Source organism: Malus sylvestris, chromosome 13, assembly GCF_916048215.2.
Source record: "Malus sylvestris chromosome 13, drMalSylv7.2, whole genome shotgun sequence".
NCBI classification, from domain to species: Eukaryota; Viridiplantae; Streptophyta; class Magnoliopsida; order Rosales; family Rosaceae; genus Malus; species Malus sylvestris.
In genome coordinates, this window is record NC_062272.1 from 16,297,724 (window position 1) to 16,441,902 (window position 144,179).

The 144,179-nt window shown below is 37.7% G+C and overlaps 7 protein-coding genes, 2 long non-coding RNA genes and 2 pseudogenes across 16 annotated transcripts in view; 4 read left to right on the forward strand and 7 right to left on the reverse strand.

The window, feature by feature from the left end:
• Positions 1–1,406: 1,406 nt before the first annotated feature.
• LOC126595290 (uncharacterized) lies at positions 1,407–2,631 on the forward strand. The gene is made up of 4 exons (XM_050261632.1): positions 1,407–1,838; positions 1,953–2,167; positions 2,274–2,358; positions 2,440–2,631. The coding sequence occupies exons 1-4, from the start codon at positions 1,551–1,553 to the stop codon at positions 2,629–2,631; spliced, it is 780 nt and encodes a 259-aa protein (XP_050117589.1). The 5' UTR covers positions 1,407–1,550.
• Positions 2,632–29,508: 26,877 nt separating this feature from the next.
• On the reverse strand, positions 29,509–37,620 carry LOC126595735 (vicilin Jug r 2.0101-like; annotated as a pseudogene).
• A 14,635-nt stretch (positions 37,621–52,255) lies between these two features.
• LOC126597159 (uncharacterized) lies at positions 52,256–55,162 on the forward strand. Its single transcript, XR_007614165.1, has 5 exons — positions 52,256–52,720; positions 52,806–52,879; positions 54,339–54,426; positions 54,572–54,671; positions 54,853–55,162. It is a non-coding gene; the product is annotated as an uncharacterized LOC126597159 (long non-coding RNA).
• Positions 55,163–64,609: 9,447 nt separating this feature from the next.
• LOC126595091 (type IV inositol polyphosphate 5-phosphatase 7-like) lies at positions 64,610–69,189 on the reverse strand. 3 transcript variants are annotated; one of them, XM_050261435.1, is made up of 12 exons: positions 68,786–69,189; positions 68,575–68,662; positions 68,079–68,235; positions 67,873–67,977; positions 67,036–67,780; positions 66,748–66,941; positions 66,530–66,638; positions 66,245–66,393; positions 65,847–66,112; positions 65,235–65,313; positions 64,972–65,134; positions 64,610–64,872 (listed from the first exon to the last, which is right to left on the reverse strand). In XM_050261435.1, exons 1-9 carry the CDS (start codon positions 68,813–68,815, stop codon positions 65,890–65,892), a joined length of 1,800 nt encoding a protein of 599 aa, XP_050117392.1. In that variant the 5' UTR covers positions 68,816–69,189; the 3' UTR covers positions 64,610–64,872; positions 64,972–65,134; positions 65,235–65,313; positions 65,847–65,889. The 3 variants fall into 3 exon arrangements, with proteins under 3 accessions (XP_050117392.1, XP_050117391.1, XP_050117390.1); XM_050261434.1 differs by having other exon boundaries at positions 65,235–65,333; XM_050261433.1 differs by having other exon boundaries at positions 65,235–65,319; positions 68,786–69,187.
• Positions 69,190–89,908: 20,719 nt separating this feature from the next.
• On the forward strand, positions 89,909–97,346 carry LOC126596361 (DExH-box ATP-dependent RNA helicase DExH16, mitochondrial-like). The gene is made up of 16 exons (XM_050262918.1): positions 89,909–90,222; positions 91,243–91,366; positions 91,898–92,019; positions 92,144–92,334; positions 92,663–92,803; positions 93,382–93,504; positions 94,268–94,345; positions 94,575–94,743; positions 95,241–95,353; positions 95,462–95,542; positions 95,988–96,053; positions 96,163–96,227; positions 96,337–96,382; positions 96,466–96,582; positions 96,807–96,898; positions 96,980–97,346. Exons 1-16 carry the CDS (start codon positions 90,159–90,161, stop codon positions 97,107–97,109), a joined length of 1,722 nt encoding a protein of 573 aa, XP_050118875.1. The 5' UTR covers positions 89,909–90,158; the 3' UTR covers positions 97,110–97,346.
• A 75-nt stretch (positions 97,347–97,421) lies between these two features.
• On the reverse strand, positions 97,422–102,465 carry LOC126596362 (pentatricopeptide repeat-containing protein At3g22670, mitochondrial). 6 transcript variants are annotated; one of them, XM_050262924.1, is made up of 5 exons: positions 102,205–102,465; positions 101,461–101,512; positions 101,209–101,353; positions 100,447–100,588; positions 97,422–99,507 (listed from the first exon to the last, which is right to left on the reverse strand). In XM_050262924.1, the coding sequence occupies exon 5, from the start codon at positions 99,342–99,344 to the stop codon at positions 97,635–97,637; it is 1,710 nt and encodes a 569-aa protein (XP_050118881.1). In that variant the 5' UTR covers positions 99,345–99,507; positions 100,447–100,588; positions 101,209–101,353; positions 101,461–101,512; positions 102,205–102,465; the 3' UTR covers positions 97,422–97,634. The 6 variants fall into 6 exon arrangements, with proteins under 6 accessions (XP_050118881.1, XP_050118876.1, XP_050118879.1 ...); XM_050262919.1 differs by having other exon boundaries at positions 101,451–101,512; XM_050262922.1 differs by having other exon boundaries at positions 101,435–101,512.
• A 1,582-nt stretch (positions 102,466–104,047) lies between these two features.
• LOC126596494 (uncharacterized) lies at positions 104,048–117,035 on the reverse strand. Its single transcript, XR_007613976.1, has 3 exons — positions 116,359–117,035; positions 116,002–116,102; positions 104,048–104,067 (listed from the first exon to the last, which is right to left on the reverse strand). It is a non-coding gene; the product is annotated as an uncharacterized LOC126596494 (long non-coding RNA).
• A 2,711-nt stretch (positions 117,036–119,746) lies between these two features.
• LOC126596492 (uncharacterized) lies at positions 119,747–120,658 on the reverse strand (annotated as a pseudogene).
• LOC126595291 (uncharacterized) lies at positions 120,583–121,952 on the reverse strand. The gene is made up of 3 exons (XM_050261633.1): positions 120,989–121,952; positions 120,798–120,907; positions 120,583–120,732 (listed from the first exon to the last, which is right to left on the reverse strand). Exons 1-3 carry the CDS (start codon positions 121,146–121,148, stop codon positions 120,583–120,585), a joined length of 420 nt encoding a protein of 139 aa, XP_050117590.1. The 5' UTR covers positions 121,149–121,952.
• A 12,117-nt stretch (positions 121,953–134,069) lies between these two features.
• LOC126596490 (disease resistance protein At4g27190-like) overlaps positions 134,070–144,179 on the forward strand; it is a 21,057-nt gene continuing 10,947 nt past the window's right edge. The window contains exon 1 of the mRNA XM_050263093.1: positions 134,070–134,459. The gene's annotated coding sequence lies outside the window, so the exon portion shown is untranslated. The remainder of the gene's footprint in view (positions 134,460–144,179) is intronic.
• The window catches only part of LOC126596491 (protein FAR-RED IMPAIRED RESPONSE 1-like), a 1,900-nt gene continuing 204 nt past the window's right edge, over positions 142,484–144,179 (reverse strand). Inside the window, exons 1-4 of the mRNA XM_050263094.1 lie at positions 143,741–144,179; positions 143,586–143,653; positions 143,433–143,477; positions 142,484–143,211 (exon numbers count right to left, since the gene is read on the reverse strand). The exon at positions 143,741–144,179 is cut by the window's right edge and continues 204 nt beyond it. Coding sequence (XP_050119051.1) covers positions 143,080–143,211; positions 143,433–143,477; positions 143,586–143,653; positions 143,741–144,179 — 684 coding nt within the window. The 3' untranslated portion in view covers positions 142,484–143,079. The remainder of the gene's footprint in view (positions 143,212–143,432; positions 143,478–143,585; positions 143,654–143,740) is intronic.

The following is a 144,179-nucleotide window of genomic DNA, read 5'->3' on the forward strand; positions in this document are numbered from 1 at the left end:
CTCTGCTCCCTCTTTATCTCTTTCTCCCGGTGTCGAGAAATTATAGAGTAGTACAATAGTATTACGTCAGCCGTGATGCTTTCATTCAAATCTCACAATCTGTCCTTATTTTTACAGAGCTAGAATTTTATTATCATTTTGACCTTTTAAAAATTAAAAAAAAAAAAAGAACAAAAGAACAGAGGAGATGGACGGTCTCCTTCCCTGTTCGACCCAACCCCTCCCTTGGACGTCTTCCCAGCCATTCCTTTCTCCCCCAAAACCCAGCCCACCTTCTTCCCCAAACCCCAAGCCATTCCTTCTTCCCAAAACCCAACCTTCCTTCTTCCCCGAACCCAGCTTTCCTTCATCCTCAAACCCTATCTTCAACGATTTCTTTATCTAAAAAGGATGATCCTCAAATGCAGTCTTCCTTCTTCCCCAAAACGCAGCCTTCTTTCTTCCCTTGGCTGGAAGTCTTTTTTTTTATGGTTATCAATTCTTTTAGCCCAGATTGCGAAATCCACCAAACCTTCAATACGGTTCTCATCGATGGAGAGTAACCATTACTCTCCTCCCTCTCGATTCATGATACTTGAGCTCCCTCCCTCAGCTTCTCTAAAGTCGACTCCGAGTCTCCGACCACCACCTCATGGTCATGAGTCTCCTGACTCCTGAGTTCTGACCAATCCATTTCGAAGCCACAAGGTAATTCAAATGTCTATAAGTATCATACCCTAAACAATTTTTATTGTATGTTAAGTACCAATTGCTGTATAATTTGCACCTCGGTTAGGAACCATGGATAGATTACCGCAATGTTCTTTAAGTTTTCAAAGGGTCTATTCACTAATTTCTCTTTTGGGTTATTTTTGGATTTGGACCTTGCATTGGATGTCTTGGAGATGTTAATTTGGATTGGATTTGAATGTTATTTCGGATTTGGAATTTGGATTCGGATAATAATATTAATATGTGCTGCTGGGCACAATCTGTGCTTCAATACTCCCCTAATATGTGCTGCTGCAGTGCATCCTCAATTCTTAAAGACAGCTCCTGTGAGTGTAATATGTGCTGCTGCAGTGTTGTGTGCATTGCAGTGCAGCGGCTGCAGCCTTATTTTATAAAAATGATGTATAAGAAAGTTGCAACCCGTGCCCACCCCTAGTATCAGAGTCCCAATAAAGTTTTAATTTTATGGCTATAAGAGAGTCCCAATGATGATATAATTGTAAAACAATTAACATAATAAAAGTTAATATATTTTTTATTGGAAACAAAACTTAATTAAAAACCCACGAAGCGAAGAAACTGCCGTTCAAAGTTCCCCCAGTCGCTTGCAGTTATATTTGGCTATCCCCTCAATCCTTCTCTTCACATCGTTCTTTTTTACTAGGACGCAAACATTATTCACTGATCTCTCTCTATAAATTTGGTATGAATTGAGTGGTCTTGTAGTTGCATTTGGTTACCCTGCGAAATCTTTCTCTCTAACTTGGTTTTTTCTTCTAGGACCGAAAACATTCCTTTGTTAATCTCTCTACGAATTTGGTTTCAATTTTTAGGTGTCTATGGATTTTGATGGTTTGCCAGACGGTGACGAGATTCGCTCAAGTGATGATGTGAATGAAGCAAAAAAGAGAAAGGGAAGAGGTCCAACAATGTTGGATTATAATGCTCTGTCAAAGGCCAAACAAATTGGTGTTCAATTCAATGACAAAGGACAACATTTTGGTGCTGGATCAGCGAGTTTGAGTTCGTCGGCAGGGATCCTTGCAAGACAACTAATACCAGTAACTTACGCAAGTTGGGATGAAGTTCCTACAATTTTGAAAGATAAATTATGGGCTGTTGTGAAGGTAAAATTTATAACTGAAGCTGTGCTCTTATTTCCTAACTATTTTGTTCTTCTATAATACATATAAAAAATCAATTATCTTTTTGATGTTAATAAAGATTCATGGTTAATGCAGCAAAAATACGATTTGGCACCCTGTCGTAAGAAGATATTATTAACACAAATGTCTGGGTGTTGGCGTACATACAAAGCCACGTTGACAAAACAAATAAGATCCCTTGATGATGGTCCTGATGCAATGGAACAAATGCAACTCTTGAAGCCTGCTAATGTTGAGAAAAAGCTAATTGGGACAAATTTGTTAAACATCGATGCTCTCCTGAGTTTGATGTAAGCTTGTTTGTATTAAATTTTAAATTAATGATTAGGTTTTCTATGCATGGATGTTGGTTAAATGAAGTTCCTTGTTATCTGTTTTTCTTTGTTAGGCAATTAGTGAGAAGTTCAAAAAGTTGAAATCATTCCATACTCTCCCTCATGTGATGAGTCGTAAAGGATATGCACGCTTGGAGGACGAGCTGGTATGAACCTTTGTATATATTTTAATTTCATTTCAGTGACAACACACTTATATGGAGTTTAAATTATGGATTAATTAATAGAGAAACAAAGGTACACCTGAGGCGAAAGTTCATCACATGGTGCTTGGTCCTAATTGCTGGAAAGTTTGGGTAACTGTTGTCAGAGTGGAGAATATATCTTTGTACCGCCCTAGAAGTGAATTTCGTGTCCTAGAGGATGCTGTGTCTAGTACAATTGCCTGGCCATCAAAGTACGTCCGAGTTGGAGAGTAATTTTAGTTCGTACTTAGACTAGAAAATGGTACTTTGACACTACATAGATAGTACTTTATGACTTCCGTTTATGTATTCATTAGGCACTACATGGATAGTACTTTATGACTTCCATTTATGTATTCATTTGGAAACTCAAGTATTTTTAAATTATGCTATAATATTATCAAGTATTTTTTATGTGCTTATTATATTGTAGTAAATCTGCAATTTTGTTGGTTATTCTATACTAAAATATATAAATACAGATATATATATATATATATATTTGTTAAATAATTTTTTTTAATTTTGGAAAATAATTTATAACGGGCTTTAGCTGTGGTTAATTAGTAATCGACAACGGTCATAGTACGTGGTGTTAGATCTCAATCTACCACGGGTACAATCCGTGGTTATATTGCAGTTGACAACGGGCATAGCCCGTGATAGAAATGAGATTTTTTATCATATCCAGAATACTAACGGGCACAATGTTCGTGGTGGATTGCAATTTATCACGGGCATTACCTGTGGTTAATTAGTAATCGACAACGGTCATAGCACGTGGTGTTAGATCTCAATCTACCACGGGTACAATCCGTGGTCATATTGTAGTTAACAACGGGCATAACCCGTGATAGAAAATGAGACTTTTTATCACATCCAGAATACTAACGGGCACAGTGTCTGTAGTGGATTGCAATTTATCACGAGCATTCACCGTGATAGATGAGCTTTTTTCTTCTAGTGAGTAATGATATGGAGTTATACTACACTTACCACATATTGTATATCACATTTGTACGTACCAACTCTAGTAAAGGTAGAGTCCACCAATATATATGAGTCTCATCTCTATTAAATAAATACTACAAATGTAGTAAGAGTAGAATTTTTTTTTTAATATTGTATAGGGGTGTGTATATTAGCAAGACACCAATAATAAGAAACAAAAGCCGCCAACTAACATAAATAAGAAGAAAGAAAGGCTACAACTCATAGACAAACACCACACACACGATGTATGTATACACTTTCTCATCGATCGAGATTGTATTAAATTCAAGATCTCCTTATTTAGTTCTATGTTTCATAGTTTTTATCCACAAATCTCAAATCCCCAATTTCGTAATGTATTTTAGAATATTGGAATGTCAATGAGGTTAAGTTTTATCTTATCTTTTGATTCCATCCAATTTCATGCAAATTGTATGTTAGTTTTGTCTTTAAGAAATGTACCTAGGAAAGGTTAAAGGTCTCGAAGAGGCGGGGCATAGATAACTTGAGAATTACTCAATTAAGGGCAACAGAGTTTGTTCGATGTCACTAATCGTGAATTCACGCTTACAACCAATCCAAATGCTTGGTTTTAGGGAAAAAAAATATTCAGTTTGATATTGTGAAGCAGATACAATTTTTAATTAATCAAGTCTCTCATAAATGTACATATGGAGTACTTTAAGTAGAGAAATTAACATTGGTAAGATAGATACTTAATACTAATATTATGTTGAAAGTTGTCCCACATCTGTGAAGGACAAGGTTTGCTATGTGCTTATATGATCTTTGGCTACTCCTTATATTGCCAATTGGTTTTATGATGGAACCTCAATTTCATCATGGTATCAGAGCGGGTTGTCCTCGTGTGAAGCCAAACGGCCACACGCGCTCTACGTCACCCAGTTGTTGTCCACCTATAGGCTTGAAAATCCACAACACGTGCGGGGGCGTGTTGAGAGTCGTCCAACATCTGTGAGGGACAAGGTTTGCTATGTGCTTATATGATCTTAGGCTACTCCTCATATTGCCAATTGGTTTTATGGTGGAACCTCAATTTCATCATATTATAGTTACTAAAGCACCTAATATAAACATGCTTTAATTAAAAGATGAGAAACCACCAAACGTGTTTAATTAGACTTGGCATTCGTGTCGTGTTTTCCGTGTTCATGTCATTTTCGTGTCATACCTAATATCGTAATGGGTCGTGTCGTGTAACACCCATTAAAATAAACGGGTAAAATGACCTGACCCGAAATCGACTCGATAATATTAACAGTTAATATGACCCGACCCGTTACCCGTTAAGGAAAATATATTTTAAACCAATAAATAATCAAATGAAAAACATAATACTAAATAAGTATATGCATACCATATTGTCACTTCCAAAACCAAGGTTTCTAAAAAACGCTAGGCGCTAGTCGGGCGGCGGGCTGGCACCTAGAGCCTAGGCGGCTAGGCGGAGTCTAGGAGGGCGCCTAGGCAGCCTAGGTGGATTTCAGTAATTTTATTATACATCATATAAATTAATTCAATTTACTACATACTATGTGAATAAACATTGAATAATATGTTATTTTAAAAAAAAAGAAAAATATATGTGCAAGAAAATATGTAAAATTGTAGACCTTTTGTATCATTTTTAAGCCTATAAATTTTTTTGAGCCTTTTTCTTAAATAAATGAAAGATTTGGGCCTTGTATTCCTTGTTTCACCTTTGAATATAATGGGCACAATGGACCATAACCAACAACCCAAAGCCATCTAATCATTTATTATCCTATATTTCCTATTAGAATAAAAGAATATTCCAAATGCTTGTACAGCCTCCTGAATCCCAATCACCGATTCACCTTTTTCATAATCAAACCCTACGCTGCTCATTGCAAAAACCATAGCCGCCGTCAGCCATATGACTACATCTGCAATTGCAGATCCATACTCTCTTTCTCGTCTTGTAAACCATCATCACACCGAGAGGGAGACAGCGAGACTCAGGGAAAGAAGACAGCGAGGCGCAGAGCACCCAGATTGGCTAGCGTCCGCCTGCTTCTGGGTAGACCAGTCATATTTTCCCAGTCTGCCCAGAACGTCCAGCTTCCTTCTAGCCCGCCTAACGTCCGCCTTACGCTGCCTAATAGCATTCCCGATTTAGTAAACGATTTTGGGTTAATTGGGGCGGAGCACCGTCGTCTAGCGCCTAGGCGGCCGCCTAGAGCGTTTTTTAGAACACTGTCCAAAACATAAAAACGCATTTTTCTTTTAAGTATATTTTCACTTACCTAAAGTCTTTAATAGTTTTTTAATTAATGTAGAAGTGTAAAAAAATATAGAAAAAATATATAAACGCTCGTAATGACAAGCTTTACAACTTTTATGAAGAGCTTAACTTCGAAATTTGCCACTATAATCATATAAATCATAGATCAAATTTTAACCGTTGATTGTTGTTTACATTTACGCTTCATTATTCTCATCAAATTTTGTTTTTTCAAATTTTGTTTTTTGAAAACTTGATCTATTAGAGGATGCAGGAAGATGAACTGTTTGGATCATTGATATTATATTCAGAGTTTTACAGTTAGTGAAAATATTGCTTGATGTTTATAAGGTTTCTACAAACTATATGACATCGACTCATATTTCAGTTAACCGTAAATATCGAAACGTGATATCAAAGATCTGAACCGTTCATCTTCTTACATCCACCAGATGATCATGTTTTCAAAAAAGAAAATTTTAAAAATGAAATTCAATAAGAAGAATACAGCGTAAATGGCAATCGACGGTTAAATATAAATTTAAGGTTTATGAATTATAGTGTTGGATTTCAAAGCTGACCCCTTCATGAAAGTTGTAAAGTTTGTCACTATGAGTGATTGTACATTTTTTTTTACATTTTTTACACTTCTACAATAATTATTATTAATTTTATTAATTTTTCCCTCAAATAAAAAACATTATTCATGAAGATTTTGGAGGATTTTAAAAATCTAAACGATAATGTAAGTATAACCATTATCTATTCGTGGAGGAATAATGATGAATCACTCGTCTTTATATATTCATTCACATTTTTTCATACTTGTATATATGTCTTCTTAGTTCTTGCCTATACAAATACTATATTAGTTTATTTTAATTTTGGACAACAACATGTTAAGTAAAACTTATCCTAGTAATGATAATAAGGAACTCTCATAATAAAAACAAATAATGACTAAAACTTTTTTTTTAAAACTTATATAGAATAATAATACAAAACTATATATTTAATATAGAATATATTGCATATATTAATATGGCTATTGTATTTTATAATAAATCTTTTAGTAATTAAACTTTAAAATTATCAAAATAATTTTTTTTTAACGGGTCGAAACAGATTACCCGCGTGTATAATGGGTTCTTAACGGGTGACCTGATAATGACCCGATAAGTTATCGTGTTGACCCGAAACCCGTTATTTTCGTGTCGTGTCAGAAACTGCCGGGTCTATGTTTAATATAGGGATCATATTTATCGTCATGCACTCCATCAAGAAATATAAGGGGCATATTTGGTATTCTACTTGAATTCAAAATTTTTTTAGACTAAAAAACTGTTTTAAAAAACCGAACTCAAAACTAATTTTAAAAGTAGCATACTTCAAGAAAACACAAAAGTGAGTTTTTAGAGTTTTCAAACTCCAAACCCACTACTTTCTCTCTTCTATCTTGATCTGGTCCTTTCTCTCCTTTCTTTCTCTCTCCTCCCCTTCGAATCTCTCTCATATTTCTCTCTCATCTCTTTCTCCTTTGACCCTCTCTTTGGATCTCTATGTCTATCCAATTGAATTTAGTATTTCCTGAATTGACATAGAGTTGCTATAGGGTGTTTTACTTTTCTTTTTAAATATTAAAATTTAAAAACACTTTTAAATCTTAGACCAAACAAGTTTTTGATCTTAAAGAAAAATGTCCTTAAAAGATGTTTTTAAGAAAAGTTTTAAAAAACTGTGATTTTTTTTTAATACAATACGAAACATACCCTAATTTTCCAAGATATGGAAACTAAGTCAGAAAGAGAGGTTCTTTGTCCCCCGGCTTACACATGATCACTGGTTATACTCAGAATCTTGACATCATAAATATACATTTGGATGAGATATTTGTAATGGAAATACCCAGAAATAGGACAATTCCTTAATCTTAGGACATAAATAGGATATTTCGAATATGCACACGACATGCACAACAATCAGACAGAAATAGGATTTTTCCTACAGCTTGAAATGACTTAATTGCCCTCGTATATAAATGGGTAATTCTTCCCATTTTCTGATTTCTATCTTTCTCTCTCTCTCTCTCCTTACTTCTCTCTCTTTTCTCACTTTCTCCCTCACACACTCTCTCCCCTTTTCATTGTGCACTTACGGTGCGCAATTGTCCCGACCAACACTGTCTATATCGAAGCTACCACCAATTCCATCTCGTCCTCATGAGTCCAAAACACGTAGCCTTGTCACGAATCTCATCCTCGATCATTAGGATTGAAACTCAAGTAAGTTGCGAGTTTTCTAGCCATTTTCTGGCAACACGGCAAACAATCGAAGCTTGAGACCACCACCACTGGACTCGCATCGAGGGTGGGAACAAAGCCCAGTCATTAAATGTTGGTGTTTTGTTGGATGAATTTTTCAGGATTCACTCACTATATGTACATGACGTGTACATGATATGCTCACAGATTTGAGCCAACCCAAAAACCCAGAGCTCACAACTCTCTCTTCAAAATCAGAAAAATGGCGTCATCACTTGTCCATATACACTATATGCACACCACATGCACATCATATGTACAGTACATGCACATGATATGCACATAATTGAAGATCGAGCAACGAGCTGCTTTTCTCATTAATAAGAAATTTTAACGGCAACCTATTTGTATAATGGCTACAATTAAAACATAATTTTACAATGGCAGTTTGAAAAGTTTTGTAACGTATATCAATCACCGCTTAACTGTGCATGTGGAAAACATGTTACTCATTTTCGTTATTTCATAGACACACATGATCTTTAACATCCTCTAAGCTTTTTCTTAATTCAGTTTTTCACCGAGGCCAACTAGGTTGTGATCATACTCACTAATTTCCGAGGCACAACATATGTTCATCATAACGAGTGAACATTCTCGCTTCTCATATTAAGATGTAGCCATGCACACCATAAGCACATTAAGGAAAAAATTTCACAAATTTCTGCACTTGAACACTTGAACCAAAAATTGTTCCATCTCAGTTTTGTAGCACATCAAAACCTGAAATTTATTCCACAACCCATAGGCCAGAACATGAAACACAAACCCTAATTTAACTTCTAAGTTTTAATTCCTCTTACAAACAACCGATTTATTCCATAAATCAATGATGAAGGAACTTGGAACTAAACCCTACCTTACTATGCTTGCCGAAGCTTCATTTGCCAAAAAAAAAATAGAACTTTTTGGCCAAAACAAAAAATATGGTACAAAGTTCATCTCACTCTTCTCACCTCTCTCGCATCCTTTTGTTCGAAATTAAAGGTATGAGGTGAACCCAAAACCCAACTCACTTTTCTCACCTTTCTTTGGACTTCCCTCTCTTTGAAATCGAAGCTCATAAATCTGAGCTCAACCTAGAAACCCAGAGCTCACAGAGCTCTCTTAACATCCCTCTTTTCCAAATGAGAAAATTGATGTAATGGGTTTTTGATTTTTTGTATTTATATGTGGGTATTTTAGTAATTTCAATTGTGTGCATGGTGTGCATGACTTGTGCATGGTCGGTTTGTCCTATTTCTATCCCAAGATTAAGAAATTGTCCCATTTTGGGGTGTTTCCCTATTTTTAAATTATCAAGAACTTCAAAATTCAACTATTATAAATGCACAGATGAACTACTCAAGTTGAGATGAGAGGTTTTTGGAGACGTTATTTGGCATTGTTGTGGATGTTAAATGTATTGTCCATGTCTCTTACAACGTTGCTGGCAATATCGTTCTCATGGCTTTATTCGCTCAACATATTGTTGATGGCACTGTTCTGATCTGCAATGCTGGGGCATTGCTCACTAATGTTGTTTGCGATGATCAGAATAACACCAAACACTTTGTTGTTTATAATTCACAAACTACCCCTTCAACTTGCTTCCACATTGCTCTGACATTCTTCTCATAGTTAGCTTTGACAAAAATTTTCCATTTCGGATGTTTAGTGTTTTTTAATGCCACATTTTGGGCCTGATTTGATGTTGATATGGTCATAAAATGTGGATTTCCTGGATGATCAGATTCTTTATATTAGAATAGGAATGTATTTTCCAGTTGTCTTATTTTATATTGTTTCCTAGTTTTTATTAAAAGACCTAATTTAGGTATGACTTTAATTTATGCACATTATAAATACTTAGCTAAGTCTTATGCTAAGTTTTAGACGTGATATTGCATTGTCGAACACGGTTGCAGGATTTTGGACCAATTTCAACATATTTTACAAGGGTGTTTTCTATCTTTCTTCTAATAATATTTTGTTTTTCAAGCCTTAGCATGAATATGTAGTTTCTTATTGGTTTACTTATGATATTATGCATGCATACTTTGAATTATTAATCATTTTGTTTAAACCGTCTACATGTCTTAATGCTTAGCTACTATTAGGATGTTTAGGTAAGTAATTTGATGCAATTTATGTTGAAACATCACCATTAAATTGAGTAGGTGATAGGAGCATATTTATGCGACTTAGTTAGCTTGTTTCTTGGCATTTATGTTGTTAGTTTGTAGTTATTTTAGTATTTTAAGCTATTTGGTGTGTTTGTAGGTCCAAAGGGTTAATGTGGCAAAGAAGTGCATTTTGGAGCATTTTTGGGCATGGAATGGATAGCATTTGTTTGGAGCAAAAGGAATGGACGAAATTTGAAGTTTGTGCATCATCCTTTCCCTATAAATAACCATTTTAGCACACTCATTTCACCCAACACATCCACTCATTACAACCACCCAACACATTCACCTACCACTACATCCACTCATTTCACCCAACACATCCATTCACCTACCACTACATCCACTCATTTCACCCAACACATCCACTCATTTCAACCACCCAACACGTTCACCTACCACTACATCCACTCATTACTACCACCCACTACATCCTCTCCCTAGCCTATAAATTTATCCATCCAAAGACACATTTGGGGGGATAGTTTAGGGAAAAGGGAGGAAGATACATTCTGCCGCAAGGCAGAGTCTTTTCTTCTTAACCATTCTACATATTCCCACAACAAAAACATAATTCCATGCACCTTCATTTCCCTTTCCTTGCCGTGACCTCCATCCAACCTAAACACATTCAGCATTTCCCTTCCATATATCCATATGCATCCATCAAACCACATCTTGTGCCGCAACAAAGAGAAGAAGAAGGACCCTTGGACGTGCTTGCCATTCAAGTTGGATTGTTAGAGCGTTTTTAGGTGTTTTCATTCTTTTGTTTTCAATGTCTAAATTTGTTTATCTTTGCTTTGTGAGTATGAGGAACTAAACCCCCCTTAGCTAGGAGGGAATTCAAAGCCATGAACATACTTGCAATATGAATTGATTACCTTCAGTTGTGATTTCATAAGTTGTGAATTCAATTTGTTTAACTGCTTGATTGATGACTTATTCGTGTATGTTTATTAAGAGTGCACACTTAGTTTGCATGCATGAATATGATGCTAGAGTATAAGGGAGTTTCACCTAATAGTTACAAACTTATATTCACAAGTAGTGGAGGTCGCTTATAAACGATCGCGTTAAATGAATTCTTGGCAGGAGTTTCATGGTCATCATAGTAACGAATGCCTCGTCAATACTTATAGTTTTCATAATGCTTAATGATCTTTGATTGTATCTTTATTGTGCTGTTCATGAAAAGGACTTTTGAAGAATGCTTGAATTGTTGTATGCGTTTTCCCATCCAATTCAATAACTTAAGGAGAACTTAAAGGTTAATTTAAGCGGACTTAATTAACCTGGGGTGTTGAGTTTCTTGATTTATCGAAAGAACAACTGAAAATTGGTTTATGTGCAAGTGTGTCATGTGTGGAAAAGAACCCTCTAGCAAGCCCATCATCCATAGTTTACCCAAATTCGTCCAAAATCTGTTTTAGTTTACAATCTGTTTGTTTTGTTTTCAAATTCGTCAAAATCAAATCCCCCTTTACTTTAAAGTGTTTTATTAGTCAAAATCTGTTTTAATTTGTGTTTTTAAGTGTCTTGAGTCAAGCTAGAACCTAATTTCGTCCAAAACCATCCCTAGAGTCAGTTTAGAGTCTAATTCATTGTTTTAAGCTGTTTTGAGTCTTTTAAACTAGTTTTGAGTCTTTTTAGTTTGTATTGCATCTTTTGAGTCTAGTTTGGTGTTTTAAACTTAATTTTATGTTTTTAAGTCAGTTTAGAGGTTATTAGCAAGCCCTCCTAATCCCCGGTCCAGAACGATCCCTACTTACATTCTTTACTACAATTGATACAAGAGGGTTTAATTTGTGTGTTAAGTTAATTTTCGCATCAGTACGACTTCTTGTGATTGATAATTGTAATTTCACTTAAGGCGAACATCACACTCTTAAGGATTGCATGGTTTTTCAAAAGGTTTTCACAATACTTAATGAGTCTTTCATGTTCATATTTGATCTGAACATTACACATGGATTACATGTTAGATATACGTTCTAGCTCGAATATCATGAGCCTAACCTTCAAAATTGCATGTGTTAACTCATAAATAATTGATAGGATTATATTGGATTGTTAATGGTGACTGCAAAAATCTAATACCTTTACATTTGATTTTTCCAAACTATTTTCTTTTCTTTTTGTTGTCGAGCTTTACTAAAATTACTTTCAATTATTTTACTTTCTGTCTGTACTTTCAAATTCACAATTTCAATTTTTTAAAAAAAAATCTTGTGTTAAATAGTTAATTGAGAATTGGTTTTAAATACAAGTTAGACATATCAGTTAACACACCCCGACCTAGATCAAGACATGCTGACCGTCACATGAGGGTGACGTAGGCATGTGCACCGTACGGAAGCAATAGAGATATAAGGAATTACGAATAAAAAAAACCAAATCAACTAGAGTACTAGCTAAGTTAGAGTGCTAGTGCAAAATTAAGTGTGAAATACACAACCAGAGCATAAATAGCCTAAGTGCAGTCAAGCAAGACAAGTACTAATTATACAACACCAATTGGATCCTACATTAATGATGTTCTGTCAGAACCCCCGTCGAAATCATCGTGATCCACTAAGCACTTCTACCTAAAACCTGGAGGAGCACAAAACAAAATGTGTGAGTGGGCAAAAAAAAAGCTTTTCAAATCATTTCATTTCTCAAAAGTTCTAACCCTTCGCCATAAAACTTGTATAATTTCCTAGAAAATATATATACTATAACAGAAATCATACTCAAGATGAAAGTCCATAGAAGTATACCATGCCAAAGTATCTCAATGCAATGCCATAAGTACTCCAAGCAAAATATATCAATGTCAAATATTGCATCAACCAAACCTTTTTAACTCAAACTGCACGGCTGAATATATAGCTCATAACCAATCTCAATCATATCAAATCAAATCCTGCACACGAGTCAGAACCACCTAGAGTGGTCTGTAAGACAAGACTATGTGTAAAGTGAATATGCTCTAGTGCTACAATCACGTGAAGGCTATGCAAATAATCGCGGGTCACCTACGAGTCGGAACCACCTAAATACATCACATCATATCTCACATAACTGAAGTAACCTCAACCGTTAATTTATGAACTTACCTGGCACTTACCTGTGCCTCCACAGCACCAATCATAAATATATGCAACTACTAATGCATAAATAAAATAGGCAGATACTTTGCATGGCATTTCAAAACGTATAATCATTCAATTTCATTTTATGGGAAAAACTCAAGTATATAGGTATATACGGAAAACCAAAAGCCCATTCACTGATATGTCGAAGGGTCGTAGCCCCAGAGCACCTATATGCGAAATAACTGAATAAACGTTATTTAAAGAACATACACAAAACTAGGAAATAACTTCTCATATAATGCTCAAATGGGATATTTGAATATACCACCATGATCTACTCAACTTCAGCAACATCCCCATATTTTTAGAAAAAAATTTCAACCACTCACGCGCCAACCAAGGCACAGCCAGACTCGCCCCCACGCGCGGCCAAACCCTAACCGAAACTTAATTGCTGTTAGGAATATTCCGTTAAAACCTTAACAAAAATTAATAGCGTTACCTGACGCCGTTAGAATATTCTGTCAAACTTGATAGAATATTCCCTTCTCCTTCCTTGGTTCGCCGGTGTCCGACGCCGGTCGCCGCTGCACTCGCTGGTTTCTGAAAAAAATTTAAAATCTTCATATCTCCTTCGATTCTCAACCAAAATTCAGAAAATTTATACCAAATTGAAGCTTAGGGTGAGAACAACATATTTATACCACTTTGGAGACCTAAACCCAACAGAAAGTCACCTGAAAAACCTTCGATATTCTGGCCAAACTTGTAACTCGCTAAACCTGGGCTTCCCGACGTCCAAAACACTTCGTTTTTCTTCTCCGAGCTTCGCGAAGACGTCCTACAGCTCACTAGCAACTTAAAATCTCCTAAAAACTTCACATTCACGATCACATGAACAGTGCATTAAAACTGAGATTTCTGGTTCTCGGGAAAACAAGGTCTTCACTTCAAACTAAGGGCATAGATGACCACCTAGACTCACAAGGAACACAAAAACACCATTTTCAACGTCGATCCGTGAAGATAGGGTTTGGTTTGGGTGTTGTCCGTATGAGTGTACGGAAAATGGAAGAAAACCGAGAGAGAAGAGAGAGAGAGAGTCACCGGGAAAGGGTTGGTGTGTGTGTGGTTCAGATTGGTCCCCAACTAAAGACAAATAACTTCAAAAAAAAACTAATTGGGTCCAACCATTTAGGAAATAAACTTAATTGGTCCAAAACCTTAGCTTAATCCACAACATAACCAAATGCTCAAGGTCATTTTAGACTTTTCACACCACCGCTAAAAAATAATTCGAGACGGGTTGTCACATCAGCTCTTGTGGAGAACCTTCATTGAGCCGTTTATACTACAGTAACCTTATTCTCTTACAAGTACTTTTATTTTTAACTCTATTTTTATAGGTAGTAAAAATTATATCACCTCTCTCTGTGATCTTGACATGATCAAGACTAGTGGAAAACCGAATACACAAAGGTACGGATGCTACCATTAATGGAGTAGAATCAATAACCAGCGTTACATTCTAAAACACAATCTTAACATCACTATGCGACGAGGGAAAAATAGAGTATGTTTGTACCATTCTTGATCAATCCCGAAACTACTGAGCATCGATCAACGTTATACCGTTAAGGACCCAGAAGAGTTTCCCTCCAACCATGAGGCCAATCACAGCACGACACGTGTTGACATCATAAGCCAATCATAGCGCGACATGTGTCAACATCAGAAGCCAATCACAACACGACATGTGTCAATGTCAGAATGAAACTAAAAACTCTATTCTATAAATAGAGATCATTCTCTCACAATATTTCCTAGTGTCATTTGTACTAAATCATTCACTAGTACTCATAAAAAGAGAGCTTGAACCTATGTACTTGTGTAAACCCTTCACAATTAATTAGAACTCCTCTACTCCGTGGACGTAGCCAATCTGGGTGAACCACGTACATCTTGTGTTTGCTTCCCTGTCTCTATCCATTTACATGCTTATCCACACTAGTGACCGGAGCAATCTAGCGAAGGTGACAAACTTAACACTTTCTGTTGTACCAAAGTCCTCGCTGATTTTGTGCATCAACATTTGGCGCCGTCTGTGGGAAAGACAACTATTCCCACTCTCTTCAGCTTTGTCAAGCTGGTTTCCACCATTCGTACACTCTCTTTTGACATCCTTTTCCAACATGGGGAGTGAAGGAAGCCACAGCACATAGAATGACACCCCTCTTGCACTTAGTGCGAAGCAAAGAAAGAAGGAAGGAAAGAGGGTTGCTCTTCAAGCTAAAATCGATGAGTTGGAAGCTCAAAACAATAAGATAGCAATGAAGAATGAGGTCTTCCAGGAGTAGTATGAGAAGCTCTTTGAGACGCTTCACGAAACTATGCGTACTCAAACATGCGAGCTTGTTGCCCCTGTGGATATCAACCATCATCTGGGTACCCCCCAACACGGAGGGTCACCTTCCTTCAACACGGGTATCCCTGATGATGAGCGAGCTAATCATCAAAACATTGATCAACATGAGACCTCTCTCAACCCAGCTGCTTCGACCCGAAGCGGGAGAAGTGGAGGAAGACACCTCCTTGTAGAAGGGTTGGAAGGATCGAAAGTCGTTTATCATGACTATTGAGACTTCTTAAAGCAACGTCGAGAGAATTCCCTCCACATATGCTCGAAGATCAATGACCCAAGGGTTTCTGAAAGACTCGGTCCCCTCCCACGACCCAGGCCAGCTGCGAATCCAGGGAAGGGACGAAAGGTCCCAGAGGAACATGAAGGTACTGGGGACTCTGAGGTATTCCGACAGACTCGCCCTAGAAGTCAGTACGGTGAGTCCAAGAAAAAATCACATGCCCTTGCTTAAACTTTCCTACTTCAAAGAGGTGATGGAAACTTACGAAAGAAAATCCCAGTGGTACATGACTCCACTCAAGACCCCATTGTCCTACAGCTCCTTGAGGAAGTAAACAAGTTGAAGGCCGAACGTCAGGCCGAGATACCTGACTGGAACCAACCTAGGCCTGGCCCTCTCATAAGGAGGATCCTTGACACCCCCTTCAAGCGAAGACAAAACAAAAGCTTGGTTTACAACTCTATACTAGAAGGGAGGACCCAATTGAACACCTTAACCTCTTTGAGTCCACCATGGCATATCGGATGCACACCGACGAAGAGCGATGTCTTTTTTTCCCCTCCACCTTCTCTGGCGGAGCTCTAAACTGGTATTGCCGTCTTCCACCTGAGACAGTAGACTCATTTGAGGAACTGAGGAAACTGTTTGTCTCTCAACACATATTCTAGACCGATTGCTTACATTCTACAGATGACTTGTACACTATTCGCCAGAAGCTGGACGAGTCACTACGAAAGTATGCTGGTCGTTTCAGCCATGAGTATTCCCGCTGCGCTGAGGCAGATGACAAAACCGCCATCAAGGCCTTCACTGCAGGCCTACGTGATTGTTTCTTCAAGTACATGATCAATGCCAACACTTGGAAGACTTACTCTGAGGTGATGGCATAGGCTTACAACCATACATCTGCCAAGGCAAGAACATATCAAGAGAAACCCCCCACAACCACCCCTTATCAGCAAGTAGGGAATGGAAGCCAGATCCAACCAAATGAGAAGACCTCGACCTTCCAAACGGCAGCGGTGCCTCCCCCTGCCTTACTTAATACTTTGCCAAGTCAACAGACATATCAGCCTCAGGGCAAAAGGAAAGATTTCCATCCTTACCAGTCTCATTTTAGTAAAAGGAGTAAGGGACACTACCGCGATAACCAAAGGTATCGCCATGATAATCCTCGACCCCAAGCAGTTAACACAGTGGGTCAAGCACATGTCAGGACAACCCCTACCCCGAGGTATGAGGCATACACACCTTTGAACGCCACATGCGTGGCCATTTACCCCAGCATAGCACACTTGATACCGAAGCCAAAGCCGAGGCACCCGGATTACAAGCCCACGAAGAACACGGGCACGTTTTGCTGCTACCACGAGCATAACGGCCATGACGGCGAGAAGTGTATCACCCTTCGTGATCATATTGAAGCTTTGGCACGTGAAGGAAAAATTGATCAATTCCTCCTTCACCCTCTAAGGGGTAACCGTAACCAACGCCAGGTAAATGTGATATATTCCATAAGTGGTGGCACACCCATATCTAAATCTTCTAATAGGGCCATGAAAAATAGTGAACGAGTTTTAAGGTCTGGCCACCAAGTGTTTCATGTGGAAGACATCAGGGGAGGTAAGTATCAAAAGCCTAATTGGGATCTAATATGTTTCTACCATGAGGAAGAAAGAGGTACCATCTACCCTCACAACGACCCACTGATCGTGGAAGCTCACATAGCCAACTTTGAAGTACGACGAATCCTGGTAGACACGGGGGCTTCGGTCAATATCATGTTTGCTGAAGCTTTCAGGGCACTTAATGTAGTTGAACACTTGCTCGACCGCTCGATTTCCCCTCTAATAAGCTCTTCGGTGATATCGTGCAACGTTTGGGGAGCATACACTTACTTTTCACCATTGGTACAGGCCCTTACACAGCTACCATTACCACTAACTTCCTGGTGGTTGATTGCCTAACGGCATACAATGTCATCTTGGGACGCACAGGCATCAATGATCTCAAGGCCATGGTATCCACACATATGTTGTTGATGAAATTTCCAACCCCTATGGCAATGGTTACATTAGAGGAGATCAACTTAGTACACGATCATGTTACAACACTTCGGTCAAGCAACAACGCCTGTATGTGCCCAAGGAAACCCTTTTTATACATGATTAAGTCATAAAGACCAACCTAGACAAACCAACTTGGATCTTCACGGTGGCAACAGTCAACCTGACGATCATCGAGATGATTCTTTCACCCAGCAAGCACAATCCACTGAAGAGTTAGAGAAAGTCTCTATCTCAAAAGATTATCCTGATCGCATGGTGAAGATTGGTACCACTTTGTCACCACCCATTCGGTTGGCATTGATCTCTTTTTTGCAAGAGAACACTAAGGTATTCGCCTGGTCATACGAGGACATGCCAGGCATCTCTCCTGATATAATCTGTCATCGCTTAAGTATTGACCCCAAGACCAAGCCAGTGAGACAGAAGCGAAGATCTTATGACGCTGAACGGTATGAGGCAATGAAGGCAGAAGTTGAAAAACTCAAAGGCATAGGCTTCGTCCGCAAAGTCAATTATCCAACGTGGGTAGCAAATGTTGTCCTTGTTAAGAAGAATCCGACCAAGGAAAGTCTTATGCTCTAAAAGGTCTTGTGGAGAATATGTGTCGATTACATCGACCTCAACAAATGATGCCCAAAGGATAACTTTCCTCTTCCTTTCATAGACAAACTTATAGACTCTACAACAGGGTGTGAACTCCTGAGCTTCATGGATGCTTACTCAGGATATAACCAAATCCTCATGAACCCTCTGGACCAAGAACATACAGCCTTCACTATTGACAGTGGACTATATTGCTATAAAGTCATTCCTTTCGGCCTAAAGAATGCAGGAATGACTTATCAGAGACTGGTCAATTCAATGTTCGCCGAACAGATTGGGAAGAGCATGGAAGTTTACGTTGATGATATGCTAGTCAAGGGCAAACATGCTGACCAACACATCACCAACCTATCTGAAACTTTCACCATTCTGAAGAGGTATCGAATGAGGTTGAACCTCAACAAATGTGCCTTCGGCGTAGGCTCTGGCAAATTCTTAGGCTTCATGATAAGCCAACAAGGCATTAAGACTAATCCCGAGAAGATCAAAGTAATCCTCGACATGAAGGAACCGGTAACTTCAAAAGACATCCAAAGCCTTACTGGCAAGATGGCAGCCTTAACTAGGTTCATCTCTAAGGCCACAGACAGATGTGCTCCTTTCTTCAAAGCACTTAAGGGAAGTAAGAAGTACATTACATGGACTGGTGAATATGCTGAGGCATTCAAGAACCCCAAAGACTACATTGGTAAAGCCCATTTGCTCTCCAAACCTGAGGTTGGTGACACTCTCATTATCTATCTGTCAGTATCAGCTTCAGCAATAAGTTCTGTTCTCATTCGAAATAATGATAATGTCGAACGGTCTATCTACTACGCTAGCAAGGCCTTACAAGATGCGGAGACACGATACTTCAACATTGAGAAATTGGCTCTAACATTGGTCATGTCTGCTCGAAAACTTCGCCCTTACTTCCAAGCACACTCCATCATCGTGCTCACCAATCATCATCTTCGACAAATACTCCAAAGTCTTGACACTTCCGGGCGAATGATCAAATGGGCAATAGCATTGGCTGAGTTTAACATCTCCTACCAACCAAAGCCAGCTAAGAAGGGCCAAGCAGTGGCAGACTTCATCGCCGACTTCACATATCATGTTGACATTGTTTCTACGCCTAAAGAAGTGGTTTCATTACCTTCGGAAGCTTAGAAAATAGAACTAACAGCCCCAGCATGGAGTCTATATGTTGATGGCTCGTCCAACCAACAAGGTTGTGGAGCATGACTAGTCCTTACGACCCTTGACGAAGTGGCGATGGAGTATGCTATTCATTTCAAATTCAAGGCGTCGAACAATGAGGCCGAATATAAAGCCCTCCTAGCAGGCTTACATTTGGCCAAACACCTTGGGGTTAAACGAATTGATATCTTCAGTGACTCCTAATTGGTGGTTAACCAGGTCACCAACAACTTTGACGCTAAGGATAGCTTCATGGTAGCATATCTGGCACAAACACAATTATTGTTCAAGCACTTCCACTACCAGATCACCCAAATTCCTCGAGCGGCAAACAGTCATGCAGATGCTTTGGTTCGCCTTGCCTCAGCGGTGGAAGACAAGATTGGGAGAAAAATTCAAGTCGAATTGTTGGCAGCACCAAGCACCATGGCTGCGGAAGTGTGCAACTTATAATAAAAAGATAGTTGGATTACCCCAATTTATAGATTCCTTGCTCATGACACCCTTCCAAATGACAAAATCCAGGCTAAGCAGATTCGATACAAGGCTACCCGTTACTTGATCATTAATAACCAACTCTACAAGCGGGGTTTTAACCTACCATACCTAAGATGCCTTACTCCCGCAGAGGCGGAAACTGTCATTCGGGAAATACATGAAGAAGTCTGCGGAGATCATGCTGGATCTCAATCCCTAGCACACAAGGCTTTTCGCCAAGGATATTACTGGCCAACACTCCACTAAGATGCCATCAAAATATCCCACTCATGTGATAAATGTCAACACTACGCAACTATTCCTCACTTCCTTCCCGAACCGCTCACTCCTATGATCAGCCCTTGGCCCTTCGCCTAATGGGGACTTGATTTGATCGGCCCAATGCCTACAGGGAATGGCAAAGTTCGTTATGCAATCGTTACAGTTGACTACTTCACAAAGTAGGCCGAAGTATAACCCTTGGCAACCATTACTAAGGCAAAAATAGAAGACTTCGTATAGAAGAACATCCTTTGCAGATTCAGCATTCCCAATGCGATAGTCACTGACAACGGGCGACAGTTCAACAATAATAAGTTTAGAATGTTCTGCTCTAAGTTCAACATCAACTTATGTTTTGCCTCCCCAGCTCATCCCCAATCTAATCGACAAGTTGAAGCCATCAACAAAATAATCAAGCGAACTTTGAAAACTAGCTTGGACAAGGCTAAAGGTTGTTGGCCAGAATTTGTACCCCAAGTTCTTTGGTCATACCGCACTTCGTATCGAACATCAACAAGAGAAACCCCATTCTCACTTGCCTTTGGTACAGAGGTAGTTGTCCCAGTTGAGCTTAAGCAAGCAACGTTCCGAGTCCAGAAGTACGTGCAAAGCGAAAATGAAAAATAACTTACCCTCAACTTAGATCTAGTCGAGGAACACAGAAACCAGGCTCACTTGAGGAATGTCGCCTACAAGCAGTGCATCTCCAACTATTATGACTCCAAGGTCAAACCTCGTTCTTTCAAAGTGGGGGACTGTGTATTGAAGAAAAGATTACTCTGCGACAGAGTCCCGAGTGAAGGAACACTTAGTCCAAACTGGGATGGACCGTTTGAAGTTGTTGGCATTAGTCGCCCTGGCTCCTACAAGCTTAAAAGCTCCGATGGCAAGACTCTTGGCTATCCATGGAACGCTGATCACTTAAAGTAATATTACAAGTAAACTCACATTGTACAAGTGTTAAGCTTCAGCCGTTCGGCATCCTATGTAACGAAGACTATTTGGCATGAATTTAATAAAAAGGTGATTTAGACAACTCGGTCATAATCCTCTTACATTCCTAGCAATGAAACACTTGGGTTCAAAGCTTTAACATGAATGTTTCCAACATGAAACAAATTCTAAGTATATGTCAACAAGACTATACAAATAAACGAACAGCTTCACAGTATATTCGTTCAATCATACATTCCAACACATTCGTACATAAGCCAACTGTGCTTTGAAAGGGTTCAACATACTTTGTGTCATTCGACACTTGCTACAATGTGCCTAGACACCTTGCCCTTATTCTCGCCAACCAGGCGATGAAATGTGAAGAAAGAACTAATTTTCATGCCACCAACCAGGTGATGAAATGTACAACCCGTACTCTCTTTCATACCACCAACCAGGTGATGAATTGTACAACCCGTACTCTAATATCACTTGGCATCTTGCCACTCATGCCACCAACCAGGTGATGAAATGTACAACCCGTACTCTCCTTCATGCCACCAACTAGGTGATGAAATGTACGACCCGTACTCTAATATCATTTGGCAACTTGCCATTCATGCCACCAACCAGGTGAAGAAGGAACTCATCCTTGTGCCACCAACCAGGTGATGAAATATGATGAAAGGTGATGAAGGAACTCACATTCGTACCACCAACCAAGTGATGAAAGCAACTTACCATTCATTCCACGTACCAGAAGACGAGTGTTACAACTTGTACATGTGAACTCCTAGCATTCACAAATAATTAAAAACCCTGAAGCTTGACAACTCAACTAGAGGAGCACTTATGCTCAACAAGAGTTATAGTTACCAACAAAGTCTTATTGCAAGCCAACAACAACTTCAGTGCATGGCATACGAAGATAAAGCTATTCAGCCTTCTTACATCTGCTTTAAACATTTCCCCTCTGTAACAATGCAAACACTACAACTCGTAGAAAGCTTCACACTCTTGATCAAGACAGTGTGAAGCAAAACCAATTTATGGTGCCAACAAGAGCTTCATCAAAGGAGTTCAACCACAATTCTCAAAAGTTTCACACATTCTTGATCAAGACGGTGTAAAGCAAAACCAATTTATGGTGCCAACAAGAGCTTCATCAAAGGAGGGCAACCACAATTCTCAAAAGCTTCACACACTCTTGATCAAAATAGTGTGAAGCAAAACCAATTTATAGTGCCAACAAGAACTTCATCAATGGAGGGCAACCACAATTCTTAAAAGCTTCACACACTCTTGATCAAGACAGTGTGAAGCAAAACCAATTTATGGTGCCAACAAGAGCTTCATCAAAAGAGTTCAACCACAATTCTCAAAAGTTTCACACACCTTGATTAAGACAGTGTGAAGCAAAACCAATTTATGGTGCCAACAAGAGCTTCATCAAAGGATGGCAACCACAATTCTCAAAAGCTTCACACACTCTTGATTAAGACAGTGTGAAGCAAAACCAATTTATGGTGCCAACAAGAGATTCATCAATGGAGAGCAACCACAATTCTCAAAAGCTTCACACACTCTTGATCAAGACAGTGTGGAGCAAAACCAATTTATGGTGCCAACAAAAGCTTCATCAAAGGAGTTTAACCACAATTCTCAAAAGCTTCACACACTCTTGATCAAGACAATGTGAAGCAAAACCAATTTATGGTGCCAACAAAAGCTTCATCAATGGAGTGCAACTACAATTCTCAAACCTACAAAGGAAATTCAAGACTGTTCGAAGCAAATTCAATTTATATGGTTCATCCAAACCTTCGACTACTACAAGTTGTGGCTTGCATCACAATCTCTTGCTCAACAGTGTGGAAGCAAAATTTGTATATGTTGTCTCTCCCACATTTTCAAATTTCTAGTTTCCCAAAAAAAAAAAAAAAAATTCAACAAAACTTCACCTACAAAAGCTTCACACTATCTTGATCAATTCATGGTGCCCAACAAAGCTTCACCTACAAAAGCTTCAACACAAAAGCTTCACCCACAAAAGCTTCAACACAAAAGCTTCGCCATAAAATTTTTCACCCACAAAAGCTTGACCTACAAAAGCTTCACCCACGAAAGCTTCACCCACAAAAGCTTGACCTACAAAAGCTTCACCCACAAAAGTTTCACCCACAAAAGCTTCACCTACAAAAGCTTCACCCACAAAAGCTTCACCCAAAAGCTTCACCCACAAAAGCTTAACCCACAAAAGCTTCACCCACAAAAGCTTGACCTACAAAAGCTTGACCCACAAAAGCTTGACCAACAAAAGCTTGACCCACAAAACTTCACCCACAAAAGCTTCACCTACAAAACTTCAACACAAAAGCTTCACCTACAAAAGCTTCACACTATCTTGATCAAGATAGTGTGAAGCAAAATCAATTCATGGTGCCCAACAAAGCTTGACCTACAAAAGCTTCACCCACAAAAGATTCACTTACAAAAGCTTGACCCACAAAAGCTTAACCCACAAAAGCTTCACCTACAGAAGCTTGACCTACAAAAGCTTCACCTACAAAAGCTTGACCAACAAAAGCTTCACCTAAAAGCTTCACCTGCAAAAGCTTGACCAACAAAAGCTTAACCTACAAAAGCTTGACCCACAAAAGCTTTACCTAGAAAACTTCAACACAAAAGCCTCACCTACAAAAGCTTCACACTATCTTGATCAAGATAGTGTAAAGCAAAATCAATTCATAATGCCCAACAAAGCCTCAACCTCAAAGCTTCACCTACAAAGCTTTAACACCAAAGCTTCACCTACAAAGCTTTAAAATATATATATATTTAATTTTTTTTTTTCGAAAATTCAAAATTTCGAAAATTCAAAAAAAAAAATCGAAAAAAAAATTTTGGAAAAAAAAAAATTGCCTAGGCCTCCTCTTCTTTGGGCCTAACAACTTTCATAATAAATATATATGAAGAAGGAGGTTTAGGCTACCACTTAGAAAGGAAACGCCTCATTTGTCAACTCTCTCGACCGGAGACTTGGAGGACTCCTACCATATGCTACTGCACCTTGATACTCAAAAGTCTCATGACCACTCAGTGACTTGGATTTTTCAAGTCTCCAAACGAGAAGTTTTCCTCACTCGGGAAATTAAGGGAGCACTACCTCAACCTACACGCTTCACTCACAAAGCTTCAACATACAAGCTTCAACAAAAGGAAAAATTCAAAGAACTTAGTGAAGAAGGCCTTGGTGTATTTAACACAATACGTTGAAATGAAGCAAAGCTTTTTTATTGATATCTCCGATAAGTTACAAATATGTACATATACATGAATCAAAATAAACAAACAAGAGAGAGACTTCACAAATGTTGCTTAGGAGAAGTCTCAGCAGTCGGCAGAGCCTCAGAAAGAAGAGGTATCAGAGGGTGATTATTCGGAGCCTTAGTGCTAGGCAGAACCCCAGAAGGAAGAGCCATCGAAGGTTTATCATTTGGAGCTTCATTACGCGGCACAACCCCAGAAGACGAAGGGAATAAATGCCTTTGGAACAAACCCACAAACCTCTGATGATCAAGTAAAATCTAACCATCAGATTCCTGCAGCTGGTCGAGCTTCCTCTTCATGTTTGTAGCATAGTCATGTGCGAGCCTGTGCAACTGTTTATTCTCATGCTTGAGCCCTCTAATCTCCTGTTTGAGACTTATCACTTCAGCCGCCAATGATTCAACTTGGCGGGTTCAAGCAAATAAGCGTTGGGCCATATTAAACACAGAACCTGCACACTGAACACTGAGAGCCAGAGAATCCTTAACAGCCAACTCATCAGACCGTTTGGAAAGTAGTCTGTTATCTTTGGGATTGAGAAAGTTCCTAGCCACCACCGCAGCGGTCATATCATTCTTCATCACAGAGTCCCCAACAGTAAGAGGATCAGTAGGAGATAAGAAAGATGGGCGCCATATGTTGTCTAGAGAAGGCATTGCTGCCTCTTCACCAAAGTTCAAGTCAAAACGACGGTCAGATGGGCCAGACATTCTCAGAAATGATGAAGGAGAAATGAGGTGCAATAAATCTCTGAAGTAAGGGGAAAATTCCTACAAGCAATAACTCTATGAATATACTTCTTACACACAATTGGTGTCTTTATAAAAGAAAGAGCAACAGGGCCGTTGGTTCAAAAATCGAAGAGGCACCACTCTCCGGATTTCGAAGAGGCACCACTTTCCACACGTAACATCAGCTCCTCGAGTACCACAGATAACTTTGCCAAAGATCTCTGACAAAGTTTAGACACATAAATTTTGAAGATCCAGCTACCCTACTATTACCCACAAGGGTAAAGGAACAGCACCACTACTTGATAACTAGAAAGTCTTAATGTATGTCAACCTCCGTGCTCCGTGGCAAGGCGGACTAGCAAAAATGCCTAACCTTTACTCACATTCGAGAAAACACTCCCAATAAGATTGCTTGCTCAAAAATCGAAGAGGCACCGTTCTCTGAATCTCGAAAGCCAGATCCCCGATAGGATTGCTTGTTCGAAAACCAAAGAGGCACCGCTCTCCAAACTTCGAGAGCCAGATTTCCTTGGATAAAGCTTATCTGCAATCTTCACACGCAACATCAGCTTTCCATATACCATTTTTTCAAAGCGCTCTGACAAAGTTAAAACATGTAAAGCTTGCAGCTCCCACTACATTGTTATGACCAAGAAGGGTAAAGGAATAACATTATTACTTGCTCAAAAATCGAAGAGGTACCGCCCTCCAACTCTCTAGAGCCAGACTCCTAACAGGATTACTTTCTCAAAAATCGAAGAGGCACTGCTCTCCGAATCTCAAGAGCCAGACTCCTAACAGGATTGCTTTCTCAAAAATCGAAGAAGCACCGTTCTCCAAATCTCGAGAGCCAGATCCCCGACAGGATTGCTTGTTTAAAAATCGAAGAGGCATCACTCTCTGAACTTCGAGAGCCAGATTTCCTTGGATAAAGCTTGTCTGCAATCTTCACACGCAACATCAGCTTTCCAGATACCACATACCACTTTTTCAAAATGCTCTGACAAAGTTAAAACACGTGAAGCTTGCAGCTCCCACTACATTGCTACAACCAAGAAGGGTAAAGGAATAACATTACTACTTGTTGTTAGGGAGACTCCTATATATGTTGACATCCATCCTCTACGGACAGGGAGACCTGCAAAAATGCTCAACCCTTCTTCATATCTGAGAGGGCACTCCCAACGAAGCCTCTCGAAATACTCAGCTTTCTCCCCCCCCCCCAATAATACATATGCAAACCAGCCACACCAGAGCAAGAGTATCTCATATCATCAGGGTCAAAAGCAAGAGTATCCCATATCATGCTTTTTCCCTGTCTTTTCCTTTGCCCTTGTTCTTACCTGCAAGACAAGGAGAAAGAAAGCAATCAGTCAGCACTTGGAATCAAGCTTCCAATCAGGAACTGACTGCCTAAAACCCCTTACCTGATTACTTACCTGGCATTGCTCTCGAGTACTCATCTTCAACATCTTATGCTTCTAGAAAAGATACCACATCTACCTGAGGAACAGATAGGGCAAGTGAGAAGGATACAAGGAAGCATGTGGAGACAAGCGCAACGGAACATGTGCCGATTCATCTATTACTTCGTCAACAGCAAAAGTATCCCATATCATCAAGGTCGAACGCACTCTTGATTTGATGAACTTGTTTTGACCCTTAAATTCTTGAGTCGGCCTTATACTCTCGAGAAAACCAGAAAACCCTCCAGCCCAATTCAAGAATAAGCCTGTGGAAAGTTACTTCTTCAAAAGCAAAAGTATCTCATATCATCCCTTCTCCATTTGCTTCTCCTTATCCTTGTTGCTATTTACGACACAAGGAGAATGAGAACAATAAACCAGAAGCTGAAGTCGAACCTCCGATCCAGGTTGCTTGCTTGGAAGTCTGATTGATTACCTTGTCTGTTACCTTTTTCAGCAAATCTCCTAGCTTGGCGACTTGGGGGACTCCTACTATAGGTTTTTGTATCGCACTTAACCAAGCCCGAAACTACAAGTAAGCTTCAAGTGAAATTGATACATTACCTTGTGCATCTTCATCAGTAAAAGATACCACCCCAGGATGAAGGAAAAATATTCTAGAGAAGATGCCACAACTACGTATGAGACAGATAAGGCAAGTGAAAATGATACCACACTTCGGTACTTAGAAGTTTCGTGATTACTCAATGGCTTGGATCTTGCAAGTCCCCAACCGAGGAGCTTCCCTCACTCGGGAACTTGGGGGAGCACTGTTTGTATCATACTTGACCAATCTCGAAACTACTGAGCACCGATCAATGTTATACCGTCAAGGACCCAGAAGAGTTTCCCTCCAACCAGGAGGCCAATCACAGCGCAACACGTGTCGACATCATAAGTCAATCATAGCGCGACACGTGTCAACATCAAAAGCCAATCACAACACGACATGTGTCAATGTCAGAATGAAACTAGAAACTCTCTTCTATAAATAGAGATCATTCTCTCACAATATTTCCTAATGTCATTTGTACTAAATCATTCACTAGTACTCACTAAATGAGAGCTGAAACCTATGTACTTGTGTAAACTCTTCACAATTAATGAGAACTCTTCTACTCCGTGGACGTAACCAATCTGGGTGAACCACGTACATCTTGTGTTTGCTTCCCTGTCCCTATCTGTTTACTTACTTATCCACACTAGTGACCGGAGCAATCTAGCGAAGGTCACAAACTTAACACTTTCTGTTGTACCAAAGTCCTCGCTGACTTTGTGCATCAACAGAGTACATAGAAGATACCACTACCCTGTGATCAGTACATCATCAGCAGTTTTTTATGATGAAATTAGAGGCCTAGAGCATCTCCAAATAAGGCTTCAAAAAGCCCACAATAGCATTAATAGTAAAAAAAACACAGCTTTAATGTTTTCCAATCGAAATCTCAATTCCTACGTGGATTGACACTAAAGGTGGTTGTTGTCAAATTTGACATCAATTTCAAATCTATTTTTAGCAATTAATAAATGTTTTTGTACTATTTTTATTATCATTTTTTGTTCTAAAAATGATTATTACAATTATGATGATGTAGTACAACATACATCTTCAAACTTAAAATGTTTGAAATTTGACATCTCATTTGAAGATGACCTATTGACTTCTCACAAATGATTTTGATGATGTAGTATTTGCACTCAAGGTTCTAAACGACGCTAAACGCTAGTTAGGTGGCGAGTTGGGGCCTAGTGCCTAGACGGCTAGACGGGGCCTAGACGGGTGCCTAGGCGGACTAGGCAGATTTAAGTAAATCTATTATTGTTCATGTAAATAAATGTCTGTTATATTTAAAATATATATAATTTCATCAAAAACTAAAAAATATAATAACATATATATTATGAAGTATTGGAACATAATGAAAATATAGGGAACAAGCACATAATGTGTGTTCATTTAAGCATTCAACTAGTCTCTTACAACTTATTGAAAAAATAAAATGCAAAAACAAAAGTTATCTGTTTTTTTGTCTAAGTGAGTCATAACTTAGGCAGGTGCATAGGCGGTCTAGGCGTCCTTTCCTAATTTTCAAACGTCTAAGCATTAATCGGGACGGTGACCTGCCTAGCGCCGCCTGCCTTGCGCCTAGGTAGCGCTAGGCGAGGATTTTTAAAACAGTGTTTGCACTACAAGCTTAAAAACCACAAATGATTTTGATGATGTAGTATTTGCACTACAAGCTTAAAAACCACATGTCAACATGTAATGAATCAGTTTAATGTAGTAATTTACGCGTTCTCTTTTCTTCCTACACTTCTCTTTTTTAATGTATAAATAAAAAAGAATCAATAAACAAAAACACGAGCAAAAACAGAGAATAAATAAAAACTGACTAAAACGGAGAAGAACAAAGCGTGAAGATCACTACCCTAAACTACTTAGCAATTTCATTTGCATAACTCAAACAGAAATAAGAACTCATTTATTTAGTTTTTTGAATGGCACAAAGCTAGAATTGTTTAAGCCTTTCCACACACAAAAAGCTCACTCTACATGAGCCCTAATTCGAAAGTATTCCAGCACAGCCGACCAGTGCCACTGGTGCTCTCTGCTTACACTACTTTTATTATTACGTCCCATACGACGTAGTACTTAGACACATGAGTCTCTCTCCCCATTCATATTTCTTCCCTACTAATATTACTCAGATATCTTAATTAAACAAGTTAATTAGATTACGCCAGCAAACTCCAAAGTTGAAGACAACGGATGGCTTCTCCCTCTTCCCTTCTTAGTTGGCACAAAGTAAGATTCCTGCTGCTCGCCAAAGATTCTTTCCATCTCTTGCCCAAATGCTAGCCGCTTAGCCTCCCTATCCATCTGATTCATTATGTTATCCTTTTGCCCTGCATTTACAACAATCCAGATTACATATTAAGCTATTAGTTATACAATTAACCTCGTCTCATTTGTTTTATGGTGGAATCTTGTGTTTTATGATGGAATCTTAACTTCAGAGTTATTTCTCCTTATTTGTTGAGGACAATTTGATAATTTCTCCTTATTTGTCGAGGACAATTTGATATATATACTTGACATATATACAAAGATATCTCATTAAAACTACAAGTTACTAGTACTGGTCTAGCTAGTAAGTAGGAGGTTTCAGGTTGAAATCCCCACACCCCTCAATATAAATAATATCGTTCCGTAAAAAATAAAAATTGTACAATTAAACACACCCGATTAGTTAAAAATTGTAATTAATTAGAAGTAATACTGTTTCTGGCTTGATTATAGTCTACCTGCAAGGAAGTTCCTCATGTTGTTTTGGGCATTGAGTCCGAATCCCAGGATTCGGATGTTCTGGTTTTGGTTGCCATTGTTGTTCTGGGCAACAAAGGCAACAGGATGACCAGCTGGGACAACGAAAGCATCACCAGGTGACAGCTGAGCAGCGACCTTCGTGAACCTTCCACTGTGCTCTCCCTGCTCTTGTTGTTCCATCATCCCTTGGCCTTGCATTTGGCTTGCCAAGTGGGGGCACGCCATTTCGACACGTACATTTCCTTCCACAACGTACATCAAGAATGTAGCTTCTGAATTAAAGTGTGGCACCATCATAGTTTGCTGCAAAATTTTGAATAGAATTTCATTAGCCAAATGTACTAATCAAAATTAGTGTACAATAAAATTACATTAAGGGAGGTTTATGCCTTGCCTATTGGAATAAATTAAAGGAAAATTTTTCAAATTCCAATTGTTCTGAAATGATCCAAGAATATGTTGTCGGTCAAATATTGAAGGCATATTAATGAAATCTCGAAAATTGATCATTTCAGCAATTGAAGATTTGTATTTTCCTCATTTCAACTGATTTCCCTTTAATTAATTTGTTTTGTGATATATGTTTGCATTAGCATTACTTGGTTCATCTCAATGCAACTGACTGAGACATCCATGTCCTGGAACTGATTGAATTCTTCAGGGCGAGCCTCAAAGAACTGGCCATAGTTGTTGGAGTGCACAGGTGTTTGTTGTCTCAGATTGAACGGACCCTGAGACTGTCGGCGTCCTTCACGCCTGGCTGAAGAAGGACGTTGACTCAATGCCTCAAGTTGCTCCTTTGGGGGTCTCATGACCATGCCTTGGCCCCTTTGTTGTCTAAAGCCCTGCTCTAGCTGCTCTCTTGGGGTCTGATCAGATAGTTAATAGTTGTTAATTAGAGCCTAACTAATTTAGGTGAACAAATGAAATCAAATAAAGGGTTATAGAACAAAAATTATGATTTGTAACTTACATTGAAGGCAGATTCAAGAATGTCATTGCTGAAAACGCTGAAGTATGACTCGGGATTTCCAGAACCAGCAGGGAAGAATTCCTGCAAAAAGTTGGGCACTGTTTTAAATTGCCAACCCCAAATATTAACTAGAACAAAATTCAAGTTTTTGTGTGGAAATTTATATGGGTTTGTGGGTAATTAATAGCTGAAAAATATAAAAATAAAAAAAAATACCAAAACAAATATTGATGAAACGAAGTGATGATTGGTTACCTCAAATCGGCCAGGACTGTTAACAGAGCGGATGAGCTTTGCAATTTGAAGAGATTCATCATTGTTATTGTTAATTAAGTAGGTAGTAGCCCCTGCAGGAACTCTAATCACATCTCCATGTTCCATGTTGAAGGACTCCTTTCTATCTTTCATCAGAAGAGTACAGATACATTGTCCTGAAATCGCAGAGTAAAGAAAATATGAAGATATTAGAGCTTATGATAATATAACTTCATATAAGAAAAATGATTGGGAATGGAGGACTAACTCACCGTTGAGAACCACGAAAATCGCTTCAGCATCATAATGGTGTGGGAGAACAAAAATGTTAGGCATTGCCTCAAAGATGGCCAAGCGGTAGTTCTTAATGCCGCGAAGAAGCTCACTCTTTCCGAACCTCTCAAGCACATGAAGACTGCCTTCATTGGACTGGAACCGTGACTGAAACATCTGTGATGGGAAGTAGAAGGGATTGTTCCTCTGACCCCCCATCATCTGATCCTCTTCTCTTTGTCCATGTGGGTTCTGATGAACTCTTCCTGTGCTGCCTCCCTGCTGCTGCTGTCCTTATTGCCTCATTTGATCTTGGCACTCTTGAAGACACTGATGCTGCTTTTTGATAGAAAATTTATGATTGTATTTTCTTAGTCAATAAGATTACAACAGATGGTTATATATACAACTAATAAACCTATAAAAATGATAGCTCATCTAACTGATTTACAGCTCATGAAAACTAACTATATCAGAAAAATATCTTCTAAGTTTTATCTTTTACAATATTAGCCTTAATATCCCCCCTCAAACTAAACGAAGGTTGTCGCAGAGCAAGTTTGTGACGGAGAAGATGAAACCGAGCTTTAGACAAAGGCTTTGTGCAAATATCAGCAAGCTGATCTTGGGTGCAGATGAAGTGAACCGAAAGAGCGTTAGACAAAACCTTCTCTCGGATATAGTGGTAATCAAGTTCAACATGCTTTGTCCGAGCATGGAAGACAGGATTTTTCGCAAGATGCATAGCAGAAATGTTGTCACACCAGAGCTTAGGAGGAGAGGGAAGGGTCAGACCGACATCAATCAAAAGCTTGCAGATCCAGGTGAGTTCAGCAGCAGAGTTGGCTAGAGAACGATACTCAGCTTCAGTGGAAGAGCGGGCCACAGTAGGCTGTTTCTTAGCACTTCAGCTAAGTAAAGATGTACCAAGGAAGATACAGAAACCACCAGTGGAACGACGATCCAGGGAGCAGCCGGCCCAATCAGCATCAGAGAAGGCATTGATGCTAAGAGGTGTGGGAGTTTTAGAAAACCACAATCCAAGTTCAAGAGTACCCTTGAGGTACCGAAGAATCCGCTTGACAGTTTGAAGATGGGATTCCCGTGGTTGATGCATGAATTGACACACCAAGTTGACTGCAAAGGACAGGTCAGGCCGAGACCAAGTCAGGTATTGCAATCCACCAACGAGGGACCGATATTCTGTGGGATCAGATAAGAAGGGAGAAGCATGATCCAGAGGAGATGTACTGAGGGGAGTTGCACAAGGTTTGGCACCATCCATTTTGGATTTCTGAAGTAGATCCAAAATGTATTTTGTCTGAGAAAGAAAAATACCAGAGGACGACCGGTGTATTTCCAGGCCAAGAAAATAGTGCAGTGGGCCCAAATCCTTGATAGGAAACAAAGCACTGAGCTGAGAGATTGTAGCTTGACAAGCTCGAGCATCAGGACCGGTAACAAGGATATCATCAACATAAACAAGAATGAATACCAATGTAGGATCCTTTTTAACGAAGAGGGAATGATCATTCTGTGAACCATGGAAACCAAGAGAAGAAAGAGCAGAATAGAGTTTCTCATACCATGCCCGAGGGGCTTGCTTGAGCCCATACAAGGACTTGTGCAGTCTACAGACATGAGTTGGCTTTGTAGGATCTTCAAAGCATGATGGCTGAACCATAAACACAGATTCAGAGAGGTCCCCATGCAGAAAAGCATTGCTAACATCCAATTGATTTAGAAACCAATCGAATTGAGCTGCCAAAGTAAGAAGTAACCGAATAGTGACAGGTTTTGCAACAGGACTGAAGGTCTCCGTATAATCCAGACCATGTTGCTGATGGAACCCTTTCGCAACAAGCCGGGCTTTATACCGAGCAATAGTGCCATCGGGGTTCCTCTTAATGCGGAAAACCCATTTGCAACCGACCAAGTTTTGAGAAGGCTGAGATGGAACAAGAGACCAAGTGCCAGTACTGAGCAAGGCATTGAACTCTTCCTGCATAGCCTGCCGCCAATGAGGGTGTTTGGAGGCTTGTAAGTAGGTATTAGGAATATAGTCTAGAGATAAAGAAGAGGGAAGGGGATGCTTAGTTGCTGTGTAGGCTTTAGGCTTGTAGATCCCAGACTTAGAGCGAGTTTGCATAGGGTGATTATTAACCGGAGATGAAGGAGGAGGAGGGACTTGAGGTGGTAGAGAAGGAGAGGAGGGAAGGGAAGTAGAAGGTCCAGGATTAGGAGTTGAAGAAGAAGAAGAAGTGGACGGAGACAAAGATGTGATAATAGGAGTGGTAAATGTTAAAGATGTGGGAATAGGATTGGGACAGGTACTGAGAAGTGGAGACAGAGAGGAAGAGGAAGGAATGTGATGAAAAGGAAAATGAAGTTCATTAAAGAGCACATGACGGGAGATATAAATCCGTTTTGTCACAACATCGAGACACTTGTATCCTTTATGTTGCAAACTATACCCCAAAAATACACAAGGCTGACTTTTGGGATCAAGTTTCGAGTGAACATAAGGTTTTAACCAGGGAAAGCACTGGCAGCCAAATATTTTGAGTGTATGATAATCTGGAGGCTTGTGAAATAGAGATTCCCAGGGAGAACACTGAGAGGCAGTAGGAAGCCGATTAATCAGATATATAGATGTAGCAAAAGCATCAATCCAAAATTCATGGGGAACTTTAGAGGCAGCAAGAAGGGTGCGCGCAGTCTCAACAATGTGCCTGTGCTTCCTTTCAGCACAACCATTCTGTTCGAGGGTGTGAGGACAGGTAAGTTGATGTATGATGCCATGTGTTTTCAAGAAACAGGAGAATTGAGTACTAGTAAATTCCCCACCAGAATCGGATCGCAAAGTCACAATCTTAGTACACAACAGATTCTCAACCATAGACTTGAATTGAGTAAACACAGTGAAAGCTTCAGATTTGTATTTAAGTGGAAAGAACCAGCAATATTTGGAAAAATCATCAACAAAAATGATATAGTAGCGGAAACCGTGAACAGAACTAACTGGTGAGGGACCCCATATATCAGTATGTAAAAGCTCCAAAGGCTTGCTTGATGAACAAGAAACAGAAGAAAATGGTAGTTTTGAACATTTTCCCATCGCACAACTAGAACACATAGACTGAAGGGAACTACCAGTGAAAGAAATACAAGAAGTTGAAGCAATCTTATTCATTATTCGAGATGAAGGATGGCCTAATCTTTGATGCCATATATCTTGAGAGGCCTTGGATATTGCTGCAAAAGCATGTTGAGCACCAACAGAAGAATTTGTAGTAGAAAAGGGATAGAATCCGTCGCGTACAGGTCCTTTAAAAAGCACCTTCTCCGAAGAAAGGTCCTTCACAAGAAAGTGGAAAGGATACAGGTGAACTGAGCATTGATTATCAAGAATGAATTTGTTGGCAGAAAGCAAATCTTGCTTTAAGGCAGGAACATGTAAAACATTCTTAAGATCAAAGCAGTGAGTATTAGTAGAGACACGAGAAAAGCCAAGATGGAGAATAGGCAAACCTTTGCCATCGCCAATGTAGACTTGTTCAGGACCAGAGTAGGATTCAGGATTTTGTAGTTTTGCATAGGAGTTTGTCATGTGAGAAGAAGCTCCAGAATCAAGCAACCAGGTGTGGGGAGATGAAGATGTAGTAGCACAAAAAGCAGATTGGGACGGAGCACCAAAATTAGGATTGAGGCGTTGGGAACACTCCATAGCTTCATGGTCAAATTGCTTGCAAATTTGACAAGTCAGTCGTTTGCCAAAGTTAAAGGAATTTGAGTTGTTGTTGAATCTGAAGCCACGATTCTGAAAATACCGCTGATTATTAGGCCTGGTGTAGTGATTGCGCTGAATATTACCCCTGAAATTTCCACGATTTTGCGAACTTCGGAGATGCGAGCCACGGCCTTGATTTGAAGAAGAAGTGGAGAAACTCTGAGCAATGTAAGCCTGAGAGGGAGGAGGATCAGTAGGTGTAGGCAAAATACCAGTAGAAGTATTAAAGGCTTGGATCGGTGCAGAGGAAAATTTCTTCCGATTTTCGATCTGAATCTCTTTACTCAACAAAAGACCGTGGAGTTCATCAAGAGTTGTAGAACCGACTCGGAATTGAACAGCATCTACAAAGGAGTCAAATTCAGGAGGTAAACCATGAAGTGTAACAGAGATTAACTCAGAATCATCAACCGGAGCACCAGCGCTGGCCAAAGCATCAGCAATTTCTTCAATCCGTTGAAGAAACAAGGCGGCGGAGGATTCACCTTTGGTAATGGTGCGAAGCCGAGATCGGAGCTCATGAATGTGAGAGTGCGACGCCGTTGCAAGTCTTGATTCAAGTTTAGACCAGAGCTCGCGAGAAGAATTGACAACAACAGTATAATGGATCAAAGAATCAGAAAGAGTTGAATTTATCCAGATTAGGATGTTCTGATCATTTTCATACCAAGAAACAAACTCAGGATTCAAGATTGACGTGCGATTTCCAGAAGAATCACAGAGATACTTCGGCGGAGCCACTTGAGATCCATCGACAATGCCAGTAAGATTATAGCGCCGGAAGATCGGAGCAAATAGTGCACTCCATGTGAGATAGTTGGTGGTAGTGAGCTTAATCGGGACCATTGAACCAATATTCTGGATGGTAATGGAAGAAGGTGACGGAGAAACACCGTGAGAAGACGAGTCATGACCAGAGGAAGGAGACGCCGCCATGGAAGACGATTAGGGTTGCGATTGGGAAGAAAGAGAAGGCGATTAGGGTGACGATTGGGAAGAAAGAGGCGGTGCGAAAGCAGTGTTTAGGGAAAGGATCGAGAGAGAGTCGTAAGACAGATGGCGAGAGATACCATGATAGAAAATTTATGATTGTATTTTCTTAGTCAATAAGATTACAACAGATGGTTATATATACAACTAATAAACCTATAAAAATGACAGCTCATCTAACTGATTTACAGCTCATGAAAACTAACTATATCAGAAAAATATCTTCTAAGTTTTATCTTTTACAATATTAGCCTTAATACTTTTGGCCACGCTGTGATTTGCAACGCTGTTGACATTGCTGTTGTCCCTGTTGCCTCATTTGATCTTGGCATTCTTGCATACACTCGTGTTGCTTTTGGCCGCGCTGCGACTGGCAACTCTGCTGACATTGTTGTTGCTCATATTGTTGTTGTCCTTGTTGTCCTTGTTGCCTCATTTGATCTTGGCACTCTTGCAGACACTGATGCTGCTTTTGGCCACGCTGCGATTGGCAACGCTGCTGACATTGCTGCTGTCCCCGTTGCCTCATTTGATCTTGGCATTCTTGCATACACTGGTGCTGCTTTTGGCCGCGCTGCGACTGACAACGCTGCTGACACTGCTGCAGCTCATGATGGTTAGAAACATAACTTTCTAACTCCCCACCTTGTCCTCCCTCAATTTGCTGGTGGCAAATCTTCTGGCATATCTCCGACGACTGAATGATCTGTTGGCATTGTTCGTGGCACTGCTCGAACTGTCGTTGCTGGATGCACTGCCTTTGACAATGTTCCAGCGGGACCCGAGTTCCCTGCTTCTCACACTCCTGTCGGCATTCCTGACCATGAGATTGGCTGTACCACACCAGCTCGCCAGCAACCGGAGAACCCGACCAGGGCCCCATATTCTTGCAACGGGCCAAACACGCGGAGATCTTTGGAAGGCCTTGGAAGTCCATACATTCTTGTTGACATTGCTGGTCTTTATCTAGACCAAGAGTGGAAGACACAGAGAAAGCAAGTAAAAGAGAAGACACCAACAACAAGAAAGGAAGCCAAGCGTTGGAATTGATCACCATGGTTGCTAAATTTCTTTAATTTTATGCTTCTGTGGGAAGAATGGCTTAAAGGGTTCGCGTATTTATACAAGATTAAAGGTTGAGCGTGCATGTAAATTTGTCCACACATTACATGCAAGGTGACTAGTGTCGATGGCGAAATCTTGACGTGTCAAGTTTTTGAAATTCAAACGGCAGGGTATCCGAGGCGATTTGTCCAAACTTGATCTTCACATGGGTGCGAAATGAGGATAAATATATGGTTTCAGAAATCGTGGATGTATGTGGAGAAAATGGTGAGGAAGTGTGAGACTTTACGGAGAGGACAGGGTTTGTTTTTTCGTTGTGGCATTTTGATATAGCAGGTCGGGGGGAGGGGGGAGGGGGGGGGCAACGTGTTGAGGTGCATGTAAGTGAGAAGACAGGAATCGGAAGTGGGTTGGTGGACGCGGCGATGCTCATCCATAATTTGGATATTGACGGATTACTTTTGGTGGTGATAGAAAAAGCCAAAAGGGTGCTGCTGAGTCTGCAGAAATGGTGACTTCTGCTGTGGCGAAACTAACACAAATTGATAAAAAGTCTTAATGGGGTAGGCAGGGCAAAGGCCAAAAAAGTTTATTGCTTTAATTTGAACAAAATCGTCTCCAAAACATTAACAGGAAAAATCTTATTATTATTGGAATACTTGATGCAAGTGATATTGACGCCAGAAATCATAAGTGGTGGATTGTGGTGGATATAATATTTCTCTTTAATTCACAATGACAGTTAATTAAGACGAATTTTGTATACATTATCATATTTTTCTCAAAAAAAAATAAAGTTAAAAACTAAAAATATGAGCGCAGGAATTGAAAGGGTCTTTAGAATTAGCTGCCACTTGGCATAGGCATTTGCTTGTGTTGTGCCAAAATTTGACTTTTTTTTTTTTTTTTGTCAAACGATATATTTTGTTAGATTACCAACGGAGTTTGAACTCACGCCAAAATTTGACTAATTAGTTATAATGATATGTTCACAAGTTTCAACAAAAAACTAATAAATCTCAACAAAAAATTATTGAAATTAATAAATTGGCAAACGAGTAAACTTGTCATTATCCCTCATTATCCCTTTACCCTCTCTTGGCCGAATTGCAGTGTTGAAAGCTGCTTCAAGTTCAAGTTATTCATTCCCATTAATGATTATAAAAGGAGTATTTCACCGGTTTCTCTCTGAACTTGTACTTCTTTGCCAATTTTTGCTTCAATTTTATTTTGATCAATTTTCCTTAATACAAAATTATAAACCACTATACACATTCTCAAATTATAAAAATACAAAATACTATTTGTCGTTTTTGGTTTATAAAACAGTTATTCAAAAATCATTTTGTAAAATGTTTATAGAAATACACCCAAGTTTTTTATTTGCTAGAGTGTTGTTAACATTTGGGAGCAAAAAAGAAAACAAAAAGATATCCCATAATTGTACGAGAAAGCCCCAGCTTTCAACGAAAAAGAAAAATAGCTAGAAGCAAGCTCTTAAGCTCTTGAAGGCCCAATTCCATCCCGCCGACGAAACGTGGCCTTAGATTTTATTACGGGATGTGATATCCACACACCTTTTTTTACTTCTCACACACCCTTCTAATTTTCGGCCGTCAGATCGAATGAATTGAAGAAGATCAACAGACAAAAATTAACAAAGGGTGTGTGAGAAGTAAAAAGGAGTGTGTGAATAGCACAACCCTTTATTACCTGCACTCCAAACAAAATAACACGAGGGTTGCCGCAATACAATGGATGTGTAGAGAAGTTTTCCTACCTTTGGACTCCCTTCCCCTCTCCTCTTGTAAGTGCCGTTTTCGCCTTTTATTGATGAAACATCTTCTCATCAATGTTCTAAAGGATGTTGGGCGCTAGTCGGGTAACGGACTGGAGCCTAGCACCTAGGCGGACTAGATGGATTTGTATTTTTTAAGTATATTTATTATATAACGTATAAATAAGTGCATGCTTACAAAAAAAATTCCATAAATGCATGTTAAAAAAACACAAACTTGTATAGGGAATTTGAGAAAGATAAAATGCAAAATAGGAGAATACATAAATGAATACTAGCATATGGGCACACACAATGTGTGAGAAAATTTTTATTTTTATTTTTGAAATAGAAGGAGAGAGGAAGAGAGTAATAGAAAATGTGGGAGTGGGAAGGTTTCTTTTTTTTTTTTCTTTTTTTTTTAATTCGATATATGTTAAGATTATATATAGGTGAGGCTTTGAAAAAAAAACAACAAAATTTGGTTGTGTGAAATTACATTTTTGCCTCATATTTTTATTCATGTTATGTTTTAATTAGAGGGTTAAACTGGTAATTTCATAAGGTTTTGGTTGACGGACTTGGATTGTCTACTCTCTCCATCTCATACCCTCTTATTTATATGATTACAGTTAAGCCACATCAACATTTTATATTCCCATTACTTTTTGTCCTATTATTTCTATAAAAAAAATCAATATAAAATGTTGACGTGGCTTAACAGTGACCACATAATATAGGAAGGCATGAGATGGGGAGGGTAGACAATTCAAGTCTTTGGTTGACAATGAGTGTTTTATTAATTAGTAGAAATTTATTATAAAATATGAGTATTGTCATTGCGTAAAAATTAAGAGTTTTTTTTTTTCTAAGACCAATTGTTTTAAATTATTATGGGACCTTCATTTCTTTAAAAATGAAGAAAGTTTGGCTTCGGTTTAAAAGAAAATGTCAAAAGACTTTCAATAGAAAAAATGAAACTTTAACGAAAAACACCTGGTACTGTTCATTTTAACGAAAAACCACATTTTTACATTAAAAAGTCAATTCTGGTACTATTCATTTTACCCTTTATTTTGTCCTTATCATTAAAACTCAAAGTTTTCAAACTTTTTTCATTAATTTTCTTAGAAAAGACCCTAACCCCCTAGCAAAACATTAGCCGTCACCCATCCTTACTTCTCTCTCAAAAAGTTTCTCTCTCCTCTCTCTCACTCTCTGCAGATCGATCCCTCATTCACTCTCTGCAATTTACAAGGGACAAGATTGCAAACCTGGTGCTGGTGACTGGTATGAGATGCGACGGGCCGACGTAAAGAGATGCGATGGGTCAATGGTGAGGGCAAGTTCTTCGATCTGCTAAATCTCTTCTTCCAATCTCGTACTTTTTCCTCATGTTCTTCGATTTCCTCATACAGACCCTTCGATTTCCTCACTTAGTGATCAATGGTGTAAAAGCAGGTGCTGTTAAAAACTAAAAATATGGGCGCGGGAATTGAAAGGGTCTTTCAAATTAGCTGTCACTTGTCATAGGCATTTGTTTGTGTTGTGCCAAAATTTGACTTTTTTTTTTTTTGGTTAAATGATAGATTTTGTTAAATTAAATATTAGATTACTATCGATAAGATTTGAACTCACACCAAAATTTGACTAATTAGTTATTATGATGTGTTCACAACTTTCAACAAAAAACTAATAAATCTCAACGGAAAATTACTGAAATTAATAAATTGGCAAGCAAGTAAACTTGTCATTATCCCTTTATATCCAAGGCTTGGGATCTTATTTGGGATTGAAGACGGGGGACCTGCTTGCCTTTGCCCTCTCTTGGCCGGATTAGAATGTTGAAAGTTGCTTCAAGTTCAAGTTATTCATTCCTATTGATGATTAGAAAATGAGTATTTCACCGGTTTCTCTCTGAACTTGTACTTCTTTGCCAATTTTTGCTTGAATTTTTATTTTGATCAATTTTCTTTTATACAAAATTATAAACTACCATACACATTCTCAAATTATAAAAATACTGTTGCAGTCATATTAAATTATGAATGTGATTGTGTAAATCCTAGTGCATCTAGGGATATCTTTGAATATTCTCTTTAGTAGTTAATATCCTATTAGAACTGTAATCTTAAAAGGGTAAGGAATTAACATTCCCTACTACTATAAATAAAGGCACAATGAGGTGGAATAGAACACACATCACAATTACACATCTCTCTCTTCTCTCACTATGTGCCGCACCTCCCTCTCTACCTCTGGCCTCCTTAATTGTTTAATAAATTATGCCTAAAACACGTTATCAGCACGCTCTTGACTCTGCACTAAAGAGAGTTTATTCTTCAATTAGAGGAGTATTACGTTTTAATCATTCTTTTTATGATTAATTTATTATTTTATTGAATTGATCTACATGCTATTGATTCAATTTAATTTTTCTGTGTTAAACGTGATACAACGCATTGGAGATGCAATTCCGACTTTTCGAGAAGGGTCTTTTACAAATTCAAAGACTTTTGTTGTTTTTTGCCAATCAGGTACCCTTAAAATAAAGGAAGATATTTTAAACGACCATGAAGCATGAAAATATTCCCCATGATGCATGAAACCCCTACATTTATATTTTCCTTCCAATATATATTGTATATGTTTCATATATTTGTCAATATATATACGTTTCATGCATTACGCAATTTTTGCTATGTGGAATTTGTGAGTCAAAGCGTCGAAATAAATTAGAAGCAAATTTTGGGTTTTTCCAAACCCTAAAATCTATTAGAAAATAAAAAAGAATAAAAACAGAAAAATCAAGTCGAAGCCCAGCCAAGCTAGTAGCTTAGGCCCGCTTCCTCTAGACCACAGCAGCCCCCTGGGCTTTGCTACAAGTGTGCGAGACCACCAGGCCTTTGGCCGAAGATGTTTTTCTACAAGCTAGGCCTGCAGCCCTCAACCTACACCAGAAGTCAGCAACAAGCTTGTTAGGCTTCATTCTCTGTTTGGCCTAACTTCAGCGGCAAACACTACTGGGCTTCTTTCACGCCTTAGTCCAAAGCCAGGAACTTAACATTGTTGGGCTCTACCCCTCTCCCCTTGGCCCGCTAAACCTGCAACCATTTTGGACTGCACAGCAGTCATGGCCTACCCCTTGCAGCCAGCCTGAAGCTGGGTGTTTTCCCCAAAGCCCACACCAGCTCACAATTAGGGAACCAGCAACATGTGTTGTGTTTTTTTCCCTGAACCAAGTCTAATTTGGGCTTCCCTCTTGATTTGGCCCACAATGCAACTTGGGTTGTGGTTGCCCACCCGAGCCCCATTTGGGCCTAATTTATTTGTGTGGCATGCAGCCAACATTAAATAATAAATGGGCCAAGACAAATTTTATTTTGCTTCTACAATTGACCCCAGATGGTCCCGAGCTATTGAATTAATTAAAAGTGACATGCAGTCCATTAATCTGATAATTAATTCAAAATTATTGACTTGAAGATCACTTTTAGACATTAACGATTCAATAATTTATTTATTTACTTTGAACCGTTAACATCCTTTCGTAGTCCTGAAGCGCTCACACTTAAGTTCCTAAAGTAACTCAAATCCACTACAATTAACTCAGCATATTGCATTCTGTGTTCTTGCAGGAACCTCTCTTTTATGAACTAAACATTCATAAACTAAATTGAACCTGTAGTTTCAAATTTAGTGCCTTTGAAACCTGAAGTTTTCATAAAACAATACACCCATGAAAACCCAAATTTTTCATGTATACCGTGTCTTAAAACCCGAATGTTTTGATATTGATGCTTATGGATGATTCATTCCCATAGCACCAATCACAATCTTGTTCCCTCCAATTAAGTGGATTGTTGAACCGTCATAATTTCAATTTTTCTAATTTGGACGTTTCTAATAGAAACCATTTTATGTGGGTACAAGACGTGAATCTTCACTTGACTATCAAAAACCTGAGAAACTATTACAGCCAATAATGGCTCGGAAAAGCTGAATAAACCTCTGCCTTGATCTTCATTTGAAGGTCTATGCCTGAAACATTACAAACGAAAGTACCTCCCGAACGAGGATTCCATAGCTCTTTGGCTCGCTCCTATGGACCGTCTAATCATGAAAAACAGTTCCTGAACCAAACAATGATTACGTCCATGAATGAGTACAATTCTGAAGTTTATAAATCCGATCGAATTTTGACTGGAGAATACTTTTCTTGTATTTCCATGTTTCTAACTCGCTCGTGAAGCAGCAGTGTGGAAAACAGAAGTTTAGCAAATTCTCGGATCTAATTACTACCAAACGTGAAAGAAAAGTATAGACCCAGCTTCGGGTAAAGTCTACCGAATGGTATAAACCCAGTTTGGTTGTAGTCTACCGAATGTCTCGACCCAATTCGGTCAAAGCCTATCTAATTGTGATGCCCTGACAGGGATGCAATGAAGGGTATGCTCTGCTTTGGTAAAGATGCACCAAACAGTATTGTTCTGCTTCGACAGAGGCCTACCAAACAAACTACTCTAGCTTCGACTGAAGCCTATCGAACCCAATTCTAGGTCTGTCTCTCTCACAATCCAATTTCGATCTTGTTTTTTACAACCTATGGTGGAATCAAGGCCTGCCAAGGTGTGGCATCATACCCGAAGCGTGATCCTTGGTACCTAAGACCTAAAACTTCAAGAATAAGGGATAATATTCCCGAACATCAACCCTGCAGAATCTACTTCCTTCTTGATGGAATAGATCATTGGTTATGCACCTGTTCATGCCCCTACCAATGTTGTTGAGGAGTACCATTCTAATAGTCAATATGTGAGACTAATTTTGTTCCACTAAACACCGTTGGAAGAGCAGAATTTTGACATGAATGGCCTTGTTGGCCAAATCCACCCTAGTAACTTTGGTTTACTTTGTGAACATTTTTCCATGTTCTTCGATTCAAGTTCAATGTATGTTTTAGTTATGGATAATCTTATTGATATTATCCTCGAATATGAGTTAATTGAATCATGTTTCTTATATACATGTGACCGAATTCAATTAAACACGTGATTAGGTAGGAATGTGGAAAAGTTAGTTGTCTGGATGAATGCAATATTATGCACACTAACTTTATACCTAAATCACATCTCTAGCAATGACTTCAGGTTTATCAACCTGATTAAGAGCATTGACACGCTGCTCGTTGTATGAATGGTACTTAATTACCATGTCAGAGACCTTATACTCTATCTATTTCGGAAGAACATCGTTGAGTTTTCTTAAGGATATTCAAGATGACAATGATCATGAATGAAACCAATGAAGAAAATAGAGTGAAATATCTTTACACCACCTCCGAAAATGAGCCTGAAGCTTTGATTTGGGGCCAATGGGTTATCTCCCAACTGGAAACACACCACATGTGGCTGGCATAAAGCCTAGGGATTGAGCAGTTTACTTACTTTTGCACGACCATTTAGGACACTTAGGTCGAACAATGATGCTACAACGCATCTCCTTACCCAAAGTATGGATTTTATGCCTACAAGCACACTTAGCCAAGCCTGCTCATTAGGAAAATTGATTTTCTAAATCATCCCTCACAGAAATATGAAACGAGCCTTTTTTCACAATGGATTCAAGGGAATATATATAGACTAATCCAACCAAAATGCGAACCATATAAATACTTAGGGTTTTGGTTGATGAATCAAAAAATTGGTCACATGCTTGTCCACACACATTGTTGCTAAACCCCCTAGCCGATTAAGGGTTCACCACCCTACTTATCCCTTAAAGTCCGGGAGACTAGATAATGCCGAACAGTTTATATCGACGATTTTTTTAAAGTGTTACATGTCTTTTGGGTTTATAATTGAACATCGAATTCCCATGTTCACCCCCAAATAGCCTGCATAGTGATCATAAAGCTCAATTTAAATGATTGCCCAGACTTTGGTGAACGTACCAAGTTTTTGGTTTCTGCCTAAGGCTATGCAATCTTATACATAGTTATGTTGGTCCACCTTAAGGCCCATTGCCACCCAACTTATTTGTCATTACAGTTGGTTATTGGGTATGAACCTGACATTTTTTGTATTTACGTATTTGGGTGTGCATTCCATGTGCCAAGTTGCGCCACCGCAACGTACCAACATGGGTCCTCAAAGAAGAATTTGAATCTTTGTCGATTATGATTCTCCTTCATACTAGCTCTCTTAGAGCCCTTGCATACGATCTCTTTACCGCTCATTTGTGGGTTGTCATTTCAATGAGATAGTCTTCCTGCCGTTAAGGGGAGATAAGAACGTCAACGTTCCTGCAGAACAACGTGAATTTGCTTTAACATTACCCATTATGTCTCATCTCGGTCTTCGTACTGCACAAGTGTGATAAACAAGTGCGATGAATTCTAGCTTTCATAATGTTGCTCTAGACATATTCCTCTAATCTAGCTAAAGTGACGAGATCATATACCAGCTGCAAACATGCCTGCAAGGATAGACGTACTTAGCGGACGTCGAGTCAACATCCCTAGAGGGTGTGCCGCCCCTGTTGGACGATCTGGTATACTGGCGGATAGCCAATCAATCTGTCTTGGCCTAGATTACGACAGATCACTCGATCCATAAAATTCACTTCCCTAGAAGAGGAAGGTCACAACACAACAATGTATCCTAACTAATCGCTATTTCAAATCATTTCCATCTCATGAGATTAATCCGGATTATTCTCGAGACTTGAAGTTCTTGGTCCAGTATACTAAATTGGATGAGTTAACGGAATTGAAATGAGATTACCATCAATGATGTTTTCACTTATATGGTAGTTACTGACATAAATGAAAAGCAACGATATCAAACTGTGTTCCATTGATTAAATGACAGCATAGAACTGATTGGACAATTGAAATTACAATCGAGGTCAAATTCCTTACCAAAGTGTATTTTGGACTTATCGTTCCTACATCGCCCAAGGTAACCCTGTTATGTTACAAGTGGGAAAGGAAGCATTATGAGATGAATAAAATAGAGCGATATGATGCACACCTTACGACGCAAGGTTTCTCTTAAATGTCATGTGGTTGATAACATCATTATGAAATGTGGTTAGTGTTTTCTCCATGAGGATATAGATACGGAGATTTACATTTAAGTTCTCGAAGAATTACATGGACTGGTTCAAATAGTTCCAAACCACAGAAGTCAGAACACCTTCTTAACTCGTTTAAGGAGTTCACTTATGGATTGAAACAATCTCGCGGATGTGGTATACCCGTCTAAGTGATTATTTGATCAGTCAGGGATATGAATGAATGCCCTTGCGTGTTAAACAATGAAGTCTTATTTCGAATTGCTAAAGTTACAGTTTATGTCGTTAATATGAATCTCACTAAGACTCTAGAAAAGCTTAAGAAAACTGCCTCGCACCTGAAGACGGAATTTGAGATGAAGGATCTTAGGAAAACTTGTTTATGCCTTGACCTGAAGTTCAAGCGTTGTTCTGACGGTACCTTGGTTTACTAGTCGAACTACACCCCGAATGTTTTACCTTAGAGTATACCTATGATTGTCCATACGTTATATGCAAATGAGACCTTTGATCTAAAATTCCATATCTAAGCTCAACTTTGCGCTCGTTGTACTTAGCTCATTGTATTAGACATGACATCTCATTCGTTGTTGATCTATGGGTAAAGATGCAGCATCATGCCTACACACAACCACTGAATTGGTATTAAAGACCTACTGTAAAGGTACTACGAATTTGTGCAAATCCTAACGCATCTCGAGTAGATCCAACCCCCCTGATCCTCGGAATGATGCTTACCTTGTTTGTTATGCTGATGCAGGTTACTTATCAAACCCGTACAAGACAAAATCCCCGAATGGTTATGTCTTTACCGTTACGAATATCACAATATCTTGGAGGTCCACGATATGACCTTAGTTGCAAAATCTTTGAATCGTTTCAAGACTCACCCCATTTCACTATGCCACAAGTGAGACATGGTTAGCAGTTCTTGTTGAGCATATTCGAAGTACTTGTTGTTTTCATCCATCATTGAGTCCCAACGACAATCCATGAAGATTATGCCACATGTATCAACCCTACCAAGCCATGATACATCAACAAAATCAACGCCAAGACATATGGCGTATACATCTACATTAGCAAAGCATCAGGAGATTGAAGTCATGCAAGCCGATCCCAAACAACCTTGCCGACCTCTACATGACATCACTGCCGAAGTCAACCTTCTAGAAGCTTGTCAAAGGAATTGGTATGCCTAACTATTCATATGCAATGCTTGTAATTCTCATTTCGAAATTCTGTCAAACTCATGGGGAGTATCCAAAAGTATACTCACTTGATCTTAATGTACTCTTTTTCCCTACGATTAAAAGCATTTTTGTAACATCTCACATCTCCCAGGGGAGTGGATCATATAAGCCTTATATGTATATTCCCATCTCTACCTAGCATGAGGCCTTTTGGGAGCTCACTGGCTTCGGATTCCATCGGAACTCTGAAGTTAAGTGATATCGCGCGAGAGCAATCCCATTGTATCTAGGGTTATCTTTGAATATTCCCTTTAGTAGTTAATATCCTATTAGAACTGTAATCCTAAAAGGGTAAGGAATTAACCTTCCCTACTACTGTAAATAAATGCACAATGGGAATAGAACACACCTTACAATTTCACATCTCTCTCTTCTCTCACTATGTGTCACACCTCATTTTCTCTATCTTGCCACCTTTATTGTTCAGTAAATTATGCCTACAACAAATACAAAATACTATTTTTCATTTTCGGTTTATAAAATAGTTATTTAAAAATCATTTTGTAAAATGTTTACAGATATGCACCCTAATTTTTAATCTACTACACTGGATGAGTGTTGTTAACATTTAGGAGCAAAAAGAAAACGAAAAGATATCCCTTCCATTGTATGAGAAAGCCCCAGCTTTCAAGAAAAAAGAAAAATTGCTAGAAGAAAAGCTCCAAAGCTCTTGAATGCCCAATTCCATACAGCCAACTAAACGTGGCCTTAGATTTTATTACATGCATTCTAAACAGAATAACATAAGGGTTTCCGCAATACAATGGTTGTGTAGAGAAAGATCCATGTCCTCACTCCCTGCAATTTACAAGGGATAAGATTGCAAACCTGGTGACTGGTATAAGATGCGATAGGTCGATGGCGAGGGCATGTTCTTCAATCTGCTAAATCTCTTCTTCCAATCTCGTATTTTTCCTCATGTTCTTTGATTTGCTCATATAGACCCTTTGATTTCCTCACTTAGTGATTAATGGCGTAGAAGTAGGTGTTGTTGCAGCAAAGAGACAGGGTGTTTTGCGCTCGAGAAAGTCTAAGAGTTAAAAAGAAGAAAAACGCAAACCTAATAGGTCGATCATAACCCTGCCTAGCCACCCAGCGCCCACCTAGGTCGTCCAAGCTCCCACCTAGGTCGTTGTCCCATCTACTTCCTTTCCCATTCTCACTTGATTACGGCTTAATCTCAAGGGCAAGCCACCGTTTACTGGCTAGGTGCCGCCTAGGCCAACTATTAACACTCAAAACTGGGAGGTCAACAAAGACTTGTAAGGTCAACCATTAGTGGATTAAGGATTATAAAATTAAAAAATTGACAACATGATTTGTTGGTTCACCCTAAAAAACGAGCTACATCCACTATAGTGATCTTATATATATAATTTGATATGAATTACAATAGCTTTGTAAACAAATTAGTGAAATTTTACTCTTCGAGATCCAAACGCTTAGTCTTCGGCCAATTTATATAGGCCTTGAGTGAACCTTAAAAGCAAGGTTCTAAAAAATGCTAGGCGCTAGTCGGGCGGCAGGCTGAAGCCTACCGCCTAGACGGGGTAGACGAAATTAGTTAAATTTATTAAATATTGTATTAATTAATTAAATTTACTACATAATATATAAATAAACAATGTTATTTCAAAAGAATATATTATATTATAAATAAATTATATTTTTCTACTAATTTGTAACATATTTATGTATATTTGTTGACCCTAAAAACTACCAAGTCTATGTGGCACGCAGGCCGAGTAATTAAAAAGCTAACTACGTCATTCGGTTGTATGCGGGGCGTGCCAACTCGTCGGCCGAACACGACCGAATAGTAAAATGTGTTGATGTTGCGTTGGGCGAGCTTCTAACTTTTTGATCTTGTGACTGCGACCGAGGAAGGAACACTTCTCGACCTTCGGGTTCTAGAGTCTGAAGACAAGGCTGCTAGTTCTACAAAGTTCAATATCAAATTCGGTTTTCAATGGGCCGAATATAGTAACTTGTAACACCTCACTTCGCCGAGAAGGCTAATGAAATGACCTCTGCCAATAAGGATTCGAAAATCCTTCTCGACCAAGACTTGGATAGATAACCAGTCGGCCTCATCGCAGTGTTGTTTATCCAAACTGAAGGTGCTTCACGGTCAGCTAATTATATGACAACAGTGTTATTTATCCAAACTGAAGATGTTCGCCGGTTGCCTTCACAGTGCTGTTTATCCAAAATGAAGATGTGTTGGCGGAAAATGGAAAATAAAAATCTCAAGGTTGTTGAGAGGTTTCGCGTAGAGCGAGAGTTTGCGCAAGGCAGTTTTGTGTGTTGAATTGGAAGGGGTCTTTCTCGTTGCCACTGCCTCTGTATTTATAGGGACGCGCCAACTTGATCCTTGAATATTGCATGAGATTTTTGGCGTGGATCAGACTCAACCAAATGCTTGGAGTTATCATGGAATTATCCAACCAATTTAAAATCTCCATCTTTATCTCATTTTCTCCTTATTTTGTCCATCATTATCCAAGTATTTGATGATCTCCACATGCTGGAACCAAGGCATGCAAATAACTAGCATGCAAGTTTATCTCTTAGCCATGCATTTCAAACTGAAGCATCACGGCAATCCACTCATCTTTCCACCAAATCTGACCAAGTGCAATCATGCACTATCAAAAAGTTCAAACTTAATCCTATCTTTCCCATCCTTTCAAAGCCCATGAGTTCCAATCTAATGCAATTTGTCCGACTAGATTCTTGGCATCCTGCCAAGGATATTCAGGGTTGCTCTTTATTCCACCATCACTTTATAATTTTATGCATGCATGCATAATAACCTTCAGTCGTCTAAGTGAACTCCAAATTCATTTGTTTACTAATTATCACCATACTTTAAATGGATAATAATCAATTTGCAACATACCACTTGAATCTGTCAGTCAACCAAACTAATCCCACCTACACATTCACACGCCAAACATCCAAAATCAACTTGAATTGTGCTACCGTGTTTCCAGCTTGGAGATACATATCTCATCTTAATTATCATTAAAAGATAATTATCATAATAGTATCCTTCAATAATAACAAAACGATCTTCACTATTCGATCTGACGGTTGGGGGCTATGCTTACTCAACGACCTTAATTGCACGGGCCGATGATGTAATTTTGGGTCTAAACACAGCCCTCCAGTTTCCTTGAGCTTCGGCCTGTAGGCCGAATGGTTAAGGAAATTTAACTTTGTTCGCCTAGCGTCGTGGAGAGTAATCAATATTCGCCAGCCAAGAAAAATCGCGAACTGCATTTGGCTATTATCTTATTTGGCAAGTACGCACAAACATGACTGTGAACCATAAATAGGAGAAAACTTTGAAGAAACAAAGTCCAAAATCATAAAGAATAATTCCCCTTTCGACCACAGAGAAAGCCGCACACAAGAAAAGTTGTGGAACTTTTAATGAAATAAATAAACCCACCAAATGAGCTCCATGCCAAGCTTGGCAGCCTCCACTGATTCACCGAAATTTGACTTTGGCATGCAAAATGACAAAGAGAACTCCCATTGTTGTTTGCTTTTTCCTTCTATAAAATAATCTCCACAAATCTCAAGCATGATTCTCAAGGAAGCCTTCAATACATCTGTAGTTGGAGAGGAAAGACTAGTATAACCGCACCGAGTGGGCCACTTATCACATAAATATTACTTCAAAACATAAAAGCAACATTTGTCCTTTAAGTATTACATTCCCCAACATAAGAGTCTAGTGAAAAAAACATTAGTACATTACTACAAAATACCAAATGTTTAAGGATATGCAAAATGAAAGGAGTTGCTTTTCAAGGTTGATGAAACCTTGCACATTTTTTACAATAAAACCCTTCAATTTTCATCAATCACCAAGGAAAATGATATTGGTTTATTTTGAACTTCCTTTTAATACTATTCATTAGGGTTTGTATAGTTTTAAAAATTCAAAGGACGATGTACCCATCCTCAAAGCGTAAAGGATGCGGTCATGAGCGTTTGCATATTATTTCACATTTTTCGCACTTGTAAATTAATTATTATATTTTTTTACACTACAAGAAAACATGGAATAGGTGACCACATTTTATGTGGCATCCAAAAATTTGTGACCTATTTTTTCTATATGTGACGAATTGTTCAGAGCGTCACGCATGACTAGTTTTTTAGGTATGAAATTTGAGAACACTTAGGTGAAGATAAATACGTCACATATTCTAGAATGGAGTGATGAAAATCATAAGTGTCACTTAAAATTATTTTATATCTTTTAAGATGAAAAAGTGGTGATACTAATTTTTTCAAGTCCTTACTAAAATCTATGGTGAGGAACAATGATGCCCTAACGAAGTATGATATGTGAGGAATTGCAAAAGGGTCACATATGTGTATTCTCAGTGACAAAAGTGATTCATCACTCTTCCAACAGTAAATAAATAAATAAAAGAAAAAAGAAACATGGTAAAGTATTAAACAAATTTGAGAAAGCCCATCTAAATTCTAAACTGTTCTTTTTCACTTTCACTTTCTCTGTCTCTCAGACTTCTCCCATTTCTCATCGCCATGACCCAAGCCAACTAACGCATCTCTTATTCTTCTTCTCTATCTACCGCGACATTACCGGGTCTTCTAAGCCAAATGCTCAAACCCTCTCTCATCTATTCGCTATCTATCACACTCCACAACCAAAAACCTTAGAGACAAATTCAACCAACAAGCCAAATCCACACCCTATCGCGTCTCAACCTTCTTCCAGTTTCTTGCGCCACCACTGAAAACCCAAAAACCATAGAAACCCTTTCCACCAACTACATAAATCTATGCCAAATTTCTCCACGCCTACGAGACTACTATGTGGCCAAATGGTTAACGAATTCAATTTTTATCATTCTTTTTAACTTAGGGTTTTGGATTTGCAGGTAATTGCCTCCAAATTGAACACGCCAGCAGCCCTCGACCTCTTCATCCATCTTTCAAGGACTCTAATTGGGTAAACTTTGGTTTTTAATTTTTAGATTTATATATAAATAATATATATATCCCTGGCTTTTTCTATTTGTTTTTGGAACTTGCAGGTTTACATTCACAAATTTACAAACAAAAAAACTGAAGGAAGGAACATTAATCAATAACTTTAGCAAAGAAACTTGTAAGAATTTCTTCTTTTTTCTTGCTACATTCTGTTTCCTTGTGAGATTATATGTATTTGTCCCTGGCTATTTTATTCTGGGTATCGTTGGGGATTATTCGAATGATTTATTTGCACATATGGAGGCTTTAATAAGTTGTTTTACTTGGTCTTTCTATTTCAATTATTTGTTTGTTATGAACTTGCAAGTTGGTTTTTTTTTTTTTTTGGGCTTATTGGTTTTACATGGTGATTGAAGGTAAAAAAATTTGAGTTGGTGATACCATTTATTGAAAAGGAAAGTTGTTTGATTTGGCTTTGAATTGCTCTAAAATTTGAACCATAATTCTTTTAAGTGCTCTACATTTGAAAAAGATTGAAAATGGTCTCTTGGGCAAGCAGAATGATTTCCCCCATCATAGATGATTTTCTTTCTTCTAATTATTAGTGGCAATGTCTTTTCTGTTTATTCGTGTTATTATTTGGAGTCCTAGAAAACCATGAAAAACTATATAAAGAAGGATTTAAGAAACACATATATTTCTCCTATATATTTTTTCAGTTGCTCAGTTCTGTTTAAGCATTGGCTTTTACTTCCTTTTACGTTAGATACAAAATAGTTGAAAGCTTATGTCATAGTTTGGTTATTATGACTTTGCACTGATCTTTAAGTAATTCTTCCAACTAGTGATCTTCCAACTAGTGACCATATGACTTGCTCAAAATTCATCCATTGTGTTTTTTCTGTTCTTCTATTGGCTAGAGGCCATTACCTCAGGTGAATATATCAATTAGGTTGTTTAGTAAGAGCACAACCACCTTTGTAATACCAAAGTTGGTTTGGTTTTAGTTGTATGATATCTAGTGCAGAGTAAAATTTTAATTATTGAAAACTTTATCTGCATGCGAAAATGGTATACTAATTTAGATCTTCTTTATGCATCTTTTGCCTATTTTTTGTATTAAGCACACTAATATTTTTATTTCCAAAGTACTTTGTTGTTGTGATTGTGTTGTTTGCAAGTTGGTCATGGTTTTTGACAAGGGTAGTTCTCTTGATTATTTTTTTAAATCAAGATGTTGTTGGTATAGGTTTTATACTCTGCAAGTTTTTGAGTTGTTCTGCTTTCAGTATTTTCATCTTAATCTCACTTTATCAACATACTTGGTAACTTAAGTGATAGCCACAACTTCCAGAACTCACCTTTTGAAGGATATTGAATTTGGAAAACCAATATGTTATTCACCTTTTTTTTTCTATATTAAGTTAGAGTTTGGTCTTATTGTTTTTTAGGAATGGTGTTGGAGTTGGGTTTTTATTAAATTTTGGCAGATCTTCATATTCTTGCAATCACAGATTGGTTTAGAAGTTTAATTATAATTTAAGTAGTTTTTTGTTAATTTTATCTTTTGTTAGTAGATTATCTAGTGCTGACATTTGGAGTCTTGATAACTTACTAACTAGGCTATGATAAATTAGTGAAATTAGATACGCAAAAGGAAAGTGAGGATATGATAGCACAACTGAAGGGTTGCAAGCCAAGGGCAGACCAACAACATATCTAGAGGTAGTGACATCAATTTAGCCTTGATTGGTAGTGATATCAATTTGATCTTTATAAAAGCTGAATGTTTTAAAATTACAGTGAATAAGTAGTCTATGGTATGAAACTAGATATGTTTTTCTTGTTAATTAATGGCCTTTTAATGTAGGATGTTTTCAAGCAAAATTCATATAATCGTAAGAAACAAAAGTATTTCCACAAGGGAGGGGCAAAACCATTTCATCCAACATGCAAGGAAGGCTTGCAAGGTAATGAAATTAAAGTACATATAAAACTCATTGTGTAATTTAGATAGGCTCGTCTGTTATGTTTTGTTCTTCTTACTGTAAACTATTCCTTGAATTCTTATTTTCTTCTCTTTTGTTATTCAAATTCTCAATGCTATTCTCGAGACACCAATGTTTATTTTGTTCTCTTTTATTATGTAAGGATAAGATGAAGAAAAAGAAGGATGGAGTTAAAGGAGAAAGTATTCAAGAAGCACTTGAGGTAGTGATGGTGATCTTTCAAATGACAATGATACATGTGCTGAACTAAAGACCATGACATGGCTAATGATTTATATTATGTATTTTGTTGTTGGTTTCAAATATGCACATAGTACACCTGTTTTGTTACCGACTCAATGCCTTGGATCTTGTTAGCATCTCAATATGTTTAGAGGTGTTAGGATGCTTATGTTAGCTTTTGAGATATACACTTGGTGTATGTATTGGATGTAATCTAACTTATTGATCAATGAAATGTGATTAACTAAAGTATTGCCTCATATTTGTTATGAATTCTAATTCTAGATGATGAAGCAGGGAATATGTGGTACTTGGTAAGTCACGAATTGTTCCGAATAGGTTTATGATTTTGACACATGTGACACAAATTGCGCCACATGTCAAAAGAATGTGCGACACTTTCAGTCTCACTTATTATCAACCATAGAATTTTAGGATCAAATTGGGTGATGATAAATTCCTCACTTATACATTTGTTATGTGAAGAACTTATAGGTCATTGGCTTTTATGTTTTGTGGTGCTTATTTTGTCACAGTTAAAGTTATTAAGTAACGAATTTGGCATCACAAATACTAAAAATATGTGGCGAATGTAAAATTCGTCACATGAACTATAGGTGAGGCTGTATAGTTGACGAACATAGTGATGCTGGATTTTCGTCACATAGAATCAAATGTGACGAATTTTCATGTTTATGTGACAAATGTCTGTATCCACCTAAGCTATGTTTTCTTGTAGTGTTAATGTGTTTGGTATTTTTAAATTACTTGATATTTTTATTTTAATGTGTTTTGTAATTATTTTAATCTCACTCCTTGCCTATGGTATACTATAAGAATAAATAAAACTTTTTTTTTTTTTAATTTATATAGAATAATAATACAATAATACATATTTTAATATACAATATTTACATGTACATTATGACTATTGTATTTTATAGTAAGTGTTTTAAGTAGTTTAAAAAATTAAAATCGTCAAAATAAATTTTTCTTAACGTTTTGAAACGTGTTACCTGCGTGTCACTCTCGTGTAAACTTGTTAAGGACTCGTTATTAACAGGTTCTTATCGTGTGACCTGATATCAACCCGATTAGTTATCATGTCGACCCGAAACCCGTTATTTTCGTGTCGTTTACATGTCGTGTTAACGGATCATGTAAGAAATTGTCAGGTCCACTAGATGTGACAATCTTTACGTCTCTTCATAGACATCTGTATCTATCGATGACCAACACGTGGTTGGAAGCATGTGAAATTTGTTAGGTCTGCCAATTAGCTCAAGCGTCTCAAAGTACTTTAAGTGTTGGATAAAGAGCATGTGTTAACAAGAGGTTGGATAAGGAGCAATGCGTACTCTAGAGAGCGTTGTACATGCACACCATTATAGGAAAAAGAACTTTCATTAAAAATAACATGACGGGACATATAAACACAACCTGTTTGGGGATCGACCCTGGTAACCTTTATGATGAGGACTATAACCTATAAAGACCCAAGTTTAGACTGACTCTCTAATTTGTGGGAGACATAAGGTTCAAGATGAGAAAATTACAGACCTCGATGACACGAAGATGAGAATACGTGGGAGGAGAACCAAAAAGCACATAATAAGGAGAATTCCAATTAAGCAAAGATGTTGGAAAAGGACTGATGATGTGGACAGTTGTGAGGGCAGCTTCATCCCATAATTCACCAGGGAGCCCCGCAATGTGAATTAAGGCTCGTATTAAGGTAGTTATGGGGCAATACTTACGTTCGGCAAGCCTATTTTATTGAGGAGTATGAGGGTAAGAGTAGCATTGTTCAATGCCTAACTCATGCCAGAAAGTAGAAAATTATTGAGTAGCATATTCCATTATTACTCTGGAGAACTTGAATAATAGCATGAAAAATATTGCCAAGCATAGCTACAAAGGTTTCAAAGTGATCAAAGACTTTCGATTTTTCATTTCATGGGATAAATCTTGGAGTAGTGAAAAATTCTTTAGTGAACAAAACTTAATAATGAAAACCACTATCGAAGGTAATGAGTGACATCCAAAAATCAGAATGAATGATATACAATAAAGAGAAAGCACGATTATTATAATTAGAATAAAAAGGAAGTTACCTTGACTTATTTTTTTTTTACTGAAATAGTGAAAAATCCTCATGCAGTTTTTAAGTGCCCCTCTTTTTTTTTTCCCCTCAAGCACTCATGTCTAAACCATGTTGTTTGCATTCAAAATCCTTGTATTAATCATATCAAAAAAGTGAAAATTTCTCATGCAGTTTTTAAGTGCCCCTCCTTCCTTTTCTTTTTTTTTTTTTTTTTTTTTTTTGCATTCAAAATCCTTTTATTAATCATACTGAAATAGTGAAAAATCCTCATGCAGTTTTTAAGTGCCCCTCCTTTTTTTTTCCCCTCAAGCACTCATGTCTAAACCATGTTGTTTGCATTCAAAATCCTTGTATTAATCATATCAAAAAAGTGAAAATTTCTCATGCAGTTTTTAAGTGCCCCTCCTTCCTTTTTTTTCCTCATGCACTCATGTCTAAACCATGTTGAGTGCGTATATTTGGTGAATCAGTACGAATGAGCATTACATTGTTAAGACAAAAAATTAAAGACAAAATTGGACACTAAAGTAATAAAATTAGTTATTTTGTGACTAATTTATTCATTATTTGTAAAAAAAAAATAGCTTTATTTATCATGAAAATGAGCCTAAATTTTTTAAGATCCTCCTTCTTAATTAAATTTCTGGCTTCATCCTATTAATGAGACATGACCGATAATAAAGGATGACTAAGTCTTTGGTGCCAAGTGAATGAGAAATGGCGGCAAAGGCGTGGGGGACATCGGAGACAGTACACGATAAGGATAGAGGATGAAACCCATCCTTATAGGGGCATTGAAAAAGCAAGAAATCATTACGTAAGTTACAAATTTGATAGAAAGTAGGAGCAAAAACACAAAATTAAAAGACAAAATTTTCATCAGGAAAGGGAGCAACATAGAGAAGATTTCGAAGTTCAGGAATAAGAAAGACATTATGAAGATGAAATTTAGTAGGACCAAGAGTGAGAGAAAAGGTATCAGTATGAGTAACATTCATGGCATCACCATTATCCAAATAAACCTGGGTTGGACCATTGTAAGGTTGAGAAGCAGAAAACATGAATGATTGTCTAGTCATATGATGAGTGGCACTGGTATCAAAATAATAATTTGGATCATGCGGGTGTAAAGTGTGAGTGCCAACTAAAGGTGGGAAAAGGTGTGGATCCAACTGAGCAAGGAGGGCATGCGGCTTGTGTGGCCTGCAGCATCATTGGTCTTGGATGCACATTAAGAGGAGGCCTGCTGTTGCTGAAAGTGGGGCAAGAAAGTTGACCATGGGGCCTGCTGGGAAAATACTGGGTTGACGCAGGAAGCTGTGCTCTTGCGGGAAAGGGCGTCAGGGATGGTGCCCTACTATCCTAGATGTTATTAGAAACGTCCAATTTAGTTAGACTATCCAACTTCCCAACCTCTATTGGAATGAACCTGCATATTGATTATTAGACAAGTCCAAACTCCGTTAACTATCATGTCCTTGGGTGTATGGTTAATCAGAGCTTCAATGGATTTTTGAATTCCTGCAAGCAAAACCCAAATTACAGAAATTGAAAATTGATAAAAGAGAAAACCTGTTCACACAAACTAAATAACACAGGAATCCGTACACAATTCAGATACAAAAGTAGTGGCGCCAAATCGTATCTTAACCGTTGATGGAAAAGAATCCTAACGAATTATCAACAAAAATATATACCTTCTCCATATCTATGAAGAATTAAAAGAAACTCGTATACAACCCAACTCCACCTCTTTCTTACACTTTTCTTCTTCTTCATGCCAAAACCCTAATTCTAGTTTGCTAGCTCTGAAGCTCTAAACGTAAAGAGCTTGCATGTTGAGCATTATACCCTAAACCCTACTCCCTACGATTTCGGCTTCCAAAATTATTAAAATCCGATTCTTTTGTTCTTCCACCACTATTCTTCACAAAACCCAGAACCCAGTTGCAACCAATATTGGCGTCAAAACGGTCTCGTATTGTCCCCTCATCGACAATACAGCCTCAGAGACCAAATATCAAACAGATGGAGCAACAGCCTGGACGGAGTATCTTTACGTTGAATTCGCCAATTGGGGAGACGAATGGCTTCGTATATAAGAAGCCGCCTGATGAAGGGTTCAGGGCTTTTCTTAAATGTTGTTCCTTGTGCAAGAAGAAACTCAGACAAGATAAAGAGGTTTACATGTATGGGTACGTATCAAGTATTTTCTTAACTTTGTTTCTATTTTTGTTTTCTAATTCGGTTTTCATGCAAATATAATTTAAAATATTGATTTAATTCCCCCAAAAACTGGTAATATTTATCTCCGTTTTAGTCTAATTCTATTTTATAAGTTATTCTTCAAATATAATGTATATCCATACAAATTATTATTATCGCGAAATACAAGTAGGTCGCATCTCTAATGATGGTGTGTGATAAACAAATAATGTGATTCACTTAATTAGCATTACTGTAACTTGTGTAAAAATTTTCTTGCCAGCCAATAGTATATATAATACAGAAATTTGTTTTTGACTGATTAGTAATAGACACCAGGATATTAAGCATTTTTAGCAACTTTCTGAAATGTTGCACTTTTCCCTTTGTTTGTTAGATGCATCGAAACGACGGGGTTTTAAACTTACACTAACATTTGAATTGAAATTTTGATGATGCAGATGCCTAACTGCACTTTGCTCCCTTAAATGGCAAGACGATCAGATGGCGTTGGACAGGTTCAACAAAAAAATTGATGCAGAGCGTAAAGCAAAATGGCTGGCATTTTTAGGCAATTCAAATGCAGCAAAGCAATGAAAGTTCAATTTTGTAATGCAGAAGGAGAAGGTGCTTTGGAATTTCTGCAGTCAGCTGGCAATGTAGACTATAGTGTAGTAGGAAAAGCTGTTCTAACAAATCTTTTGGTAACTTGGCATGTTAATTGTCAATCTGTTTCTTCAGAAACAGAAATTAAGATGCTTAATAAGCTACAATTTTCATTAATCAAGGGAAACCTGCCACTTTACTAATCGTTTTTTTTTTTTTTTGGCAATTTAGATGGGAATTTGTTTATTTCTATTTAATTATATGATGGATGTATACAGCTAAATGTGGATTTGTAATACTCTCTTCCAAATTTCCAGTTCCACTTCAAATATTTTGAAACCCTACTGCTTTGGATTGGACATCAACTTTGCTTTGGTTATATGTAGTAAATATCGACTGGATCTGTACAATCTTTTAAGCTTTATTGGTGAATGAGCTAATTTCAAAGGGTTGCTTGAGAATTACTCGTGTTTGCCCCATATCTTATGGTGTGGTTGCTTTGTTCTTTAACGTAGCGCCATCAGGATTTAATTATTATACTGAATAGCTAGCACTTGTTTATCCATTTCGAATAAAAAATATTATGCGTCACTGAAGTGCGTCTACATCTCTTATAACATTTCAAACATAATCAAAATTTGTTCACTATTGCAAAAAGAAGGTATGTCAAAAATTCATTTAGACAGTGCATGGTTCTGTGTCATAAGGTGGTCCGGCAGCTCATAGTGGTATGGTTTGTGACCGCAGAATGTCTGTGGTATCTGATATCAATCGTAGTGATGGTGGTTAAGTGATACTAAGCTCAACTTCTTTACCACTACCAAATGTGTGGGTTATACGTGTACGCCACATTAGCAAACTAACAAAAATTGTAACGGAGTAATTTACAAGACTAATGAATCCAATAATTTTAATTCGATGAACAAATTTAAAGTAGGGTTTCCAGTTTAGGGGGTAAAATGCTCCAATTTTGAGACCTCCGAAAAATAAAAAGACAAGCCATGTTCTGCTGCTGCTAGTTTGGTTTTGGTGCTTCTGACTGTTGTGTTTCGGTCACTGAGCAGCAACATACAGAAGGGATGCAGAATCTGCTGATGGATAGAGAAAACAATTTTTAAATCATGACTTTTCGACATAAACTGCCAAGCCTGTAAATTTTGGTTTGCTTGTCAATTCCTTGAGCTGGAAGTACACTAACTTTTTCAGTAAAATAATTACCAAGACCCGATATCTATCAACCCAGAAACCTCCTTTATTCTGTGCTAGCTCTGCTCTCACTTTAGTAAATAAATATTCATCAATATTCTTTTTATTTACTTATATCAAAAAGTACAAAAATAACTCGAATAATATATTTGACATAAGCATTGTTTGACTCTTTACAGTTAAGAGAGATTGCAAATTGAAAAATGACTCATATACGATAACGATCAAGCTTTATTCTATCAAATGAAGTACTGGTTTAATACTGATATACTTTTATAAAAAGTGGGTATAAAAAAAAACCGAGCTCAAAAAAATGTTTGGTAAACACTTAAAAATAACTTATTTTCACAGTTTTGGATGAAAGAAAAGCTGAAAACAGGACAAAAATGAGATTTGAAAGACCGGCTTCTTTTAGCCAAAACACGGATGAATAGTGTTCAGTAAATGAAACTTCCAAATTCCCAAACCTACCCTCACCCATCTCTTCGCTGTTACTCAATTTCAAAACATCCATAGCTCAAAATTTGCATATGCTACATGTAATTCTCGTTCTACCATAAAAGTTACACAATTTCAAAAAAATCAAAACCCTAATATCAAAATTTCACTAATAAAACGATTGAATTTGGAGGATGAAGAATTGAAACCTGCAAAATGGTGTTACAATAGCAAGTATTGCCGAAATTCTCGAGTCTAAAGTATCACTCACCTTCCGAAAACTGGTCGTTGAGAGTCTTATCGAGTTTGGACCCCACAACACCCATCAAACCCAGTCAATACACAATTTAGTTATAGTCGACGACTCAGATCCTCTCTCTCTCTAATTCAAGTCAACAATTCACATCCATGGACAACTGAGTCGTTCACCGAATCGCTCACCAAGCTTCTCCCAAATCTACGTCGAGAGAGCAGGGATTGTGTTCAAGGGATTGCGATTGGTGTTGCTGCGGTGGTGGTCTTCGATAAGGGAGTGGATTTTGTCGGCGACCCAGCCTTCCTTAGGATATGGCAGAGAGAGAGACAGAGATAGAAGGATGAGAGAGGGAGTGGGCGGCGGAAGAGGAAAGAAAATGCAAGTTTTGCAAAAGAGGAGAATCGAACCTTGGAGAATAAAATAGAATAAAAAATTATGATTCCATAATAAATGAAAAGATTAAGAGTAATAGCTATATAGTAAATAGATATTATAAATGTTGGATTATATGTTGAATGTTGGATTATGATTTCTTGTTAAACGTGCCGGGTACGGGATAGGCCGGGCCCAAATTTGGAGGAACCTAGCCCTACCCATTTTAAAATATAACGCGGTGGGCCGGGCCAAGTATAAGTATTTTGAGTTTGGGAACCAGACCTAACTTGGCCCGTTTGAAACGGGCCGATTTAGGACGGGTCCATGGGTCCAACAACTTTTTTTTCTCTTCTTTTTTTCGGAATTAGGCATACTGCCACCAGCCCGTGACCCCAGTTTTCCATCGCAAAGTCCGCTGTGTAAAGGCATCGCCGCCGTCTGCTTGCCACATCTCAACGATCAACAAACCACAGATTTCCAAAACATGTGATTCATCTTCTACTTCCTCTCTCTATAAATGCAAGTAAATTATTTAACTCCTAGCTAATTTGATTTGCAACTGCAACCCTTCTGATCTGGGTTATGCAAAGGATCAAAGACCAGGTTTCCCAGAAAAAAATCCAATATTTTTCAAGCATTTCTCATGCCCCAACCTAAATCCCCAAATAGAACAAATTAATAAAATAAAAAAATCTTCATATAAAATTTTGAATTCATAAAAAAAAATAAATAAATAAAACTAAATCCCTAATTCCTAAATACCCAAATTCGAATTCAGTACAAAAATGAAATTAGATGCCGAGAAGAAGAGAAGTAAGAGCCTGGGAACGTCGTCTTCCTCACGGATCCAAGACGGCTGGGACAACGTCATCTTCCCCACCGACGACTACAATGGTCCATCGTCGGGTATCTGCTGTCGCTGCTCAGTTTCTCCACAACCGTTGATTTGTGATGACGTGACAGTTACGACTTGACGGCTGGGACTAACGGCACGGCCTCTCCATGGAACAAGGTGGTTTACGAGGAGGTTATGGAGTGGTGTCATCAGAGACTCAAAGTCTTGGAGTCGGGATAGAGAGAGAGAGGGTGAGAGGAGAGTTTGAGTGAATTGCGTCTGATAAGAAGAGAGAGGGTGATAGACAAATAGACGATAGAGATTTAATTAGGCAATGAATGGTCCAGGCTGGGGGCCATTTTTCTCCAATTTTTAGAACCGGCATGTCCCGTTATTTACTAGGAATCGGCCTGGCCCGCCCCGTTTTGTATTTATGATTTTTGAACCTGCCCGCGTACCCACCCCGAACCGCATGGAACCGCCCCAACCCGCGGTTCAGGACCCGTTTGCCCACCCTACATTGGATTATATGCTTAAGATAAAGTTTATAAATATTTTTCTTTTAAAAATAAACTATATTTAGTAATTCACCTTTATTTGTTAAGAAAATTAAATTAATGGCACATCTAGTATTATACCTTTTTTGTTCATTTCACACAGTCACAGCTATTTTAAATAAAAGTTTACCAAACACTTTACTACTCTATTTCATAGCTGCTTATTCTCACAGCACAGCAGAATCAGTTTTTTTTTCAAAGCACAGCGATACCAAACTAGCCCGGAATCAACTGTATGAATCTTAAAACGCCATTGCACTCGGTTTTGTACTAAATCTTTCAGAACACATATACTAAATTAAAAAAAAAAAAAAAAAAAAAAGGAAAAGTTTCTATATATCTACATTTCAAACCCTGATTAACATATTTATAAGGACAAAACTCCTTATACATAAGTGGCTGATTATTTTCCAAGTTAATGGCACATTTTTCTTTCTTCAATCCTCTTCACATTTTAATAGAATTTTCTTTTCTTTTTTGTTTCTTGGGTGGGGGTTCAAAACTTCAAATGCATGCGAAGTAGATTAAACGTGCGCCGCGCACATTTTAGTTTTGGGCATTATGTAGTTTACTCTTTTCTCCACTTAGCCGTGCTGATTCCCCGATTCGAATCATTCTTTCTTTTGATAGCAAGCGCGGTTGGTTCACTCGCAAATCCATGGTAACCTTGTGTGTGCATCTTCCCAAGGTTGAGCTACTGCGTGCCTCTTGTTGGAAAAATCTCCATTTCATTAACCTAAACCGAGCCTACTCGCTAAGCAATGGGCCAGTCTCCCCGGTTGGTACATCTTGCCTAGTTTGATCAACGAGAGGAACGAAGTGAAGAAACAAACCCATTAGATTCTTCCATCTCTCTAACTAAATAAACGGTGTCTCGCTACCAAGTGATCCTTACGAGAATGTGTAGTCATGACAGTTCAGTGAAAACTGGTAAACACAAATGTGGAAATTCATCCCCACTACAAAAGAAAGAGAGATCACTTTCCAAATCATGGCTGCTCATCCATTTTACCTGCCAAACCTGTAAAACCTGACTCATGCTTTTCCCAGTCTGTTTATCACCACACAGTTAAAAGTAAAAGCACTCACAGTAACTTTTCAGTATCAATCAATTGCCACAACAGTCAGAACAGGAGGCTTTTGGAATTTACTTATAAAACACCATTGTTGCTCTTTCTATTTTCTTTGCATTTATAACAAAAAGGATGTAAGTAAATCATTATTTTTACTCTTTTCACTTTCATTCAGTCATCATATATTTCCTAATTCCTAATTCCTAAACAAATAAAGAATCATGAAAAATTAAAAGAAAAACATAATCTTTTCCACTTGACGAGTTTTGATTGGCTGAGGTTTTCCTGCAAGACAAAATTTCAAAAAAGTAAGCTTAAGGGAAATTTAATTATTATTTACTGTAAGAACAGACGTAAAAACACTTTTTAACACAGCTATAGTACCTGATAATTGTGGGTTAAGTGCCTGTTAACTGGATGACCAAATAATCTGACTGCTGAAACTGTTTTTTTTTTTACTGCTACCAAGTTATGAAACCAACTGTAGTTACTGTACAATTTGTTGTTGATGTGTGGAGTTAACTGATCAAAATTGCAAAATTAGCACCTGGTAAGAGAAAGTAAAATGGTCAAATTAGATAAACCAACCCTTCAAGGATGTACAGAAAAAGCAAGAAAAAGGGTCAATAAAAGAAAAGAAGACTCACCTTTTTCGATTTGTGGGCTAAGGGAGTGTCTCTATCAACCCTACATGGATGTGTTCTTCAAAGTGATTCCCGCCTGCAACTGCAACTGGGGACCAAATTCTAAATAAGAACAAGAAATAAGCAAGAGATATATACTTGTGAAGAACAAATGAGAGTGAAAAAAAACTGGACATTTTCAGGTTTACTAAAAGAGGCATTATTCCTCTCATTGCATGAGTTTTCATTTTTAGGTATATTCAACGGGATAAAAATCTATGCATTAAACCATCTGATGGGCGAAATACTCGAGTGTGACACATGAAACTATGGTGAAAAAAGAGTCGATTTGATTACGGATCCGTACCAAAAGAAAAGTTGGAACTTGTTCAACTGATACTTCTAGGGTACATTAGTGTATGATATACATTGCTGAATTTAATGGCTGAATGTGTGGTCAAGAATTCAAGGGAATTTAGAAGGATCCCTTATCCAATAGGTATTGGGAACCCTTAGGAACAATTAAATTATTTAACTAAACAAAACCTGCAAGTGAGACATACACTCAGACGACCATGTGATTTTTGTATCCAGGCATGACACACACAAAACAAACAAGAGAAAGAGAGAGCATACCAGAATGCAGGACCGATGTGGGTCATCATTGTTCCCTCATCCTTCAGAAAAAGTTTAGCTCGGTATATCCATGTGAATATGGAAGAAGCTCCTCAACATCTATCCTGGAACTAGAATAACTCGTGCTTTTCTTCAACCGGTTCTGGCTTGACTCAACCTCAGCCCAAAATACGCCATAAACTGGCCTGTGATCTGAGAACCTAGATTCCCCACGGACATACGATAATTGTTGGAGACCTTCTCCATACCACAATATTCGATCACACCTTCACAGATGAATAGTTAATAAATCAGCACTTCAAGATTTTGGATAACCAATCCATTTTTATTCAATTTACACTTCATCTTCCATTTTATTTCATGCATAATTCTCCGTAATGTAGGGAAGATGGTCTTACCAAGCAGGTGTTCGACGTTTCTCCTTTGGGTGCATATCATCCCCTGCATATCTGTCTGAATTTGTTGAATACTTGTAAGTTGGTGGAAAATAAATCTTCCCCTCATTCCAGCCTGAAAAAACACGACCACGTTTCTGCTCTATCCGTAACTGTTGCAAAAACTAATGTCAATTGCCTATTGAAGTAGTAACAATGGTTTTGTTAAAAAAAAAATAGTAAGAATGGAAGCAAGGATTTTAAAACAGAGAAAAGAAACAGATACAAGTATAATGAATTGATACATGCCTGGTCATTCTCTAACAAGGCCCTCCAGTTTTGCATCTCAACTAACGCTTTAGCAGAGCGGTAAGAGAGGGAAATTCGATAATTTAAATCGCCAAGCCAAATAACTCGACTAGATAAGAAGTCAAGAAAAAAACATAATTAGAACAAGTGGCATATACCAACTGCTGAACGCCTATAACGAAACTATGCAATCAATGGTTGCTAAGGTAAAAAATTACTCATGCTCCAGGATTGTTTCTGGGGATTTCAGAGCACCAGAGCCATTAACTTTTGGAAACCTTGTCTTCCGAAGGATCTCCATGACATCAGAATTCCTTCTTAGTTCATCACCCTCCTTCTGTCCGGAGGTTAAATGAGTACAAACAAAGCAAAAGGTCGTATCGTGCAAAGACATGCTCACTGATATGGATCCCTGGAAATGCAAACAGAAAATTATCTTTGTTACTTGCGATTGAAGAATGCATAAAAAAGAATAAAAAAACAACCATAACTAAGTGATTCAGTACCTTATTTCCAAGATAACCCATTAATCCTCTTCCAACACATGATACTTTCATGTCTTTAACATAATCCCTCAGTTCACTCCTGACCCATACCGTGAGAAATATGCCAACCATTTGCTTGCTTGCAACTAAGTTGTACCTCGAACGCCCAGGCATTCTATATCCATCATTGGACACAGATCCGCCATAGGACATTGGTGAAAATAAAACGGTACTTGGTGAATCGCCTGGTCCGTTATCATCATCAGACGATGCCCACCTAGAATAGTCACTTGGCCTAGAGTAGTCACTTGGCCTTGAGTAGTCACTCGGCCTTGAATAGTCACTTGGTCTGTGACCCCATTTGAAATTGGGATCATAGTCACTTGGCCTGTGACCATAATCACTTGGCCTGGGACCATAGTCACTTTGCCTGTGACCAAAGATCACCCGATCACAAACACTGAACCGTCGATCAAGTCGAGGTTGTGAGGTTGAAGGGTCATTCTCTGTTCTCCAGCTATGGGTTGCTTGAAATGATCGGCGTTGGAAGAAAGACGAGCTCTTCTGCCTAGCTGATCCCTCAAAATCTGCATGTAGTTCTACAATTGGCTGTGGGATGGGAGATGGTGTATAGCACCCGCCACCCCCACTGGTCCCGGGAAGATTGTTTAAGGTCTTCCGAATGAGAGCCAACCATTTCTTGGCAGGGCCATTGTCTTCTGCCCCCAGAATATTACCAGCATTTAGAGGAACTATCTCTTGAAACCTGAAAGAGAGAAGTATAATGTATATATGAGCAACATGCCAATAATTAGAGTTTGTTCGAAAGACGATAAGATAAAGACAGCGAAATCATACCCAAGAACATAAATATCCGCAGGAGGTGAGGCATGAAGCCAATCATCCAGTTTCAAATTACTCGGGGGAGATCTTCCGGCCACATTCCATGTGGCAACAAAAATGCTGCCCCAATTAAAAAAAAAAAAAAATTGTAAACAACACATTAGAGATACAATATACTTTATAAGAACAACACGGAAAAGAAGATAATATAGACATTTTACCTATGGTTCTCTACATCTATGATTCGAGGATGGTCGAGGTTCATTTTTCGCCGACGAACCCGCTCCGTGTTCTTGCTAAACTTCTCTGTCTTGCTTTTCTTAATTGTGCATGGTTCCCTCTCTGAGAAACTAGTCCTGTATTCAACCTGATCACCTCCTGAAGAACAAAATTATTGGAAATGCTTTAATTTTAAGTTGAAATATTAAAATATAAATCTGAAAGAGAGGTCAATAATGCAAAAGAATTTAAAATTTTCATATATAGGCCAAAACAGATGGGACAATTATGCAGCACCAGAATAGGATTACAAAACAGAACAGAGGGATTGGTGAGACAAAAACTCCAATTATCCAAAGCTATTATTTAAATCGATTTTCTGTACTTAAATTAAGATTATGTCACCAAAAACCCCCAAAACTTTATATAATAATTGCAATAACCAATCATATGAAATAACCATTTGGGAAAGAAAACAGAAATAATAAGGATTTGCACCTCCGTGGTCAACATCATCTGCCTGAAAGTCTTCATTTTTGCTCTTGATGTTGAACCACTTTCTGACCATTTTCCTTGACCATGAGAGCTTCACCAAACAATAAACAAAGAATCAGCAAACAATTCCCAGAAATCAAAACATAAACAAACTCATTATATATTTCCAGGAAAATAAATGCTTTTTCCAGCAGAATTAGAAAGTGAAAAAAACCTTGCTTTTCTTGGAATTCTCATCTCTCATTGTTTCACTATCACTTCATACAGCTCACTTCTTTAATCCTAAAACTCTGAAAACAATCCAATAATCTGCAAATATTGGAAGAAAAAGAGCAAACAACAAATGGGTTTTCTTATTTTTGGTCAATAACAAATGGGTTTTCTTGTTTTGTTGGTGTTGTGCTATTATACACACTCAATGGTGTAGGCTCAAAGAAGCAAAATCCAGAAGAATAAGAAGGCTCAAAGACTGGTGAGAGAGAGAGAGAGAGAGAACGCTTTAATGCGTGGAAGTGAGATGAGATTCTGAATTTAGAACAAGACAATGCGGCAGACATGGAGAGAGAGAGAGAGAGAGAGAGAGAGTCCCCTTCTCTCTCTTTGAACCAAAGGGCCTCGTTCTTGGTTACAACAGCAAAGTATCGAATTTGAACAGTATAAAGTGCAAGAGGAGAGAGAGAGACTTATTTTTCATTAAGAAATATTTAACCCCAAAGCTCAAGGCAGGCCCAACGTAATGGGGCAACGGGCATGTCGTTTAGCTTTAAACTTGTGAGCAGAAACGACCGGGTCAGCAGAGGAAAGGCTGCCCGCGGTCAGCAAAGTGAATGCCATGTTTAGAAATTCAGACAGTACGTGTACAGTATAACCCTAGAGGGAGAGGGATAGCTGTATCCTTCTGCACCATTTTGGTCTACCTATCAAAGTAAAAGCAGTTAAAGATGGAAAAAAGATAAAGGGAATGTTATATGCATCTGCTGTTGTAGTACTGGTACTAGTACTATATTTGTTTTGTGCTGCTTTTCTTTCTTTGTTTAATTTTGTTTTATTTTTTTTTTTTTTTTCTTCTTTTGCTGGCAAAGAATGTTTGGGGTTGAAGAAATAGTGTATTGACAAAAAAATGATATTATTCCTACATGGGTTTTTTTGGTTTTTGTGAAATTGTTGGGTTGTGGAGAATCTCCTCAACAACTTCATTTCTTGCCCTTTTAGGGCTTTTTTTTTTCTCCCAAAGTTCTAAGCTTTAATTTTTGAGCAATGTGTATGTGTTATGTGTGGTTCTCTATGTTATTATAGATCAAATGATTGTGGATGTTGGGTTGGGGGAATGTTTTTGAGCAATTTGGAGGGTTTCTTGGCTCAATCTAGGCTTTGTGTACTCGGAAACATATGCAGGCGTCCCATGTTGGGGTTCCCTTTTTAATTCTTTAGAAGGTACCAACATATGAAGGTTGGTGAGTTTTCCAAATAATATTTGTTGCTTTGTTTTTTCTTTGCATGGGGCTTTCCACATGAAATATTCTTCCTAATTCTTATTAGATTTATAAATGTTAAAAACTCTATTTTATAGTCAAGAATACTAAATTTATTTTGTGATGGAAAACAAATTTTGGACCCATGTTTTTTTCTTCTTAAGAAACGAGTTACATATAAGATCTTCGACGGATCTTTACACCAAACATATCAACATGTAACCAAGAAATGATCTCGACTAATAAACTTAGCAAACCAAAGACATGACTAACATAATGTATTTATCATTTTTTAATTTTTGATTTAGATGCTTTGATTTTTATCCTCATCTGTATTTATCTTTTTTGAACAAAATCTTCATCTGTATTTTTAAACTTAAATTGTGTGTACGGGTCATTATTGTACTCATTCAAATCAAAATGCCATCTATGGATTCATTTACATTGAGATAAAGCCAAACAATCAGTTTTTAGAATTGTATTTGCAAATGTCACATCCGAGTCTCGACTCTGCTATAACACAATATTGTCCGTTTTGGGCCTCGGACACGCCCTCATGGTTTTGTTTCTGGGAACTCACACGAGAACTTCTCAGTAGGTCACCCATCCTAGGATTGCTCTCGCCTGAACTCGCTTAACTTCGAAGTTCCAATGGAATCCGAAGCCAGTGAGTTCCCAAAATGCCTCATGCTATAGGAAGAGGAGTATGTACATATAAGGCACATTACCCCCTCTCCGTTGGTCGATGTGGGATGTTACAGCAAATGTGGTATCTTTAAAAAAGGAAAAGATGGAACTATAAGAATGTAAGTAGAAAACATAGAAAGTTTTGAAAATAGTACTCTATTTATTAAGAATGAAGTAGAAAAGGCCATCTCTCGCACGCGATTATTGCCGAATAGCTAATTCCACCTAATTTTTCTTCATTTGGAAAAAAATGAAGTAGTAAAGACGCAAGGGTACAAGGAACATTTAGTGAGCCTCGCTAGAAAAACTGGTTAGAGCTTTCAACCTGGTATAAAGAAAGAAGAGTCTCCCATTATGATTAAACATGTGAATTATACTATAGTAAATTTAAAATGACATTGGTGATTGGCTACACTAATTAAGTATTTTATAAATAGAGATTTACAGCAAATGTGGTCACACAAATTGTCCTACTTCTAGTTTGATGTGCCCGCCGCCGCCCACGCCAAGCTCTAGCTCTTCATGGCCGTTCAACGAGCCATGTTTGAACAAAAGATGGTCTTCTCACCCTTTTTGGTTTACAGGCTCTCAAAGTTCGAGGTCTTAATTGGTTAGTAAACTCTTAATACCCATGACTCCATAAACCTCCGAAGGCAAAGAGCAAGGCTCTCTTATAATTGTTTTAGTTGCAGACCCTCATGATTGTGATTAAGGGTTTTCTTTTTAGGGTAAATTACATAGTAGCCCCTCAGGTTTGAGGTCTATTACAACCTCATACAACAACTTTAAAACATTTCACCTTCATACATCCAGTATCATTTTATTTTAAAATAACACCTCCGTTAGATTTTCCATCCATTAGTCTGTTAAATGCTGACGTGGTTACCACAATTGTGCTGATGTGGCTGCCACATGGAATTTTTTTTTTATTTTAAAAAACCTAAATCTTCTAAATATTAAAATTAAAAAAAAAAAAAAACTAGAAAATCCCGAAACCCATATCCCTTCCTCCCCCCCCCCCCCCAACCCTTCTGCAACTCCCAAAATCATCTCTTATCCCTGCAACCCCCAAACCCATATCCCCCATCTTCATCTTCTTCCCTGCAACCCAGAAATGATAACCCCCCTCCCCCCACCCCACCCGCGTCCTTCACCCCAAAACCAGAAACCCAAAACACCCCCCCCCCCCACCCGCGACCCTCCCTCCATCCGCACCCACCCTCTTTCCTTCTCTACACACCCCCCATTCCACGAACCCGATGATGGCGAGACGGGATCGGGATCTGGGTTTTTTTTTTTTTTTTTTCTGGGTTGCAAGTAGGGGGTTGGGGGAAGAAGATGAAGATGGGGGAGAAGAGAGGGGAATAGAGGGGAAGATGGGGGGAAAAGACGAACCGAAGGGGGCTTTTTTTTTTTCTTCTTCTTTCTTTTCTTTCTGGGTTGCAGGAAAGAAGATGAAGATGGGGGATATGGATTTGGGGGTTGTGGGGAGAAGAGAGGAGGATGAGGGAAGGTTTCAGTTTTTTTTTTTTTTTTTTTTTTTTAATATTTAGAAGATTTAGGTTTTAAAAAAATTATTTTTTTGCCACGTGGTAGCCACGTCAGCATTTAATAGACTAATGGATGAAAAATATAACGGATGTGTTATTTTGAAATAAAATGGTACTGGATGTATGAAAGTGAAATGTTTTAAAATTGTTGTATGGGGTTGTAATAGACCTCAAACTTGAGGGACTATTATGTAATTTACCCTTCTTTTTATGTTACTAGACAAAATATAGCGAGGAAACGGCGGAATAATTGTCGTTGGGGGTACCACAATGGTATAAAATCACATCCACTCACATTCCAAATGGAAAACCTTAGTCACTTCATTAGCCTCCACTAACTAAATTCAGTTTTTGTGATGACCAATTCGTCCCAATTCCCAAATAGATATGCAAGATTGGAACTTGCATACAAATGCATTGTTTCCTTTGAAGTTCATATTATTGTGCTTTAAGCGCCAACATTCCTATAGGGGGAGGGGAGGAGTTGGAGCAGTTACAATAATAGTTAAGCCTCACAGTAGGCTAGCAATTTTAGTTGAGTTGTTTATCCCTTTTTGTTGGTACTTTCCAAATCTAAAGGTAAATCAATAGTAAATAAATACATCGATTACAACATGTGTTAAATTGTTACGCCGTGTAGTAATGGGAAAGTCATACAAAATCTGTCTAGAAAAATAAACAAATGACCACATCATCAAAATCAAGAAAATTTTGACATTGGACAGAAATAATTTGTCAGTGTTAAGCTGATAGTAAATCTTTGTTGAATAATAAATCTAATGCTTAATACGCGCAATAGCCACCAAATTTAACTCACCTTTAAGTCTCATCAATATTTGTGTGTTTTCAAAGAAAATTTTCGGCAAATTCCTGTTCTTTAGTGAGAAAATGAAACCTTTTTTTTTTTTTTTTAGTATAACGATATATTTTACACTTAGGGGATGGGGAGTTCGGCTAAACCACACAATGAGCAACCTAATTTGGTATCGAATTTTTCATCCACAAGATTCAAACCTAAAACTTCTTCACTAACCTTAAACTTAATGGTAGAGTTTTTGTCGAAAAATACCTATATTTCTAGGCTCCACTCAAAACAATATCTAAATTTTTCTGAAGCTGTCACTGTACGCGTCCTACCAAGTTTTAAAACATGTAATAACGAGTGGACTTCCATTTTGTTCATCGAGGTGATCTAATCAGCATTAAATCATTTAACCTTGATGAAGTGGTTGGTAAATTGTGTGCTTTTGCTTTTGTAGGGATTTTAGGACGACATGGTTATTGTTTTGGTTTGCTTAGGCTAATGTGGGTCTTATGAAATGATTTGAAGCAATAACAAGAAAAAAGTGAAGATTGAATAGTGCTAAGAAACTTGTGAAAGTGAGAGGGATTATATCAAAGACAAAGAGCAATGGGGCCATCCCTTGCAATTGGAGATCTAAAGGGAAAAACAAAAACTCGACAAGTGACCCTACTAGGATTGGAAACATACTCCATTCTTCCACAGTTTGACAACCTTGACGATTGACGAAGAATTTCATGAAATGGTATCTAATAACAAAAATATTATTAGTTTGATTCAATGAGGACATGATGAAAAGGGAAATTTGGACATGCATACTCATCAAATATGCGCCATTATAACAAGAGAAAAGGATGCTAGCTAGTAGGGAATGTCTCCGTGTCCATAAATTTGGTTGCTTGTGTGCAAATAAATGATGCAAAATTGTAACAATTTTCATAAGAAATATTTTCTCGCATAATTAAGCATGTTATGTTATTAAATTGTTCATCTAAACATTAATCAAATAGCTTTTTGGTTTTTTTTATAGTGTTTTTAAGAGTGTGTGTGGTTAGATTGAATTTTTTTTACAAACGATAGTATTAGTGGGTGAAATTGTTAAAAGTTGATGGGGAGAGTTGGCAGAGATCGATCCCACACAAGGTGCATAAGTATTATTACTTTTCGCCATTGTGGTAAAACATCATCTGCAGTGTGGTTAGATTGATGGGTATATTATGGCATTTAATTCAAACCACAACAAAATTAATTTCTTTTTTATTTACAGAAAAAATATCAATTGCTTAAAAAACAAAACAAAACAAAACAACACACAAAAAAAAAATAAAAAAAAATTCTCATTTCCACCACTATTTAAACTATTCATACAGTGTGTGCAACAATACTAGTATATGTTAGAAAACTTTTTTAAGACGGATCAACCCGCATTACAATATGATGATCTGATAAAATCGCTCACCCCATCCAAAAAAAAAAAAAAAAGATATCTATGGTGCTCTTTTGTATTGGATATTTTGAGGTTTTTAACTGTTAAATCTTAATTTTTAAATTTTAAAAAAAGATGTCATTTAATATTACAGTCTAATAGTATTCCTTTTTACTTGTAAGTGTGAGAGGTCTTAGGTTCGATTTTCGCCAAATGTGAGTTTGAACCACATTATTGCTAGTCCATTGTGAGGTTAAGCTCACCCCCTCCCCATTAGTATAGATAATATCGTTTGTTAAAAAAAATTTAAACAAAGACTTCACGGTTAAAACACCAGAAGTATCACATATTCCAGAGCATCGTAGACAATCGCATAATATCATGAAATAAAGAACTATTTAGTCATCTAACAACTACAATACAACGAATAAACAAGCACAATATTTGCAATGAACACTTTAGTGTTCGAGAATCGAATTGGTCATAAATTTATTTTAGTTTTTGTGAATTTTATAATGGGGATTATAAATTGAATGATTTCCAATTCTTGAAAAAAAAATTGATGATTCTTAAATTAGGATCTAAAAGCTAAACGATTCAGATGTGGGTCTTCATATGTGTTATTGGGGTTCCAAGAGGTAGCACGGTCGAGATTTTCGAAATCCTTAGAGTTCTCTCCATAGAAGAAATTTAGGGTCTGTTTGGTATCTTATTTGAAATTTTTTATCATTTCTCAAAACATTTCTTAAGAACATTTTCTGAAAACAATTTTCTTTAAGATTCAAAAACTTGATTGGTTTGTGATTTAAAAATTTTAAATCTTACGACTTAAACTAGACAAAGAGATCTAAAAAGAGGGGGTCGCAGGAAAGAGAGAAAGAGGAAAGAGGATGAAAGAAAGTAAGAGATGATTGAAGGAAAGAGAAAGAAGAGAGAGGATCGGACGAGATAGAGAGGAAGAGGAGTGAGATAAATAACTGAGAGAATGAAGAGAGCAGATTGGAGGAGAGACGAAAAAGGTTAAAAAAAAAAGAGGAGAGAAAGAAGAAAAGAGAGAGATAGATTTGGAGTAAGAGGGGAGGAAGGAGAGAAAAGAAATGAGTGAGTTTAAGTTTAAAAACTCTAAAAACTCACTTTTTATGTTTTTAAAGAATATACTATATTTTTTAGTTAGTCTTGAATTCAGTTTTTGAAAATACTCTTATCAAATAAGTTTTTAAAGCCTAAAACTCGAAAATTGTTTTTGAATTTAAAAAATTGAATTCAAGTAGAGTACCAAATAGGGCCTTATTTTTCCTCCACTTCGTCTAGTATGGTTTCTGTTAGTGGTATGGTTTATGTTAGTTGATGGAAGCTAAAATCTGGAATCCAGCTTCTTCGCCTCATTTGGTAAGTGCAAGGCCGAATCAAAGTGGGCAAGCTTCGCTTCACTTAATTGCCCTCGACTTCATCGATTAACCAACAATGATCTGTCGTTGCCTTGTTGCTATAAGGCCTTCCATAATAGGCTAAAAGTTTGAATTTGATTAATTTGATAGGAATCAAACTCCTACAATGGATCGAAAAATTTGGTTCTATAAGAATGATTCTAATTTTGAGTTCAATATATTGAATTGTATGAGTTTGATTCCTACACAATAAATGAGCTACTTTTTTTTATTTTGTTTTTTTTTTTTTTGTAATCGAAAGATATTATTTACACTAAAGGGGTGAGGGGAGTAAATGAGTCATACTTTTGACAGTTAGAACTCATCTCTATCAAAATCAAACTATTGTAGCAACTGCCTTATAGGAACATAAAAAGTTCAGCGTCTTTTCCAAAATATAAAATAAAATAATAAAACTTTGTCTTACTACAAACAAACTCAATGTACCTGATTCCTATATCTAGGAATCAAACTCACCTAAATTATTATGGAAAGCATAAGTGTGTCATGTTCCATAGCGATGATTTATTGATGCCATAACAATAACATATTGATGTCTCGATATATGTAGAGGGTATTTTTGTAATTTTATAATTGTTTTAGCAGTTTTGTTTTTCAATCATTTTGACAACCATGATTTGATTTATCAGTTTGCCCAATTTTTCTTTGTTTTTATGGTTGACAAGATGATATATGAAGGAAAATAGGTTGTATATGACATCCAAATTGCAATGAAAAGGTCCTGCACTACACCTTAAAATCAAAATGTTGATCGATGCTTCTATAGAACACAAGCAGTTCATGAAGTGGTATCTAGGGAACACCACATTCATGGATTCAGACAAGGCATTATGAATCCATGATTTTGAAAGGAAAAAAAAAAAAGAACGGTACCTGGGAGTTGATTGCATCTAATTAGTCCCACTCATTGACTATGAGAGCATAGGGAGTGGCCATAGACCCTTGGCAAATCCCTTCCATAGGTCCACTGAAAGCAACTGATGAAAAAAAAGAGTGATAATTTGATTATATTTCAATTAGCACCATCCACTCTGATGTTATATATGATAAATGAAGACATTTCTATTTAAGGCAAAATCCCCAATTATTTCCAAGGAAAATTAAATATTCTTTTTGCAATAGGCTTTGGTTTTTTTATTTTTTATCGTTGTTGTGTTCAGATTCATCGTGAAATCTACAATATGCTTTCAACATTTATAATATTCACACGTAGTACAAAGTAACATATGGTATTAGACATAATTACTACTTAGTCAAAAGAAATGGTGATATAAAATTAACCTTAAAGTTCCCAGATGATTAAAAAAATGGAATATAACATATATGATTACTTATCTTCTAAAGAGTAAAGATTAAAAATAGATGTTCACAATATTGTATGACTATGAGAAGATTTGCGTTATCCGAATAAAATAAGATTCATGCAAAAATAGGTCAATAAAACATAAAGAAACTCAAGAGAAGATTTGGTACTGCTGCTTTTTCTTTCTTCTTTTTGTTTCCCAAATCACCCGCCTTGCCATGCCCTTGAATCTGAGGCTAAATAATGAAGATTTACGAGGCAGTCAAAGGTATGCAGCAATTGATTTTTCTTCCAAGATTCTTCATTGCTTTGTTTTTGCCCATTCCTCTTCCTTCTTTTTCTTACATGAGATTTGTATCCGTTTTTAAGACATGGTTTTGTTCTTTGTTTTCAAAATGTGACAAGGCTTTCTCACATGTCATTATCTTCGGCAGATTCTCTCACCACAGGATCAAAACTTCATTTTACCTCAGTGTTTGTACCAAATATTATATATATAACCATTAGATGTAGACCTCTCGCATACGTTTATCATCCCTTGGAAAAAGGAATTTAATTACACTATTCGTCAAAAAAAGAAAAAGGAATTTACACTAATTTGTTTTTCTTGTTTATATATATATATATATATATATATATATATATATATATATATATTATTTTTTTTTGTATTTTGGGGATGAGATAAGAGAACCAAATGGAATATTCATTGGATGGTGATGCTTTCATCGCTTCATCTATTATATAGATGAGTTTAGTTAAATTATCTATTACAAAAATTTCAAATTTAAACTTGTCTAACAAATGAGCATCATCATTCACCACCACTTAAGAATGGTAAGCAAAAATATTTCCAAGATTTGCTAGTAATTTAACAAGTAAATAATCCATTCAGGAGAAATTCTTATATACATTTACCCTAGTGCATTAAGATTTTGAATCAGGGTCTCTCCCTCTCACCCACAAAGTGTAGGATCCATCATAAAGATTAATCATTTTCTTACGTTTGAAGTGCACAAAACTCTTTCACTAAACATGCCGTATAAACTCATATTCATAATCCTCCTAACGTGTGCACCTAAATCTCACAAATATTGAAATGCTTATGAATATTAACATTGTTGTGCAGTGATGATGTTAGAGATTTTACTCCTTGATCATGATCATCAGACCGTTTTACAAACTAATTATTACTGACAATAGTTAAAATATCACTCACGATAGTTGTTGATAAAAGAAAAAAACAAGATGTATAAAAGTAGATATATATCTTTGTATATATAATATATGTACATAGTGTATGTATATATTAATATACACATGAACTTACTATATGTACTTGAGGGGATATTCCATACTATATGTACATAGTGTTTGTATTAATCATACACATGAGAATTAATGTACATGGAGGAATATCAGAACTTTCTGTTGGTTTTTTCTTTACTTGTTACTTTTACTCTAACTATGCATATTGGAAACATGAAATTCTTTTGACAATTATTATTACTTCACGTCCATGAATAATTGGATAATTATTCTGGATTATCTTTGCGATATTGGTCTTCTTTCTCTTTCTCTCCCCAGTTTTCCACAGTTTCCCTTTGGGTTTACGAGAAAAAATTCGGTTGTTCCTTTTGTACATTCCCAGATCCGATTGTTCATTATTTCTGCAACTGTATCCTGATTGGTAAGTATGTATACCTTCCACGAGATTTATGTCAAGAACTAGGGCATGGTCCAGAATACGTACTTTATATATAGGACCACTGTCTTTAGGATTTTGAACAGAAATAAATCATTTGACCTATTCTAGTAATCTTTTTGTAGAAACAGCAACCATTGAAGAGTTTACGTACTCCCTATAATTAGTGTGGCACTAATCATTCCTCATAATTCATAATGTGCATGCCAATATTATAGAGTGGAGGACTTGGCTGTACTTTAATCACATTTTAAAGGTCTGCAGTAATTGACTTTGGTTAACGGATATACTATGATTTAAGACGTCCTTTTGATTATTAACCATACCCTATCTAAATCAGATGACATACTTCATCTCTACATCTTACGTGCTACAAAAGTGTGTGTGTATATATATATATGTACATTTGTTAGGGTGGCATTTAAATTTTTTACTAAATTAGAAAGAAAAGAAAACGAAAACTCAGACAACAAAATATCAATAACTCATTGAAGAAAAAAAAATATATCTTCTATCCGCTATTTCACTTGTAATACTCTAATTTATTCAAAGTTATAAAATTCTTTTAGAGCACTTCTCCCTAGGGCCGGCCCATGCCCAGTGCTAGCAGGGCAATCGTCTTGGACCCAAAATAATTTGGGGCACCAAAATTATTAGGGTAGTATATTTATATATGTTTTCATAAAAATTTGGTTCAATGACAAAGAAATTTAACTAGAGTTGATGGTTTTGTTGTTTGAAATTAATGATGAGGTCTTGAGTTCAAAACACCATGTGTGCTTATTTACTTTTCAATTTTTACAAATTTATTTTCATAAGAGTATATATATATATATAATTGGGCTAAATGATTAAGAAGTTTTGTTTGTACCATATTTAGGGCCTCGGTATTTAGATTTCGTATAAATACTCGGGGGACTCAAATGTAATTATGTAATAAATGAAGGGACAAATATGTAATAAGTGAGGAGCCCTTATTCTATAAAAAGACTCCTCGCTCTCCTCATTAGGAGAGGTCAAGGTTTAGGCCATGGGAAGAGAGAAAACATCTCAGAGAGGGCAAACACAGAAAATAGGCTAGAGAGCACACTGCCTCTAGCCTTCTTGTATATTCACCATTCAAAGTGAAACAATATCAACATCAGTGTGGACGTAACCCAAACATTGGGGTGAACCATGATACATCTTGTGTTCTTTACTTTCTTGCAGATTCACGGTCGGATTTACGTTGTTCCAAGACCTTCCGGTTTTGTGCATCAACAAGTTTAATTAGAATCAATAGTTTTTGTTGTTTAAAATTAACGAGAGGTCCTAAGTTAGAAATGCTAAGTGCATGTTTATTCTTTTCAATTTTTACGATTTTTTGTTTGGTTGTTAATTTATATGTAATTAGTAACTAGTAGCTATGTGGGTTGTTATTTTTAAACATTTGTTCCAATTCAAATCTAATCTTCAACAAAGAGTAATGCGTTAACCAAATTTGCAAATAATATGACGTGTTATCAAAAAGTTTAATCTAGTACCCATTTATTACTTATACATATCAATTAAAGACTCAAAAACATCATTATTTTTTTTAGTCCCATATTGATAAGGTTAGTAAATAAGAAAAAACACCTCATGATTTATAGAAAAACACTTTAAAAGTTTAGATGGAAAACAAAACTCATATTTGTCTACTTGTAAACATGGAGTTTTTTTGTTCCCTTCTCACGATACAAAATAAATTAATTTTTCCATGTTTCTAAATTATTACGTTTGAAGTGATTTTCTAAGTATAATTTTATCGATGTCTTACGTCTGAAAGCAAATAATTTTCTTATATAAAATGAGGGCACATTTTTTGGCGTCGCCCCGAATCTCAAAAATCTCTAGACTGGCCCTGCTTCTCCCATTAAGTAAGCTTGAATTTTTCGTTTAAAATAATAAGGTTTGAAGCATTTTTCCCCTAAAAATAATGTTATCAAAGACACATATGTGACACAAACTAACGAATTAAGAAAAATAGGTACCATATAACTTGGTTTAGTGCGATTTCAACTTAGGCTTCAAATCGCACACCTAACCAGAGAAATATCGCATTTAGTTTAAGCCTCAAAATAGTATAACGAAATTGGACTAATCCATTAGTATTAATAATGTTGAGTAAATTTGAACATAAAATTGACATTTGTGGTAGTCATCTCTTTCTAATCCACTATGCATGTCAAATCATGAGGTTCTGACCGTTTCATTTGTCATCCCATGAGCTCCCTAACATGAGCATTCAACATGGATGAGGATCCTCTATGGATCCTCTTTGTGGAGATCATATGGATCATCACATCCTAACTATTCATCGTACATCGTACGGTCAGTTTTTGTCAAGTACTTTTTGTATTTAATTTTAAATAAAAATATTCAAATAATTTGTGACCGCACGATGTACAATGAATAACTAAGATGTGCGGATCCTTAGGATCCACCCCATTTGGATTTGGATGGGATCCAAATCCATCAATACGACTTAGCCCAGCGCTAATAGATTGGTATACGGTGTGTATATATATATATATATATATATATATATATCAATACGACTTAGCCCAACGCTAATAGATTGGTATACAGTATATATATATATATATATATATAAGATCAGGGGACAAATATTTTTACACTTCTCTTTAGCCATTAGATTTCATAACATTCCAAGATCTTGATTAAGAGTAATGTGAAGACTTTTCAACATTAAGTGATGTGGATTATAATTAATATTATCTAAAACTACATTAATGAAACCCTCTTTGTCAACCAAAAGATGATGAAAAGACATATTTGTCTTCTAACACAATAAAAAAGTTAAGGACGGAAACATACTTTCACAAAACAAAAATTTTCTTTTTTTTTAATCTCACCTACATGTAATTTTATTATATCTAATTAAAAAAAAAAAAAAACCTCTCTCCCTCCCTCCATCTCTCCCTCTATCCTCACTCCTATGTTCTCTCTCACTCTCTTCCTCTCTCTTTCAGTTTTAACAACCAAAGTAAAAAATTTCACACACTTTGTGTGTGGGCATATACTATAAATAATAAATAAAACTAAAAATAATAAAAACTGGAAGAAAAAAAAAAGCAAGAACCGTAAGCGTTCAAACTTCAAAGTTAGGGGGAGGGTAAGAGACCTCAATTGTTCTGCCGCATATGGATCTTCTCTTGGTCTTTTTTTTTTTCTTCCTAATCTTTGGTAATAAAAAACTTCCTAATCTCTTTACTCTAGAAACCCATGTGTTATTACGATTTACCAGGAGATATGTTTACCACTAGTTCAGATTGTTATCACGCTTGGCCAATGAGGGATTCCACAATCTAATTTACCACTCAAAGATACCAGGAATGAAGAATTAGGGTTTCGGGTTTAGTTTTGTTTACCAAACAAAATGATCCAAAAGATTGAGTGATAGTTTGATACACTTTGTGTGTTTCTTACTTTTGTATCAATTGAATCAAATCAACATGTAGTGAAGACAATGGATTTTCTCTCCTCCTTCTTACGTTCTTGGCTAGTTTCTATTCCTGGATTTCAACGTTGTTTTGATTTTTTTTTCCTTTTGAATTTTATTCTACTAGTTGATTCTTATTCATTTAATATAATTTTTTAATTTATTAATTATAATCCATGCACGTCATCATCCGTGTCACTTAAGGTTTAAAATTTTCGACATTACTCTTAATCAAGACCATTGAATGTTATTAAATCCAATGACTAAGAAGGGTTGTAAAAATATTTGTCAAAACATTACACTCCTTCTTAGCCATTAGATTTAATATGAATTTTTATCACAAATAATTATTTATATTTTGACAAGTCATCACTTAAATCATTTATGTTTCGAACTCATCAATTTCATCATTCATATTTGGAGAAGCACATCATTTTCGTCTTTGCTGTTAGATTATGTTAAAAATTATGTTAATTTGCTTACCTGGAACATACATGAAAACCCCATAACCAGTTACAATATGCCACATGTGTTATATAACATATTAATTTTTAAAAGTGATTTAAAGTTTTGAAAAACAATTAAGAAAAAAGGAAATAAAATAATATAAAAAACCCAAGCGGTCAGCCATCTCCCCCACCCCATCTCTTTCACTTCGGCTCTGCCATCTCCTTCACTTCGAATGAAGGGTCAATCCAATTTGGACTTTGATATTAAATAAACTTAAATGAAAAAATACTAGCCGCTGGGCTTTGGTTGTTTATAATAAGATTTAAACAAATTGGAAGACAGTAGGGACGGAGATAACAGAGAGGAAGTGAAAATAGATGAGGAAATTGGCTGGCCGCGGGGACTTGGTTTTTTTATTTCAGTTTTCTTTAATTGGCTGGTTTTGCTTCACACTGTCTTGATAAAAAATGTGAAGCTTTCTACGAGTTGTAGTGTTTGCATTGTTACAGAGGGGAAATGTCTGAAGCAAATGCAAGATGGCTGAATAGCTTGATCTTCGTATGTCATGCACTGAAGTTGTTGTTGGCTTGCAATAAGACTTTGTTGGTGACTATAACTCTTGTTGGGCATAAGTGCTCCCTTAGTTGAATTGTCAAGCTTGAGGGTTTTTGATTATTTGTGAATGCTAAGAGTTCACATGTACAAATTGTAACACTCGTCTTCTGGTAGGTGGAATGAATGATGAGTTGCTTTCATCACTTGGTTAGTGGTACGAAGGTGAGTTCCTTCATCACCTTTTATCACATTTCATCACCTGGTTGGTGGCACGAGGATGAGTTCCTTCTTCACTTGGTTGGTGGCATGAATGGCAAGTTGCCAAATAATATTAGAGTACGGGCTGTACATTTCATCACCTGGTTGGTGGCATGAAGGAGAGTACGGGTTGTACATTTCATCACCTGGTTGGTGGCATGAAGATGAGTTCATTTTTCACCTAGTTGGTGGCATGAGTGGCAAGTTGCCAAATGATATTAGGGTACTGGTTGTACATTTCATCACCTGGTTTGTGGCATGAAGATGGGTTCCTTCTTCACCTGGTTGGTGGCCTGAGTGGCAAGTTGCCAAATGATATTAGAGTATGGGTTCTACATTTCATCACCTGGTTGGTGGTATGAAGGAGAGTATGGGTTGTACATTTCATTACCAGGTTGGTGACACGAAGATGAGTTCCTTCTTCGCCTGGTTGGTGACATGAATGACAAGTTGCCAAATGATATTAGAGTACGGGTTGTACATTTCATCACCTGGTTGGTGGCATGAAGGAGAGTACGGGTTGTACATTTCATCACCTAGTTGGTGGCATGAAGATGAGTTCCTTCTTCACCTGGTTGGTGGCATGAGTGGCAAGTTGCCAAATGATATTAGAGTACAGGTTGTACATTTCATCACCTGGTTGGTGGCATGAGGGAGAGTATGGGTTGTACATTTCATCACCTGGTTTGTGGCATGAAGATGAGTTCCTTCTTCACATTTCATCACCTGGTTGGTGAGAATAAGGGCAAGGTGTCGAGGCACATTGTAGCAAGTGTCGAAGACACAAAGTATGTTGAACCCTTTCGAAGCATAGTTGGCTTATGTATGGATGTGTTGGAATGTATGATGTTTATGTATGAATGTGTTGGAATGTATGATGTTTATGTTGATTAATATGAGTGATGCTTATGAATGTTTTGCTATGCATGAAGGGATATATGCTTTTGATATGTGAACCATGTTGGTTGTAACACTTAGTATCATATACTTTGTGTTAAAATACGCATGTTGAAGCTCTGAGTTGGAGTATAAGGGTAGGTCAGTGTAGACCAAGTGTTCTAGTGCTAGGAATGCAAAAGACTCAGAAGAAGTTGTCTGAATTCTCTTTTCTTTAAATATTTGCTGAATGACTTGTGTGACAAAAGATCTCAAGCGGTTGAAAGTCAAAACATTTGTAATGTGTATGCCTTCTTATAATAGCATTTCCTTCATTACCTAGTCCTCTACTTTGAAAGAGTGAGGCTTGGCCCCATAGTCATAATAGTCGACGGTACGTTCACCCCTGGTTGTCTTGATATGAACTTTTATCCCTCTTGTTGTAATGGGCTTGCTGAGAGTAAAAATCCTTCCTCTTACCAAGAGACATATACGTTTGGTGACTTAGCGAGTAGCTAGATGAGGTAGAAGATGATGCAATGGGTGTTTGAATGGCCAATATCTCCTCACTTGGTAGAACTTGACTTCCACTTCCCATTTGTTGATAGGGGTTAACCATATGGGGGTTCCCTTGGTATGTCCTTGCTTCGGCGGAGGCGTGGTTGTAAGCCTGTGTTATCACTTCAGAGTAAGTCTTCCAAGTGATGGCCTTGATCATGTACTTGAAGAAATAATCACGTAGGCCTGCCGTGAAGGCCTTGAGGGCGGTCTTGTCATATGCCTCAGCGCAGTGAGAATACTCATGGCTGAAATGACTGGCATACTCTCGTAGTGACACGTCTGGCTTCTGGCGAATAGTGTACAAGTCATTTGCAAAATGCAAGTGATCGGTTTGGAAGATGTGTTAAGAGATAAACAGTTTCCTCAATTCCTCAAATGAGTCTACTGTCTCAGGTAGAAGAGGGCAATACCAGTTTAGAGCTCCGCCAGAGAGGGTGGAGAGGAAGAGAAGACATCGCTCTTCGTCGGTGTGTATCCGATATGCCATGGTGGACTCAAAGAGGTTAAGGTGTTCAATTAGGTCATCCCTTCCAGTATAGAGTTGTAAACGAAGCTTTTGTTTTGTCTTCGCTTGAAAGGGGTGTCGATGATCCTTCTTGTGAGAGGGTCAAGCCTGGGTTGGTTCCAGTCAGGTATCTCGGCCTGACATTCGGCCTTCAACTTGTTTCCTTCCTCAATGAGCTGTAGGATAAGGGGGTCCTGAGTGGAGTCATGTACCATTGGAATTTTCTTTCGTAAGTCTCCATCGCCTCTTGGAAGTAGGAAAGTTTGAGCAAAGGCGTGTGGTTTTTTCTTGGATTCGCTGTATTGACTTCTAGGGCGAGTCTGTCAAAATACCTTAGAGTCCCCCGTACCTTCATGTTCCTTTGAGATCTGTCGTTCGTTCCCTAGATTGGCAGCTGGCCTGGGTCGTGGGAGGGGATTGAGTCTTTCAGAAACCCTTGGGTCATTGATCTTCGAGCATATGTGGAGGGGATTTTCTCGACGTTGCTTTAGGAGGTCTTAGCAGTCACGATAAACGGCTTTCGATCCTTCCAACCCTTCTGCAAGGAGGTGTCTTCCTCCACTTCTTCTATTTCGGGTCGGAGCATCTGGGTTGAGAGAAGTCTTATGTTGATCAATGTTTTGATGATTAGCTCGCTCTTCATCAGGGATACCCATGTCAAAGGGAGGCGACCCTCCGTGTTGGGGGGCATCCAGATGATGGTTAATGTCCACAGGGGCAACGAGCTCGCGTGTTTAAGTACACCTAGTTTTGTGGAGCTTCTCATACTGCTCATGGAGGACCTCATTCTTCATTGCTACCTTGTTGTTCTGAGCTTCTAGCTCATTGACTTTAGCTTGAAGATCAACCCTCTTTCCTTTCTTCTTTTGTTGCTTCGCACTAGGTGCATGAGGGGTGTCATTCTGTGTGTTGTGGCTTCCTTCGCTCCCCATGTTGGAGAATGATGCCTGGTCAAAAGAGTGTACGAATGATGGAAACCAGCTTGGTAAAGCTGAAGAGAGTGGGAGTAAGTGTCATTCCCACAGACGGCGCAAATGTTGATGCACAAAATTAGCAAGGACTTTGGTACAACAGAAAGTGTTAAGTTTGTGACCTTCGCTAGATTGCTCCAGTCACTAGTGTGGATAAGTATGTAAATGATAGAGACAGGGAAGCAAACACAAGATGTACGTGGTTCACCCAGATTGGCTACGTCCATGGAGTAAAGGAGTTCTCATTAATTGTGAAGGGTTTACACAAGTACATAAGTTCAAGCTCTCATTTAGTGAGTACTAGTGAATGATTTAGTACAAATGACATTAGGAAATATTGTGAGAGAATTATCTTTATTTATAAAAGAGAGTTTCTAGTTTCATTCTGACATTGACACGTGTCGTATTGTGATTGGCTTCTGATGTTGACACGTGTTGCGCTATGATTGTCTTCTGATGTCGACACGTGTCGCGCTGTGATTGGCCTCTTGGTTAGAGGGAAACTTTTCTGGGTCCTTAACGGTATAACGTTGACCAGTGCTCAGTAGTTTCGGGATTGGTCAAGTATGGTACAAACAAAATATATGAAAAAAAAATTTAGCCATAAATATAAATATCTCGAATGTAACATTTCTAAAACTAAATGAATATATTTAGAAATAAAAAAATATTTTATTATTAAAATAATTAATGACGTTTATTAAAACCTAAGGACCTTGATCAAAAATTGAAAAGGACTAATGTTTTTAATCAATGGAATAGCAAAAAGAGGGATGATAACCTAATTTCTCCTATATTTTTTAACAAAATCTAACGGCAAGGACAAAATTGATATGTTTTCTCAAAGATAAATGACGGAATTGATGAGTTTAAAACATAGATAACCAAACTGATGATTTGTCAAAACTTAAAAAACCATTTGTGATAAAAGCCCTACATATAATTATATATATGGTCCTGTGGAGAGGAGAGGGGGGGGGGGCATGTTTCATTTATGGTATAATTTGGCAAAAAAAATATTTTGATTTAAAAGTAAATTAAATATTTGTTATGGTTGACGTAGAAACATGGAACACTAGGATGGTCCTGTAATTGCGACAACACATGCCGGCACAACACATGAGACTAAGGGCTGGTTTGGTATTGCTGTGCTTTGAAAAAAAGTTGATGTGAGAATAAGCGGCTGTGCTGTGAGAATAAACAGCTGTGAAATAAATCAGCAGAGTGTTTGATAAACTTTTTTGTAAAAGTGCTTTTGGAAAAAAAAGCAGTCTGATAGTGGGTCTTTTCATTAAAGGAGCACTGTAGCTCCGTGTGCTTTGAAAAAAAGCCAGTTTTCCAAAGCTGCAAATAGCAGCTTCAGCTGTTTCCTTTGATTTCAGCTTATTCTCACAACAGCTTTCAAAATAAGCTTTTTTTTTTCAGTTTACCAAACACCTAAAACCCTCACAGTTTTTTTTTAAGCACCTCACTCCCAAACCACCCCTAATGGCTGGTTTGGTATTGTTGTGCTTTGAAAAAAAACTGTTGTGAGAATAAGCGGCTATGAAATAAATCAGCAGAGTGTTTGGTAAACTTTTTTGTAAAAGTGCTTTTGGAAAAAAAAAAAAAAAGCAATTTGATAGTGGGTCTTTTCATTAAAGGAGCACTGTAGCTCCGTGTGTTTTGAAAAAAAACCAGTTTTCCAAAGCTGCAAATAGCAGCTTCAGCTTTTTCCTTTGATTTCAGCTTATTCTCACAACAGCTTCCAAAATAAGCCCTTTTTTTTCAGTTTATCAAACACCTAAACCCTCGCAGCTTTTTTTCATGGGTGATTTTTTTTTAAGCACCTCACTCCCAAATCACCCTTAAGTTTTACCCAAAGGCACATTAACAAAGGAAAAGTGATTTCTGTGCACACATTTTTATCTTCTACCCCTCCTAGTTTACTTATGGCCTTTAAATGAGAATTAAGTGAAAAAATAAAAAATAAATAAACATGAGGGTGCAAAAATCATTTCTCTTAACGAACGATACACCGGCCGGGGTACCTAAAGATACTGCAAAACCAAAGAAATGAGCTCATTGCCAATGGGGTGGAATGTGGACTCTTGCAGCCCACCTGGAGATGAAGTGGACTCTCTCTACAAACCAGTCGACTAAGTAATGGGCCAGTTTGTTCATCCTTTTTCCAGGGATTTCCTTGTGTACTCAAGGATTTGATCATTACCCTCAATGCCCAAAATTTTTATTCTTCTTAAATTTTCAAATTTCCCTTAAATGTACTTCTTCCGTTAATTCAAAAACTGGAAAGAAGAGAAAGAAATTGGCCGGTGGCCGGAAAGTTCTGCTCCCCACCTTATAATGCTCTCGTCAATTGTCACTCCGAGAGCATCCGATTTGTTCTGTTTATTTTACGACAACTGACAAGGGAGGTAAGAGGAGGAGTTGGGCAAATGCTCACCACCACTAGAGCTACAAGTCTTCACGTATATTGACATTGAGTTCTAGATACAGTAAACAATTGGGTGCATTTAGAAGATCGTTTAGTGGGTGTCCAATATATCCAAGCCCCTTCATATCTTTTGCCATTTGGCCCATGTTGGATCGTTGGGTATGAAGTTTAAGGCTTTGTGCGTTTGCAAAATTGGGGAGGGAATTTTCGGGGGTTGTTTATGTCATTTGATTGAAATTAGACGGGTGATATTATAAGCGAAGTACGGGCACACGATATACACCGAATGGCTCTAACGATGTGAATGGCTGGTAAAAAAAATAAAAAATAAAAAAAATGAAAATTCTCTTGCAAAATAAGAAGAAAAAAAACTCTTGACAATTTTTTTTTTTCGAAGAAATGTGATGCACATCTTAACGAAAATGGATCCTACTTGTGCTTTGTAAATAGTTTTAACGAACTTAGATAATAGAAGTAAGTGAGACATACCTTGAATTTTGAGAAATTAAGTGACAAAATTTGATTTTTCAAAGCTTAAAAATATTACCGTAAACAACCATAACCTTCTTAATTATACCTTAAATAGATCATTTAATTCGTTATCTAAATCGAACTGTGCCTAACCCTAGATGTCCAAAGGGATGCTTGAAATTTTTGATCCAATAGTTAAAAATAGAGAAGTTAGTAAAAACTTTTATTAGATCAAATTTTAAGGATCTGAATTACTTGATCCTTGAGCTTTGGAGGACGGATCTCTTTCCATCATTAGGTACACCTCCAAATTCCAATCATCATCAATGACAATAAGGGTTTGTAGCGTTAGTAATTTAATAGCCAATTCTAATACAAATTTGTAACTTAGGTCCAAAACGGAGAGTTGTGTGAGTACAACCAAGTCCCGCAGCGAACCCGAAATATGAGTTTTGGCACCTTGAGTGTTCGAGAGACAAGAACCAAATCATGACTTTTTCTATTGTTGCTTCTCTTCTAGTTTTTGTTTGACAATTCTCACAAGCGCAACAACAGCAGCAATAACAGAAGCGTTTTTGGCATCAGTTTCTTTTGTTTTGGCAAGAATCTCAATTCTCAACCCGGAAAAAATGGCGGCATCGTTGATACTCTCCCGAAGAATTTCATCTGTGGGCGTTTCTCGCACTCTCCAGGGTATGTTCTTCCAAACCCACCTTTTTTTTGCAAGAATATGTTATTATTGTTTGTTTCAGTCTGTTGGTTTTGCACATATAAGGTGTTTGGCTTCTGAGAAAATGGTGGGGAAAAGGTAAGCTATAAGAAGTTGTTGTTTTCTCTTGTTTTCCATGGTTTTGACATGTTCTTCTTTTAGGATAAATAAAAGTTAAGAAATTTGATTGTAGTGGGATTAAACTGACCACAAGTATTGAACTTTGCATTCAGCATTCAATCTGAATTGAGATATGTTAGCCTAGAAAAAGGTTCTAATTTTTAAACGTTATGGTTCATTCGAGTAATTTGAGAAATTTCTAACCCCTGCATTCATGAGGCTAATGAAACCATTTGACTTGGTGATCTGATCATGTTAATTGTACCAATAATATACTTTCATAGTTTGCAATAGGAGGGATACATCATTTACCATTTGTAGTTTGTTTCACATGTCAATACTTCCAAATGTTTCCAATTCTCGTGTGGGTTACTTACTGGAAACTTTAGCAGTTTTGCTTTACCAACTTTGTTAAGCAACGAGGGAAAGTGAAATGTTAAAATCAAGTTCAATCATATGGGTTATACTAATAGGTTCAGATATTGCTTTTAAGTCCGATTTTATCTTTTTACCATTCATAGAGGTGTGTGCAATCCTTGCTTGGATTGAGAGAAACAAGGTCAGAACCTCACTTTCTCATTTGCCATACTTCTCTTTCTCTCCAAAAGAGTGGGGAGAGTTGAAGAGAGAGAGAGAGATAGCTGTTGTTTACCTTTTCAATAGACCAAAAATGTTCGTGATCCAAACTTTTCAATGTCGGTAGCTGTTATAGCCAACATGTTTTTACAATAGTATCTGTACAGAATATTATGACTTCTTGGTATTTGCTTATTTTAGCAAAAGTTCTGGATGGACTTATTTTTGAGTCAATCATCTGACGGTCACAGCAACTAGTTTGATGTTTCATGTTGTTTCTTATTGTTCTAATTCCACATGTCTAGCAGGTAATGTGCGGCCCTCTTGTCTGCACTTGGAATTGAAGGTCGCGGCTTTGATTAATGTTGTTGATAAAACAAAACAGTATAGCAGCTCCAGTGGTACAACGCAGTTTGATTTTACTGACCTGACGTAAGAAATTTGTTCCCACAACTATTGAAGATTGAAACTAGTTTTTCCTTGGATATGCAATTGTAAATTGTGTAAGACTTGTAAGAATCAAAGTATAACTACCAATTTCCAATTCTCTTGCGTAGTGTTCTATTCTTCTAGACGAGTTGCTCTTTTTTCTATTTCTTTTGTGTTTTCACCTTAGAAATATTTTTCTTTTAGATTTTGTAGATTAATTTGGCTACTTTAAACAGTCATTGTTTAATAATGTAGTTTGTAGTATGTGGGATGAAAATTTTAGGACTTTATATAGTGTGATTTCGCAATCTTTTAGTGGATCTCTGTAATTTTGGGTCCATCATTTTGTACATTATGTGGATATATGGAGGCAATGCTTGAGTTTACATACAGCTGTAGCTCAAAGCCTATAATTTAGGATCCAACGATGAATCATTTTCCCCTTTGTATTCTATTTTTATTGTTAAATTTACTTTCATGCATATCTAACATCCTTTAGTTTTATCCTCATAATTGAATATGGTCATATTCCAGTTCTCCTCATACTTGGTATCCAAAAGCTCGAAGTAAGCAGCGCAAGGTTATCCTGCACATGGGTCCCACGAATAGTGGTAAGACGTACAATGCTCTGAAGCGACTGGAATCAAGTCCATCTGGTATGTTGTGAGTGCTAAACTTGCAGTGTATTGATTATATAGTTTACCTAGTTATTAATTGGAAACTGCTATAATAATGCAAACACACCCATGAACATAGTTCAGTGTTTTTCCTTCCCTACAGGAATATACTGTGGTCCTCTGAGATTGTTGGCTTGGGAGGTTGCAAAACGGTTGAACAAGGCAAAAGTTCCTTGTGATCTTATTACAGGACAAGAGAGAGACGAGGTTGATGGTGCAAAACACAAGGCTGTGACAGTTGAAATGGCTGATGTAACTTCCAGCTACCATTGTGCCATTGTTGATGAAATTCAGGCAAGTTGGTTTTATTTATGTGGACTCTAGGGATTTGCTTCCTACCATATATCAGAAGATTTTAAAGATCAGTCTGTGTTGTTCAAATTGAGATTGTCGTGTTTAGTGGAAAACTGGAAATGCATAATTATTGAGGTATAAGGACTAGTGAAAAATACTATTGTCCTGAACATAGCTAAATACTACCATCTAATAGAGGTCTGTGTTGATGTAGCTGATTTTTCTTATGGTTGCAAGTCAACATGCATTCTGCCACATAGCGAAATACTATTGTCCTGAACATTGCTTTATGTATATTATTAAGTTAATTTTCCTTCTTTTGGACCAGATGTTGAGTTGTAAGACGAGGGGCTTTTCCTTTACACGAGCTCTATTAGGAATATCTGCCGATGAACTTCACCTTTGTGGAGATCCAGCTTCTGTTCCTCTTATTCAGGAAATATTAAAAGTAACTGGTGATCATGTTGAGGTAATAGGATATTTTTGTAGCTAGATTGGCTCAAGGTTTTTCTTGTTTAGTAATTTAGTTATTCTTGGACTAGAGTGCTAAGGATTCTAAATAATTCTCTGTTACTGATTTTTTTTCTTTGTGCATGGAGTTTATACATTTGAACTATTAATTAAGTTTTATATATTTAGTATTTACTCATCCCAAATTGTATCCATATCTAAGTTCATTTCACTTTGATTCATATATAAGTAATATAACTACTGTATTTACTGATCCCAAATATTATTTATTCTGGTTTCTGGTTTCCGCTTATAAAATTCGGTTGTATGCATAAGAGTAAGGGAACAAAAGAATCTGAATGTTATTCCGAGAAATTTTGAGAATGTCTACATGTTTTCCTTAGATTATTCAACAAAGGATTGGGTGAACATAATTTATTTATCTGAAATTTTCATGTTTTGACTTTAGATGATATTGTATTGGTTAAGTGCTTTTATGAGTCTTATGCATTCAGTATTGCTATGCCGATCTGCTTTTTGTGTCTCATGTTATTCTCTTTGTTCCTCATAGTGTACTTGTTTGTGGCTTTGCTTTAGGTTCACTTCTATGAGAGACTTTCGCCTCTTGTTCCAATGAAGGTTCCTCTCGGTTCTTTTTCTAATATAAGGACAGGCGACTGCATTGTAACCTTTTCACGCCACAAAATATACAAATTAAAGGTAGTGATTGGCAGTTTCTTGTATTTGTTTTGGTATTCCATGATATATATAGGTGCATGTGTGTGCGGTTTATGTTTATCAAGATATCTTTTCAACATTTTTCCCAGAGGTCCATTTTCTTACGGTATGAATATGGTATGAGCTTTTAAACTTTCTAGGTATGCTTCATCCATAAGCCATATTTAGGTAGATAAGAAGAGCTCCTAGAACTTAGATCAGATATAACTTATAAGATCTTCGCTGGAGGGGGGAAAAAGTTGTAACATCCAAGTTTCTAACAGGCTGGGTTAACCTAAAGGATAGATTTTGTAAGACTGATTGACTGGGTATATTTGTACAAGACGCATGACTTATGTATGTTGGTTGGATGAGGAAAATTGATCTCAGAATAAGCTTTTCTGAATCTTGATAGTGAGAAGATTCTCTACTTTGAGTTACATGGGAGATGGGGCTGGGAAGAGAGACACTTGAAAGAAATTGGGACTTGAAGGACAATCTTGAGTTCAAAATGGTCATTGGTTGATAAAGCACCATTCTAATCTCAAGAGTGTCAACCCAATAGTCTGAACAGATCACACGTCCCTGATATATTAACATTCAATTTTATTTCTCGGCTTGCAGAAAGGAAATCATTTTGATGTTTTAGTTCTGACGCTGTTTCAACTTCTGTTGATGCTCTTTTTCTTCCTTGATTCTATTTACTGTCTATATTATTTTGTACTAACTTCTCAAAGTGAATTTGTATCGTCTATCGTATTGCTAGAAAGAAATTGAAACTGTGGGAAAGCATCTTTGTTCGGTTGTTTATGGTTCGCTTCCACCGGAGACTCGAACAAGACAGGTATTAGTTCCTTCCTTTGTATTTAAAGCTCATCTTGCCATGCTGCAATTGGTTTTCCTTTAGTCAGAAGTTTTTTACTGTCATGCTACACTCATTTGTATGTGAAAAAGTAAAATGCAGATTTCTACCGAGTTGTGGATTTGTGGTCGTGCTCGTGATTATTGTTTTATAGTTTCAACCTTTTGTGATCACCACATTTTCTGAGTTAATACACCCTTTAGGACTGCAGGCAACCATGTTTAATGATGCAAGCAGTGAGTTTGATGTTCTCGTGGCTAGTGATGCCATCGGGATGGGTCTTAATCTGAACATTTCAAGGATCATATTCTCAACAATGATGAAATTTGATGGTTTTGAGATGCGGGAGCTCACTGTACCGGAGGTCAAACAAATTGCAGGTACTCTTTTCTTTGGCTAAGTTATGCTGCATATACGTTAGACTTTTAAGTATATAGCTGATATTCGAATTTTACCCTGATGCTAGTGCTAGGAGCCTATTTGGAAGTAGATTGTCATTAAAAGAGATAATGGAGCTTGAGTGCTACTTTACTCTCTCCTTATCTTTTTAAGTCGACTCATGAGGTCCGCGCATCATTCATTTCCCCTGCATTTAAGATTCCCTGATTTGCTCGAACACCTTACTGTCTCTCTCTTAGCTATCGCCAGAAATACTTCATAAGTGGGAGGATACCTTAGCCTAATAATAAGAACTAAAATGATAGCTTTCCATTTCATTGAGTTGTATCTGTAGTTCATAAAGTTGCTGTTGTGTGTTATGCCGTAAACATTGTAATGTGCACTAACTTATAGTTATTTGGCGCAATGGTAACTTGTTATTCTCTTACCTTGAAATGATGGATTCCGTATATAAGGACGGACATGGTTTTTATTGCAGGAAGAGCCGGCAGGTATGGATCAAAATTTCCTGTTGGTGAAGTGACTTGTTTAAATGCAGATGATTTGTCCTTGCTTCATTCATCGCTAGAATCCCCATCTCCGACTCTTGAGGTGATTATACTATAATGAAAATGTTCATTGCATCCACTTCTGGATGTCAGTTTGTGGTTTAGTATGGTGTTACTTGTCTTCTAATTGGGTGCTGTTGTTATAATGCAGAGTGCTGGATTATTTCCTACCTTTGATCTTATGTATATGTATTCACGTTTACACCCAGAATGCGGCCTCTACCAAATTCTGGTTGGTTTCATTTGATCATTTCTATATTGTCGTATGTTCTATCTTTAAATGTTTGCATACAACCAACGGGGGCTCAGTGGCAGTGGGTGAGGCACATGGGAAATTATAGAGCTATTCAGTGATTAAATTTCAGTTGTGCTTCACACTGATAGCAATTTGGTTCTGGCTGCTCGTTGAACCCAAAGATATAGATGATTTCAGAATGGTGTAGTCTATCTAAGTGGATCTGAACTTTTTAGGTGATACATGTCGAGTTGTATCCAAAACTACTCATTTTGTGTTTGCTATGAGTCTATGACAACTTCAACCAAAACTAAAATTATCATCTAATGAAGAATTAATTTGATTGTTTGACGGTCCATTTAACTGAATTTTAATCCTCTTGTTATATATATATCTACACACACACATATACATATCATTTTCTTCTCCTACGTGTTGACAGGAACATTTTTTAGAGAATGCCAAATTATCGGACAATTATTTTATTGCTGACTGTGAAGAAGTATTGGTATGCCTGTCAACCTCAATGCTATATTTCTTCTTGACAATCATGTACGACAACTGACTTTGGTATTTTTTTTTTCTCCCTCTGTTGCTTCCACCTTGACTTTGATCAGAAAGTTGCTGCTGTTATCGATGCGTTGCCTCTTGGGTTGCATGATAAGTACCTTTTCTGCATAAGGTAAAAACTTTTGCCCGAGTTTGCCTTTGTAAAATTTAGTTCGCCATGCATGGTTGGTAGATTTCTGTAACTTTTTCGGATTCAGATTATTCATCATTGTGATTTGCAGCCCAGTTGACATGGATGACGAAATTTCATCCCAGGGTCTTACGCAGGTAACATTGTAATACTGTTCACGAGTGTTGTGAATGTTTGTTTCTTTATCGGAAACCATTATAACCGTTTTGTCCTTTTATAGTTTGCACAAAATTATGCACAAAAGGGCATTGTTCGGCTCCGTGAAATATTCACGCCAGGATCACTTAAGGTACCAAAAACGGAAGCTGCACTCAAGGAGCTTGAATCCATTCACAAGGTAATATAGTTTGTTTAGATTGCCAATTGTGAGACAAATGGGGTTTTAATTTCCAAATTTCACCAGTGGAATGTTCACCCCCAGTCGATGGAAGTTACTAAATTGTAGCCCGTAAGATTTAGTTGTGGTAATCATTTGTTCAATAGTAAGACTCGGAACCAAAAGATATAAGTTTTCTGTGAGGCGAGCTTTTGATAAGTTTTCTGTTGGTGCCAAAATTGAAGGTTTTGGATCTATACGTTTGGTTGAGTTTCCGATTGGAGGAATCATTTCCAGACCGCGAGCTTGCATCTACACAGAAGTCCATCTGCAGCATGTGAGTTCACTTGTAACTAGCATTGGTTTTTCGGTCCTCAATTGCTTGGGATCTCTAATTTGTTCTACTTCGAAAGTGTAGGTTGATCGAAGACTTTCTGGAGAGGTTAGGATGGCAGAAGCCGAGAAGCAAGAGATTAGCCTCACGTACTCCCCACCTTCACTATTATCCCGGAAAGCCAGACCGTACTTGTGAGATTTATCGTCGTTAAGCGTGTCCATTCCTTCTCGTCGGTGGTCAGTTGAACCATTCATGCGTCAACTTCTCAGACAAATCACGAAGCTCCAATCTTTGAAGAAAAGTTCTCTACTTTTTAATTTTTAACAGCCTGAAAAGCAGTTTAATTTTGTAATAATGTAGCAAAGGAAATCAAATCATTGGATTATTCTTGTTATGTATGCAAACATGGATGACAGTAATGGCAATTAAATTGATGGATACAAGTTCAGAGCGGATCTCTCTCCAATTTTCTTATTCTTTTTCTTTTTTTTTTGTTCAATTTTATGGGGAAATTACAAGGAAATTCTCACCAAACACAATTTTAAGATTAATTGAGTAGAAAATCACAAGACAAACTTTGCACAACAAAATGCTCTAAATTGCTTACACCAAATAAATACATCTCTGCTACCCCTAAGCTCTAAATGAAGTCTGAATACATCGTCTTTTAAGTGGCTCAGAACAACCTGTTACGTTCGCTTAAATTCTTGAGGGCACGTCCGGGCCATTTAATTGCTTACATCACAGAAACACATGCCCCTTGTGCATTACTCTCTTCAACAGTAGACACTGCAGAATCGTTGCCTATTATCTCTTGCCCTCTTGCCTGCAACATCAACCTCTCAACATGTTTCTTCTCTTTCTGCATACTCTTACCCTCCAATTCCTTTATCAACATACTGTATGTGCTGTCCTTCGGAGAAAAACCCTTCAATACCATCTCCTCAAAGAAGGAGCAAGCGGTTGCAAGTTTACCATTCATACACAGCCCGCGTACCAAGAGTGCATAAGTTCCACCTTCAATGCCAATGTCATTCTTAAACATGTGATCTAACAAAAAGCAGAGCACCCTCATCCTTTTCTTTCTGCAGAACAACTTCAACAGCGGAGCATAGGTCTTGAGATCCGGCTTGCACAAATCCTCCTCCATTTTCTTGAGCCATTTGAGAGCAGCCTCTTCCTGTGAATGCGTAGATGCTATGTTAATCAAGGTATTATATGCCAAAACGTCCAGCTTTATACCTTGCTTTTCCATGTCCTCAACTATTTCCTGAACATCCTTAAGCCTACCGGCTTTACCAAGGAGGAAAATCAACGAGCTGTAAAATGAAGTATCCGGAATACAGCCACTCATTTTCATCTTCTCGTAAATATCCAAAGCCTTAGTTATCTCCCTTGCCTTCCCTAAAGCATGCATTATGATGGTATAAGTCACGGCATTTGGCTCACAACCCTTGTCCTTCATCTCCCCAAGAACTTCGGCAACTTTGCGAAAATCTTTGTCGTTACAATAAGCTTCAATCAAAGAGGTATACGAGAAAACATCAGGTTTAAACCTGTGCTTCTCCATCTCCTCCATTGTCTTCCTAGCAATGTCCAAGTTCCTATATTTGCACCACCCATGTATCAAAACATTGAAAGTACTAACATTCAAAGGTATGGATTCCTTAAACTCCAAGAAAATTTCGTGGGCAAGCTCAACGCTTCGCTCCTTCACCAATGCACCCATCAGAGCGTTTAGAGACAACACATCTTTGCTCACTCCAAATTGCTCGATTCCTCGAAATGCATCGATTGCCTCCTTGTGCCTACCAGCCCTTGCAAGCCTCCTCATCACCTTACTCATCGTATCCAAACTAACATACCTTTCTCCAATTTTGTCCATTTCTATAACCAAATCCCACATAATGTCAAACTTCTCGGCTTTCCCCAAGATGTCAACCATAAAATTGTACACCTCCGGCGCATGCCTATAACCTGTTTGCATTTTTGCCCAAGTGAAAAACCCGAAAGCTGGAACCCATTCATTGCTAAACCTCCTCAAAACCCGTTCCACCAAACCGTTTGACAAATCCAAAACAATCCCACTTAAAGCTTGAGCTACATTTTCCAGCGACGGGTGCTGGTTTTTCAAAACTCTACTAATTATGTCTATGTCGGTATCCGCGATCTCGACAACCGGGAGCTTGACGGCTTTTTTGGGGTCTTTGAGCATTGGGGCTTCGACCCAATTGGCAAGTGAAGGGATGATAAAATCTTCGTCTAAACCTGCGGCTTCTGGGTGCTTGGTGTCCAAGAATTTAACCCAGTTCGGAAGGTCAGGTGACTCGGGGACTTGGGTTGGCTCTGTTGTGGTGCATAAGTGATTGGATAAGAAGTAATGCAGGAGTTTGATGTGGGTTTTGGAAATGGAGTAGAGATTGGGGTTTTGAAAGCTTCGAAGCATTTTGAGGGAGGCGCCAGCGCTCGGTTGGTGAGATTCGAATATGGAGGGATGGTTTAAAGCAGAAACTGAACTGTCCCGAAGGAATTTTAATTTTAACAAGAGCCTTGCTTCATATGCCACTTTGTGGCACCATTGATCTTGAGATTTGATATCCAGATTTCACCTGGAGAATGAGAAACACCTCAAAATTAATTTTAAATATTTTTAATTTTCTCAAATATCTTAACACAATTATTTCACCAAACAATATTGCTTATAACAAAGTCGAATAGTTAGAGATCATATCATTTTCTTCCTATTCTTCCTTGTTTTGTAATGAACAATATATCAAAAAGTCACACAATCTTTTTAGCAAAAAAATAAATGAAAATGACATAATTGTTGCTTACCTCCATACAATTCACATGTCTCAGTTCTCAAACTCATAATGTTATAGCATACATACTATTCTTCTTCTTCTTTGTCATAAAAGGCCAAAAGCACTCGCATTTATCAATCAACACTTACATGATCAACAACATGCCAACAAAAAATTGACTTGAAAAAACCCCGTTGTCATATGTTTTATGATGTGCTCAAAATAAATGGTTAGATTGGCCCAAGTGTTATGTTTTTCATGTATAGATTGATAATGTTCTTGGCGTTGTCACTCTTCTTGTATATAACAAATAAACAACCAAAATCAACAAAACCCCAGAAAAGCAACTCACAAATGTAATTATATGAATGCATGAGGACTCGGCATCTTACTTGATAATATCAGACTCGTGTCTATGATCCTGATGAACTCTTTACGATACAAAAAAAATCACTCTTTTTTCTTTATATACAACTCAGGCCAGGAAACACTAAAGAACAACCCCTAAATCCAATTGAATCAGATGTAAAACAAATTCGAATATAATTTTCTAAATTCAGAATAAAAAGAATCTATTTGTTTGGAGCAGATGAAATTGCAGTCCCAGGCGAAATTTCTAACTGTTAAATTGGATTAGACAAAATCATGAATTTTTTTTCAAAAGCCCAATTATATTAAATCACAAATTTGAAGCCGATTTTGACATGCAATAGGTTAATAAGGTAGGAATCGTTTCAGACTAACCTTGATGGTGTGCGTCGGAGGAATCGTCCAATTACCGTCGGAAAGCTTGAATCCGAACAAAGCTCCTAGGCTATAGGGAGATGTTGTTGATGTGAAATCCAACATACAAAGGTTGAAGGAGAGGAACTTCAACTTGAAAGATCTGCAGCAGAGTGGCTGCTTGGTGAGGAGAAGTCGCACAAGATTTTTAATTGGAAAACAAGACGACGGCCAGGCAGGAAGAAATCAGGAGGAAAGAGATGAGTAAGGGGCATTTTTGTCCATGTAAAAACATAATAATGCAAACTTAACAGGCGTAAAACAGGAAAAATACTGTGCTTATGAACAGTGTTTCAGAGTGTTTTGGGTTTTAGCGTAGATTAAACTAGCAAAAACGCTTGTGCTCCGCTGCGGAGAATGCCACAAGTATAATCTTATACAATCTAATTGTTTTTGTTATTCCTAGTTCACAGCAACAAAAAGGTAATTTCGCATTCTCCATAATTATACCTAATGCCAATTTTCATAGGTAATATACTAAGTTACCACCAATTGACTGTTCACAGCATCCATATCCCAATATGAATCTGAATTAAAAGACGGTTCCCAAAACTCAATACCTCTAAGATTTGTGATTCCCCAAAACTCTCAAATGCATCATATCCAAGCGAACCCAAAATTCGAAACTAAATTTGTACCGAAAAACATTCAAAAGTAAAGTACATTCACAATGTCAACCGAAATCAGTAAAGAAGAGCAATATTAGCAAACATGGAGTACTACCTCAGAAGGAATCCCGTTTTAGATAGTGTTCTGCTCTTTTATGAACCCTATAATGGCTACACAGATGCTATCCAGAGTCTCCAGAGTGAAAATATCGAATCTTTTACTTATTGGTGCAGACGAAAACTCTCTCCTAGCTTCGTGCCTGAAATTCAACATAACAATTAACAATAATTCCTACAAAAACAGAATTATAAAAAATAGGAACTCAAAATAATTAAATTACAGAAATTAACAATCACGTCGGAAAACTTGAACCCTCCCGCAGTCAGTCCTTGGTTGATATCCAGGTTCTGGTTCACACCTAAATTTATTAATATTGACATAATCACGAGACACGATTAGATTATTAGGTTCACAACTAAATTAAAAAACATTCACATAATCATGAGACATCATTCCAACTCATTTCATAAACCCAAAAGAAAATCTAGAATGAAACTATGATTTCCACCACAAAGAAGTTGGAATTCTCTACCGTCACCACCCTGTTTTCCCTGCCCAGAAATTGGAAGAATCCAATCTTGGACCCATATTCTCACACTAAATAATAGAAAAAAAAAATTCTAAAGTTTTAAGAAATTGGGAGCCAAAATTCCATTATTAACCAAAACAAAGAAAATATCTAAAACCCAGATTTGAAAACATAGAAACAAACATATATGCCACTCGCCATTTCAGTGGCATCTGGTTCTGTAAGGTTATTTATTTGACTGCTGCAGCCTGCAGGGTATACGAAAACAAGCGTAAAATAAATGGAGCATGTTCAGAAAATAACCCAGATGAAAATCCAAAAAATCAGAAGAAAGAAACCGAAAAAGACACGTTCCCAAATTTCTGGTTGAGGTTTTATCAGAAATTTGTAAATCAAAATTAAATTCCAATCCAAACTCAAATTCCAAAACAATCAGAGCATACAAATTCAATAACCCAAAAAGTTAATGAAACCAAACCTATTTCAATTCCAATATAATCCAGAACACCAAATTCGCTTACCTTCGGTCAAGCGGGTTTTGGAAAACGTTGCGGAGACCGGTGGTGCAGGAAGATTCACACGTTTGTTGTGGGGCCCTTCGTCGGATTTTGGGTGAAGCGGTGGCCGTGGTGGCGGTGGACTGGGTGAACTGGTGGAGAGGCAAGGGGGTTCAGAGTGCTTGAGAACATTGAAAAGAGTTGAGAGAGGAGGAAAGCACACGTAAGAAGGCAACGACAGTGCACAATCATATAAAAGCGAGCGTTAGAGTTTAAAAAATGGGAGTCGTTTCCCTTAAGGGCATGCCCATACATATATTAGGCTCGGGGCGGGGCGGGGCGGCCCAGATGCTGATTAAGCATACGGACGGGTCAAAGATGGAGCCGAAAGTGGAACTCCCTCTCAGTGTCCTCTGTGGTACCCTTGTATTGCAAATTAGACCGAAATGGTAAAACTGACTGAAAACAGTTGACCACCACAAAAATCCGTTTCTGCTTTGCTGTTTAGAGGTCAGTCCCCCGCTGCGCGCTCTCTCTCTCCCCCTCTCTCTCACCCCCTCTCAGAAAATTCACTTACTTCTTCCTTGGGTCTTCGAATTTGACCAAAAAGAAAACTGATTTTTTTTGTTCTTTCTTTAATTAAGAAAATTGGGTGATTCAGTTCTCCATTTTTAGAAAATTTTGAAGAATCAGGTGTTTGTGGAGAATGTGTGGGTTAATTTTTGAGCTTTTTTTAAAATACCATATAATTGCAAACTAATCGGGCAAATGGGTCGCTGAAATTCACTGTAAAAATGCTCCGCAGAATTGTTAATTCTAACAAAATTGATAGAAACGAGTGGAAATTTGTAAGACCCATTTGCAGGAAGGAAATGGGTGTGTTTGGGTTAAAACTGGAACTTTGGGCTCAAAAGGAAGTTAGCCCAGAAGAAGGTCTAGAAGGAAGGAAGCCCAAGCTCAGCCGAAGCCCAAATGGTGGAAGAAGCCCTTTTCCCGACTAAGTGCAGATCACTTGAGCCACTTGTTCACCTAGACTAGCCAGCTATCAGCCCAAAAGTACTTTACAATTGTAGTACAAGTAAAAAGCTGATGAGTCACTACTCTTCAGCTGCATTCAGGCAAGATCGATGCTGCAGGCAGCCAAGCCAAATCATCTATAAAAAGGGAAAGAGAAATCAGAGACAAGGACACTCAATCAAACAAACAAATACACAAACTTTGCTCAAGCCAGATTTGCATACAAAGCTGTAGTCAGCATCAAGCCTTCATCATTTTCAGGATCAAGCTTCACCAAAAAGCCTTTGTAAAAGCTCTGCCATCTTGTCTAAATCTTGTTGTAGTATCGATTCCCTCCTATAAACTTATATCCCAATCTCCCCTTCTAGCTCTCAAACCCTTTGTAAATCACAAAGAGAGGAAGTTGCAAAACGATCAGCCTTGCCCGACAAGGTGAAACCTTACCCGACCCTCTTTGTTCTGTCTTTTCATTCATAAATCTAGTAATATGATGTATACTTCCACCTGTATCCAAGTTATTTCTAGCAAATTTATGATTAAAAGGTGTCTTGGTTCTTGAATCTGGTCGGTTTAATGGTGCCCAACCATGTAAAAGTAAAGTTGGAATCCGCACTCATAGCTTGACCAGATCTAAGTTCTAACCTTTCGGGCATATAAGATTTATCAATCAAAAGTCCTTGGTCTCAAGGCATAAAAAAGAACTTTATGTGGACTTAACCTATCCACGACAATCCTTGATAACAAGAAGTCCGAAGTTACTTGGGGCGCAAGTAATCAGCCTATTTCTTAGTTTTACTTTTGTTATATTATGATTGCCACATAACGCTTGAGTATAGAATTAATTCTGATGGGAAGCCTCAAGGCCTATACCTAAGGCCCTACAAAGGCACCTATTTGGGTTCGTTCTGCTCTTCGGGCTCGGGTGATTAAAATATAACAGTTGTAATACTTCTGCAACAATGAAACAATCACTATATGTTCGAATACTTGGTTAATTTTGATTGCGAGCCTCAAGGCCTACACCTAAGGCCTTACAAAGGCACATTTCATAGCTAACTTGGTCTCTCGGGCATATACAATTAAACTAAACATCATTTTTACATCTGTCATGCTAAAGATGGCAGTGGCACACCTGAACACCTCAAGTTAATTTTGATTGTGAGCCTCAAGGCTTACACCTAAGGCCCCACAAAGGCACCTTTCAGAATTAACTTTGTCATTCTCTTACAGCCCGCCAATAAGCAGAAGCCCGACAGACAATATCAATCGGTGCCAACCTCTTAGGGAGATGTGTGCTCGTCGGCCAGGAAACATCCCCATCGGAAATTCCTCTAGACGAACAGGGTGCTCTGTAGAAATTGAAAAGATAGAAAATTGATAGTTCATGATTTTGGTAGTCCATATTAGATTAGCTTTAAACTCTGCCAATTTATTGCATACCTTTTATCCATAAATCATGTCCTAATTTATCTGTTTAGGTTTTGGTTCTTGCCTTTGGGAATTAGGAATAGGAAAGTTTTGGGACAGTTGTTTTTACCCCGTGGGCAGCCATGATTTTGAATTTAGCAGCAGGTATTGTTATGCATCTAGTTTCATCGGAACACCATTGTTTTTTACTCTTTGTATTTGAAGATTAGCGAAAAAACCCGATGATATGATGGTTATGTTTCAAATGCCACCGGAATCTGTAGTTATCTCTACAAACCTTCCGTGTAGCTTATTTATCGAAATGATGCTTTATGGTGGGTGGTGTGTGCTGCAGAAATTAACTGATGGTTCTTTTAGGAGCTTAACTTTTTCGCGTTTTATTTTATTTTAGCTAGCTCTTTAATTTTGTAATCCATGAGAATGCTGAGTCAGTGATGTTGTATGCAGGTTTACAGTCCACATACTATGAAGAGGGCAGCTCCCTGGGATGAGCAGGTGGATGTTATTTCATCAGATGACTCTTCTTCCCCAGACACATAGATGGAATCCGTTAATGAGTGCGATAGGAAGATCTTAGTCAAACACGTAAATCATATGCCAATTTTGACAAATGTTGCCAAAACATATAAAACATAAACATAGGATCCATATTTATGACATACTTGACTAAAGCATGATATTCAATGTATGTATATGCCCTGCAGTATACATCCCTATGCATGTATATTATATAATTAATTTAAGCTTTCAGGGATTCAACTAAATATATATACACCAACCAAGTACAATATCATAGACCATCATGAAGATTGAATTCAATGAGACAAACCATATTGTTTTTGTTGATGACTTTGTTCTGCTCGTGGAGTGGAGGGACCTTTCTTCAATTTTCCAATGTAAGGTCAAAACAAATATAACATGCTCACAAAAATTTAAGAACATCAGCGACACAATGTGATTAGTAGACTTTCAACATTTACAATCCAAATATAAATTACTGATTAAATTGTTTGCTTTCAGTCTCTAAAATCAACTTTTCTTAATATGTTTTAATTGTCTAACCAATAGCTCTAATATCAAATGTTTGCCTTATATGATTATACAATTAAAACACAAATGAAGGATTGGCTGACCTGATTCCGTGGCAACCATGCAAGTCGAAAGTGGAAGGATGAAGACTGCGGCAACCCCAAGATCTTCGACAAACACCTAGCCAAATACAACTACTCTATGGGAAGCATTATGTTGTGTTGTCTAGGGCTTATAGGGACCAGTGTTTATAGGCTAAAAGCTAGGGTTTCCATCCATAAAGGAAACCTAAACTTACTTTCTTAGCCTCCAAGTTAGTGTCATAATCATATTCAATTAAGGATTTCATCAATCATATTTCCAATATAAGACACCTTATATAGGATTGATATCTTTAAGATATCAAACCACAATCAACATTGTTCTCTAATATTACATTCCTATTACATGTAGTAGACTACTTAAAGGTTGATTTATATTGGATAAATCCAACATCTTAAGCATTTCTTAAAAAAACCACTCAAAGCTCTTGGTTTTTTTGTTTTTCAAGAATGCACAACCCAATATCGTCGTTTGACTGTGGTTATTAACTTCTAATGAAGGAGCAAACATCATCCGTACACACTTTTGTTGAAAGTGGTGTCAAACACAATGACATCACCAAAAACACCGTAACCACATCGTGACTTAGCATCTACCCAAAAGATAAATTCTCAAGTGTTCTGCCTTCGTCAATCTCCATCTTGAAATAAAATGAATCGTCTGTCTCTTTTTCATCCTCAAAGTGCTCCTTCAACATTTCGGCATCATGGCTGATTAGATGAGCTCGCAATTGGTGTTCCGCGTTATACATAACCTTGGGGTGCAACCAATATTTCCAGTTCCTCCACTTTGCATCTCCAACAAAACCACTTGTTTACTTATGGAAATATTGGCCTCCTTGCATTTTTCGATCATCGCCTTCTTTGCCTCCGAAATTCAGCGGTGTGATCTAAATAAGTGTGACACACTTGACATAGGGTGGTTGTGTCCTTCATTGAAAACCGTTACAACAAACTTTTCACAACCACTGCCCCTATTCAGGACAAGTTTTTCCTTGCACACAGTTCTAGCATCTCCCTTTTTTTTTTCCTTTCTTATTAGGTTTGGGATTACCATCCTCCATCTTCTTCCCTTGTTTGCAACAAACAAATTCTTTTCTTAACTAACATTCACCATCAATGGACTTTCTACTACTATGCTCCCAAATCCCAAACCCCGTTGCAACTGCATAATTGTTGCAAAAGGTATACCCTTCATCTAACTATTCAAACTCCATTCTCAATTTGGGTTTCAACTCTTTGTCTACTCTTGGTACCAAATTCAACCCTCCATGCACCTAATTCATCCCATGCATCTACATCCTGTCTTTCGACAATAATTCTTCTATTCTAACTCACCCCCCCCCCCAATCGAATTATGTTTCAATGTCTACCTACAATAAAGTTACACAAATACAACACAACTAGGGGTGGGCATAGTTCGGTGAGGTGAGGTTTTGAGTGAAGCTGCAACCGAAACTAAAACTTTTTGCAATTCGGTTCACTGCGGTTTTGAAGCCAAAACCGAAAGGAAACTAAATTGTTTGGCTCGATTCAATGCGGTTTCAAACGGTTTTGGTTCGGTTTTTGAGAAAAAAATGTACAATTTAAAATTTACACCTAGCTACACATAAGACGGTCTCATTTTCCACAAAATACATCAATTTGTATTGCCTCATCCTCTGGCTTCTCAGAGGATTCACTCATAGAAGAGTGGGCAATCCCACTATACTTGTTGGATTATTCAAATCTTGACTAAAACAAAATACGAAATGCTCATTAACTGAAGCTACTTCACATGAATGTGATCAACAAAGAACAACCTTTGTTTTTTCAAAAAAAAAAGTAAGAAGAATAACTTTTTTTTTTTTTAAGATTATACTAAGCTATTATACTGATACAAAATGAATCAAAAGCTAAGATTATACTAAGCTGTGAATTTTTAAGAAAGAGGAACAGTGTGAAATTCAACCTTTTGGTGCGTGCATATTCCAACAGTTTGAAATTCAACATTTTGAAAGCTAAGATTATACTTGATAGTGTGAATCTTTCCTCTCCTTCAAATATTAATTCAAGTTCCAACTGGAATTGATACATAATTCGTTGTAGTTGTTCTCTTCCAAGTTCCAACTGGTACTTGCTCTTTCCCTCACTCACTCACTCACTCACTCTCTCTCTCTCTCTCTCTCTCTCTCTCTCTCTCTCTCTCTCTCTCAATAAAGAATCAGCTTTCTAGTTTCAGAGTTTCTGCTGAGACCGAGAGGGATGCGAGCAACAAGAACACTGAGGTTGTCGAAGAGATTAGATGAGTCATGATGAGTTTTGAGAGAGAGAGACTAATGAGTGATAATTTGATATTCTGTTGAATAGAGTGGAAATGGATGACATTCTAGTGTAGTTAAGTTCATACTAAATGTATGGACTCTAACAAACAACCAATTAAAACATGACATCTAATTTGAAGTGCGGTTTCGGTTTCGGTGCGGTTTTCAAAAGCTAAAACCGAAACCAAACCGTCTCTCTCACTTCGGTTCAATTTCAAAATCGCAACTGTTTCAAAACCGCAAAACCAAATTGTTCGGTGCGATCTAATTTGGTTCGTGTTTCGGTTTTGATTTTCGGTTTCAAGTTCCCATCCCTAAACACAACTTATCACAAGCCATCACAATTTTTACACTTATATATCTAAAATCTATTTTCACGATTTCAACTAAATCCACTGATAACCACCCACCATTATGGTTTCAAATCCCATATTTAAAAAAAAAAACCACACTAGAATGGAAATGGATTATAGCATAGGTTCTACAATTATTCAAAGACCATCCTTCACAATTTGGGTTTCTTTTGAGGTTGTGGATGAACCAACTGTGTCAACTCCAAACCAAGCATAGGTGCAATCTGTAACAAATCAAGCGTGCACACACACCCTTCAACACTTCCCTCTCTCTGACCCTCTTTTGCGGCAGAGACAACCCTAATCTACCCATCATTCGCCATTAAAAACACATGCACTGAACAAAAAAAAAATTAAAGTTATGGGATTACCGCGTCGCAGCCGCAACCCAGCTTTAATCTACCTCAAATTTGTTCCAAACTCCAGCTCCCTCTCTCTGCCTCCCTTCCCCTTTCTTTCCATTTTCAATGCGTGCAACAGCCAACCCCTCTTTCCCGCTTGCTCCCTGTTTCCCTCCCCCAGACAAAACATCCCAACTGAATAAAAAAATTATAAATTAAATGCACCAGTCACAATAACTCGATTCTACTCGTGAGCTCGTCCATTCTCAACCGTAAGATCCTTGTTCACATGGATGGTCTGCTCACTTTGTCCTCACCTTAGAAACAATAATGTAACTCTCATTTTATATAGTGAAACCAGATTGACACCAATGTGAACGTAGCCGCAACTTGGGGTGAACCACGATATATCTGTGTGTTCTTGTGTGTGTGTGTGTGTGTGTGTGATTTGCGATCGAATTTTACGTTGTTCCAAGAACGTAGCCGCAACTTGGGGTGAACCACGATATATCTGTGTGTTCTTGTGTGTGTGTGTGATTTGCGGTCGAATTTTACGTTGTTCCAAGATCGATCGATTTTGTGCATCAACACTTTCAGTTGCTTGCAACATCTTGAACTTTCTGATCTACCAACTCTGCAAGGCTTTTGCACAGGAAATTGCATTGTCAAAGTTCCACCCTAACACACTTTGATTGTTGAGGACTGCCAGCTGATCAAGTTAAATATTTCTTCTAATGGGTTATTCCAAAGTGATCAAAAACCAAAAAGACCACAAGTAGCAAAGACATTGGGGAAAGAGGAAGAAGAAGAACATGATGATGACGGCGATGCATGATTAAGATGGCAATGATGATGAAATGGTTAGCTTCCATATGCTAACTTTGATAATTCATAGTTTCTATTACTACTTGTTAGTATTCACTTACCGACACAAAATTTGCAATACTCCGTACATATAGAGTGAGTACTGATAGGATTTTTACCACCTACAAAAGTAGGGATAAAAACACAAAAATATTTGCAATAGTACAAGGTTATCATAGTATAGCAACTCAAGAAAGTCGTTCTCCATAGGAATTGAATGAATAATTTGTATTTAAACTAATTCTTAATTAACTATTTAAAACAAAGTTTAGAAACAGTTGATTTTGGAATTTAAATTATTAAAAACGATTTTAATAAAAACAATTTAATAAATTGGTAAGAAAGCAAATTTAAGGAAACCAAATTAAAAGAAAATTGTTTTTTAGAATTAAATTGTAAAAGTACTAAGGTTCCACCGTCATCTTAACAATTCTATGTAGTTTTACTAATTACTTATGACTTATAGATACATATTTTGAATGTTAGGTTTTCCTAAAGTATGCCTACTTGGACCCTCAACATAGAGCATATATCAAACATGCAACCTGTACGTGGTGTCTAGATCGAATGTAAACATGAGAGACTCATTAAACTTTGTAAAAACCTTTTGAAAAACCATGCAACTTTTAAGAAATGGTGTCCATCCTAAGTGAAGTTACACATATTAACCACAAGAAGCCTTAGTCAAATTCAAGGATAGCCCTCTGCCAAAATTGTATCAAACTACTTTTCTAAATATCCTAATGGTGGCCAATCATCAAGACAATTAGATAGTTTCAAACACGGTGATTAATAATTCAAAACATGTATGCATAATATCATAAGTAAATTGAAAAGAAACTACATATTCTTGCTAAGGCTCGTAGCCTCGCCCTAGCAAAAGAAATTAGTTACTAACAATCATAAAACAAAATATTCTCAAGAACATGGATAGAAAATACATTGAAAGAAAAGTACAAATCCTTAAAGCCTAGCAAAGTTCTCTAAATGGATCTCCCCTTTGACACTACTAAAAAGGGATATCACTGGCGCTATAAAACCAACAAAAAACACCACTTATTGTCGAATTTTTGGTAAAAATCCGACATTAAATTGTGCAATGTTAGATAGTGGAAGCGACGCCAATACTACCGTCACAAAAGGGTATTGACATCGCTTATCTCCCTTAATCTGCCACCAAGAAGGAAAGTAATATAAAATAAAAAAGAACAACAACGTCGCTTAAAAGCAACATCGGTTCTTACGTCGCTTAAAAGCGACATGGAAATCTGATATAATGGCGGTCCAAACCGACATTAAGTAACAAATAAACAATTAAAATATCACACTTACTGTCGGTTCAAACCGACATCACCTAACTTAAATAAATAAAATAGTCAAGCTCTTGTCGTTGTAACCGACACCGACATTACCTACCATCTAGATAAATAAAATAATTAAGCTACTGTCGTTCATAAGCGACACCAAATATATTAATAATAAAAAAAAAATTTCCGTTTTTAATTAATAATAACCAAAATGACCTAACCCATATGAAATTGGTAGCCAAAACCAGGTCTATTGCTGGCTAGGTTTTCTCATAGTGGGTAAAGAACAAAACGCAACAATAATTCACAGTAAATCGCAAAACCCATATGAAATATAGAATCTTTAACAACAATTCACAGAAATTCGAACCTAATTTCATAGAAAATGAAAACCCATTTCTTAAATTTTGAAGGGAACAAAGAATCTAAACAAGAAAACCCCATCGGAAGCAGATTGAAGAAGAACCCGCATGGGGAACCCGCTGACTTGCTCAAAATGAGTGTGAAGTCGAAATGGGTTCACTTGAAGTTGTTCGACGGGGACATGGCTATGCCGCATTTCTTCGAGTTCGTCTTGTTGTTGGGCAGTCTTCTGATTGCTTTGCTGCTCCATTGCTCTGCTGATTGTAGCTCCGCGACGACGAAGACGATGATGTCTACTGACGCGAAGATGCAGAAGGAGAAAGAGAATCTCGCTGACTCTCTGAACTATACTCTTTCAACAACATTTATGCAGTAAAAACAACAACAGATTGCTCATCGCTTACCAGTAATTTGAAGAAGCACATTTAACACATAAATTACGCGTATGCTTCGAAAAAGTTTCAAAATTTAAGATCTAAGCTTATATGATAATCCATCCCTCTTAACAAAAGTTCCATGATTCTATCTTTGCTAGATTTTAACATTTTACTGACATTAAACAATTAATGTGAATTGGGTCAATTAGCACTAAATCCTCAGTTAATTATTCTTAAAAAACTCAGAAACCCAATTCCGATGAGCAATTCCCAATGACATGCAGAGCCTTTTCGAGCTCGATTTCGAAAATTTTTCCATATGGGTTCTGATGAAAAGAAAATTCAAGCACAAACTAATCTGGAAATGCAATCACATTGAGCTGGAATCAGTTTAAATTTATGTTCTTTCAGCTCCCAAATTACTAATATAAATGAAAAAAAAACCCTTTTATTTTCTTCTCAATTTCTTTCATTTTCCGTCGTTTTCTCGGCAACCAAATAGACCAAGATTTTAAAATTTCACCGGCAACGAACAAAAATCAAATGAGATATTGACGAGGGTGAAAATATTGGATCGAGGATTCTATTCATACCTTGGATGTAATATCCTGAAAATTTTTAATGGGGATTAAGAGTGAATCACTTGTGGTCTTTGTTAGCAAAAATTGATTTGCCTTATTTGAGGTTAGATCAATTGGCCTTTGGCCATTAAAAAAAACAAAAAAGATATATATATATATATATATATATATATATATATATATATATAAAGAAAAAAAGAAGAAGGTAAAGTTGACGTTTGGGATATAAAAAAAAAGGATGCGTTCTAGAAATCCCTACTTTCCCTTCCTGCCTTCCCTCCAGCCGAAAGTAATGAAAGGGGTTTACCCCTTTTAGCTATTCACTTGTCAAAAAGGAAATTTAAGGAAGAGGAGTTTAGTTTTCTTCGCTTGTGAAGATTAGAACAAGTGAGGATCTTTCCTTTGTCTCCATTTAAGATATCTATTTCTTACCTTTGGGATCTATTTGATTTTTTTTGTTTGTTAACCCATGAATTAGTTTGGGTGGGAGTAAAAGAACATGAAGGTATCATAGTTCATGTTATAGTTTTAGAGTTGAGCACCAAGTGTTTGATTTAAGTCCCCAATTAACCTTGAATTAGGGTATGTTGTTAGATATTTGTATAAGTGGTGTGTGATGATTTTTCTTGTTTATAGATAAGGAAGAGAAGGACAAGGGGACGACACAAGTCGACGAACACCCTGGAAGTTGAATATCAAGAAATTGTGTTGAGGTAGGGGAGTTTTAATCAAAAATAAAATATTTTGGTTTTTCATTTTAACTTGATCAAGGATTGGTGGCATTTGAACATTTTTTTGAAGCTTACTTAAAATGTTTTCTTTTTCGATTATGTGAAAGAAGTGGAGAAAATATTTCACTATGGTTTGATCTTAATGATTCGAATTCCGTTACTTCAACTTTGGTGAGTTTAAAGTGATTGAAATGATTTTTCAAGATTTTGTTTTGATGTGCATGCCTCTTATTTTACTCAATACCAAATACTGAAGCATCTTAATACGAATGTTCAAATTGTGAAAGTAGATGGAAAGTAGTGTAATACCTGTGCAGTTGAGAATGTTGAGAAATGTATGAATGGGCACAATGACCCGTGAAGTTGTTTGATTATGGGCACAATGACCCAAGGTTCCCTGGGGAAAGCTCCATGTGTGGGGGCTGTGAGAATGAGTTACGAAAGTGGTAAATACATGTGATATGTGTATTGGCCAGGTATATTACGGTTCTTTCCAATTTGCTTGTCACTTGTTTGGGATAAAAGAAGATCTTTGTGATTTGGTGTGCTAGTGATTCTTTAAATGATAATGACTTTGTTATCCTTATGACAAAAGAAGTGATTTTGGAACTTGTGTGTTGTACCATTGTTATCAAGCTGCTGATGCTTCGAAACCTTTGGTTTTTCTGTCATATGTTACTTTCCATAAATTTCTAAGCATATTTCAAATTGTTGGATTACGTGGTGGTGAAAATAAACTGTTTTGAATCACTTTTATTACTTTCGGCATGCACTAGAGATTTTAAATGACTACGGACTTACCCCTACTGGGCATTTTATGCTCACCCAGTTTTTCTACACATGTCCTTTTAGGTGTGTAGAGTCGACTAGCTAATTTTCAAGTGGCAGCTCTAGTGTGGGTTAGTTGACGGGAGTCCAGGCGTACACTTCTTTTGGGTGAGCTGCCAAAGTGTTTGTATAGTTAGTTTTTGTTTGTAAATGATCCTTTTGTGGTGTAGTCGACTAAAATGATGTCGACCTCGGTGGGTTGGAGATTCTACTTACCTGGGCTAAGAAAAACATGTATATATAACTACTCGTCTTTTGGCTTGTATAGTTTTGCTCATGTACATTTTCCTCAAATAGCCTGAAAATGTTTTCTTTTTAGAAGCCCTAAAGGTCTTTTGTGAACTTATTTTAATCTGTAAGGTTTTATGAATGGCTCTTGAAGAACCACTATGAACTTGGTTATGTTTAAAATTGTGGGTGTGTATCTATTACCTAAGTGGTATGTTGCAAAAATTCAGATTTTTGTTCTTTGGAATATAGGTAGTTTTATTTGCAAAGTAATTTGGAGCTGCTGAAATTGTTCTTACAGGAAAACAGCAGCATGCCTGTTTTAGTTTTAACATTTTCCGATACTTCCCAAACTCGAAAATCAATGAAATTTTGACACAACTTAGTTTCATGGGTCTACTTTGGATCTGGAAATTTTCACGCATTTTGGTTGAACGAGCTATTTTTGGTGAATTTTACGGTTCAGGTCGCTTTTGTAGTTTGTTTTACCATGAGATCTTTAACTCTATTTCTTTAAATTGACTTTTGTAGTTTAACTTTATGGAAATTGGGGGATTTAAATTTTCGTCAACATAATCTTAAGATGAGATTTGTTTTGCATCCTTAAACGACCACTTTGTTCTATTTATTTTACTTAATCTCACACCTCAAGTTTTGGGGTGTGACATTGGACGACGACGTTTTAGTCGTTTCTTGGCTGTCCATTTCGTGCTTCGCCCTCCACATAAAAATTCTCTCTTTTTCCGAATCTTGCCGAACAGACGGAGGAGGAGGATGACACCGTATGTGCTCAATTCGGTTCCTCCGTTTATATTTGGGAAGAAGGTGGAGGGAATTGGTATTTTATTAAAAATATGGCGTCGGTTTAAATAAATGTTGGTGTCGATCTTAACCGACACTAACTTCTGACACACTTTTTGTGATTCATGTAGCGTCGGTTAAAACCGACACTAAGTGTTTGGATTAAAACTTAATTTTTGGCCCAAGGATGGAGTCGGCCCAAAAGGAGGCCTGGAGGAATAGAAGATGAAGGCCCGGCCGAAACTTGGGAAAGCAGGAAAGGGTCTTTTCTGACTTGATACAATTCATAAGGGCCACCTGCCTACCTACCCAAGGACCAAGTGGTGTAGACTGATCAGACTGCACAACCCATAAAGTACTTTATGGTGGCATTACATGTAATAAAACTGATGAGTCATCACCCTCAGACCGCATTCGGGCAAAGCTGTCGCTACAGGAGCCAAACCGAGTCGTCTATAAAAGGAAGAAGAGAAGACAGGAATAAGGACACTCAATCAAACAAATAAAAGCACAAACTCTGCTCAAAAAGCCAGATTTGCCTTTCAAAACGAAGCTGTAGTCAGTCCAAGCCTTCATCCCCCGCGGGATAATCTTTTCTCCCAACCTTTGTAATAGCTTTGCTACCTTGTTCGAACTTGTTGTAGTATCGATTCACCTTTTGTATTCTCCTTTCCCCTCTCCCCCTCTAAGCTTTCAGACCTTGACAGAACTACAAAGATAGGGACCTGCAAGACGATCGGCCTTAATTGATAAGGTTTAATCTTGCCCGACCTGCTTTGCTCTGTCTTTGTCTTCTCTTTCTTTAAAGTCTAGCAATATGTTGTATATTTCCAGTTATATGCAAGTTGTTTCTAGCAAAATCACGATGACAAAGCTTTCTCAATACTTGGATCCGATTTAAATATATCTTCAGTGTTTAAATCAGATCCAAGTCCTAAGCCCTCAGGCATGTAAATCTGATTAGTTTAAAAGTCCTTGGCCTCAAGGCATAAAAAAGAACTTTATGTGGACTTAACCCATCCACGACAATCCTTGATAAACGAGAAGTCCGAAGTTACTTGGGGCGCAAGTAATCGACCTACCTCTTGGTTTTATTTATATTATATCATGATTATCATAGAACGCTTAAGTATGGAATGGATTCTTATAGGAAGCCTCAAGGCCTACACCTAAGGCCCCACAAAGGCACTTATCTGGATTCATTCTATTCTGCGGTCTAGATGGTTTGAGTATAAGAACGGACTCTAATGGGAAGCCTCAAGGCCTACACCTAAGGCCCCACAAAGGCACCTATTTGGGTTTGCTCTACCTCTCAGACTCGGATAATCAGAAATATAATAGTTATAAGACCCCGACAACCATAAAGACCAAATATAATATGCTCAAGTACTGGTTTAGTTTGACAGGAAGCCTCAAGGCCTACACCTAAGGCCCCACAAAGGCACTTATCTGGATTCATTCTATTCTGCGGTCTAGATGGTTTGAGTATAAGAATGGACTTTAATGGGAAGCCTCAAGGCCTACACCTAAGGCCCCACAAAGGCACCTATTTGGGTTCGCTCTACCTCTCAGACTCGGATAATCAGAAATATAATAGTTATAAGACCCCGATAACCATAAAGACCAAATATAATATGCTCAAGTACTGGTTTAGTTTGACAGGAAGCCTCAAGGCCTACACCTAAGGCCCCACAAAGGCACCTGTTATATCTAACACGGTTTCTCGGGCATATGCATATTGACAACTAAAACTTGACATCCATTCGACATCTGCCATGCTGAAGATGGCAGTGGCACGCCTGAGCACTAAAATGTTAACCTTGATTGTGAGCCTCAAGGCCTACACCTAAGGCCCCACAAAGGCACCTCTCAAAGTTAACGTTGTCCTTCTCTTTCAGCCTTGCCCGAAGAGTCTTTCCCAACGAGACTTGCCCGACAAAGCCCGACAGGAAAGCAGAAGCCCGACAGCAGCCCTCAACCGGCGCCGAACCTCCAGGGGAGCTGTGTGCTCGTCGGCCAGGAAACATCCCAGACGGGAATTCCTGCCACGAACATAGTTTTGGCACGCCCGGTGGGATCTAGACTTCCAGATCTTGCATGTCCAAAAAGAAGAACCATAAACTTGGTGAAAAGAATCCAAAGGAAGGTCCTCTCCAAATGGCAGAACAATCAGAAAATCCTTCTTCCCCGTCCGGACAGGTGGTTTCAGATAGCCCAACTGCATTTGAAAGATCACAAGGAAAGGGAAGCAATGAAGAGCTACAAGCTACAATGATCCAAGTGTTAAAGAGCATGGAAAGGATCTTCTTGGAAACAAAGGGAGAAGTAAGCAGACTCTGTATGCTCACAGGGAATCTACGGAGAAGGCTTGATTTGGAGTTCTCTACTCCAAAGGGTGCTCAAGGGAGTGGAATGAGCCGGGATTTCATGAGAGATGACCCAATCATTCCCTTATTCCCACTACTAGAAGAAGCAGGAGACAGGGGAAAGAAAAAGGTAATTCCTGAAGGAAGTCAACCAGTGATGGAGTCGATTCCGGAGAAAGAGTTTCCCAGTTTCCCATTATTATCATTTAATAATAAGGGGCAGAACGAACAAGAAAAGATGAGGTACGGAATGCCAGGTATGATGGGAGAAACTAGTGGAAAGGAAACTACCACTACTGCTACCACTACTACTTCAGATAAACCTCCACCCTATAGGCAACCCCCGATGGTCAATAGAGGTGGAGGATCTAACTGGAGGAAGCCCGAACCAAGAAGAGAAGCAAATGCGGGCAATGAACGGAGCCCGAAGATTGAATCGGCTATCCTCGGTCATAATGAAAATTTAGCCACTCAGCAACTAAGGGAGGAATTGGCTGAGTTAAGAAGAACGGTGACTCAAAACGCCCAGCCGCGGGCTCGCCCAGTATTCAGGATTACTTACCAGAAGCCGTATCCTGAATATATCGACGAGCTAAATCCATTCCCTCTCAACTTTAAGATGCCCGCATTCCCTACCTTCACAGGTGAAGACAGCAGTGTGTCTTCTAGAGACCATATTTTCAAATTCTCCAATCATTGTATGGCGTATGAAGACAATCCAAACTACAAATTGAGGTTGTTTGGAAATTCATTGGCAGGACTGGCATCTCAATGATATTCTCTATTACCCTCCAACTTTATTGCCAACTGGGGGCAAATGGAGATGGCTTTCCATGAACAGTTCTACAGAATAGAGCCAGAATTGACCATCAATGATCTAGTGGAGGTAAAACAATACGATCATGAGTCCACGGAAGACTTCATGATGAGGTTCAGGAGGACAAAGATGAGATGCCAATTCCCTGTCAATCAAGCACAGCTCATATCCATTGCTTAAAGGGCTTTAAAATTACATTTGAGAAAAAGGTTTTATGATGCACATTTTAATGAGCTGCAAGAACTCATGATTGTTGCCACGAAGTACGAGAGGTTGTTGCAAGAGGAACAGCAAGTGAAGCACACTTCCAAAGTCCCTCATTTCTACAAAAGCAAAGCTACTATTCACCATGTGGAGGTGGGAGAAACCAGGCCCGAACACGAGGATGGTCATAAGGAAGAAAATATAGATGTATGTGCTGCTGAGATGACCACACCCTTCAAACCATTGACGATCAAAGGATTAGTCCAACCTGTCAAGGATCAGAAGATCGTGATGAATGATGATGGTTTCGTCCCCATGAAACCCCCAAAGTATCAGAGCTATTCGTTCGATTTAACCAAGGAACCGGAGATTTATGAAGAGTTGGTGCGGGCGAGAGTAATTTTGCCCGACAGTGCCAAAAAGATGCCCAAGCCCGAGGAACTCAGGGGGAAAAAGTATTGCAAGCTGCATTATACCTTCAACCATTCTATAGTTAATTGTGTCCAATTTAGAGATTGGGTATAAGATCTTATAGTGAAGGGGAAGTTATTGCTTGACTCACCCCAAGCCAGTATGATGGTGGACACTAACTCTTTTCCAGAGGCTCCTATCAATATGATCAACCTCATTTTTAAGGAGCCGGGGGTATTGGCTGCAAAGAGGTGCCATGAGGAGACCGGAGGACCAGGGGCAGATTATAAGGTTGTCAACAGGGAAGATGGAGGAGAAAAGTGCGCAGACAGAGGGGGCAAAGAGTTGCCCAAAGTCAATTCAGATATGGTAGAGCAAGAAGCAAATTACATGTTCATTCTAATACAAAAAGGAGTTACAAATCATTCTATCCTAAAAACTTTACATCTTCACATAGAGTGATTATTCTAGAATGATATGTTTGCATGATGGTAAAAATCCTATTGGGTTCGGCCAAGACAATATGGTGGTTTACAAGTTGGGACTTGGCTTGCTCTAATTCCGAAGTTGCTTTCTCTACCCCTTCGACTTGGTGTTCAATGGTGTCCAGAAGAGTGGCTTGTTCTTCTTTAAGGGCAACCAGTTGCTCTTCCAGCTTCTGGATTTCAGAGGAAACCACTTTAACCCTTTCTTTAGTCTGCATGCTTTCTTCCATCAGTCGGTTAACTTGGGTAGAAGAGTTTGATTCTTTCTCCATAAAGCATTTTGCCCGGTTAGCCTGTCTATCCGCTCTCTGGTATTGTTCCCTCAGAGCCCTCAGATTCTCGAAGAAAGAGAGAAAAGAATCGTGCTGAGGCTTGGACAAACGACCGGTTTTGAAAAATTCAGTTATGACCTTCTCAAGATCACAAAGAGCCTTGAGACTAAATGATGCTGTGAATTCTTTCTTTGCCCATGCCTGAAAGATTCACTGTTGCTCCGAGGACATGAAGGTTGCTGAAGGTTGCGTTGAAGATTTCAACCGCATCTTAAGTCGCCCGAGTGCTTCCAAGATTTTGGGCAACTTGGTAGGATCAGAGGATAGGAAAGGAGGAGGGCCCGGCGTGATTGTTCCCTCGGATGAGACAATGCCTATTGAGGGGGCAATCTCTGCCTGTTTAGTCTGCTCAACTCCAGAGGGGGAAGTACCAATACCTCCAGAAGATGAATGAGGATGGGAGCGCTTTGATTTACGAGCCAATGGAGGAGGGGAAGTTTCTTTTGAAGCTTGCTACAAAAACCAAAAGACTCGGTCAAGATAATCTGAATACAGGTTGAAGCAAAAAGAGGTTCTGGAGAGAAGAAATTTACCTGACTCAGCCCCGGAGTTTCACCAGAGAATGTACTAACTCTTGGTTGGGGTGAAGATTCTTCACCGCCAGCAGGAGGGGAAAGAGCTGCGCCTGAACCTGTGCCTGCATCCTGGATATATCCAAAGAAAGCAGTAACTGTCAGCAAAAAGGTCACTAGAGGAAGAAGCAAGAAGAAAATATTCCAGTACCTGAGTCTAATCTTGGGGAGGAGAAGAAGGTTCATCAACTATCGGGCGAGCAAGCGCCTGCGAAATTGCTGCATCTGAAGTTACAGGGATCTCAGGAACTATGGGTTCCTTATCCGAGACCACTAGTGAGGGAGGTGGCTCATATACTGGAGATGGCTGCAGGAAACATAAAAATGAGTTAATTGGGTGGCAATGTGCAGAATTTCAATGAGAAAATAATAACTTACCAAGGGATCATCCTCATCCACGAAGTGCAATATAACTCCTGTGGACGGATCAAATTGAGAGGAAGGGGTTGCATCCAAAGCAGTAGAAGAAGTCATAGATCTCAGAGAAGGTCCATGACTAGGCAGAGAGGCAGATGCACCAGCCTAGGAAAACAAAAACAGGAGGAAAGAAAAGACCTTAGCCATTAGATCCATAAAATTGGAGAGTTAGCCAAAAAGTAGAAAGGTAGGAGAGAAAGTACCTCAGCAGGATTGGTCTGGGAGGGGGAAAGATTTTTCTCTCGGGCAGGTTGTGGAGAAGCCTCGGGCGATGAGAGCATTTCATTTCTCGCAGCCTGATCAGAGTAATCAATTCAGGGTTGTATGAAAGTAAGAAAGTATACAATAATATCAGCTATACCTCGAGTTCGCGAAGGGCGGTGTTTCGCAATTCTTCAGCCTTTTTAAGCATAGCAGCCCGTAGTGGTTCCTCCTTAGAAGCAAGGATTGGCCTTTTAGATGCTTGAGGTCCTGCTGATCGATAAAAGGAACAATTAGATAAAGGGGAAAGGTAGCAGTTTGATATAAAAAAAAAAGAAGAGAGAAACTCACTTGAAGATTGTTGCTTCTTTCTGCCTGCCTTAGGAACTGAAGCAGATGGGACTCCTGATTTAGGAGGAATAGTAATCCTTACCCGCTTACTCTTTCGAGTGAGAATTGGTCTTGTGGTTGTCGGAAGAGGTGCAGGATCAGGGTCGGAATCTTTAGCCATGACCACTTTCTTTCGCTTGAGGGCTTTAGTGATTGCCTTGGGTGTTCCTTCAGTCCCTGAATCCCCAATGGATTCTGAGATGTCCGTCCCCTCCCCGGCTTCTCGTTTCTCAGCCTCCGCGGCAGCACCATGAAGAACTGCAGCATCAGCGGAGTCATTCTCTGATTCAATGGCTTCAGATTCAATATCCACTGGAGCTGCAGAATCAAACAAAAGTAAGGGAAGATGGACATCAGAGGAGAAACAGAATCAGATGGAAAGAGAAGTACCTATCAGAAGTGACTGGTTTTTTTCCTGAATCATCTCCTTCCAATTTGCAAGCTCGCCTGAGCCAGGATATGATTTAAGAGAAAGCTGGTTGAAGATACGATCGTGATTCACCTTCAAATCTCCTCCATACTTTTTAGTCCATTTGTCCTCCCACCAAGAGGAAAACAGCGAGGTACATTCAAAATTAAGAACAACGGAATTTCGGGCTGCTTGACTCATTACATCCAGGCTGCGTCTGGCGGCTCGGAATGTCATTTCAGGTGGAGTTTGTAACCGGAATGAGGTGCCACAATGGACAGAGTCAAAGAATGGGACAGGTATGGCTTGCCTAAATCCTAACTGCCTGCTGCAGAAGTTAGGATGGTACACTTCCAAGCCTAGATCATATCTATTGCCCCGAACCCCCCAGGCCAAGTCTCTCGGTTGAATGCAGCTGATAAATTTTTCCCTGCAAAAGGGGGTAGCATCCTCACCAGGGGCATCTTGGAAGGCTTGGTCAGAGAACCAAGGATATCTCCTCAAGACTGACGCACCCCATTCCAAGTCTGATCGAGTCCTGCAGACTCTGAAAAAGTAAAAACAGGCAAAGGTATAATGGTTTACAGGGGCAGCTTCAGCCAGGATTCGGGCAGGAGCCACACCCTCTGGGAACTCCAGATTAGCAACCCGAAATTCTGGAAAATACCATTGCAGCCAAATTTGTATCATCCAGATAGGTCCATTCAAGTTGGTCTCGAATGGCTCGTCTCGAGTTATTTCAAAAAGAAGGTGATAGAGATGAGAAAAAAGGAATGGACCTGTGGCTACATCATCAAAATTGTGAAGAACCTCTACCAAGGGGATCCATTCTACCCTCACTCCTTTAGATTTGTTGGGGAATATGTGCTTGTTGAGCCAGTATAAAAGAAAATACATATGCTCTTGATCTTTGTCAGCCCGAAGGGAGCCGGCCGCAAAATTTGCCTTTACAAAGGGAATGAATCCTTTAAAGGAGGTCCCATAACTCTTGAAAGTGGCGGAGTTATAGCTCAGAGGAAGGAAGGGGATAGATGAACTCGAGCTCCCGGTGGTAGGGGACGGAACCCAGTCTTGAGTGACGTCCACTATCCTGCCCGATGGCCTTAAACCGAAGACCTGGGCCATATCAAGGATGGTGGGAGACATGAGGCCCATACGGAAATCAAAAGTATTTGTGCCCGTATTCCAAAAGAGGAGGGCGGAAGTAACTAATTCGGGCTTAGAGATAACGGAAGTATTCGAAAGCATGATTAGTTCATAAATACCGTTACTCATCCATTTCTGCTTGAAGGAAGGCTCTAATTCGTCAACCCACTGGGCCCAGGTAGGATCATTCATCAAAGGAAAGCCTCGACGATATGATGACCATTTCGAAGAGGAGATGCCCGAACTAGCCGAATAGGGATTTGGGGTAAACCAGTTCTCCCTAGGCATGTTGCTTTCCACCACTGAGGGGACCCTAGAAATCCAGGCGGGGCCCAATGACTGTACTCCATGCGTCTCAAAGAATAGCTCAGAATGTAAACCTGCCCGCGGACGATGCAGCCCGTTGAGTAGACGGCGTAGAGTGGCGATTCCGTCGTCGGATTCTTAAGATGGTGAGGTTTGGCTGGATCCTGAAGCCATTTGATGAAGGTCGAAAGAGAAAACAAGGAAGATGATAAGGATGCAACCTTGTCGGGCAACAGAGAAGGTTGAGAAGTTCAATCGCGAGGGTTTCGTGGGTGTAATAAGGAGCTTCTTTCAATTAATATTGGCGCCTGGAATTCCAGGTTTAATATCAATTGAAGGGGGCACTGTTTGGATTAAAACTTAATTTTTGGCCCAAGGATGGAGTCGGCCCAAAAGGAGGCCTGGAGGAATAGAAGATCAAGGCCTGGCCGAAACTTGGGAAAGCAGGAAAGGGCATTTTCTGACTTGATACAATTCATAAGGGCCACCTGCCTACCTACCCAAGGACCAAGTGGTGTAGACTGATCAGAGTGCACAGCCCATAAAGTACTTTATGGTGGCATTACATGTAATAAAACTGATGAGTCATCACCCTCAGACCGCATTCGGGCAAAGCTGTCGCTACAGGAGCCAAACCGAGTCGTCTATAAAAGGAGGAAGAGAAGACAGGAATAAGGACACTCAATCAAACAAACAAAAGCACAAACTCTGCTCAAAAAGCCAGATTTGCCTTTCAAAACGAAGCTGTAGTCAGCCCAAGCCTTCATCCCCCGCGGGATAATCTTTTCTCCCAACCTTTGTAATAGCTCTGCTACCTTGTTCGAACTTGTTGTAGTATCGATTTACCTTTTGTATTCTCCTTTCCCCTCTCCCCCTCTAAGCTTTCAGACCTTTGACAGAACTACAAAGATAGGGACCTGCAAGACGATCGGACTTAATTGATAAGGTTTAATCTTGCCCGACCTACTTTGCTCTGTCTTTGTCTTCTCTTTCTTTAAAGTCTAGCAATATGTTGTATATTTCCAGTTATATGCAAGTTGTTTCTAGCAAAATCACGATGACAAAGCTTTCTCAATACTTGGATCCGATTTAAATATATCTTCAGTGTTTAAATCAGATCCAAGTCCTAAGCCCTCAGGCATGTAAATCTGATTAGTTTAAAAGTCCTTGGCCTCAAGGCATAAAAAAGAACTTTATGTGGACTTAACCCATTCACGACAATCCTTGATAAACGAGAAGTCCGAAGTTACTTGGGGCGCAAGTAATCGACCTACCTCTTGGTTTTATTTCTATTATATCATGATTATCATAGAACGCTTAAGTATGGAATGGATTCTGATAGGAAACCTTAAGGCCTACACCTAAGGCCCCACAAAGGCACTTATCTGGATTCATTCTATTCTGCGGTCTAGATGGTTTGAGTATAAGAACGGACTCTAATGGGAAGCCTCAAGGCCTACACCTAAGGCCCCACAAAGGCACCTATTTGGGTTCGCTTTACCTCTTAGACTCGGATAATCAGAAATATAATAGTTATAAGACCCCGACAACCATAAAGACCAAATATAATATGCTCAAGTACTGGTTTAGTTTGATAGGAAGCCTCAAGGCCTACACCTAAGGCCCCACAAAGGCACCTGTTATATCTAACACGGTTTCTCGGGCATATGCATATTCACAACTAAAACTTGACATCAATTCGACATCTGCCATGCTGAAGATGGCAGTGGCACGCCTTAGCACTAAAATGTTAACCTTGATTGTGAGCCTCAAGGCCTACACCTAAGGCCCCACAAAGGCACATCTCAAAGTTAACGTTGTCCTTCTCTTTCAGCCTTGCCCGAAGAGTCTTGCTCGAAGAGTCTTTCCCAACGAGACTTGCCCGACAAAGCCCGACAGGAAAGCAGAAGCCCGACAGCAGCCCTCAACCGGCGCCGAACCTCCAGGGGAGCTGTGTGCTCGTCGGCCAGGAAACATCCCCGACGGGAATTCCTGCCACGAACACTAAGTCTGACATCCATTTACTCGTTCAAAACAAGTGGGAATTTCTCGCCGTTCAACCAAAAGAAAAAAAAAATTCAACCCAAAGTTTTAATTTCCCGCCTAATATGTTCAACCCAAAGCAAAAAAATATTCAACCCAAAGTTTAAATTTCCTGCCTAGTTTAAAAAAAGAAATGTTCAACCCAAAGGAAAAAAATAACCAGCTCTTTTTTTTGTGTTATCTCATATAACATTTTAAGATTTTAATAAATAAAATTTAACTTGAATAAAATACGTAATAAAAAAAATAAATATAATTTTATTATAAAATATCATCACATACTAATTGAAACATAGTCTAATTAATTCTTAAAATACATAAAATAATTAATATATTTATTCCAAGTCATCATCTGTTAAGTCGTCATCGATATTGGCATAATTAACGAACTTAGTAGGCAACGGTAATGATTCATGAAAATGAGTCTCTTCCATGCCAACCCTTGTAAGGAAATTTTCATTGTCAAGTATCTGATCATCTAAATTGGGTATGACATAATCATCAAATCTCTCAGCTGCGTTCGAACAACTAAGTGCCAATCTTTTTCAATTGTGTCGTCGACGTAAAATACTTGTAATGCTTGTGATGCTAATATGAAAGGATCCTCTTTAAATCCCAATCGATTGAAGTTCACCATAGTAAATCCATATTGATCGGTCTTCATTCCTCATTGACTTTCACTATTAACCCATCAAAACGATAAATTCACTAACACTTCGAGTTTATTTATACTTTCATTAGCTAGTACTCGTTTGAGTTGGTTTTTATTTATTCGTATTCTCTATTATTTATTGCTTCCGCACAGTGAACATGGCTACGTCACTCTCACGTGACGGCCAGCATGCCTCGATCTCGGTCGGAGTGTGTCACTAGGAGTGTTGCTATAAAAAATAATCAAAATCAGAGTTAAAATAACCGTTAAATCATGATTTTTCGTTTATAATCGTCGAAAAGTTTTGTCCCATTACTTGATCTCTGAATGTTTGTTTTTTGTGGTATCCACTAGTGTAAATATTTTAAATTGAAGATCGAATTCGTTCATTGTATTCATATAGGGTCAAAGAGTGTAGCTATAATTATATATATATATATATATATATAAATAATATTAGAAATATTAAAATATTAAATATTAAAATTAATGTCGGTTATAAGCGACATTAGTATTAAAAATATTAAAATAGTTTTTTTAATGCGACACTAGTATTAAAAATATTAAAATTAATGTCGGTTATAAGCAACATTGGTATTAAAAATATTAAAATATTAAAATAGTTTTTTTAATGCGACACTAGTATTAAAAATATTAAAATTAATGTCAGTTATAAGCGACATTAGTATTAAAAATATTAAAATATTAAAATAGTTTTTTTAATGTGACACTAGTATTAAAATTATTAAAATTAATGTCGGTTATAAGCGACATTAACAGTTTATGTCGGTTGACAGTAACTCCGACACCATATTAAGTGGGTGTCGGAATGTCTTATCCGCCACTATGTTGTATAAAAGGGACACCACCCACCGACACAATAAGGCCCTTTTGTAGTAGTGTAACCTAATGGCTAAATAGTGTTATATATATTACTATATTATTGATGGGAATTGAATATGTCCAGCCTCTCTCCATGATAGTTTACATCTTATTTGGGGTCAAATTTGTTCAATTTGTTTGCCTATGACTACTAAAATTGATGATACTTTGATTTTGACTAATTCTTCTGATGGTCATATCACGCTTTCTCGTGCCTATGATATTAAACGAAGCAAGCAACCTTTGGTGGTTTGGGACCTTTGGGTTTGGAATTCTTGTTTTCATCGTAGAAATTCTCTTTTTCTATGGAAATTCATGCATGGGAAAATTGTTACAGATTCTTTATTACATGATAGAGGTTTTGCTTATCCCTTCATGTGTTCGCTTTGTTGCTCACATGTGGAAACCCCGAGACATTTGTTTTTTTAATGTTCTTTCTCACGTCAGGCTTGGTCTTCATGTTTAAATTGGTTTGGGGTGATCTCTCCTTCTGATGATATTATGACCTTCTTCACTTATCCTATTCGCAAAGGCTATGGCTCCTAGATTCAACTTCTATGGTGGGGTTTAATTGGAGCCTGTTTATATTGTCTATGGATAGCACGTAATAAGCTTTGTTTTGACGATAGTCGACCTTCCATTACTGTTATTGTTCACTCAATTAATGTTAGCTCCTTGAAATTGATTCGCTGAGCAAGGGAAAACATGAAAAATTCTATGGAAGAACTTTGCACACTTCGCGCGATTGGTTTGTTTGGTCATCCTGCCAAGTCACCTTATGTTATTGAAGTTTTATGGAAACCACCTTCTCTACATTGGGTCAAGGTGAATACCGATGGTGCAACTTGTGGATCACTGGGATTGGCTGGTACTGGCGATATCTTTTGTGATCATTTTGGTTCATATGTAGGATGTTTTGCTACTTCTTTAGGGGTGGCTACCTCTTTTGAAGCTGAATTACATGATGTAATTCATGCGGTAAACTTAGCTTGGGAGAAGGGTTGGCGTTCCCTTTGGATTGTGTGTGATTCATCCTTGGCTGTTTTTTTTCATTCCTGCTTCTAATAATCGTGTTCCCTTGCATTTGAGGGTTCATTGGTTGAATTGTCGAGCGTTGCTCTCTTCTATGTGCATAAGAGTTACACATATTTTTCATGAAGGGAATCAGGTGGCTGACTGTTTGGCAAATTTTGGAGTGGACCATCTCGGGATTTATTGGTGGGACTCTTGTCCTCCTTGTGCTATTACTGCGTATCATCATAATCTTTCTCTTCACCCCAATTTTCAATTTTGTTATGATGGGTTTTACATTGTTTTTTTTTTTTTTTTTGTAATTGGGTTTTCTTGTTTCAAGCAGTTTTCTACTTCTTGTTAGGGTTTGGCTTCAAAAGTTGTTTTTAGCGGGTATTGGCTTAGTTCCCCCGCTTGTATTACTTTTCCTTTTTTTTTCTTCATATTATTAATAAAATCTACTAGAGAGGGGACGGGAGGGGGGTTTATGGGTGCAACGGTCATTTCTCCTTCGGGAGAGGGTTGGTGCCTCACACACGACTGTTGATAAAGAGCTAATCTAGCCTAATCCATCTCTACAAATTATAATAAAAAAATTAAAAAAAAAAGGATAACTATGAAATACATTCCTATTCTAACTTTGGGAAATCTGCCCAGCCACAAAGAATCCCAGGTTTCTGGATCTTCAAGGCTTCAAAACAGGCCCAAAACAACTTGAATTATAGCTTGAGATGTCTCGAATATAATTGCAGAAGGCTTCGAACCCAAAAGACACCATCTTAGATGCCAAAAAGCCCAAAACGTCACTTTGACAGCATTGCGCGCTGCTCCTTTATTTCATCGCCATAAATTATCCGCTTGGTAGAAAAATCTGAAACTTTGATACAGACAAACTGAGAGATCACGAACATCCTCCAATTAGAATCACTCCAAAATTCATCAGTTTGATCACTTTTTTCTCAAGAAGAAGTCGCATGTCCTACATTGGAAATATACTCCAAAGTATCAAAATTCAAACCAAATAACCAATAATTAATACTAAGATTATGGTAAAATATATAGTATAATATCAACTCATCAAGTACCATCTAATTTCTCTTGTTACTTTCTTTGACAATTCTATGTTCTCCCCTCAATGGTCTGTGCTCAGCCTTGCTTCCGTGGTTGATCTCATCCGGTTTGATATAAGCCTGCAAGCTGCGTCCTCAATGGAAAAGCTATCCCAGAAACTTGTGTGATTTGGGTAGGCACATATGCATATTCCGAGTCAGTTTATGCTTGTGTTGACTTGTTAGTGTTTCGTGGTAAAAGTGTGATTTGTATTTGGAGCTTTACTCACTACATTTTCGGTTTGGTGTTTGGGAAATAATGCTTGTGTGGTTTCTGTAAACATTGATGCATTTGAAGTGGTGCTTGTGTGCACTTGTCTACTGAAACTACCTTCTTATTTCAACTCTTTACTAAAAAAATTTCAACAACCAGTATAACAAGTATCTCGGTCCTCTGTAATTCGAATCAATCAATCCGCATCTCTTAACTGGATTGTTAATTTCTATTATGTGTGTATTTGTGTACATTTTCCTTTTTCTTTTGGAAAGAAAGCTATATTTCGTGTATATAATGCAGGCTGAACTCATTTAAATAATTTTGGGCCTCTCTATCCATAAATTAGCTATGGGGTGAACCTCAACTTCCATAAATTTCTTCGAACTCTCTCCCAAACTTAATGAAATACTCATTTTATTTCTTCCCATGTTGTTTTGCCACCTTTTTTTTCTTTCTTGTATTTTGCTTCCTGTGACATATGAAAAAAATATCATTTCTAATCTTCTTAAAAGCATCTCCAACAGGCTCCCTAAAAGAGCTCCTAACTAAATTTAGGTAAGATTCCAAAAAAAAAATCAACTCCAATCATGCTCCCTATCTACCTTTGAAGATAGGGATTCATCTAGGAGCTCTTAAATATAGGGAGGGAGAAAATAGCTCCTAGTGACGCTATAATTAATGCTAACTGTTTTAAATAAATAATTAATTGATATTGGCTAATTATTGTGTGACAACCCGTCCCAGATTTTATTAATTTATAAATTTTAAAATGTGAAATTACGAAAACGCCCTAGAGACGAAGGTTTTTACTTTCATTGACTAGCGTGTTATGAGATGTACTAAATATTCTTTTAGCGTATTCTTGAGGGAATTGACGATACGAACGAGTATGCGCAAGCGGAAGTGAAATTGGAGTGACAAACCGAAAGTATTTTGAAGAAATAACCTTTCTAATTATATTATATTATGGCATACTAATTAAGAGGACAAGTGTATGTGTGTGAGGGGGTGGGGTGTGTGTATGTGACGGGAAAGGGGGAAGAAAAGAAAAAGAAAGAAGAAGAAGAAGAGGAAGAGAGAAAGAAGAAGGGCTGATGCCCAATCAGAGGGGAGGAAGGGAGAGACTGCCCAATCAGAAGCAGAAGCGAGGAAGGGAAGGAGGGAGAGTGGCGTGCGGGGGAAAAAGGGGGAAACGGGTTCCCCAACCCGCGACCTGTGTACACCCATTCCCATTTCTTCATATTTTTCCGGTGGTTTTCCATCGGATTTCTCACGAATTGGACCAAGTTATCACTCCCAATCATCATCTAACTCTTCCTTTTTCCCATTATCATCCAAAATTGGAAGGAAATTGAGGGTAATTGAAGGGTTTTTCAAAGGATTGCATCGGAGGTGGGGTGGCGACAATCCACCATTTCTGAAGCAAATCCCATCAACCACCACCACCATTAGACCCCCCCCCCCTTGAACCCAGGAACAAAGCCCAAGCAGTGGTGGAAGCGTCGGAAAACGTTTGGAGGTCGAATTGAAACACACCCAGTTCTAGGGTTCTGACGGGTTTTAATGAAATTGGAGCCTTTCCAGGCCAAATTGGCCTTGGTCACAGGCGCCGATCGTTTATGATGCCTCGATGTTCGTGCTAGGAAGTTGTAACGCGGAATCCAGGTGAGTGGATCTTTCCTTGCTCATCTTATGTTTCATGATTAATAATTCTATAAATGCTTTTAAATAAAACTGAGAACTTATGCCATGACATATATATATATATATATATATATATATATATTTATATGTTATAAAATACTATGAGATGGTTGAGTTAGATTTCATTGTGATCTATCCATATGTGTATTACTATAAATGATTGATGCGAACTCCGAATGGCTTGATCCCTGTTTAGGGTACGTAGGCAGTCTAACGAGACGTTAGATGCAGCCATATAAGAAATGAGATTAAATAGTCGAGACCATAACCTTATTTAAGGAATTGAACAATAGGTGTGGGCTTTTGGTTTTTAGGTATATATGTATACACTTGATGTTTTTCCTAGAAAATGCGATTATATGATTTAAACTTTAAAAATACCATGCCTATTGAATAATGCATAAACGATGAGTTGAATTGGTTGCATATATATATAATTGTGGTGTTGTGAACGCTCTGAAGTGCAAAGGTGAATGTAGGACACTCAGGTAAGTTCATTTAAGTTCAAGTCAGTTTAGGTAAACTCAAGTAAGTATATGGTATTAGTTTGATTGATGAGATATGTGATGAGATATCAATATGTTGTATAGGTCACTAGAGGTGACTCCGACTATTATATGCTAGCCATAACTGATGAGATATGTGATGAGATATGAATATGTCGTATAGGTCACTAAAGGTGACTCCGACTATTATATGCTAACCATAACTGATGAGATAAGTGATGAGATATGAATATGTCATATAAGTCACTAGAGGTGACTTCAACTATTATATGCTAGCCATAACTGATGAGATATGTGACGAGATATCAATATGTCATATAGGTCACTAAAGGTGACTTCGACTATTATATGCTAGCCATAACTGATGAGATATGTGAGGATATATGAATATGTCGTATAGGTCACTAGAGGTGACTCCGACTATTATATGCTAGCAATAACTGATGAGATATATGATGAGATATGAATATGTCGTATAGGTCACTAGAGGTGACTCCTACTATTATATGCTAGCCATAACTGATGATATATGTGATGAAATATGAATATGTCGTATAGGTCACTAAAGGTGACTCCGACTTACATGCTAGTATATATAATGAATATATGTGATGAGCTAACATATGTGGTGAATACGTGATGAGTTAGTAGACATGATGAATATGTGATAAGTTAACATATGATTATAAATATGTGAAGCATGACTTGAATCAATATATGTATATAAAGATGTATATTTTTATATTCTAAGTCTGGAAATTATACAAGTGTTGTAGCGAGGGGTTATAGGAATTTATATGATTTCTATTAAAATTTTAATTATTGGGCCACTCATCTTTGTTTTGTCTTCACCCCCCAGGTCTTCTTAGCTGAGTTTTCTTATCGTTGAGGAATCGTGGCGATTCTTAGTATTGAAGATTATTCGAAAGTACGATTCTTAATTCACTCTTTTGTACTTGCTTATGCTCTAACGTCACATGTGAAGTAGATTCATTCCTGCTCACCAGTGCACTTTGGTATTTAGGCACTCTTAGGTTTAAATTTATTCACAATATTTCCACATCATCACACTTTATGGCTTCGTCACCTCCCAGGTGTCGGTCAGCACAGCTCAATTCGGAATCCTAGTGGACATTCCGGGTCGGGGTGTATCATATTGACTCGTAGTCACTACGACTCTCTAAAGTACTATTGTTGGACTTGTTGGAGTACAACTTTTATAGAGAACTCCCAAAATAACCTTTTAAAAGTTTTAGCTAAAACTTTGCTATAAAATAGAGAGCCAAAATTCACACAAAAAGCAAGATTCGTATGAAAGTTGTCAAAGTGAAAGGAATTTCCATTAAAAAAAAAAAAAAAAAACCAAAATTCACAAGCGCAACTTCTCCTTGTCAAATCTCGAACATCGCGTAATTTTGAAAGCTTGAAGAGACAAATTCGTATGCTAATTATCAAAATGAGAACGGAATTTCACACAAGTAGTGGGTGCATGGTTGGAGTGGTGGTGAAAGCAAATAAACACATACAATGGAAGAAAGGAATTTCACACAAGTGTAGAATTTGTTTGATGTTTTGAATAGACAAGTTTGACCTTATTATGTTGGCCGTTGCGAGTGAGGATTTTGTCTATGTGTGTTTATGAAACTTAATGGCACTACAGTGTTTATGAAATTTACTACACTGTTTATGAAACTTATTACACTGTTTATGAAACTTAACTATACTATACTGTTTATGAACCTTAACGGTACTACATTGTTTATGAAACTTAACGGTACTACATTGTTTATGAACCTTAAAGGTACTACACTGTTTATGAAACTTAACGGTATTATACTATGAATATACGTATATTATTTATTTTTCCTTAAGTAGGTACAAGCGAATTCTACACATATCACATATATATATATATATATATATATATATATATATATATTATTTATTATTTATTATACATATGAAAATACACCTTACGAGATTATAGTACTAAACGTGTGTTTGTGTTATCTTGCTTTGTCAAAGGCTAAGTTTGTGAATGAAAGTGACATGTTTTGCCATGCAAGATAGAAGTTAATTCCAAGTATTGTTGAAGGATATTGAATGGTCAAGTACACGTAACGTTGGAATAAAAGCTTGCCTACTAAGGAAAGTTGTATCTTGTAATATATGAGACAAGCCAATTTCCTAGAGATTGATGTAGATATTGGACCATAATTTGTGGCAAGGATATCATCATTACTAATCATCATTGATTGTTATCAAAAACTTGATCACTGCAATGACGAAGAAGAAATGTGGTTTTTTATTGATGGTGAGGTGGGGGAGTAATGGTGGGAGGCGCTGGGCCAACGTCTTTTTATTTTCTTTTTTTTTATTCTCTAATCTTTATCATTATATAAAGTTATTTAGGTGTTTTTTTGTTTGTTAAAATGTAAAGTTTTGAAGTCCTTTTAATTAGTTTTCTTTATTTATTATCATTGAATTTTGAAATTTATGTCTATCAACTACATAGATTTTAAAATTTAAATTTATTTAATTGTAATAAATAGAGTGATGAATATCATCATCACTTAGGAGGTGAGCAAATATATGGATTTGGATCCTCGCCAGATCCCCTCACTGGGGATCCTAGGGATCAACGCACATGGACAGTTGATCTAAAATCGTGAGGCCATAATTTTTCTTTTTTTATATCTTACATGGAAAATGAGGTTATTTTACTTTTAAAAATATAAAAAGCATTTAATTGTGATCGCACGATTTTTAAGATTCCCATGAAAGGGATCCGGCGAGGATCCAAATCCCAAATATATTCCCCCGCTCACAAAGGACACGAAAAACGGGGCAAAGATATTTTTGTGCCGAAGAAGAAGACGTACGAAAAGCAAGAGACAGATAACATGGTAGGGATGGTGTAGATTCCCACGCCAAAGTGCTAAATAATTGCCATGAAAATTAAGTTATCCTTTAAGATTGACGTCAACTAATACAGCCATTTCTTACCAACCAAATACCAGACTTAAGTCCTAACTTTTTGTCCTTTTTAATTGCATTTCTCTATCGTGCCGCGTTATCTCTCTCTGCATTATATATCTCATCTTCTTATGCTAAGAGAGTTCTTCCCATTGCCCTTCTCATCTTACTCCATCTTCTAATTACACACACTCGTCTGTTTTTGGTTTATTCATCACAGCAACCTTCTTTTGCTTAATCTACTTTCCTTTACTTCTAAAAAGTGAAAAATCGACTCAGAAGTCAGAATACCAAAAGGACAAAAGAAATTATGTTTTGCCATTTTCGTTGTTTTCTTGTGTCTCTTGATTTTATTTTCTGACAATTTCAATTTTCTGTTGATCGGTTTTACTTGGAAAGGGAAAAAAGGCATACAAACCAATTGTACACCGGCATTTTGTAGGCAAAGGAATCTGGAGAGCTAGGTATAAGGTACGTCTTTTGATTTTTCCTTGTTTTTATTTCATTCCTCTGCTCTTTATGAGTTTTTTTAGTTGTTTATTTGCAGATTTGTCCATTTTGAACCCAAATTATTGCTTTACAAGTCAAGTTGAGATTCAAGTCTTACAATTGTCAAATCTGAGTTTTACACTTTAACTATGACATACTATGATGCTATGATGAACGATGATAGGGAAGTCAACCTTTTGGTCGAAATGCGCCCCTAGGGTCCTAAACCCTAAAATATTTGATCTAAAGTCTACGAATGACATACCCGACCCGAAATGTTTACCTGAACTCCGAATTGAGTTGTGTTAGCCAACACCAAGAAGGTGATAAAGCCATAAAGTGTACTGATGTGGATAAATATGAATAAATTAAAACCTAAAAGTGACTAAATACAAGAGTGCGCATGTGAGCAGGATTGAACTCATTTCACACGTGATGTCAGTGCGTAAGTAAAGTACAATAAAGGTAAAATAAGAATTATACCATCGGAAGTAATCTCCTACATCAACATTTGCCAGGAATCCTTGTTGACACAAAAGCTTTGCCACTAAATTTTGAAGGGGCGAAAAATAAGGGTAAGTGGACCTAACCTTTTCAAAAAACGTATAACCCCTCATCGTAAAACAAGTATAGTTTCAAATATATATATCATACTACATATAATATGAGAAAAACTACTGTAAGCAGCAACATTTTGAAATACGGTAAATCACAATATTTCACATATAAAACATATAACATCTTTTAACCACACTATCTCACATAAACGAACATATAATATCTACTGCACATCGACATATGCTGATACACAAGCTCATGTAGAGATATTCTGACATGAACAGGACTGGGTGTAACAATGATTTACACTCTAGTACTACAATCACGTGAAGATTGACGTCATTCATGTCACATTCAAGGATCCAAAGTGAGCATATTGGTGCGATGTGAACTTACACGAGAAGATGCCCGGGCAAGTACTAACACTAGTGTAGCATGCATGATGAGCAATTAGCATAAATATGACCATGTTGCGGTAATTCGATAATTCTAATCAACATAATACTATTCATTGCTATAAATATAAATAAGGTATCCAATAATACTATGGTTAATAAAGGAACTATATTAAAACGATCAAATTTCAAAAAATGGAGGGCTGATTAGGATTCGACAAGTCGAGAAACCTAAAGAGGGACCTCGGGTTCCTTCACGTGTTGTTGCATGAACCAACACAAGGTGGCTGCACTGGCAGCCACACACTGACCATCCACGGGCATCCACTCGCACTCACGGGCCCACGAGTACAGGCGTACTCGCCTTCCTCTCGAAGCACAGGTTTGGTTTGTTTTCCAGGCTTATTTCTAAAGCTACTTTCTAGCTCGATTCACCACCTTTTTTCACGTTTTAAAAACCAAAATGAAGCTTGTAACTAGGTAAATAGATCCATACCAAAGTAAGGTGTCATAGTCGGTGTTGGCCGAAAAAATGGCCTGAAGATGGCCTGACGACTACGGTTTTACTATTCCAAAAAGTTGGGAAATCTTCATCCAGGTGTTTCTACACTTAAACGCTACCAAAACATGCATGTAGGTTCAGAGATAGACTCAAGACAACGAGAAGGGAATGATTACTGAAGTCCTAAGGCTTACCTTGGTCAGAAACTCGAGAAACTCGCAGGGAAGGTAGTTCAATTTACTTTGCAAAGGAGAGAAACAAGCAAGCTCAAAGCTTTACACCTCGATTATGGTCGTACAAATGGGTGGTGATGGCAACAATGTAGAGGTGTTCTGGATTGTGAGGCTTGCCGGAGTAGGCGAGTGGTGGTGGCTCAATGTCTTTGTTTATAGAGAGCAAGGAGAAAGTTTGAGAAGGAAAGAGTTTAAGATGAGAGAGTTAGGAAGAGAGAGTGAAAGGAGAGTGTTAAAGAGAGAGATCGAGAGTTCTTGAGGAAGGGGACACGAGGACAAGGTAGGAGTAGGGTGTGGGCCCCACATGGCTCATAAAACAAAACACAGAATATCTCCCCAACATGAAATTACCAATTTACCGTCAGTATTTGGTACTTCGTAAAATCTTCATGGTAGCTTCGAATTTGGTTCCACTTGAGCCTACACGTTCGTATCATCGAATGCTATAAGAATATGTGTGTGTGTCTTTGGGTCAAGCCCAAATAATATTAATTAGGCTCGAGACCTAATTAATAAAATACTAACATGGACAAGCCTACTTGCCCACTTGTTTAACGAACCCAACAAATAAGCCATCGATATTACAGTCTGTAGCTCGTAATACCGATAACTCACTGTTGTCTTGGTAAACAAGTAATAAATTCTTGAGAGTGCAAAACTGTCATTTTGCCCCTCATTGGGAAACATGCATAAATCATTTGACGCCTCGTTCACACTCATGTGTTTGTAAGAACACGTGCTACTGCTACCTAGGAAGATGTGTGAAGAACCAAAGAGTGACAAGGACCAGAATGCCCACGAAAGATTTCCACTCATCAGGGGCATTTTCATAATTTTTCAAGGATAAGGAATAAAATAATATTAAGTTCGGGACAGGATGTCAAAACGAACTTCAGGTTCACAAACGTAAGTTTTTGCAAGTCACACATAGCACCATCAATAACATTTTTAAAATCGAAAACTGCATTTTAATCCATAAAAAATATAACTTTTAGACTAAAACCTTGCGTGAGATTAAAATCTAATTTAGTTCCTTGATACATTTAATAACCTTATAATTATATTTTGATGTACACATTAAATATGAAAATGAGTATATTAATAAATTCAATATTTAATGGGAGACACTGAATATTGTACACATTAAATATTAAAACAAAATATGAATTAGAATTTGATTATAAGTACACATCAAAGGACTAGAATAAATATGTAATTTAACACCAGATTTTAATTTGGATAATGCTAGAGAGATCAAATTATTTAAACTAAATTTGCAAATCAAATAATGTGGTTATTGATGATTGGATTATTACTAAAATGTTGATTAACATGCTTATTTTCTGATAGTGACACAACATTTGGTTTAAATTTTGGTCTCCCTAGCATAGTACCCTTTTAATTAAATTTCAATTTTTCAAATGATTAAACTTCATAAACCCCTATTTAAAATTCATGACAATCCAACGATTATATGCCACTGTTCACAAAATGGAATGGCGGTCAATTACTACTTCTCCGACCAAATATTTGGATCTGGAAAAATAGTTCTAAAAATAGGTTCATAATATAGAGCGCAATTCATTGACACTGGAACATGCTACAATTATTAGCCCACGCATCACACAACTTGCAGTTGTTTGGCGATCGGGGTGAATCCTTGCCATTTCCAAATTAGGATTCTTTGAGTTTTCACGAATTACTGAAGCCCCCTCTCCTGAATCTTTGCTCCCGCTCCAATATCTCTGCTTCTTAAGGTTTTTCTTTTGGGGTCGCATGTTTCACTTTGGTGGTGGTGACGCTAGTCGTCTTCGCCGAGAAAAGGCTGGTTGATGGCTAAAGAGAAGAGAGAGAGATTTGTATTCAATCTCTTGAAGCACTACTTTAGTTTTGATAAGGTGTTATCACCCTAGACTCTTAATCTTCTTCACCCCAGACTCTTACTCTTAATTCCTATACACCCAAATTGAAAACCCACTAGGCTTTTTATACAAAGAAATGTGTTCATTCAGTACAACGTCGATTTCAACTTCACTCTCCTCTTTGTCTATCTCTCCAACGTTGATTTCAACTTTTAATTTTAAAAACCAATTGAAGCTAAGACAAGTTAAGGAGACTCCCACAAAGTAAAACTCTCTATGGACTCTCTGCCACCTCATGTTTTTTGCACAATTCTTGTGTCAACATTGTGCCAAAACTTGACTAAACCAAGTTTGTAGCTAATCAACAAGATAAAAATCAAACGTATAATGAAAACAAAAGAGACTCAATACAACAACAACAACAAAGCCTTATCTTACTAAGTGGGGTCTGCTGTATGAATCTTAGTACGCTATTGCACTCACAACTATGCCACGTCTTCCATTAGATCCAAGTACTCCAAGTCTTTTCTTAGAGTCTCTTCCAAAGTCTTCCTAGGTCTTCCTTTACCCCTTCGGCCTTGAACCTTTGTCTTATAATTGCATATTCTAACCGGAGCATCTGTAGGCCTTCGTTTCACATGTCTAAACCACTGTAACCGATTTTCTCTGATCTTTCCTTCAAATTCGGCTACTCTTACTTTACCTCAGATATCCTCAATCCTAATCTTATCCTTTCTTGTATGCCCACACATCCAGCGAAGCTTTTTCATCTCTGCTGTTCTCATTTTATGTATGTGTTGATGCTTCACCACCCAAAATCTGTGCCATAAAGCATTGTTGGCCTTATTGTCGTCTTATAAATTTTTTTCTTGAGTTTTAGTGGCATACGACGGTCACATAACACACACAATGAACTCTTCCACTTCATCCATCCAGTTTGTATTCTATGGTTGAGGTCTTCATCCAACTCTTTGTTCTTTTGCAAGATAGATCTTAGATAGTGAAAGCAGTCGGTCTTTGGTACTTCCTGATCTCCAATCCTCAACCCTAACTCATTTAAGTCTCCGTTTACACTGAACTTGCACTCCATATACTCTATCTTTGACCGACTTAAGCGAAGAGTTTTATATTTCAACACTCTCTCCAAAGGTTAAGCTTCGCATTTACTCATTCATGAGTTTCATTAATCAACACTATATCGTCTGTGAAAAGCATATACCAAGGAATATCATATTGAATATGTCCCGTTAACTCATCTATTACCAATGCAAAAAGGTACGGACTTAAAGATGAGCCTTGATATAACTCTACAGTTATGGGAAAGCTTTTGGTTTGTCCTTCATGAGTTCTTATGGCAATCTTTGCTCTATCATACATACCCTTTATAGCTTTGATATATGCTACTAGTATTCTTTTTTTCTCTAAAATCCTCCAAAGAATGTCTCTTGGGACCCTATCATACGCTTTTTTTCCAAATCTATAAAGATCATGTGCAAATCATTTTTCATATCTCTATATCTTTCCATCGATCTTCGTAAGAGATAGATTGCCTCCATGGTTGAGCGCCCTTGCATAAACCCGAATTCGTTGTCCGAGACCCGTGTCTCTTGCCTTAATCTATGCTCAATTACTCTCTCCCATAGTTTCATTGTATGACTCATTAACTTAATACCCCTATAGTTCATGCACTTTTGTACATCGCCCGTATTCTTGTAGATAGGCACCAAAGTGCTATTTCGCCACTCATTTGGCATCTTCTTCGTTTTCAAAATCTTATTGAAAAGGTTTGTGAGCCATGCTATACATGTCTCTCCCAAGACTTTCCACACTTCGATCGGTATATCATCTGGGTCCACTGCTTTTCTATGCTTCATCTTTTTCAAAGCTACAACCATTTATTCCTTCCCAATTTGGTGGTAGAAGGAGTAGTTTTTACACTCTACTGAGTTACTCAACTCGTCCAAATAAGTACTCCTTTCAGGTCCTTCACTGAAAAGATTATGAATATAACCTCTCCATCTGTCTTTGACCGCGTTCTCTGTAGCATGAACATTTCCATTCTCATCCTTGATACACCTCATTTGGTTCAAGTTTCTTGTCTTCTTTTCCCTTGCTCCAGCTAGTTTATAGATATGCAACTCTCCTTCTTTGGTATCTAGTCGCTTATACATATCGTCAAAAGTCGCTAGCTTCGCTTCTCTTGCAGCTTTCTTCACCTCCTTCTTCACTATTCTAGACCTTTCACCGTTTTTGTCGATTCTATCATTGTATAAGGCTTTACAACACTCCTTCTTAGCCTTAACTTTTGTTGTACCTCCTCCTTCCACCACCAAGATTCCTTTTTGTGTGGAGCAAACCCTTGGACTCTCTTAATATCCGTTTTGCTACTTTTCGGATACAACTAGCCATGGAATCCCACATTTAGCTAGCTTCCCCCTCTCTATCACAAACGCATTGGGTGATTACTTTCTTTTTGAAAATGACTTGTTTCTCCTTTTAAATTCCACCATCTAGTGCTTGGGCACTTCAAAGTTTTGTTCTTTTTTCCCTCTCTTTTGATATGTACATCCATCACCAACAAGTGATGCTGATTAGCCAAGCTCTCCCCCAGTATAACTTTGCAATCCTTACAAGTTATATGGTCTCCTTCCTCATTAGAAGAAAATTCAGAAATAACAAAATTGAGGAATTAAGCAATCATAGTTAGGCTACATCGTAGCTCTAGCGAAAATAATTATTTCCGAAATATAATCATGTTGTCACTAAATCCATAATAAAATTAAGAAAACCAAGTTTAGAAAAAGCCTGAATCTTTCTTGCTCTCTGGCACCTTTGTTCGTCGAACTTGTCCTCTCATGAATGATGATCAGTCGTTCTCTTCTTTCCCCTCTTCTGTTTCCATTTTCTTCTATGTAATCGAGAACGGCTTAAAGCCCATTTATTGACAACATTAGAAGGGCAGAAATGGAAAAACTTTTCAATTATCTGCTTGCCACTTTGTACATTAAACACGCCTTGATTAATTTCTATTTGCCAATGTCTTCTCTTGTGCCTTTGGTCTACTTGCTGCTGATTACCTCAATGTTGCCTTCTTTAATTATCCGCTGCTCTCCTTCTCTGTGTGTGTTTGCCTTCCCCTTCTTTCTTCTTTTCTGTGTGTGTTCGCTCTAGCTATTAGTGGATCTCTCTTCTATATAACTTTCCTGTGTCTTGTACCTAAACTTGCTCTACAAAAAGGGTCCTATTTATACTAGGAGAACAAGATAATAAAGGATTGCATGTAATACACCTACTGCTTCTAAGCAGTGTTCTAAAAAACGGCCTAGGCGGCCGCCTAGGCGGCGCCTAGGCCCTGGGCGGCGCCTAGGCCCTGGGCGGGCACCAACCGAGGTGATTTTGGGCAAATCGGGAGGAAAAATCGGGTTGGGCCTAGGCGGCCGCCTAGGCGGGCTAGGCGGCGCCTAGGCGGTCTAGGCGGGCTAGGTGGGTTAGGCGGGCTAGGCGGTCCTAGGCGGCCCTAGGCGGTCCTAGGCGGTCCTAGGAGGTTTTTTTATTTTTTATTTTTTATTAATTGCGTGCTTTTTTCTTTTTTGGTTTCATGGTGGTATACTTATGGAAATGGTGTATCTAATTTGCAAATGATGAATTTACTACAAGTTCATCCAATACTATGGAAATAGTGTACCTAATTTGCATTTTATCATTATTTTATTATCCATACAAGTATAGTTTTTTTTTAGGTGTCAATATGCACTTATTTACAAGATATACAAAAAATTTACCTAAATCCGCCTAGGCCGCCTAGGCGCTAGGTGCTAGCCCGCCGCCCGACTAGCGCCTAGCGTTTTTTAGAACCTTGCTTCTAAGTTGGTAAGTATTGCATGTAGCTATTCTTTGTCATCGGCTACAGAGTGCTGATGAAGCATGCACCTGGATACAATGCCACCTTAACCCAAATTAGATAGGAAGCTATGAAGATATCTAATAACATAATACTATGTTTGGTCCTATCCTATGGAACAAAGTATCACGTGGTGCAAACAATGGAAAACAAACACACACATCTATATTTATGTAATATAAAAAAATTCAAAAGGCTCTCGTAAAGTAATAATAAATATGTATATTTTAAGACACAAATCTCATAATCATAATGGGGTTGTTTTATAATATTCAACACTATAAAATTAATTTTTAAGGTACAGCTATAACTGCTATTACTACCACCACCATTGCAACTCTGCAACCAACACCGCCGCTGCTATCTCCACGCCATCACCTCCGCCACCATGTCTACCACAACCTTCACCATCTTTGCCATCATCACCATCCCCACCTCTCAATCAATGTTGCCGATACCAACCCTCTCCATCATTGTTACCACAACCACCTTCTACCACTATCATCATCACCACCACTCATACCCCTTTCCCACCCCATTATAGCCACCACCCAATCGGCATGTCCCCACCACTACCACCACCAATCTAACCACTGTTGCTTCCAACACAAGGGTGCAATTTTGCTCACCCACACTAACTCTAGGGTATGCTCACCACCCCTCTCAATGTCAGCCATGTGTAATCCATACTAACTCTAGTTAAGCTTTATTTTTATTTTTACTTTAATTAATAGGTGAGAGAATCCAAATTTTACTTATTTACTTCCATATATATCCTTTCTTTTTAAATATTTTATTAAAACTTTAAACTTCCTTTTTGAATACAAACCGACTCAATCTTCTCTCCTTTTTGAATACATACCAATTCAACCTTGCATGCGTATCTGAATTTTCCATCTGCTACGTATCTGGATTTTCCAAAATTGTAAAAATACAATTGTTTAGATGAAACTCGTCAAAATAAAATTGTACAAAAAGCTAGTCCAAAAAATACAATTGTTTGATATGAAACTCATCAATATCTAACAAAATACAATTGTTTGAGATGAAACTCATCAAAATAAATTTGTACAAAACTAGTAGGATGAATATTCTCCACTTCAAAGGTTGTCATTCCAAAAAAATTTCTCTAAATTCTATTACAACTTGATCTAAGATGTTGATGGATTTGAAAATTTCAGTTCAAGAGTGGTTCCCAGAGGTATCGGTTGAATGTTTGATGTTGATGGATTTGAAAATTTTAGTTGAGGAGTGCTTCCCAGAGGTATTGGTTGAATGTTTTCCTGCAAATTAATAAAAAGGAAAAAATTACTTATGAAACTAGAGAACAAAAATATAGTACACTATATATAGTACACTCAGTGAAGATATAAACCCGAGGATTCATAAATGAGTAATTGGACATCATGGGACATATAGCTTGAAATCCAAGTTGGTGATTTTGAATCCCTTGAACATAAGGAACAATTGGAAATCCATAAGGAAAATGTGTGACTTGACTTACGGGTGCCATATTGAATTGGTTTTGACATGGCATTCCAATATCACCCTAGATACCAATTCCAATTGATCCATCAGAAATATATTAAAACAATGGTAATGGACAAAAATATAAATAAATAAAACATTCATGACAAAAAATTGCTAAACTTTAAACCTGAGTTTGTGCATATCTTGTTGATGGTTTGTTCATCTCATATGCATTTGAATTGGATTCTTTAAAAGCTGTTAAACAATTAAAATAATAATTATATTGACAATTGCAAATTGTGAATCAAATAGTAAATAAAAACAAGCCAAATATGTGCTAACCTTTTCTCTTGTATGGACCTTTCTTTTTAGGTTGATTAGATTCCAAAGCACTCTTCATTCTACTTTTGCCCCGACCTTTGGACTTCTGAACTTTTGGATCTTGGATCTTAAGATTTTTCTCAGCTTCAGTCACATGCTTAACATAATTTACTTCATCTTGTTCTCCAAAATTGGCATGCTTTTCCATTTTTTTCTCCAACTTTAACAACTCAGATTTCAAAAAACTACAATTTTGACTATTTTTTGCACCTTTTGCTATGATTCTTTGTGCTATATTAGATAGCTCACTGTACTGAACCAAGGAAGATGAGTCCAAATTACTCACAGCCGGTTCGCCATAAGAAGCAAATCCAATACCACATTTAGCATCCTTGCTCCATCTTTTCAAATAATAATGGGATGGTATACTTGATAAGTCTAAATCATAATATAAATTTAG

Bases quoted from the DNA above. Each gene is read 5' to 3' on its own strand.
- LOC126595290 (XM_050261632.1), top strand. From the start codon at position 1,551: ATGGATTTTGATGGTTTGCCAGACGGTGACGAGATTCGCTCAAGTGAT. The intron at 1,839-1,952 runs GTAAAATTTATA...TGGTTAATGCAG, and splicing joins AATTATGGGCTGTTGTGAAG to CAAAAATACGATTTGGCACC. The intron at 2,168-2,273 runs GTAAGCTTGTTT...TTAGGCAATTAG, and splicing joins GATGCTCTCCTGAGTTTGAT to TGAGAAGTTCAAAAAGTTGA.
- LOC126595091 (XM_050261435.1), bottom strand. From the start codon at position 68,815: ATGAGAGATGAGAATTCCAAGAAAAGCAAG. The intron at 68,663-68,785 runs GTTTTTTTCACT...TGTTTGGTGAAG, and splicing joins AGAATTCCAAGAAAAGCAAG to CTCTCATGGTCAAGGAAAAT. The intron at 66,113-66,244 runs GTAAGACCATCT...TCATCTGTGAAG, and splicing joins AAACGTCGAACACCTGCTTG to GTGTGATCGAATATTGTGGT.
- LOC126596362 (XM_050262920.1), bottom strand. From the start codon at position 99,344: ATGCTTCGAAGCTTTCAAAACCCCAATCTCTACTCCATTTCCAAAACC.
- LOC126595291 (XM_050261633.1), bottom strand. From the start codon at position 121,148: ATGGCTAAAGATTCCGACCCTGATCCTGCACCTCTTCCGACAACCACA. The intron at 120,908-120,988 runs GTGAGTTTCTCT...ATCGATCAGCAG, and splicing joins AAAGAAGCAACAATCTTCAA to GACCTCAAGCATCTAAAAGG. The intron at 120,733-120,797 runs GTATAGCTGATA...TACTCTGATCAG, and splicing joins CCGCCCTTCGCGAACTCGAG to GCTGCGAGAAATGAAATGCT.
- LOC126596361 (XM_050262918.1), top strand. From the start codon at position 90,159: ATGGCGGCATCGTTGATACTCTCCCGAAGAATTTCATCTGTGGGCGTT. The intron at 92,335-92,662 runs GCAAGTTGGTTT...CTTTTGGACCAG, and splicing joins CCATTGTTGATGAAATTCAG to ATGTTGAGTTGTAAGACGAG. The intron at 96,383-96,465 runs GTAACATTGTAA...GTCCTTTTATAG, and splicing joins CATCCCAGGGTCTTACGCAG to TTTGCACAAAATTATGCACA.